At 38.0% G+C, this 121,896-nt stretch overlaps 1 protein-coding gene and 1 non-coding gene across 4 annotated transcripts; one reads left to right on the top strand and one right to left on the bottom strand.

Annotated features, from left to right (window-relative positions):
• Positions 1-246: 246 nt before the first annotated feature.
• On the bottom strand, positions 247-69,215 carry YES1 (YES proto-oncogene 1, Src family tyrosine kinase). Of its 3 annotated transcripts, none has more exons than XM_027068606.2 (12): positions 69,079-69,215; positions 21,113-21,385; positions 18,504-18,603; positions 15,370-15,468; positions 14,014-14,117; positions 13,778-13,927; positions 12,297-12,452; positions 11,940-12,119; positions 7,041-7,117; positions 5,603-5,756; positions 3,821-3,952; positions 247-2,749 (listed from the first exon to the last, which is right to left on the bottom strand). In XM_027068606.2, exons 2-12 carry the CDS (start codon positions 21,375-21,377, stop codon positions 2,541-2,543), a joined length of 1,626 nt encoding a protein of 541 aa, XP_026924407.1. In that variant the 5' UTR covers positions 21,378-21,385; positions 69,079-69,215; the 3' UTR covers positions 247-2,540. The 3 variants fall into 3 exon arrangements, with proteins under 3 accessions (XP_026924407.1, XP_026924406.1, XP_026924408.1); XM_027068605.2 differs by lacking the exon at positions 69,079-69,215 and adding an exon at positions 68,746-68,878; XM_027068607.2 differs by lacking the exon at positions 69,079-69,215 and adding an exon at positions 66,716-66,905.
• LOC113602385 (U6 spliceosomal RNA) lies at positions 55,601-55,704 on the top strand. The gene has a single exon (XR_003423812.1). It is a non-coding gene; the product is annotated as a U6 spliceosomal RNA (small nuclear RNA).
• Positions 69,216-121,896: the final 52,681 nt, after the last annotated feature.

The following is a 121,896-nucleotide window of genomic DNA, read 5'->3' as shown; positions in this document are numbered from 1 at the left end:
ATTTAAAAAAGAAACTGAGAAAATATGAATAGTGGCTAAAAAGATAAGTGGGTGCATTCAATGAGAATTTTTATTTCAATTATCCACAAAACGATATTATAATACCTTATAAAAATACTAAGTTTTAGGCTACCATTATTCATTTAAAAAAGTGTGCTAGGAGGTTGTTTTTGCCAACTTCCTTTTCCGGTGAGGGTTAAGTTCCACAATAAGACACTGAAGACGAAAAGCTGCTGGAAAAAAATCTTCAAATGTACAAAGTTGTTTTATTTTTCTTGGCAATTTAAAAATACATAACCATTTAAACTGAATACACATTAAGTTAGTGTTTTATTTCCTTACTATACAGTTGATATCATAAGGAACTGCTCCATTTAGTTAAAACCTAATGAATACCACCAACTTTTCCTGACTTTTCTGAACACAATTAGTACATAAACATAATTTTGTTATCTTTTTTAAAAAGCTTAGAAAAATTATAATATCAAGTTCACATAAAGCCCTTTAAAAATCTGATGTCCCAGGATGTAGATGTTCAGGGTAAATGACAGCAGTCTTCTAGAAGACCCTCTTGGAAGAGGGATTCAATACTAAACAGGTTACGTAAACATTAGAAACCTCCACAATTTTTAGTACCAGAACTGTTACCAACTTGCATGAAGCTCATTTGTCACATTTTAAAATGGTCTGAATTTCAACACAGTTATCATGGCACACAATTTTAAACTTAATGATTAAATCAATTAAGTGACTGTAGGTAAAACCAACTAGGGACTGTTAGGTTTTCAGGGTTACCATGGAGCTGGTGGGTAGGAGTTGTGAACAGGGCAAGTAAAACACGACAAAGCTCACTGTTCTTACTGAGATTCAACCATTTTCTTCAATGAATATTGATCAGCAGAAAAAAAGAATTCTAAAATATGGAAACCCGATGCGCTGCATTAGAAGTGTGACTATAAAGGAGAGTATTTTAAAACAAAAATACCAGACTTTTGTTCATCAGACTCAGTTCCTTTGCTAGACACTTAAACCAATAATGCTGCTATTCAAATTTATATTTTGGAGTTTCTTTTTGAGTCGATCATAAAACTCTTGAGTTTTATTTCTACATTTTGGATGGGCAAAAACTGTCCCCCCTTTTCACCACTGTTGTTATTCTCAATAAGTTCTCCTCCCCAAGTCAACTAAATTCTAAAAGGGAAAAAAAGATCACCATTAAGTACATTTAAAAAGTTAGTGCAGATTTAAACATGGATTTGAAAACGAGTTCTAAAAATGTTTCGCATAAAGGCTGTATCATTGGAATTAGTGGGAAGCCTTAAATTAACTATTTGAGGCTGTAACACTCATTTAGTGTTTATGTTAAAAAAAGATTAGCTTTAGTCATACCTTGTAACTCTTAAAATCTCAGAAAACAGAGAAGTGAGGAGCTGTGAGTGCCAGCAAAGCAATTTTGTCACTCCTTAATATTAAGCATAACGTCCCATCTGTAAAATTTTCACATTTTCGTTTCTCATATTTCTTTTAAATATTTTCCTCTCTGTCAATCTATATTCAATAAAAGCAAAAGTGCATTCAAGTCCCTGATCTAGTGATATTTTATATTCGTGGCACCCATCACCATAAGTAATATTAGAAATATCTCACAGTACCAGTCTATTTTTTAAAAAGGACTGTTTATATGCCAGGTCTTATTTTTTGATTCTATCTAAAGTTTAAAAGCTATCCCCTTGGATTGGACAGTACAACTTCAATTATATGTTGCCTTAAAAAAAAAAAAATCAATGCAACATTGTAAAAGATTAACTCACTTCCTAGTTACCATTATTCTAAACTGAGCTATTCAGAAAATGACTAAAGTAAAAATCTTCTACTTTCCAGTTCCATGAGTATTAACATAGTGCATTACATTTTCAAATGCCACTACTGTGGTCTAACATTTCATCAAGTTTCAGAGGCTGTTTATATTCCTTTTTGCTTCTAAAAACCTGGCCCATTTCCATGCAAAAGAAGGCAGGTATTAAGATTGCATATTAACAGTTCAACTTAGAAAAAACTTGTCAGAACAATGAATGCAAGAAATCTTTAAAAACTGGAATGGAATTGTTTGGTCCCATGAAGCTCCTTAATTTAGATTTTATTATGGTAGAACTGATTTTATCTCCCAAGTTTTGTCTATTACGATATATAATTTTCTCTTAACAATTCTGAGTTTGGGGAATAAAAGAAATGAAGTGGTTTATAAAGAAGTAGCCCTGTTGCTCTTCACTGTTATGCTATCCTCACACTATCATCAATTACCACAACTATACTTCTTTGGACCCTGAAATAAGTTGGAAGATGCATCATTGGTACTTTAGAGTTTAACACTTGAGAAAAAAAAAAAAAGTGGTTTGTGCAACCATATCTGGAATTCCAGTTTACCATTAAAAACATGCAGAATGAAGACTTTCTTCTTTTGATTCCTGTAGGTAAAGTAAAGAAGTCTACACAGGTTCTTTACATTTTGGCAGATTTACGCATATAAAAGGCTACGTGGATTATAAATTTTCTCCTGGCTGGTACTGTGGCTCTGTAGCAGTGAAGTAGTCTTCCAAGAAGGACTGAATATATTCAAACGTTGGTCTTTCATCAGGGTCCTTCTTCCAACAAAGATTCATCAATTCATGCAGGGATTCTGGGCAGCCCTGAGGGCAAGGCATCCTGTATCCTCGTTCCACCTGTTCTAGCACTTCACGGTTTACCATACCTAGCACAGAAGATTCAAACATTAAAAAGAGTGATCCCAAACCCCACTTGCAAAACAGAACAAATCCCCTAGCCACTAACTGATCCAAGGTATAGGAAGTTTATTTAGTGAAACGATTCTTTCAACAAAGAAGTAAAGTAAATTTTAAATGTCAAGTATATCAAGAAGAGCTCAGAAAATGCTAACCTGTTCCAACAGGTCTCATTTTTTTCATTCCACCTAAAATCTTACTTTTAACACTAATGCCTTCAAAAGCCAACCCCACTTGATTCATAAGAATTTAGAGTGCTACTTCGAAGTACCAATACTTTCAGATATTAAGAGTCAACAAAGACCAAATTTGGGTTAGTGAGGGTTAGTGGCAAGATAATGTCTAAGAGAACTTCCAAACAGAAATTCAGAAGAAATTTTCAGAACAATTTCAGAAGAACTAATGTTCTAGTGCTGATTGTGCCAAATATATTAACCATGTAACTATATCGATGCACTTCCTTGAAACAGTTTCCTTATCTAGTATCACGTTTGCCTTTCTTCAAGTTATTATACACAATTCCCTTCTTGTATTCTTTTGGAATCCTACCCCCATCAGTAGCTCACCTTGTGTTATGATAGGCTAAGTAAGCATACCTTAAATTATTTTTTTTATTTTTATTTTTTTGCATACCTTAAATTATTGGAGGTGTGGGAGTAGTGTGAGATGACCCAGGATATTTAAAATATGCTTATTATCTGAGAGAATAGTAGAGACAAAAGGCTCTTTTGGAAAATGTCCTAACAGAGAAAGAGGAGGTGAATGCAGGACACAACTTGTGCATTTGCCCGATCTCACGGATTGTGATTCACATAGGATGCTGTCCATCCAATGACAAAATAAAGAGGAAGAGAAGAAAGGGAGAAAGAAAGGGAAGGAGGGAAAGTAGAAAAGAAGGAGTGAGGGAGAGAGGGGGTGAGAGAGGAAAGGGAGAAAAGAGAGAAGAAATAAATGCCTTTCTTCCCCTTACAATTTTTTTGCTAATAAACTCCAGTTAAGTATGTTGGCATAACCAAGAGCTAAATGAAATGCCAGCTTACCTGGATATGGCACTCTGCCTTTTGTTACCAGTTCTGTCTGCAGAATTCCAAATGACCATACATCAGACTTTATAGTAAATCGACCATACAGTGCAGCCTCAGGAGCTGTCCATTTGATCGGAAACTTTGCACCTAAAACAACATTGACAATCTTGCTTAAGTAAATTGTTTCTAAAAATCTTCTTGTGTAAATAGAGCATAAGCAGGTTGATGTTTTGTCAGTATCTTTATTGTATGTGTCATCAGCGTCAAATTCTTCAAAAGTACAAGATATGTGGGAAAAATTCTTATAAAATTTGTATTAAAATAAATCACATTTCCTCCTGATAAATCAGTAACATAAAAAAGAGAAATGTTGGCAGGGATTGAATGTTCAAGAAAATAGAGGTGGAAACTCTTACAAGCAACTAAAAACATAATTATAGGATCTATAACTTTTTAGCACATCTAGCACCTAGTAGCTATAGCTGACTGTTGATGAAGGCATATTCTGTTGGGTTCTAATTTTAAAACCCTGTATTAATTTATTCATATGTTTAGAATATGCTTTTTATGCACAAGACATTTGCTAATCATTATGGGAGACATAAAAACACAGCCTTTGTGAATCTTAGACACTTAGTGTGGAAATAAGATTACAGGTATCTTATATATCTATGTATATATTCAATGTTGTAAAATATAAAATAGTTCTTTAGATATTCAGAAAAACAGAAGATTAATTTTCACTAGCAGTCACAAAAAGTTTCATTTAAAAAGTAGCAGCTAGGTTAAACTTTAAAGAATGGTTAGAATTTTTATAGGTAAGGATTATAGAAAAATAGGAAGATATTCTAGCTGGAGGGAACTGCACAAAGGTATAGAAGCTTTTTTTCTTTTCCCACACTACTTTCCATATATTCTCTTGACATTAGTTACATAACAATTTGCTTTATAGTTATTTATTTATGTCTACTTAGCCTATTAAAATATGAACTCTCATTTACTGAGCATCTACTATGTTATGTAATGTCAGGCACAATACTTTCTTTCACTGAAGTTTCACAACAATCTTACAGAGCAGGTATTACCGTCTGGTCTTTATATGTAAGGAGACTGAGACATAGTCAAAAAGGTTAGAAACTTGGTTGAAATCTCTGGGTAATAAGAGACGGAACTGGGATTCAAAAACACACACTCTTTCCATATGCATCTACTGTATGTTCACTGAGTGTTTACTTAGTGGAAGTTTAGAAAGACAGACACAAAACAGAAGAATCAACCTTATACTAATATCTACAAGTTCTCTTCCCTCTCTGTACAGTGTTAACCTTCCAAACGTTTTTATTTATCACATTATACATAATAATTATTGTAAATTTAGTGTAGAAATGGTTTCCAAGGCCTTTACAAAACTGTATGCCATTTCTCAATTTATTAACTTCAAAAACACCTCTTCTGATCCTTAGTGTAGTAAAATCTGGATGCTTCTGGAAGCTTGTCAAAAAAGGAATTTTAAACTGTTTCTTATTTGTTGACATGACAAAAGTAGTAAAAAAAGGAGTGTACTGCTTGCTATATTTATAATGTAAAGAACACCAAGTCAAGTTCTTTCTTGAGGGAAACAACATCAGAAAGTCATGGCATCATGTATAGAATTTTATGAATAAAATCAATGTCTCTTTGACTCTTCTGAGCAGACCTAGAGCTATTCTTATTCTACAAAACCCTGAATATTCCAAAGAATGGTAAGAAAATCCAATGAACATTAGGTTACAAGTGTTTATTAAAAAGTAATTTTACCTTGTCTTGCTGTATATTCATTGTCTTCAATTAACCTTGCTAAACCAAAATCTGCTATTTTGCACACAAGATTTTCTCCCACAAGAATATTAGCAGCCCGAAGATCTCGATGAATATAATTCATTCTTTCAATATATGCCATACCATCAGCAATCTTGAAAAGGAAAAGAAAAAGATGTATGATATAAAGGGGACAGAGAGGGGGAGTCAGAAAAAGGAGAGCAGGAGAATAAACTGCAGATGTGTGTGGCCCACAAAACCTAAAACATTCATCTGGCCCTTTACAAAAAGGGTTTGCTGACCCCTACTACCGTATCTAAGAACCTTGAACACAGGACCATGGACTAGACTTAGCATATGCTAACGCCACACACGGACAATTTCTTTGTATAGTTTCTCTAAACTGTCAGATACTGTGGACATCTGGATGCTCACCGAGAAAGGGGTCTTATAACCAACATGTCAACTAGAACACTCACCACATAGCTGAATAGAAACTTTTTTTCCCCACCATTTTTTTTTTAATGTCTATTCATTTTTGAGAGGGAGAGAGAAAGAGAGCAGGGGAGGGGCGGGGTGGTGAGAGAATACCAAGCAGGCTCTCTGTACTGTCAGTGCAGAGCCCAATGCAGGGCTCGAACTCACGAACCGTGAATCAAGACCCGAGCTGAAATCAAGAGTCACACTTAACTGACTGAGCCACCCAGGAGCCCCTGAATAGAAACTTCTAATAATTTTCACTCATATTTAAAAACAAAGATTCATGGGAATAAAAAGCACAGCATATGGAATATAGTCAATGCTGTTGTAATAGCATCCTAAGGTGACAAATGGTAGCTACCCTTGTGGTGAACACAGTATAAGGTACAGACTTCTATTACTATGCTATATACTTAAAACTAATGTAACATAGGGTTAACTTTAGTTAAATAGAAACAAAACTTTTTAAAATATACATGGTAATAAAATTTTAAAATAAACACAAAAATTCAGAAGAGTAAAACTATCCCATTTGAAAGTATATACTGCTATCTTCATTCTTGTTTTGGATTATATTATATAAAAAGTTCAGCACATCGTTTAGATTTCCAATATTTTCTTTGGAATAGCAATCACTCATTATCTTAAAATTTATCTGCTAAATACAAATACATCTAGATTTCATATTTGTAAATGCATATGTTTCTGAAAGGCTGTAAGATACAGGACAGCACTATACTGAGAATTACATGCTTATTTCTAATATTAGTAAGTTATATGAATGTTAGATACCACAGGTCTTCAGACACCATCTGTAACATAAATCAGATTGGATTATCCCTAATGTTCCTTTCAACTCTAAAATTCCATGATTTCATTATACAAACAACAGTCTTCTACTAAGATTATATTTTTATGTACACTTTCAATTCAAATTGATACATGTACAGATAAATACCTGAGCAGCCATATCAACCAGTTGTGGGAGCTTCAAATATTTTCCATCTCCTTCCTTCAGGAAATCCAATAAGCTCCCTGTAAGAAACAGAAAAATGTTATGGAAAATAAATTTTAAATTAGGACTGAAACAAACATTCCCCTACCTCCAAATCACCACATCACAATATAAAACTTAAGCTTTTCATTCTTTAATATTTTTTGCAGCTTTGGAATTTCTGAATAATTATCTTTAATATTCTAGAAGAGGTCCCTAAACTGAAATTTTAAAAACATCCTGGAAAACATGGAAAATTTAATCATCTCACTAGATTGTAGGCATTCCTTCCTTGTTTTGATCAAGATCAACAAATCCCAATTTTGAGCCAATAAGCAGTATTAGATACCTGTATATTTTTAAGTCAATCTGAATCAAGAACACAGACAACTAGGAATATCCTGGGGTACTTAAAACCAGACCTAGGTGACTGACTTGATATGGAATTGCTTGTCTAATGAACTTCTCTCACTTTTAGCAGAAGATACCACAAAACAGCAAAGTACTATGAATAACAGCCAACAGAAAGGCTACAAAAGTCTGGTTGTTATTCCTGTATTACTGGTTAAAAACCTACCATGTACCTGAATTTAATAAAAAAAAACAAAAACAAAAACCAGATGAACCAAAATTAAGGTACATTTTTAAAACAACTACACTGTTCTCTTCAAAAATAATAATGTCATGAAAGACAAGAAAGACTAAGAGAGGGACTGCTCTGGATTAAAGTCCTGAACATACATTCATCTGTCCTGGAGCTAGAGTGTGGAGCCTGCTTAAAATTCTCTTTCTCCCTCTGCCCCTCTCTGCTGCTCACACACTCTGGTGCTCTCAAAAAACAAAGAACAAACAAACAAAAAAAAGTAAATCACTCCAATTATAATATGAAAAATGAAATTCGGCCAAAACTGCACAAAAAGATTAAGTTTAAAAGTTCCTATGATAGTCTAGGAAAGCGAGACTATTATGTTAAAATCTAGGAATGACAGTGGGAATACAGAGAAGGGGAAATTTTCCAGAGAGATGTGATTAATGGGATCAATGGCACCGAATGGATTATTATTACACAGCGGGGTGGGAAAGTGAGGTTGTTGGGCCCCATCCCCAGAATGTGCATCTCTGAGTTTCCTGATGCTAATGTTGCTGCCATCCAACACACTACAGACTCTTACATATGGGCAAGAAGAGACAAGGACATTCACTGCAGCACTGTTTGTCACAGTGACAAACTAGAAGCCAACCTAAATGTTCACTGGGAAAGGAATGAATAAACAAAGGTATACCTGTACAGAATCTCATTCAACAGTTACAAGTATACAAGTTAGATCTTCTCTTATCCACATGAATAAGTAAATCTCAAGAGCATTAACAATGAATGAAAATGAAGCTAGTAATATTTACATAAGTTAAAAACATACAAATGCTAATAGGTAAATATATATCAATGAATATGTATCAATATGAAAGACACAGATGGAAAAGCTAAGCACCAACTTCAAAACTGAGGTTACCTCTGCAAGGGAAACAGGCCCAAAGGAGCCTGGAGGGAGGGCTCAGACATGAACAGGCTCAAGGAGGAGTAAAAACAAAGATGCAATTAGATCTGTAATGTTTTGTTTCCTTAGTAGAAAGATCTGAAGCAAATATGGCAAAGTGTAAACATTAGTTATATTTGGATGGTAGGGACATGGTTGTTATGGTATTCTCTGTATGTCTGAAATATCCACAATTTTTTTAAAAAGTCTACGAAAAGTGTTGACATTAAATAAACTTAAATAGTTTTTTAAAAGAGTGCATGGCTGGTTACAAAGTGAAGACAGAGTATTCTTTAAAAAAATCTTGGCTGTGAAGGGAAGCAAAAAGTAGACCGGTAGGTGAAAAGCAGATGTTGACACCAAGAGAGGGTTTTCTTTTTAGATGTAAGAAGGATCAAAAACACAGGTAAAGAAATTGTCCTTAAACAGAGGAAGGGACACTTCTTTCCTTAACCTGTAGGATAAACTGACATCAGGGGTGCCTGGGTGGCTCAGTCGGTTAAACATCTGACTTTGGCTCAGGTCGTGATCTCAGGGTTCGTGAGTTCGAGCCCTGCATTGGGCTCTGTGCTGACAGCTCAGAACCTGGAGCCTGCTTCAGATTTCATGTCTCCCTCCCTCTCTCTCTGCCCCTCCCCCACTCGCATTGTCTCTCAAAAATAAACATTAAAATAAAAAGATGAACTGACATCATATAAATACTACACATAACAATGTATACAGAAAGAAACAGAAGACACAGTTGTTTCAGAATAAAGAATCTAAATAAGGTGCCATGATCAATACATTAAGTAGAACATTATTCAGCATAATAATAGATAATTGTTAAAATCATGCAAAAATGCAGTGCATAGAAATGAACTGCAATTGGTATCATTTGGTCAATTCCTCTTCTCTGGCAACACAGAACGTTCTGGGTCTTATCAGTGGTCCTTAACCCTTTATACTTTCACGGGTTGCTTTGAAACTGACAAAAATGATGGACTCTCTTCCTACGAAAACATACATACATATACAAACATAACTTCACATAACTTCAGGGGAAGTTGATGGATCCTTTGAAACTCATTCAAGATTTTAGCAGAGGAGGTACTCACTAAGTAATCGTGAAATCAATTCAAAGGAGTCCTTACATTTGTCTCACATACCTCTCCATCCTTATTTCCAACTAGCTGCCTTCTGTACTTTCCACTTCCCATGGTTTTGTCTCCATTACCTCCTATCCTCTTAGCTCTGCAAAGATACCCATACCTTTCCCTTTACCCATCCACAGCCTTCATAATCTTGAAGGGCAATTTAACACTTGTCTTTTCTACTAATAATTCTCAGTTTATTCCAGTCTATGTGATCTCTTCTTCATTTCTACACTTACTGAATATGTTAAACACGTGGAAATTCATTATGCTTTGGCCTGGAGCTTGTTTGTTTACAGTGAGCTATTATTTACTTTTATACTGAAAATTAACTTTTCAGAAGGTTGGATCTTTGCTCTCTAAATTCAATATAAGTAATTTGGGTGGCTTTATTTCTTTGATACCTTATAATGACTAGCAGAGTGCCCTGTATATTTGAAGTATTCAATACATTTTGGTTGTTATAGAGTAGTCTGATTACAAACATTTCATAGGATATAATGATCATGACACATATGGGTATTAATGGCAGGCTTCTAACACTTGACCTAAGATAATCTGAAGGAAGTATGATTGATGGACTGGTTGAAAGACAAGGAAACCAAATTCCAGATGAAGGAATTTGAACAGAATCATGGAAAACAAAAGCAGTAAGAAGACCTCTCTAGCCAGGAAAGTGGGTTTATGTGGGAGTACATGAGGCAATGAGTTTGAATGGATTACAGAGGGTCAATTGCTAAGTACCTGAAACAAGATGGGGAATTATAGAGTTTTAAAACCAGAAGGGTCATCTGTGATCTTGCATTCTAAATCTCCCATCTAGAAATAATCCTAACCTAGCAATCTGACAACATAGAAGTCTATCGTGTCCCCCCAGTTAAATAATTCTTTTTTTTTTCTTAATTTTCTTTTTTTAATGTTTATTTATTTTTGAGAGACAGAGACAAACAGAGCATGAGTGGGGGAGGAGCAGAGAGAGAGGGAGACACAGAATCCAAAGCAAGATCCAGGCTCTGAGCTGTCAGCAGAGAGCCCAACGCAGGGCACGAACCACAGAGCCGTGAGATCGTGACCTGAGCCAAAGTCAGGCGCTCAACTAACTGAGCCACCCAGGCGCCCCAAATAATTCTTGAAATCAATATGCAAAGCTAAATGGACCATTAGCTTTACCTCCATTACATTCTTATGCTATCAATATCTTGATTTAAACTTCCTCCTTGTCCCTTTTCTCTCTTCCTTATACAATGCATCCAATGCACTCTGAAAGGGGTTATTTGGCAGTTGTTTGCAGTAGAGATTCTTTCCAAAAAGTGCCATGTGCCTTCAGGGTATTAGGTAAGTTTTGGCTATCAATTAGTAGGTTACATCAGTTCTTAATTTTTGGTCTTGCTATTCCTTTGGGATGTGGGGGGCAGATTTCCTATAGCAAATATGCAGCTTGTAGTTGGCCCTGTCACCACTAGATGGAACTACATTGTTAGCCAAGATGGACTACTGAAGAGAGATGACATAACCAGTAGCTTTAATTATGGATGAGTGACTCATTAAGAGGAAGAAAAAAAAAAAGATAAAATTCAAGAGGGTAAAAGTGGGACTGGCAACATATTTAGTACTTACTGGTTCCTCTTTTAAAGCATCATCTGTCCCTTCTCTTTATCTTGGCCCCAAACAACCCTGTTACTAAAGATCCCACCTTAGGGTATAGAGTTTGGGAGAATGGAGAAATGTTAGTGAACAATAGTGGGGAAAAGTTTCTAGGAATCCTGAATATAGAGACTGTGTTTACACTAAAATAAGATAAAATTAATTTCCTTAATTTCACCTGATTTCTTTGCTTTAGGACTAAAGATACAAATATCTAACTGCATTATTTTAATTGATAGAAATATTTTTTTTCCCTTTCCTAGCTATTCCATTTCCTTTAGCCAAATGGAATGAAAGACTACTTACTTTCAACATAAATTGGGCTGGCCTGATTTTCCTTTTAAACTTTGTACTCTCCTTTGGAATAACTGGAACTAATCACTACTCCATTAAACAAAATGTTAGATTTTCTCTTTTCAAATGTATACATAAAAATCTTAGAGAACACGACACATTAAAAAAATTTGTATGCATAAAAATAGAAATGAAGACTTGTTTTTTAAAAAATTTATCAACCTGAATACTCTAAAAATAAACTAATATACACATACCTTTTGACATGAATTCAGTGACAATGTAAATGGGCTCTTCAGAAACAACAGCATATAGAGGAACTAGTTTATCATGTCTTAACTTTTTCATTATCTGAGCTTCTTGAAGAAAAGCTTCTGGCATCATTGTACCTGGTTTTAGTGTTTTGATTGCTACTTTTGTGGTTCCATTCCATGTTCCTAGAGAAACAACATATTTTACTATTTTAATCTATTTATTAAGAGATTTTAAGTCAAACCTCAGTGAGCAGCACTGAGCAGTTACCTTAAATATTTTAGTATATCTTATCATAAGTTGTGGTGCTTTAATGTACGGCTAAACAAATGACAAAAAAACCAGAAGTTCAGATTTCTTACCCATCCATACTTCACCAAAACATCCTTGTCCTAATTTAACCTCTAGTCGCAAAGATTCTCGAGGGATTTCCCAAGCATCTTTTGCTAGACCTTGAGTCTGGGGTTTCACAGTTGGACACACGGTTGTTAACTTATGGCATAAACCATCAGCATGTTCTAGATAAATGAATAAACCACACTGTAAAATGGATTAATTACAAAAATTAAGGTATATATAGTATATCAATGTTTTTAAAAGTTTAAATTAAAGAAAACAAAAACATAATGTTTTATCAGTTTTATGCTAAAACCACAGACACAAAAAAGGGAGTTGTATGTATATAAGAAACAAAACATACAAAAAGCAAAGCATTTTTTGTTAATACCTTTTTAAGGTTATAATTTATTGAATACTTATTATGTCTCAGCTATTGTACTAATTCAGAACTTTATAAATATCTCATATAAGTAAGTCTTGAAAAGCTTAAGTGACTTTCTTAACGTCACCCAGTTAGTAAGTGATGGAGATGGGATTCAAACCCTAGTTCTGGTTACCTCCAAAGTTATGTTTTTGACCACTGTGCTTTACTTCTTCCTAAAGAGAATGCTACCATTAACTGTTAAACAGGGAATCCCAAATTCACAATGGCTTGACTTGGGAATCTTGCTTATCCAATCTTCTTTGTTGAATATAAGACATGTTGCCTCCCATTTTCAACAAGTAACCACACAAATCCACATTCTAACCAGTGCAATTACAACTGCTCGCTAACATGTTTCTTCAATGTCAAGATTGGTGGTTGACTTGATAGACTGTTTGTAGCTAGCTGTCACTGAAGAAGAGACTGCCATGGGAACTCCCTTACCTCTAGTATTAAGAATTTAAAAACTTTCAGATGCATTCATATATTAAATCAGCAATGCAAAATTTTGAGACAGAAGAATCTGATACCAAATATCTTTCAAAGGTCCTTGAAAAACCAAAAGAATGTCTACAGTTGCTATAGGTTAGTTTTCCAGGAAAAGAAAAATGCATCTGCAGAATTAAATTTCACTGGATTTGTATTTTAGGAAGTTTTATGTGGTCCAGCCCATACAGAGGAATGTAACCCGAAAAGACATCTGATATGGCTTTTTAAGTATTTAGTTTTACCTACTTAAAAAATGTTCCTTAAAAATTTTTTGCTTTTATGCTTTTTTATTTATTGTCACAATCTATCTTGGTTTTTAGCTGTTATGAAACGAAACCCCAACGTAAATATTACTCCAGTTAGATACAAGGATTCAAATAATGGTAGTCGAATTTTACCATATCTAAGAACCTAATTCAAGTAATAAGTATTACCTGTTCTTCATTTTAAAACTACAATACAACAACATCTATAGAACACACTCTGTGTGTAAAGTACTGAGCTAAACCTTACAAGAAATGAAAACAGAGATTCTGTCCTCATAAAATACAACATTTAAAAATAGTTTTCACGTGTGAAATCGTCACATACCTGTGTAGTGTTTTACCAACTTCTGCAGAGTATCAAATTGTGCTCTGGTTGTGATATAGTATCCACCGTTGTCAAGTTTCCTAATTTTGTAGTGTTTCACATTGTCACCTCTTACCTCATCCCAATCACGAATAGAGAGAGAATAAGCACCTAAGGGGGGAAACAAATACTTTTTCTGTATCTTTCTCAAAATACGGTCCAAGAAAACTTTTATACTTACATTACATTATAATTACCTTTAGTAGTTTCACTCTCTCGTACTAAGAAAATACCTCGTTGATTCCCAGGATTCAGAAGTAATCTTTCAGCATCTTTTCTCCCCATTTTGCCAAAATACCACCTGGGAAAAAACAGTGTTTTAAGTTAGAAATGTGTAAGGGTTGGAAAAATTTACATAAGTATCAGTAAGATTCGAGTGGAGGGGAGGGGTGACAACAAAGAGCTTCAGAGGACAGCTTAAAAACACAGCAAACACAATAAAAGATCTTTACTAAATAGAAGTATTACAAATACTACTGTCAGAACATACTGTCCTAGTATTTCCAGGTACTGACTATTCAACCAGTCTCTTAAACTTCACCTAGAAGTCACAGGATCAGAGAAGTAAAGACAATAATGACAGAGAGAACCTCTAGGTCCCTGACAGATGGAAATATGAAGAGTGCAGTAGGAAGAACAGAAGTGGCTCCCTGGTAACAGTGTGATCATCTATATTCAGTAAAGTGCAAGTAAACTATATCCAAATTACTAGCAACTCTAAATTAGCGTGGGTTTGATTTAATACAGATTTGTGAATAAAAATAAGTCTCTGCTGTGGAGAAGCTCACAGAATAAAACAAGAAGTAACAAGTGTCAAGCAGAACAGAGTTACAGAGACAGATTACATATTGTAAAAGCAATAAAAACAAACACTGAGAGAGCACCTACTCTGTGCAAGGCACTGTGTTAAGTGTTGTGTTATGAAAACAAAGTAGTATTATTATAAATCCCAGACATTCTTGGTTTGATCTAAAAATATTATGTCACTGAAGGTGAATCTTAATTTTTTAAAAGTTGTGAGAATAGCACATAGAACACTCATATACTCCTTACCCAGATTTCCTAAATGTTAAAATTTTACTCTGTCATATTCTCTTACTCTGTGTACTTTTTCTGAACCAATTGAGAGTAAGTTGCAAACATTCTGAATCATTATCCTAAATACTTCAGTGTGTACTTAAGGATAATCACAGACCAAGCACCTAAGTCAAGAAATTAACACTGATACAACACTATCAACTGAGGGTAAATTTTGAAGTGAGAGAGTTTGCAGAATATAAAAAGAGTTAATATGATGTTTTTAAAGAGAAAATATAAAGGATACAGACTAGGCATAATAGTATGATTAATGCAGATTATTTATGATCCTACTGTAAGCAAATACTATGGCATTAATTATTAATTTTCAAGTAACATCTCCTATTAATATGATGTATTAGCTGTATTAAGGCTGGTATGTAATTGTATGTGTGTAAAATTGTGGCTAAGTAGAATGTGCACTAAAACATTTTCTAAAATCAAAGTAATTAATAAAATATGAAGTAGGGCCATACTCTTCTGCCTGAATGGAATCTGCAGGGGCTACATAATTGCTAGGGATATAGCCGTTCTTTCCTGTAGCAATTGATCGTGCTTCCCACCAGTCTCCTTCCCTGTAATACATAAAACAACAATTACCCAAGGTAGACAACTGCTCAGGACACAATTTATTACAGTGTTGCCTTGTATATATGTAGAAAAGAGGTATTGCTTCCATTTTTTAATGCATTCATTCGATCAAGAATTAAACTCAAAAGAAGAATACTCAAAAATAGGTTACATGAATTAAACGAATAAGGCTAAAAGCAAAAGCACAACTGTGTCTTTCTCCTCCAAAAGTTACAGTTTAATTTTAGTTATAAGATCCCTTTTTTTACACAATTCTTACAACCTAAAACAATAAACTATACTGACTAAAACAATTTGGGAGGTAAATCTTTCAAATTACTCAGTTTCAACTCAATGTTTTCTTTTTTAAAAGCTTTATTGACATATAATTTACACACCAAAAATTCCCCCTTTAAGATGTCATGGGTTTTAATATATTCAGAGTTGTGCAACCATTACCACAATCAATTTTAGAACATTTCGGCACCCCCCACCCCTCCAACAAAGAAACTCTGTACCCATTAACAGTCATTCCCTACTCCTCCCCAAGCCTCCCCCGACACTGCCAAACACTAAATCCACTTTCTGTTCCTATGGACATGCGTTTATGGGCATTTCATATAAATGGAATTATACAATATGTGGCGTGGTCTTTTGGACTGGCTTTTTTCACTTAGCATAATTTTTTTCAAGGTTAATCTATGTTATAGCATGTTATCAGTAGTTCGTTCTTTTTTACTGTCAAATGCTTTCAACAGTACATAAAATCAGAATGTTCCTTTTTAGTCATTGTAGGGGGAAAAAAATCAGGATGCCTTAGAACTCCTGTAGGCAACAGGCAAGAACAATAAAAAATTTAACTCTGAGAATAAAGTATATTTACAAAAATGTTAGCCATAAATATCTAAGTAAGACTAAAATCAATTCAGAACATGAGAATTATGTTTAGCTTGCAATACATAAGACTTGACTTTTCCAAAATTAACATAAAAGCAAATATTATCAGTCTCTAATGAGGAAGATATAAGTGGGTTCTGCCACTAAAAATTAAATGCATGTTTTGCTTTGCCAGAGAGAAGTAATGAAAATATTTTATCTAAATTGAAATTTTATAAATGACTGAGGAGAATTTGTTCTCTAAAAAATGAGATGAAAAATCCTTTGGCATTTCAAGTACTGACGAACTCATAAGCTTAGTTTGTAGTTTCCTCATAGGTATTAGGCACTTTCAGATACACAAACTGCAAAGTTTGCATTTGTACTAACCACTCATGATTCATTCAAACATTTACTGAATACCCTTTAAGTGACAGACTTTATGAGAAGGTATGCTGGAAACAGAAGTAAAAAGACAGTCTATACCCTCCAGAAACTCAGCCTGAGAAGAATTTCTCAACCTTGGCACTACTGACTCTTTGTGCTGGATAATTCTTTGTTGTTGGGGCTGTTCTGTGCATTGTAGGATGTTCAGCAATACCCCTGGCCTCTACCCACTAGAAGACAGTAGAGGGACCCTGACTATAACAACTAAAAATGTCTCCAGATATTGCCAAATGTCCCTGGACAATTTTTCCCCAAGGTGAGAACCACTGGTCTAGAAGAATGAAAAGCACATGATACATTATAATCCAAAGTAGTGATGGCAGCTATGATTGAGGTTTGTAGATGGTGCCACCTCAACCAGTAAGGCAGAAACTGAATCCAGCAGGAGATGGGGTGTGGGCCAATAGCAGAGGAAGAATGTGAAGAAAGGCCTCCTTGAGAAATGATACAGGAATATATGTTTTGAAGGATGAGCAGGGTTGGCCAGACAAAAGAAAAAAAAAAAATTGGAGAGACAGAAAGACCCATTCCAGAAAAAAGAAACTACGTGTGAAGGCAAGGAAAGGTGAGGGGGCACCTGGGTGGCTCAGTCGGTTAAGCATCTGACTCTTGATTCCCACTCAGGTCATGATCTCACGGTTCATGAGACTGAACCCCACATGGGCTCTGTGGTGACAATACGGTGCCTGCGTGAGATTCACTCTCTCCCTCCCTCTCTCTCTACCTCTCTCCTGCCTCCCTCAAAATAAATAAACTTAAAAAAAAGAAAAAGAAAAAGAAAGGTGAGAAACCCCAGTGTATTCATACAATTATAAGCAATTTACTATGGCTGGGCAGTTAAGTGAGGAAGGGGAAGCAGCTCCATGACTGACGTCTACCATTGTTACTCCTTTTATCTTGACAGCAACTGGGAGCTACTGTAGGATTTTAGAGCAGAGAGACATGATCATATTTTATATTCTGGAACAATAATAGATAACAAATGGGAACAAGAAAGTTTGGAAATATGACTGGAAGTAAAGAGACCATAATATATATTTTGATAAGTTATGAGCTGGTTGCTATGCCTGCTAATGAAATTATGGGATTTATTTTCCATAACAAGCACTGAATTTTCTTTTTTTAAATTTTATTTTCTTTTTATTTGAGACAGAGAGAGTGCATGCAAGTCGGGAAGGGTGGGGGGAGACGAACTGAGTAACCCAGGCACCCCCAAAGAATTGAATTTTCAATTCAAGCATTGAATTCTTAATGGGACACTGAATGTCTAAGAATCACCTAAGAACAAAGCAACTTAATGTGATCAGTTCGGGATGCTGGGGTTCCCTCCCTGGACTTTTTCCTTTGTCTTTTTAAGAGAAAGAAATAAGATCCTTAAATCATCTTATACTTAAACAGGAACATAGAATTCTACAGACTTCTTTTTTTTTAAGTAATGTACTTACTTGCCTCTACTCCCTCATTCTTCACTCTTTAATCTTTACTGTTCATGGCAAAACACACATTGCAGCACAATTTGTAGAAGTAATAACTTCTGGCTACAGCAGTAGTTATTATGCCATGTGTCTCAAGAAACTAAATGCATCATCCAACCCAGTGGGCAGAGACCCATGCCTCACCACTCTCATGATTCAGAAATCAACCAGTTAAGTGGTTTCGGCATGAAGACTAGGTTTCTGTCAGTACTTCTCCCTCATAAAACATTCCCAACACTTACGTGTTGTTAATTATTTGAAACCGTTCACCCTTCTTGAATGAAAGGTCTTCTGTAGTTCTAGCTTCATAATCATATAAGGCCACAAATATAGTAACACCACCTATCGGAGCCAAAAACAAAGACAAAAACAAAAAAACAACCAAGGTAATTATATGGATAAAGTAAAATAGAGAAAAAAAATTGTCAGCAAAAAAGCTAAGCATAATTTTCTTCCTAGTCTCCAGAATCTATTTTTAAACGGAGACTTGGGCAGCTAGAGCTCAGTTAAAAAGATGCTCTCTTAAGACTTCCCACGAAACTACTGTAAGCTACATATTCTAAAATTCTATACACCTACAGAAACAAATTTAACTCTGGTTCATAGTAGCAAGGTCTCTGACTTGGAAAGACAGTCAAAGTTCAAATTAATTCTTTGGCAGAAAAAGCATTAACAAGTACTGCAAATTACTGGCACTGATCATCTCAATTTCTGATAAACAATGGGTGAACATTTCCATCTGTAAGACTGATCCTTCCTAGTAACAGCTAGGGATTTAGTAAGATTAGTTAGTATACTGAACACTTAAAAGTTAAAAATGGCTTGTTTTTCTTAGAAATTAAGTGATACGACTGATATGAATTATAAATTCCAAAAATAACTGTCATACAGAGCACTGTACACAAATGCTTAACAGATCAGGACACTACACAACTAAACCATTACCTGCAAACAGAAGAATAGAATGGATTGATTTACTCTTCTCCCCTGAGCTCTAGTCATGTATTAACTGCCTATCTGACATGTCCACTTGAATGCCTAAGCAAATGGCACTATCTGATCAGGTACTCAACCAAGTCCCTATACTAGCACTGTTAGCTCTACCTCTAAAATACCTCTTATCTACTTTCTTTTCCATTTCCACTGCTGCCACCTTCATCCAAACCCTTGTTATCTCTGAGTGCTAGGACTCTTGAGAGAAGTAGCCTCCTAACCCACTTCTGTACCTGCTTCCTTATATACGTTCTCCACACAGTTAGTTGCCACAGTGGTTTTTAAAAAAAGGAAATTCAATTATGCAAATCCTCTATTTAAATTTCTTCAACTGCTTTTTCTTGGCTTTTGAATAAAATCCAAACTTCTTACCAGAGTCTTTGAGGTCCTGAGTAATCCTAACTCTTCAATCTTATAGTAATCAATTCTACCCTCTGTTGTCCTCATTGGTCCTCAAAACTGCCAGGTTCATCTGTACCTCCTAAATTCTGCTGTTGTTCTCTCTTCCCCAGAAAGCTCTTTTTCCAGCTCTGCACATATTTAGGTCATTCTCATCAATCAAAACTCAGATCAAATGATATCTCAAGACTGCTTTCCTTGATCAGCTAAAGGGCTTTCACCTTTATTAAATGGACATAAGTAAAGTGCTTAGGTAACTAAACTATGTCCTTAAGGATCAACATTTACTTGAACCATTCTGGACTACTGTCTTTCCCAAACATATAATTCTGAAAATAACTTAAACTTTTGATAACTGAGAACACCATCATGGCGATCCGTTACTGAGGTATTTAGAGTTAGGGAGTTGGGAATTAAACTATAATTGACCCTTTGATGTCCACAACTCCTCAGAACGAACAGTCTCCTAGAATTCACTTATGGCATTCCTCTAGCACTATTATTGGTTTAGAGGTAAGCAGACTGAAGGGACAAATTTATAGTCCAAGCTTATAGAACAGATTCCACTTTTGCCCCCTCTGATTGTTAAGTAAGGACACATGTTGCTGCTCAATTTGATGCTAGCAGCTGTTTTGCCAAGCCTAAGGTTAAAGCAGAAACTCTAAGGGCTACTGGAAAGAGATCAAGGACTCGAGTCCTTGATGACATTAAAAAACTACTGTTATATCAAGGAATCCTAGAGCGCACTCTACCTTTTTAAAACCAGTTATGTTTTGTTACCCAAGGGAAAAAGTATCCTGATGTGGAAACCTTCCACAAAAGAAATCTTTTTAAAGTTTCTAACTAATTTTTTCAAGCATTTCTGGCTCCATGAAAGGTTGTCAGCTGTCACTTCTTCCTGTTCTCTGAAAGTATATCATAAAGTAATAAATGGAGCTCTGGAGCAGAACATTAAACCTTGTCTCTCTTGCTTATCTCTGGCTCTGAAAAAAAAATCATTTAACTCTGAGCCTTAGGACTTTTCTTTTTAAAATCAATCAGTATCTGATAAAAAAAAATACCATCATCACTACATTACCATTTAATATTAAGTAACTACTATAATATTTTAATTCTGGATAGTATATTATAAACCTGAAAACTTATAACATTCTTGAGGGAGGGGTACATGTTTTTAATTTTTACCACCCCAGTACCTGCCACATAGCAGGCACTTCATAATTACTTGAAAAATGAAAAATGAAATAATGGTATAACCAGTCGATAATCACCAAATTTTCCAGAACAATATCTATGTATACAATAACACTTTAATTTTTACGTTAGAAGTTTAATTTTCACATAAACTTATTAAGTCCCCCAGGAACTTATCTTTCTTACAAGCAGTTATCTTTCTTTGAATGTACTGCCTAAAGTCACATTCCCAAACAGACAACAGAACTGTCCATTTAAATCTCACCTGTTAAACCAGCAGGATATGAACTTGGCACCACTGCGAATGAAGAAGATGCTCCTCCAAAAGGTGTCACCCCTGAGGATCCTCCAAATGGTGTCATGGAAAGACTGTTAAAATTAACAGATGCTCCCTTTGTTGAAGACGATGGGGCCACTGCCGTGTGTTCTGCTCCATAATGGCTGACACTTGCACTGACAGGCTCTGGAGTGCTTTCAGTTCTATATTTAATGGTTGGACTTTTGTTCTCTTTACTTTTAATGCAGCCCATTATCAAATCTACAAAGGCGGTAAGGCAAATATTTTGAGAAGTGGTTAATATAAAGGATACTTCAAAAAAACTCAATTTAAAACTTCACTTTAAACAAGGAATTGTTCTTCCACAAAAAAGTAACATTAACAAAATAAAAAACTAGACAACTAAAAATGGAGTTTCTTCTCCTTACTTATCTTTATTACAAGTCTGCTGAGGCATCATTCCAATCATATCATTCTCCAGCTCAACCACCTTTAATGGTCCAATGACAACATGCCATAGTGTGCTGGGAAAGCCACTGGCTCTGAAGCCAGAGGCACCTACATTTGAATCCTGGCTTTCTACATACTAGCGGAGTATGCTGCCCAACCTCTCTGCACCTTACCCTTACATGAAAAAGAGGGATAATAATAACATCACTTCATAAAGTTTTCTATGACGATTAACTTAAGTTTATTACAGGTTTCAGACAATATGTGGCACGTAGTAAATACTAGCAAATACCAGCTGTATTCCTTCTATCTATAAAGGCCCTTTGTAATAGAAATATAATCTGAGCCACATATATAATTTTCAATCTTCTAGCAGCCAAGTTAAAAAATATAAAAAGAAGGGGCGCCTGTGTGGTTCAGTCGGTTAAGCGGTGGACTCTATTTCGACTCTGATCATGATCTCACGGTTACTGCCTGGGATTCTCTCTCTCCCTCTCTTTCAGCCCCTTCCCGCTCATGTGTGAGCACGTGTGCATATTTTCTCTCCCAAAATAAATATACAATAAACACATTTTTTAATAAAAAAATAAAATTTATTTAAATGATAGATTTTATTTAATCTACTGCATATAAAATACAATTATTTCAACATATCAATAAAAAAATTTTTAATGACAGAGTTTACATTCTTTTTTTGTACTAAGTCTCAGAAGTCTGTTATATATTTTAAACTTATAGTACATTTCTATTTGGACCAGGTACATTTCAAGTGCTGAGTGTCTATATGTGGCTAGTAGCTACCACGTATAGAACAGGGTAGTTCTGTAACTTTTTTCTTCCTTATCTACAGTCACACTCCCAATGCTTACCAAATCCAATCCCACTCTATCTTTCCAACTTTATCTCCTATTATTTCCTTATGCTTATCTACACACACACACTTTCCTGTTTCCCCAATACATATGCCCTGTGCTTTCCCAATTTTGTGGGGATTTTTACATCTAAAACTTCTCTACCTGCTATAGTTCTATCCATTCACTGAATGTCACCAAAAATGCTACTTTTCCATTCAGGCTTTTCCCCATAAATGGCAAAATATTGTCTTCCTTAAAACGTCCAGTGTACTTTTGGGGAGATTTTTATATGGAATGCTTACCTTACCATTTTGTATCTTGTTTTTTGCTTACTGGTGTAATTCCCACCCTACCCCCAAATTACTGGCAATACATTTCTTAAAATCAAGAGTTACTCATCTCTTTGTGCATCTTACAAACATAACTCATATAATAGGTTACTAATATTACAAATCTGCATTATTTTATTCACTTCTTATGGGAGCACTAATGGGGATTTCATTAATTCACTTCCTTTTAAGGGTCATTCTAATTTTACAGTTTTTCCTTTCTTACATGGCATTCAAAAGGAAGTAGGTGAGTGATTAAGATGATTGCCTCATGAATTCACAAAGACTGAATATTTATGACCTTAGCTATATAACATCTAAAATGTAGCTATATTGCAGTAATCCAACAAGAAATAAAGGGCAACCAAATTGGTAAGGAAGAAGTAAAATTGCCACTATTTGCAGAGACATAATACAATATAGAGAGAACCCTAAAGACTCCACCAAAAACTATTAGAACTAATGAATGAATTCACTAAAGTTAGAAGCTACAAAATTAATATACAGAAATTTGTTGTAGTTCTACCCACTAATAATAAAGTAGAAGAGAAATTAAGAAAACAATCCCATTTATAATTACACTAAAAAAAAAAAAAAAAAAAAAGGCTAGGAATGGATTTAACTAAAGAGGTTAAAGACCTGTACACTGAAAACTATAAAACACTGATGAAAGAAGTTGAAGACAAAACAAATGGAAAGGTATACCATGCTCATAGACTGGAAGAATTAATATTGTTAAAATGTTTATAACACCAAACAGTCTACAGATTCAATGTAATCCCTATCAAAATACCAATAGTATTTTCTACAAAAGTAGAACAAATAATCCTAATAATTGTATAGAACCACACAGGACATGAATAGGATAGGCAGACTTGAGAAAGAACAAAACTGAAGTATCATAATCATACATTTCAAGATATACTACAGTTATAGTAATCAATCAAAACAGTATGGTACTGGCATAAAAACAGACCCAAAGGTCAGTGAAACAGCATAGAGAGCCCAGAAATAAACCCATGCTTATATGGTCAATTAATCTACGACAAAGGAAAGAATATACAATGGGGAAAAAGTCTTTTCAATAAATGGTGTTGGGGAAACTGGATGACTACATGCAAAAGAATGAAACTGGACCACTTTCCTATACTACACACAAAAATACACTCAAAATGAAAAGAAAAAAAACCTCAAAATGGATTAAAACACAAATGTGAGACCTGAAACCATAAAACTCCTAGAAGAAAAACAAAATGTTAAGTAGTAATCTTTCTGACATCAGCCTTAGCAACATATTTTTTGATCTTGTCAGGCAAGGGAAACAAAAGCAAAAATAAACAATTGTGACTACACCAAAATAAAAAGGTTTTGCATAGCAAAGGACACCATCAACAAAACAAAAAAGCAACTCAGTAAATGGGAGAAGATATTTGCGACTGATATGTCCAATAAGAGGTTAGTATCCAAAATATATAAAGAATTTATACAATTAGGGGCGCCTGGGTGGCTCAGTCGGTTGAGCGTCCGACTTCAGCCCAGGTCATGATCTCGCAGTTCATTAGTTCGAGCCCCGCATCAGGCTCTGTGCTGACAGCTTGGAGCCTGGAGCCTGCTTCGGATTCTGTGTCTCCCTCTCTCTCTCTGCCACTCCCCAGCTCATGCTCGCACTCTGAATGTCAAAAATAAATAAACTTAAAAAAAAAAATAAAAAAAAATAATTTATACAGTTAAACACCAAAAAAACATTTAATCTGATTGACAAATGGGCAGAAGAACTGAACATTTTTCCAAAGAAGATATACACATAAAAGGACAAAAGACACATGAAAAGATGCTCAACATCATTAGTCACCAGAGAAATGCAAATCAAATCCACAATGAGATATTACCTCCTATCAGAATGGTTAATACCAAAAAGAAATAACAAGTACTGGCAAGAATGTGGATAAAAGGGAAACTTCATGCACTGTTGGCGGTAATGTACAGTATTGAGGTTCTTAAAAAAAATCAAAAATAGAAATATCGTATGATCCAGCAATTTCACTATGCACCCCTATGTTAACTGCAAGATTATTTACAATAGCCAACATATGGAAGCAATCCAAGTGTCTATACATAGATGAATGGATAAATATGTGTGGGATGTGTGTAAATAATGGGAATATTACTCAGCTACAAAAAAAAAATGAGATCTTGCCATAGGTGACAATATGGATGGACCTAGAGGATATTATGCTAAGTAAAATAAGTCAGGGAAAGACAAGTACCATATGATTTCACTTATATGTGGAATCTAAAAAACAAACAAACAAAAAACCAGACTCTTAAAAACAGAGAACTGGTAGTTGTCAGAGTGGAGGGATGGGGTAAGTAAAGAAGATTAAGAGATACAATAAATCACAGAGATGAAAAGTACAGCATAAGGAATACAGTCAATAATATTGTAATAACATTGTATGATGACAGATAGCAACTACACTTATCATGGTAAACACTGAGTATTGTTATGAAATTGTTAAGTCACTGTGTTGTATACCTGAAACCTAACACTGTATATTAATTATACTTCAATTAAAAACATTCTAGGGGCACCTGGCTAGCTCAGTTGGTAGAGCATGCAACTTTGGATCTTGGACCTACCACATTGGGTGTAAATTACTTAAAACAATAAAAATGCAAAAAAAAAAAAATTAAGCACTATAAAATAAATGTAGCTATAAATATGAAAACAGAAACTCTCAGAACCTCAAAGCTGGAAGATTTTCAGATCATTATCTTAAATGAGTATATTCTTAAGATGTGACAGTTAAGTATAAGCATCAAAACATAACTGGGAGTGGAAATTTAAATTTCTAATGAACACACTTTGAGGGAACTATAAGCTAATTACATAAAAGGTATCTGCTTCTAAAAGTATTAGAAGAAACTCACCATGTTTCATAATCTAGTTGGAAAAGTGTTTTAAAGCATAATGTAAAAGTAGAAACCTTAAAAGAAAAGCCTAGATGCATGATTATCTAACTTCTGTGTGGGGCAGGAGTAGGGACAAAAAAGTCTTAAGCAAAGTTAAAGATATGAGAAAAGGGAAAGTATCTTTGTACTTGCTCATGTTCTTACTCAGTCTAACACAGAAATGTACACATATGAAAACTGGTTGACATTTTACATGTTAAAAAAAAAAGACAGCCCCTCAAAAAAACAGGGAAGCCTACCAAGAGATAATTTACAAATGAAATATGAAAGGCCAATAAGCAGTATAAGGAGATGTCCGACCTTTCCAGTCCTCTAATAAATGCAAATTTTAAAAGGTACCTTTCTTGCTTATCAGATTGGCAAATTTTGACTCAATACTCAAAGATGAAGGGAGGATTTTAACCAACAATCAATATATATTCACAAAACAGGCCAACTGAAATATATCAATTCATAACTGCAATTACCATAATTATTCACCCACCTCCTTTTCTATTCCCAGCTCCCTTAATTCCTCATTTTCATCTTTTTCTTTATCTGCAATTGTTGCTTAGGTCTTTTCTCTCTGGAAAACATCACTGACTTAACCCTTCTTCCTTCCAGAGTCAGACCTTCACCCCTTCCCCCCGCTTCCAGTCTTCCATTACTACTCTTAACTGTCCTCCTGCCTTTTTTCTTAATCCAGAGTCTTTGGTCCAACTTCTCACTTCTACCAATTTGCCCTTTCCAACAGATGCCTGGATAGACTCATTTTTGGTCCAGCACCCCAGTATGAACACAAAGGAGTTATTACTGCTTCCCATCTCCTTTAGAAACAGGATTATAAAAGTGTAGGATATGATTTACATTTTTAAACTTCAGGTGCAACATGAGTTAAACAGATTTTTATGGGGTGTCCTAGAAACATAGCATCATTTAGAACAGTTATATGGGAAAGCCTCTTCAAGTTCCACACTGCTAACATACACATACATATTTATTAACATATTTATTAAACACTATAAAGAGCTGGAAATGTCAAGAAATGGTCCCTTTAAAAAAAAAAGGTAACAAATAAGTATAGGAAACAAGTACAGTATTGTAAAATGTGAAAAATGGTGGAGGCGAAGTATGTATAAAACACCACGAGACTACAAAGTAAGTTATAAGCTCTGTCCAGACTGCTTGGGAAAGAAAATTTTGAAAAAGGGGAATGTGACCTGGGTCTTGAAGAGCTGGAGATTTGGGGAAGAGGAAATAGGTTATTCCAGGAATAATGAAAAGTGCAGAATGGCTCAGACGTTTGAAAAGCATGGTGTTTAGGGAAGAAAACATCTCTGTGACAGGAGTATATGGGGGTGTCTATGAGATGGTGGGACAGAGGCTAAAGGTAGAGGACAATTTACACATGAAGGGAATTATTTCAGACTTTATCCAGGGAGCACTGGGAAGTTATTCAAGACTTTTAAAAAGGTGAACAGCAGACGACAATATGTGTTTAAAAATAACTATGGTAGAAGTATGAATTAAAGAGCGCAAAGAAAGAAATGATGACAGCCAAGCTATAAACCTACTGCAATGCCCCGTGTGATAAGGGACAGAAGCAGAAACACTATGGGGCCAGAGATGAGAGGAAAACACTAACGAAGTAAATATTAAGTAGAATATGAAGTGTAGATGATCAGTTGGATATAGGTAGAGGAGATATGAAGAAAAAGGATTTATTCACTTGCCAGTAATTTACCAAACACTAAAATAGTTAATGATATGTGTGTTATGGAATAGATGACTCCAAGATTTCTAGTTTGAACTGGGTGCAGAGTAATACCATAACTGAATTAGAAGAGAAACAGGTTTTTCTGGACACAGGAGTTCATTCAGATGTTAGTTTTAGGTGCCTTTGGGGCATCATATTGAAAACATCTAGTAGAGGATTGATAATATGTCTAAAACTTTGGGAAAAAGGCAGAAACCAGAGAAAGAGTAAACAAAAATATTTTCACAAGGAAAGATTTGCAGGGGTTTGAAGAATTCATATAACGGTCAGGATACCTACATATAGGGAATAAATAGGCAAAGAAATTAGGAAGCAACAATTAGAGCTGGGAGTACTTCCATAAATATAAAAACATGGTTGGAAAAGAACATCGAGAGAGTGGAATGGATTGGGAGGTTTCAATTGTACCTGTTGCAATTTTTTTCTTTCTTAAAAGAAACGTAAAGCAAATAGAGAAATGTTAATATATTAAATGTGGGTAACAAAGAATTCTTTTTGTTACTTACAATATTTTACAACACATTTATAATAATGTAATACATTTTTAATAAGATGGGGCACGTGTGTGACTCAGTTGGTGAAGTGTCCGACTTTGGCTCAGGTCATGATCTCATGGTTTGTGAGTTCGAGCCCCGCATCGGGCTCTGTGCTGACAACTCAGAGCCTGGAGCCTACTTCAGATTCTGTGTCTCCCTCTCTCTCTCTCTCTCTCTCTCTCTCTCTCTGGCCCTCCCCCTTCCCTGTTCATGCTCCGTCTCTGTCTCTCAAAAATAAACAAACATTGAAAAAAAATAAGAAACAGAATAGTACAGTAAGAATAAAAAGACTTTAAGGAAGAAAATGTCTAATAATGCTACAGACCAAAATGAAGTCAAGTAGTATTTCAACTGATTTTAATAGGCCCGCTGACTGGTAATTAGGAGTTCATTGGTGACTGCAGCAAGAGCATTTCTGCTGTAGCATCATGAAGATAAAAGCTAGACTGCAGTAAGCTAGTACTTACTAGGCCATGAAAATATGGAGAATTTTTAGAATGCAGCATCTTCATAAGTTGGGAACATACACTTTTATCAAGACATTTTCTATTTCTTTGTCTAGTTCACTGTCCCTGTCCTTCAGAGCCTTAGCACAATCTAATACAGCATATACTTGGGTTACTCAGTCATTCTTCTCCCTACTTTAATAAAAAGTAATTATCTGATTTTGTTAACCTTCCATTTGTCAATTTCATTGTAAATAATGTTTCATTCAAGCCACTCATGTAGTCTTATCCCTTTCCGCAATTAAATGTGTTAAGCCATGAGCATGGGCTTCTCGGATGTTTCCCTCGCTTGTAAAAAGGAATACAAAATAGGAATATTCCATTTTCCTTCCCTAGGTGTTATTATCTGTGATGCCTAAATCTGAGACAACCATCCAGGGATGGCAAAGCACTCCTCTGACAGGAGTACACTAACATAGTAAGAATAGTAAGGCAGAAAGATGAAAGGAACTTGGGTCCTTCATGATACTGCTCAGGTATTGAACTATAAACCCTACTATAATCCTAGAACACACTTTAGTTCCAGAAATCTTATTATGTGAAATAATATCTACTGTATAAGCCAGTTTTCATTTTGTTCTCTGTTAACTTGAAGGTGGAATAATAACTACTCAATAATAAACTACTCAAATCACCTGACAATAGTTAGTATATTAATGCCTTTCAATCTGTCAGGATTCAATAGCTTACCAAAAAGAGATCCTAAACTCCCTTTAAAGTGTTTGCAGAAATCTGAGATATTGTAAAACTCACAGCCTATAAAGGTAAAATTAAAATTCCTAGCAAGCTATTTCACATCGATATTTGATAGAGCATAATGTGTGTGAATATTTGCTCCAACACAAGACTAATTCTTACTTTGAATATTACTACTACTTTAAGACTTTTTGAGAAATATGTACTTAAAATTATGGAAATTTCTTCTCTCAGGTATTATTACAAATTTTTTCCTAAACTATTTTTAAAATCAACTTTGAAGTGTAATTTACATACAATAAAATGCACCCACTTAAAGTGTACAGTTCAATGAGTTATGGCAAATATCTACAACTGTGCAACCAATACTACACTCACAATATACAACATTTCAATCACCTCCAGAAGGTTCTGTTGTTCGCTTTTCCTATCAGTTCCAATCCTAGCCCTAACCAACCACTGATCTGTTTTGTCTAACTCAAGATTTATCCTTTTTAGAGTTTCATATATATAGACTCATACCATGTGTAGTCTCTTGTATCTGGCTCCCTCCCCCGCCCCCCCCCCAAGCATTGTCTATCTCAGATACTTCCGTGATGCTACATATATAGGTAGGTCAATCATTTTTATCACTAAGTAGAATTCCACTTTAGGAATATACCATTATTTATCCATTCACTTGTTAATGGGTATTTGGTCTGTTCCAGTTTGGGGCTATTAGTAACTATGAACATTCTTGTACAAGTCTTTGTGTGGGCACATATGTTGTACCCCACCACCATAAATACCTAGAAATGAAACTGCTTGTGCATATAAAGTTAAGCATACCCTTTATCATAAGAAGCTGAACTGTTTTCCATAGTAGATGTACCATTTGGTATCCCTACCAGCAACGAATATGAATTCCAGTTGCTCTACATTGTCAACATTCCTAAGTCTTTCTTTTCCCTCTCAAAACCCACATATGTATGAAATTCATGGTAACCAAAAACCTTTAATAGGTAAACAAAAAATAAAGAGAAAGCCAAGCCAAGCATAACACTAAAGAAAATCATCAATTGCAAGGAAAGAGAGTAAGAAAGTTATTTTGAAATAACAATTATTTAGAAAAAATAATTCAAAACAATTAACAAAATGGCAATATGTATACACCTATCAGTAATTACTTTACATGTAAATAGTTTAAATGTTTCAATCAAAAGACATAAGGTGGGGCACCTGGGTGGCTCAGTCAGCTAAGCTTGACTCTGGATTTTGGTTCAGGTCATCATCTCACAGTTTGTGAGGTCTGTGACCCATTTATGAGTGCAAGCCCTCTGGGGATTCTCCCTTTCTCTCTGCCCCTCCTCCACTTGCTATCTCTCTCTCAAAATAAATAAAAATAAACTTTAAAAAACAAACAAACAAGACATAAGGTGACAGAATAGATTAAAAAAACCAGACCCATCTACATGCTGCCTACAAGAGACATACTTCAAACCTAAAGACACACATACAGACTGAAAGTAAAGGAATGGAAAAATATACTCCAGGCAAAATAGAACGAAAAAAGAAGGCCAGGGTAGCAATACTTGTATCAGACAAAACAGACATACATACGTACATACATACATACATTTATTTATTTAATGTTTTATTTTAGAGAGAGAAAGAGCGCACGCACACAAGTGGGGGAGGGGCAGAGAGCGAGGGAGACAGAATCTGAAGCAGCCTCCAGGCTCTGAGCCCTCAGCACAGAGCCTGACATGGGGCACGAACCGTGAGATCATGATCCAAGCCAGTATCGGACACTTAACCAACTCAGCCACCCAGGCGCCCCTACACAAAAATAAACTTTAAAAAAAAGGCTATAACAAGCAACAAAGGAGCATTACTTAATGCTAAAGGTATCAATCCAACAAGTGCTTATAGCAATTGTAAATATCTACGAACTTGACACTGAAGCACCTAAATCCATAAAGCAAATTTTAACAGACATAAAGGGAGACTAACATTAATACAATATTATCAGGGAATTTTAACATTCACTTACATCAATGGATAGATCATCCAGTCAAAAAAATCAATGAGGAAACAGTGTCTTTGAGTGACACATTAGACAGATATGTACAGAACATTCCAACCCAAAACAACAGAATATACATTATTTTCAAGTGCACATGGAACATTCTCCAAGATCAATCATGTAGCCACAGAATAAGTTTCCATAAATTTAAGAAAAGTGAAATCCTATCAGGCATCTTTTCTGATTACAATGGTATGAAATAAAAAATCAATTACAAGAAAACAGCAGAAAAAAACCAAACATGTGGAGGCTAAACAACACACTACTAAATAATGAATGGATCAGTGAAGAAGAGAGGAAATAAAAATATACACAGAGACAAATGAAATTAAAAACAAACCAGCGTAGGGTGCCTGGGTAGCTAGTCAGTTAATCGTCTGACTCTTGGTTTCAGCTCGCCACTGTGCAGTGCCTGCTTGGGATTCTCTGCCTTCCCCTTTCTGCCCGTCCCCCACTCCTGCATGCAGGCTCTAAAATCTTTGGGACCCAGCAAAAAGTTTTAAGAGGGAAATTTACAACAATCCTGGTCTACCTCAAGAAACAAGAAAAATCTTAAAACAACAACCTAACCTAATACCTAAAGAAACTGTAAAAAGAACAAAGCCCAAAGTTAGTCCAAGAAAATCATAAAGATCAGAGAAGTGAAACAGAGACTAACGAAACAAGAGAAATGATGAATGAAGCCAAGAGTTGGTTCCTTGAAAAGATCAAATTGGTAATTTAGTTAGACTCATCTTAAAAAAAAGAAAAACAGAACAACAACAACAACAACAACAAAAAACAGAGACAGAAAGACAGAGACACAAAGAGAGAAAAATAGAGACAGAGGGGACCCAAATGAATAAAATCAAATGAAGGAGAAGTAACAACCGACACCAAAGATGTACAAAGGATTATAAGACACTACTATGAAAAATTATATGCCAATAAATTGAACAACCAAGAAGAAATGGATAAATTCCTAGAAACATTCAATCTTCCAAAACTGAATCAGGAATTAATAAAAAATATGAACAGAATGATGACTAGCAACAAAATTTAAGTGGTAATCAAAAAACTCTCAACAAACAAAAGTTCAGGACCAGATGGATTTACAGGTGAATTCTACCAAACATTTAAAGAAGAGTTAATCTTCTAAATGGATTAAAAACCTAAATGTGAGACCCAAAACCATAAAACTCCTAGAAGAAAAACACAGGCAGTAATCTCTTTGACATCAGCCTTAGCAAATACTTTTGGATATATCTCTTCAGGCAAGGGAAACGAAAGCCGAAATAAACTATTGGGACTACACCAAAATAAAAAGCTTCTGCACAGCAAAGGAAACCATCAACAAAACAAAAAAGCAAGTCAGTAAATGGGAGAAGATATCTGCAAGTGATATATCTGATAAGGGGTCAGCATCCAAAATATATAAAGAACTTATACAACTCAACACCAAAATAACAAATAATCTGATTGACAAATGGGCAGAAAAACTTAACAGACATTTTTCCAAAGAAGATACACGCATGAAAAGACCAACACATAAAAAGATGCTCAACATCATTAGTCATCAGGGAAATGCAAATCAAAACCACAATGAGACGCCACTTCCTTTCAGTCAGAATGGTTAATATCAAAAAGAAATAACAAGTGTTGGTGAAGATGTAAACAAAAGCAATCCTTATGCACTGTTGGTGGTAATGTAAATTGGTTCATCCACTGTGGAAAACAGTATGGAGGTTCTTCAAGAAATTAAAAATAGAACTACTGCACGATCCAGTAATTCCACTATTGGGTATTTACCCAAAGAAAACAAAAACACTAATTCAAAACTATTTTACTGAAGCATTATTTACAATAGCCACGATATGGAAGCAAACTAAGTGTCCATTAATAGATAAATGGATAAAGATGTGATACACACACACACACACACACACACAAACACACAAAATGGAATATTACTCAGCCACAAAAAAGAAATGAGATTTTAACATCTGCAACAACATGGACCTAGAAGAAGAGAGAAAGGTATTACACTAATCAAGTATTATGTGATCAAGTGATTAGAAGGTATTATGCTAATCATGTGATTAAATTACCAATTCAATATCTTTAGCATACTCACATTCTCAATTTTTCTTGTTACATTTTGGTAACTTATAACTTTCAAGATCTAATTATCCAACCTGTTAAATTTATATTTGCATAAAGTTGTTCATAATGTTCTTTACCAATGTACTTTAGTACCGCAGCCCTTAGGGGTTTCTATTGAAAGTGCTGAATGATCAACAAGGCCTTTTTTCCTTTAGCTAGTAAAAACTCAAATACCTCCCAGCCCTCTATAACCTCAAAGGGCCATTAGCTCATATCAACCTGGTCACTCTTTGCCTGGCTTTATATAGTTTCACTCTACACACATACATTCCTAAATTCAGAGAAAAATAAAGTCAGAGAGACTTCTAGAGAGGCTTTCAGAATTATTGTTCTACATAGCGTCTTTCTGCTAGAATTTTGCCCTCCAACTTTCAGCTGCCTCAGCCTCCATGAATTCTGATCTCTGTCTCCTCAACTTGTTGGGACCACTGTCCCTTTACCCAAGATCCCTCTCCTTGCTCTGTAATTCAGACTGGGCCTCTAGGCAGAAAGTTGGCATGATTAGATGACCATACAGCTCACTTTGTTTCTCATATTTCAGGGGTCACATATTTCCACTGCTGTTGTCTAACATCTGAAAACACATCTTCAGTTTTTAGGGGTTTTATTTTTTGTTTTTTTAATGTTTATTATTTATTTTTGAGAGAGACAGAGTGTGAGCGGGGGAGGAGCAGAGAGAGACAGAGACACAGAATCTGAAGCAGGTTCCAGGCTCTGAGTTGTCAGCACAGAGCCCCACGTGGGGCTCAAACCCACAAACCATGAGATCATGACCTGAGCCGAAGTTGGATGCCTAACCGGCTGAGCCACCCAGGTGCCCAGTTTTGTTTTTCATTTTTTTTTAAGGGGCAGGGGGATTGTAAATCCATTATGGCCACTTAAAACGTTCTTAAAAATTAATACCCAGAAAAAACATTTCATTCCCTGGTTTTAATGTTATTAAAGTGCAAGGAGTATGAATTCTCCCGCCCCAAAATTGTACTTCAGCTTATATAACAGACAAAAGATTTATTCTTTAATAATGACCACTTTCAAACAAATGGACATTTTAAGTGTTTTACTATCATCAGTTAAAGTACTCTGTGGCATTTTCCTTCTAATTTCAAGAAGGAAAAATAATTTTTAAATTTTTTATTTTTATTATTTCCTTATGTGCCTGCATGCGTAAGTCTAAAATTTATACTCAGCTTAATGCTCGGCAGGTTGTTTTGGACTCAAGAAGGGGTTTTATTCTAAAGATAAAAATGCTAATGGGGAGGAGGTACAAATCTCATAAAAGTCAGAAACTAAAAAACAATCTGATCATACACATTAATTTCAAAAGGCTGGTGTTTGAGTTTTAATGCATGTCTTGACAGTAGGTAATCACTACTTTATTGGTAGGAGCTTATTGCTTCCTTACCATATGTGGATTCAGCATCTCTATTTCTGTATTCCTGATGCTTTAACCAACTACTTCACTCTACTAAGACAGCTGTTCCCTATCTCATAACTTCTATTTACTTGTAATTTTGATTCATTTGTGATCTACTCCAGGTTCCCACAATTTCTTTCAGCCACTGTTTGATTTGTCTGTTTCTGAGTTTGCATTGATATGAAGGCGGGCGGGAGGGGGTGCAAGCAAAAGCCCTAATCTGCTGACCAGTTATAGTTTGGCCATCAGGTGCTCACTCCATGGTTCTTCTTAAGTCCAGTAGGTATCATGATGACTGCTCTGTTTAGCATAAGTTCTTGCTTTATTAGCTAGTATAAATACACATTTTAGCAAAATGTACTTAAAGTGAAAACCTTTCAAATTGAAGTAAGTTTGTGTTAGAATCAGGTTAATACAGTTGACTCTTCAACAACACAGGTTTGACTGTGTAGGTCTACTTATACACAGATTTTTTACAGGACTATAAACATATTTTACGATTTTAACATTTTCTTTTCTCTTCATTGTAAGAATATAGTGTTTAATACATAAAACATACAAAATATGTGTTGACCGTTTATGTTATTATTAAGACTGTCAGCCACACTGGACACAGGGATCACTCCCTTTTCCTTTAAAATGCTTTTTCCACCTGGATTCTAGGACACACACTCCTAGTCCTTCGACCTACCATGCAGCCCCAACTACTTCTTTAACCTCATCTCCTACTACTGTGCTCTTACTTGCCCCAGTTCTGCCACACAGCCTTCTTCCTGTTGTTTAGATGGGCCAAGCATACTTGCATCTCAGGCCACTACACTTCCTTCTGTCTGCCTGGAAAGCTCTTCTACCAAATACCTGCACACATCATCCCTCAGCTTCTATAAGTCTTTGTGCTACTGTCACCTTCTCAATGAGACCATCTCTGACCAACCTATATAAAGCAGCAATATAACACTTCCTAGAGCACTGCCTATTCATTCTCCTTTAATCTGCTTTATTTCTCGATACCAACTATTACGGTATAAAGCATAAGGGTTGAGTGCACAGAGTCTCTTGTTTATTGGATATACAGCATAGTGGTTAAGAGAACAGACTTCAGAGACAGAACACCTGGGTTCAAAGTCTGAGTCCACCACTTAGCTGTGTGAGCTTTGGCAAGTTACTCAACCTTTCTGTGCCTCAGTTTCCTCAACTATAAAATGGGGATAATAATAGTAAGCTTCATAGAGTTGTTGAGGGCTAAAAGAGTTATTTGTAATGCACCTACAACAGCACCTGGCATATATTATTCATTAAGTTTGCTACTGTGGTGACGATTTTGATGATAATGATGGCTCCCCCCTCCAAAATATAAGAATGGGAAAATGGGGGGGAAAATTCCTAGAGTATATAACACATGTGCAGAAAAATACACATAACAAATGTATACCTCAATGAATTAGCACAAACCAAATACCCATGTAATTCATCATCCAGATCAAGAAACACACTGCCAACAACCATTCTATTGGAAATATACATTGCAGTAGATAGCTGGGTCACAGAGCATATACTGCTGAACAGTTTTCTAGGGTGGCTGTACCAGTTTATATTCCCCCATCAATAGAGTGTGAGAGTTACCACTGCTTCACATCTTCACTACTACTTGGAATTTTCAATCTGTCCGGTGGATTTGTAGTGGTCTCTCATTGGGATTTTAATTCAACATTCACAATGACTAGTAAAGTGAATACCTTTACATGTTTATTGGCCATTCTCCTTTGTGAAATGTCTGTTTGTTCAAGACACTTGTATACTTTTTTTTTTTTTAATTTTTGTTTAACGTTTATTTTTTTTCGAGACAGAGAGAGACAGAGCATGAACGGGGGAGGTTCAGAGAGAGGGAGACACAGAATCTGAAACAGGCTCCAGGCTCTGAGCTGTCAGCACAGAGCCCGACGCGGGGCTCAAACTCATGGACCGCGAGATCATGACCTGAGCCGAAGTCGGCCGCTTAACCGACTGAGCCACCCAGGTGCCCCACTTGTATACTTTTTTTATAGCATTGTTTTTTTCGTATCGATCTAAGGCATTCACTATATTTTCTGAATATCAGAGGAGTGGAATTTTTATCCCCATTCACTCCTGTATCCTCCCAGAACAAAGCTAGGAACATAATATGCATCAATAAATATTTCTTCAGTGAATAAATGCTTGCATTGTCTGTCTTCAGATCACCTCCATTTCTACAACTCTGCTTCATAATCTGGCAATTTATGGTGATTCTCAATCTCTAATTCAACCAAAAGTGGTTCTAACATGTTGGCTACCTAATAATCTTCATAAAGTTGAATTCTGTCCATAACACTCTTTAAGATAAATCTGTCAATGGCTTCCTACTACATACAGGATAAAATCTCAACTCCTTAATTTGGTATTCCAAGTTACTTTCCTAACCTGCTTTCACATCACTATTAAACTTCTAAAACACAGACTTAGGGGTGGGAAAGACAAAAAAAAAAAAGCCATTTAGAAGTTAACTACACAAATCAGAGATTGTGTTTTAGGCAGAGACAGTAGGATGTTCAAAAGCCCACAGACAAGAGAGAACAAAGTGGATTTTTGAAACCATAAGTAGTTCAGTGCTAAAGTACACATAAAAGAGTAAGAAGAGGAAAGAGGAGGCCAAGAATACATAGCAACAGGGACCAGAGCCTATATCACAAGGATCCTGTATTTCTTTCTAATTAACACAAATCGCTTTAGATATATGGACATTCATTTTTGTTGAAAAAATAATTTACTGAATTGTAACTTGATTCTGAATAATTCTATCCAATAACCCAGCACATTGTTTACCCCAAAAGGGCCAAGCATAACAAGTATTCTAGAAATACTTGCAGGGTTTCCAACCATTTCCTAATTTACCAATCCCATAAGTCAGATAAAAATGTTTCTCAACTTTGTATATATGTAGGTGGTCACATATCAGAATTACCTATATTGAACCTGCTTTGTAACAGTATGACTAGTGGAGCTGGGACAAATTTGATACATTTTTAATGCATCTGGCTCAATCATTAGCAGGTAACACTTTACACTGTACACTGTATTAAGGTATTTTAACAGTACTTTATACACAATCCTTTGTTTTCATAGTACTTTTATTACTTAATTTGATCCCATAATAATTCTAACAGTTACCAGCCAAAGAGTAAGGATAATCGCTACATCATATAAAGAACCTGAAGCCTAGGGAGGTTGACCTGCTCAAGGAGAAGAGGTTGAGTCTTCAGAGTTCTATGCTACCTTTTTTCCACTATCCATACAGAACCTTTAAGGAGGCCTTGTGCATACCATTTTCTGTTCGTTGATAAGTTATTAAATATTAGCCCTTTAGAAAATGTTACAAACGTGATAACACTATTGGCAGTCAGCTTCACTGCCCCACCTATAAATCTAACTGAAAACAGTACCCCACCCCTCTGTACCATGACCATGTTGCCTTATTATTAGTAACAGAATTAATATTTTTCAGATAACTTAACATACTTTTGAACTCTAAAAAAAAAAAAACCCACTTGAATGTACATTATATCTGTAAACTAATTCTAGCAAACTAAGCAATTATTACATTATATGCTGTATCCAGTTTGGGGGGCAGGGGGAAGCCCTAGTTTGGCATTTTGCCCAAATGGCTCCAGTTTACAACTAAGTTTTAAATCTGAAAGAAATCCCAAAGAAATATTTTATAGAATTTCATAAGATATAAAATGATCAGTTCTCCACAGGTAACAGTGGTCTATAAGCCATAAACATAAGGGATGATTTTCCTTTAACTTTCATTTTCAAATCTCTTCCCTTCAGCATAAATCAGGCAGGACTCGGAAAGAACAGAAAACATAGATGGGAAGGAGGAAACAGCAGACTACCAAAGGGCGTGCACTTTGTCTTGTAAAAGCAAACAAAGAACTTAATTTTCCAAGAGTCAAAGGAGAACAGAAAATATGAGCAACGGAAAACTGAGCTTGCAGTGCTCACTGACAGCAATTTCTACCTTTTTTTTTTTTTTTTTTTTTTTTTAGTTTTTAGATATACAAGCAATTGACCTGAAAGAAAGAGTAAGCCTACTCATTCTAAATTCCTGGTGATTCCTTGTTGTTTTTTGTTTTTTACTTTATTTTTATTTATTTTGAGAGAGAGATAGACAGCAAGCAGGAGGGGTGGAGAGAGAGGAAGAGAGGGGAATCCCAAGCAGGCTCCACTTTGTTAGCACCGAGCCAGACGCAGGGCTCAAACCCACAAACCAAGAGATCGTGACGTGAGCCAAAATCAAGACTCAGACACTTAACCGAATGAGCCACTCAGGCACGCCCCCGCCCTTGTGGTTTCTTTAATGAAATCTGGCATAGAATCAGCCATAAAAAGGGCCTAATATAAAAAATTTGTAAAGAATTGTAAAGAATACTTAAAATGTATTGCATTAGGAAATTAGTAGTAATAAAAATCACTTACAAATTAATGTAAAGCCCCAAGATTTTTAAAAAGGTATTCAATTCAACATGGAATTACCTCTGGCCACTTTAGGCAATTATTAAAACCAGTTTGTTGCTGGGGCGCCTGGGTCGGTTAAGCGTCTGATTTCAGCTCAGGTCATGATCTCGCAGTCTGTGGGTTTGAGCCCCATGTCAGGCTGTGCTGACAGCTCAGAGCCTGGAGCCTGCGTCAGATTCTGTGTCTCCCTCTTCTCTCTGCCCCTCCCCTGCTCATGCTCTGTCTCTCTCTAAAATAAACGTTAAAAAATTTTTTCTTTAATAAAAAAAAGTTTGTTGGTAGAAAGGCACTGATAAATATTTATCAGGCATCATTCCCTTTATAAATTCAGTCAACTCTTGAAAAAAGAAAAGCTGATTTTATGCCTATCTTAAGAATTTTTATCCTCTCAGATTTTTACATCTTACCTTACTAGTGTCCTTTATCGAGATTTTATACTTGCAAATTACAGTAAATAATTAGATATTACTTTCAAGTCCTTAAATCAATTAAATGCTCCTTAGGCACTGTTTGGATTCTTCCTTTAGAGTTTCAAAACTTAAAAGCATACAATGCAATTATTTCTAGAATAATGTATATATCCCTTCTGGTTTTTATCTAAGACTAAAGAGAAGGAGAAATTAGATACACACACATTTTTAGAAAATTTATAAAACTGACCTGAAAGTCTTTAATTTTGCCCAAATTCCCATGATGTTTAATTTATTCCCACCATGCTTTTGCTGTGACAACACCTTGAGTTTCAATGTATGTTTTAGCCACAGATCTAAAACTTGTAAGTTTAATTGGTATATAAATTGAATACATAACTGTAAACATGAAATTAATACAGAAGATTGGGGAGAGGAAGCTTTCAGCAACATAAGCAACCAACAAGGAACAGTCAGGTGTGCTTCAAAAACCAAAATAAGTCACATGAGGGCGAGCTTGGCTGGAGATGAGTTTACCGAAGCAAGGCAAGAAGGAATCAGTTTAATCTGTTACAAATCTCAAAAACTAGAAACCTTTCTGATCTTTGATACCTTTTGGTGCAGGTCTTGTATTCTATTCAACCACTAGCTTTTTCTCAGAATTAGCAGAAGTTGTATATCTGCCTCTCATACTCAAGGTAATATTTCTTTTTTTTTTTTAATTAAAAAAAATCTTTATTTATTTTTGAGAGAGAGACAGCGTGTGAGCAGGGGAGGAGCAGAGAGAGAGGGAGACACAGAATCTGACGCAGGCTCCAGGCTCCAAGCTGTCAGCACAGAGCCCAATGAGGGGCCTGAACTCATGAACAGCAAGATCATGACCTGAGCTGAAGTCGGATGCTCAACCAATCCAGGCCACCCAAGCTAATATTTCTAAGTAACAGGAGTAAGAAAGTTTTTTTTAAGTAAGTTTTCATTGCTATCCAAGAATTTAATTGTAATTTGTGCATATTATGTATGTTTAAAACCACTTTTTCCAGTTATAAAAAACTTTTCAAATTTTAGATGTACAGAAGTTATAAATACATTTTTTTATTATATGTGCTGCCCAAGCTAGCACAATAAACACATTCTTTTAAAATACTGTCCTCCTTTTTAGCTTATTCTCCTACCTAATATCCTTTCTCAAGCAAGATGATGTGTTACTACATGTAGTTTATTTAAATTTTTTTAAATGTTTATTTTTGAGAGAGAGAGAGTGTGTGAGTGTGTGTCAGTGGAGGAGGGCAGAAAGAGAGACGGAGACACAGAATCTGAAGCAGGTTCCAGGCTCTGAGCTGTCAGCACAGAGCCCCATGTGGGGCTCGAACCTGTGAACCACTAGATCGTGACCTGAGCCGAAGTCAGACACTTAAACAACTGAGCCATCCAGGTGTCCCAACAGGTAGTTTAATTGTTAGAGCCTGATACAAATTAAATGTCTGCTTCAAAATTTTAATTGCCAAATGTTAAAAGATTTTTTATTTTAATTTTTAACTTTCATTAAGCAAATTCTACCCTGTCATCAATAAATAAAAAAAGCATAATTTAGGTATATACTAGGTACTTAAATGCTTATTGCTCCATTTTCTTAGCTTGTTTCATTCAAAAATTAATGCCAATATAGTTCTCTGGATATTTACTTGGTAAACAGGTGTTAAATACCAATTTTGCCTTTAAATAGGCCATTTTTTACTTCTAAAGTCCACAGAATAATGGTAATTTTACAGTAGAATGTCAAAGACAAGCAATGACTTTCTAGCAATTTGCTGGAAGAGATTTGCTAGAACATGATTTTACTTTTTAAATTAATAGAAAAAGTCTCTCAAATCTAAAATATCAAAACTTATTACATGCATACCTGTAGGCACTCTCTTCCAGAAACATAAAGGGTAAAGATGAAAGATTAAATCTAGTTTTGTCAAAATATTCCCTATAGGAGGCTCCTTTAACTGGGCAGCCACTGGAACACCTTCCAGAAATCTCAAATTTACCATCTTCAAAATGGGACCTATCATCCTTCCCATCAAAATCTACTCTTCCTTCTCTGTCACCCATGTTTCAACGAATGTAAGTATATACTGCCTTAGACACCTGACAGTCATTCTTAACTCATACTCCATATATCCAATCAGTCACCAGGAGCTGCTCATACATACTACACTGAAATCTCCAAAATTCTTCTACTTCTCCTTCAACTAGTTACTACTTCCCTTGGGTACTAATCACTGTCTGTATTATTGCAAAAGCTTCCTTTACTATCTCTGTACCTCTAGTGTCACTATTTCTCCAGTCTTTTCTGGCTATAGTGTGAAGATGTGTTTTCTACAAAGAAAATCTGATTAAGAGTGTGAAACTAAATAAAGGAAACCTCATTTAAAATGGGGTCAGGAGGCCAGAAGAGGAGCCTTCCAGCCCCACCACTTGTCCTCAACCACAGGCCCCAACAGGAAGAAACATACATTGCATTCCCAACAAGAAGAAGCCCACTTTACTTCTCCGAGAGGAGAGAATTTCTCCTTGACCAGTAACAAGCTCAACCAACAGAAAAATACCACAACTCAGTCAATGAGAAACCATCACCATATCTGAACTCTCACTTCCTCCAAAGGACTTTTGTTCAACTTCCAACTTCCTCCTTTTCTCTAGAAAGTAAAGTTCTTCTTTGATCTCAACTTGCCCCAAATTGCAATGCTATGCTATTCCCAGATAAACCCATTTTCCTGGACAAAATAACTGACAGTTGTAAAGGTTAACAGGAGCCTTCAATGACCCCAACCCCCTCCTGCTCCCAAAAATAAAGTCCAAACCCCTTAATATGAACCAGAAGGCCCCGCAGGGTTTGTTTTATTTACCTCTCCTGGCTCATCTCTTTACATTAATCCCCTACATTCTATGCTCCCTACATACTCAATTTCTTTTAGATCTTCAAATGCACTATGTTCTCTTCATAAATGCTAGGCACAATCTACCTTTCCTTATGCTTGATTTATAACTACCTAACCTTCAGGCTTTAACTTAAACATTCGAGGAATCTTCTCTGACCTCTCAAGTGGTCTTACATCACATTTTATTCCCTCCCACCACCATTTACTATGCTGAACTGTCACTGCCTATTTGTCTCTATCCTCCTCTGAACTGTAAATTCTGGGACAGCAATTTTTTTGTCTCTATTGTAGCTTGGCCTACCATCTACCCCACAGCTGATATCCAGTATTTTTAGAGTGAATGAGTAAGCACTAACTTTGGAGTTAGACCTACATTTCAATCCTGCTTCTGTCACTTATTAGCTACTGTGATCCTTTATCAAATTACTTAAATTGCTCCTAAACCCAAGTTTCCTCTTTTTGCGAGGATTAATAATACCTATCTTCCAAGGTTGTGACAAGTAACTGACATTATATAGAGAGCAGCTAACATATACCTGAACAAAAGGCAAGTGTTTGCTTTGGTTAAGACTCTTCCGGCTACAAGGACAGGATCTGACTAGAGGTAGCTTAAACAAAACAGAGTATTTTTATAAAGCCTACAGGAGTTTCACATGCAATTCAAAGTCATAAAGAAAAACTAGAACCAGGAACTTAAGTAATAAAATGTAAATTTATTTGCTTTCCTTTTCCTGGTCCTTCTGTCTGCCCCATTTCCAACCCTTTCCTCCCCATCCTCTCCTCCCCTCCCTATTTATGCATCTCTTTCCTCCTTCCCCCTTGTGTGTTTGTCTCAGTCTCTGCCCATCCTTCACCTCTGCTACCCTGTTCATCTACTTCATTCTTGTCTCCTGTGGCAGAATGACTTTTTTGATTCTTTACAGGGTAGAAGATGGCTGCCAATAGTTCCAGAGTTATGGATCTTCATTTTAGACCTACACAGAGGGATTTTAAGTATCAACTTCAAATTCCTAAAGAACTCTAGCCCACACTGGGTCAGCTGTCTGCATGTGGCTCAATCCCCTCCAGCTAGGAGGTACGATCACCACTGAAACATGACAGATGGGGAAGGTCTCAGAAAATGAGGGAGTTAAAGCAATCAAAACACTAGGGGCTTATTACTCCATCCATTAAGTAAACACTATTAATGCTTCACAAGAATTATTTAAGTGAACTAGCTCCAATAAGAATATATTAGTAATTAGTCAAGTTTTAAGTGACACTTAAAGAAGTGTCATTAAAGATTTTAATGAATGGAAAATATATCAACATGAAACATGTAAAAAGGATTATCCTCTTTATTTTTAACTTTCTGAACTTCTGATCTGAACAGTTAATGGTGCAAAACAGACTACAAATATACTTATTTTTTAATATAAAAGAAAAAGATTTAAAGATATTCTATGAAAGTTTCAAATTGTACAGCACACTTTTAGCTAGAGACCCAAACAGAGCTGGGAAAAGATCTCAAAAACACTTTTTAAATTTTGAATTAGCACGTATCTTGTTCCAAACTGAACAGAAAAGAAAACCTTATATAAAGTGGGATAAACGTTTGGGAAAAATCATCACATAACCTTTTATAGCTCCCTAGCAGTAAGTATAGATCCAATGTTGTAACGAAACTAAATCTGAGAGCTCAACTTAGTTGAATTGGAAAAATGAGCATAAAACATTAAGGAGGGAGTTAATATATCTACTTCCCTACCTGTACATAGATTTTTCTAACCTTCTCTACATATCATTTACTGGTTAATTTTTTACCTGATACTAATATTTGTAATATACAACTAATGAAGTTTTTTTTAGCTGTTTAATAATAAACAAAATACAGATGCTACTTAAAGGAAACAAGAATGGTAAAATTACTGAGTCTTCCCAAATTTCTTATTGGCAAAAAATGCCCATTTTGAGATATACATATTTTGTCACGTATGTGGCCAAAACCTTTCTTGTTAATAATGGCTCGTATCTTCAATGGTTACTGTCTGGACTAAATAAGTTAGTGCATCCATCACCTTTTTACTTTATATACATCTGCTATTTAAATTTTAATATGTGAACATGAAGGAAATTTGCAGTTACAAAGAAAAGAAAAATTCCCCTTAGCTATGTAACCTAACACATTTTCAGGTCCTAGGAATTAGGATGTGGATTTTTAGGGGAAGCCATAATTCTGCTTGCCACAGTGCCTATACCTGTAATCAATACGCTGCCAAAATTATATTGACCTATTAGGGTTTAGACGGTGAACATGTTTTGGCTCCAGATGTATCATGTGTTAGTTAATTATGTACTAAGGAACATAACTTTTCTAAATTAGGAGACCGGTTTAATTAGCACTTCAAAGCAAAACCAAGTGGTTGAGTCCATCTGGTTAACTCCCTCATACAAGTGGGTCTTAGAGGGAAATAAGCCAATTAAGAGATACTATCTTCCTCTTCCCTTATCAAACCTCTGAAGTACTAGCCCTGGTGGGGGAGAAAAAGGAACAAGTAAAACTGGCCTTGTTCTAAGTGCCTGGAAGGAGACAGAGCATTGTAAAAGGCCTGAATCCTGGTAACAGGGCTGTGACTGGCATTACCATAAGCCTGTTCAGATGACATTGAATCCAACTGTTCTTCAAAGCCCCCTAATGGAATTCGACAGGAAGCTGGTCTCAGCAGAGCAATTACCAAGATTATCAGGAATTTAAAGATGGGTGACTTCCTTTGTTACAACACCAAAACAGGGAGGCATTTTCCTCCCCCCACCCCAGAAGAGAGAAGGGTACTTGATACAAGTACTTAATTTGGGTGAATTATTTGTGAATTAGCTTACTCTAATAGGATTTATCTGTAAACCCCCAAATCAATGCTCATGGCACTTTTGTGGTTATTTGCAGACATGTGCAGGGCTGTGAAAAATTTAAGTTGCCAGATCCACATGTCCCAAGCTCAGGTCAAACAAGGCTCTTATACTGTAAATGACTGTCCTTTCTGCAGTCTATCTAGTGTCACTTTTTGTATGTGTGTTTTGTTGGTGATGTCACAGTTTCAATTGGCCCGCAGGTGTTAGTTAGTGCTAAAGTGCTATCTAGGGTTCCTAAACCAAGAAGGCTGTGGTGTGCCTATTCGGGCATCAGTTACAGTGCTATTTGTGAATTCAATGTTAATGAGTCAACAGAATACATTAAAGATGTCACACATGGAACAGAAGTACACATGAAACAAGATTATGAATTGATCGGTTGACAAAAATGTTGTAACCAGAGGCCCACAGGAACCTAACCTTGTATTTCCTCTAGGAACAATGATCAGTACTCACTAATCCAGTATTCAAGTGACTTCTAAACATAACTACTGCAAATGACAACTGACTATATATGAATACTTCAACAGAAAAGATTTCTAGGAGCCAAAAATTACACTTTTTCAAAGTTGTAATACATACTGTCAAATTTCCCTCTAATAATACATTTTTAAAAGAAAAATCTAAAATGCTACTTTTAAAAGTATAGCTTGTTTGTTCTATTTTTAAATTATGTCTTTAAATGAATTTAAGCCCCCAAGAATACCCAAACCACTTTTGCATTTTTAAGTGAATTAAAATTCTTCAATTGTTACATTTTATTGTTTTGCCCCAACAGTTAAAGTATTGAATTTACTAACCATGTATCTAGTTATCAATTATAAAACAAAAACCAATGTGAGCAAATTGAGAACAAGTGGTTATGACATTCATGTTATATGAACATATGAATATATTAAATACATATTTAATAATGTGCACATTCACTTATTTCAAAAGGTTTTGATAAATAAGTGAATAAAGGAAAAACTAAACACAACACACCAAGAAGTAGTCTGATTAAGCATGTACAGTAATAAAACAACTTATGAACTGAATTACAATCTAGTAAAAAATAATGCATTTCTCTTAATTAGATGATAATGACAGCCACAAAAACAACAGATGACACTTATTGAACAGTTACTACATTATAGCCACTGTGCTTAATATTTAAAATGGCTTATCTCATTTAAGTCTCAAAATACCCTGAAAAACAACTGCAGTCATTTTCCTTACTGATAGATGTAGAACCCAACCAAGGTCATACAGCAAGTGAGGGAGTAAAATTCCAGAGCTCCAGTGGCTTACCAGTATCAAACTGAACATATTTAAAGCCTCAAGCTGTACAAACATGTCTCTATAGTAGCCTCAGGTATTTATTAAAAATGGAAGATTCATGATCTCAGTCCAGGTTTAGTGAATTAGAATTTCTAGAGGTAGAATTTAGGAGTCTACATTTCAACAAGACATCCCAGGTGATGAGCAGCAACAGTGACATTTGAGAGCCACCACTTTTAAATATACTACTGACCCCTTATTCCTATGCTAGAAGCACACTATAACCAGGAAATATTGTGCCTTCTCCATCTCCTCTGTGTCTCTGTTCATATTATCAGCTCCCTCTGGAATGTCTGTTTTATTTATTCTTCAAAACATACTTAAATCCCACCTCCACCAAGCCTTCACTGAATGTGTGTTTCTCTTCTCTTGATCTGCCATTGAACTTTAAACCTCCAATACAAAATTTCTCTCAGGTCTATAGTAGTAGCACATTTAATTGATAAACAGGAGAGAGCAGTTTCTTTTTTATCTCCTAAAAAGCTTAATTAATTAACATGGTGCCTTGCCTGGAGTAGACATAATTTTTTCTTTTAAAGTTTGTTGAACTGAATTATAGATCCTTTCCCAATCAAAGCTTGGGACTTGACCCAAAAGATAAATACTAGTCAACAAAGTAATGTTTAAATCTGACTTCTTAAACAGAAGGGAGTGTAGATAAAAAGACTGTATATAAAATAAATAAAAATAAATTTAACCCATAGTAACTTAACATGTATCACGCTAATTTACTAGTTACCTACATCTCCTTTAAGCTCTAAAGAGTTGATAATGCTTATGACTTCAAAAACTGCTCTAGCCTCACAATGTCAGTATAAAGTGGGTGACAAGAAAATAGCAGCTATATGAGAAAGGCAAAATGCATGGTGACCATTTCCAGACACTTCTGACATCATCATATCAGTTCAGGGTGGCAACAGCAATTGACAATATTAGTTTTCTGCATCACTTAACATTTAGCAATAGCCATTACTTCCATGAAGAAATACTACAGATATTTGAATACATTAAATTTAAAGGAAGAAAGTATTTGATACATATCAAGTTTTTATATAGTTGAGCTCCATGGACCATATCTATATCATAAAATCATATGTATCTGCATGACATGTGTTCTGAAAAACTTCATTCCATCTACAATTTAATCTCCAAAAAATATGAATTTGCCTTTTACTTTTTTAAGTAAAAAAATTAATGTGCAAACACTGTGAATCTGATGAAGCTGTTGCATTGAAAGGAGACAAAGATCAGGGTGCTTCGTGGCTCAGTCAGTTGAGGGTTGGACTTTGGCTCAGGTCGTGATCTTGTAGTTTGCAAATTTGAGCCCCTTGATAGGCTCTGTGCTAACAACTCAGAGCCTGGAGCCTGCTTCAGATTCTGTGTCCTTTCCCACTCATGCTCTGTCTCTCTCTCTCTCTTTCGAAAATAAATAAAAACATTAAAAAAGAGAGACAAAGTTTTTAATCGAAGAAATTGGATGTTTTCGTTCTTTCTACCTTCATACTGAATAATACAAGCCTTTTACCCTGGGAATGATCACTTATTCTTAGTCTTGAGTTCCTTACTATGACTTAAGGATTAGAGCCAAAACCTTGGTACAGTATTCCTGCACCATTCCTTACTTCTGTACTCTACTAATTCAATCCTGATATCACTTTTTAAAAAACATGTATATGATAATTATGTGTATATATAAACATTTTTTTTAAAAGTCTTATTAAAAAAACCACAGGAACACATTTGATGCTTAAGGTTTATTACATAGAGGAGTGGAGGTTTCCAACTAGAGCAACAAATATTCTATGGAAAATTGTATTCGAATTCAACAAGAATTCTACTTACTCCTGATACTATTTTGTGCTTTTATCAGAATCTTAACAGCAGTATTAGCAGCACTTCTTTGCTCAGAGCAAGTATGTACAAAAGTTTGCTGAACTGAATTGAATTACATCAACATTTGTCATATTATTTAGCCCCAAATTTTATAATATTTCTAGTTTGGGGAATAGATATTTAAAATTCCATACACATGAATACATTAGTTCTGACTGGAAACAATTTTCTGATGTTTTTTTATCATTTTATTGAGTACTGACAACAGAATATATGCTATAAAACCTGAAGAAATGGTAACACAAGAATGTTTTGTTTGGGGCACCTGGCTGGTTCAGTCAGTAGAGCATGTGACTCTTGTTCCCAGGATCCTGAGTTCCAGCCCCATGTTGAGTGTAGTTGACTTAAATAGAAAGAAGGGCACCTCGGTGGCTCAGTTGGTTAAGCATCCAACTCTTGATTTCGGCTCAGGTCATGATCTCACAGTCATAGGATCTAGCCCCTCATCAAGCTCTGAGGTCAGGCTCTCTCCACTGGGCATGCAGCCTGTTTAAGATTCTCTCTCCCTCTGCCCCTACCCTGGTCATAGGTGCCCTCTCAAGTTTTCCTAAATAAGATAAATACATAAAGTTTTTCGTGATCCAATACTCTTGTGTCAAAGAGTAAACTAAGTTATAAAATAAAAAGAATAACAGCTTCCTACCACATCAGTGAGCTGCAGCAAAGGCTGTATTCAGAGCAAAATTCATAGATTTACACACCTATTACAGAACAGGAAATAAAAAAGGAAAAAACAAAAACCAAAAATACCCAAAAGAGGATTTTTATTTGTAAATCATACGATCATATATGGAAATCTTTTTTTCTTGCTGTTTCTAATTCATTACCTTTTCTTTTGATTTTCTATTATTTCACTATAATAAAAAAAATTCCAATATCGTTTACAAGTAAAAATCAGCAAAATAAATCACTAGATTTTTTAAAGTTTTATTTACTTACTTTTGAAAGAGAGAGAGCATGTACACAAGTGGAGGCGGGGGGGCAGAGAGAGACAGAGAGACAGACAATCTCAAGCAGGGTCCACACTGTCAGTGCAGAGCCCAATACAGGGCTCAAACCCACAAACCGTGAGATCTTGACCTGAGCCAAGTTGAATGCTTAAACCAACTGAGCCACTCAGGAGCCCCATAAATCATCAGCTTCAATGAAGCAAAAACATAGCATTAGGTTCAAGGAGAGTGCTAGAGCCATCAAGGATCTGAAAAGACTAAAGGGTACTTTGTATAATTCCCACCTAATAAAATGATGACTGTCTAGGCAAATAGAAATTGATAAAATTAGCTCAGTTAAAACATGAGACCTAGGGGCACCTGGATGGCTTAGTCGGTCAGGCGTCAGACTTTGGCTCAGGTCATAATCTCACAGTTTGAGCAAGGTTTGAGCCCCACATGGGCCTCTGTGCTGACAGCTCAGAGCCTGGAGCCTGCTTCTGATTCTGTGTTTCCCTCTCTCTCTGCCCCTTCCCTGCTCAGTCTCTGTCTCTCTGTCTCCATCTCTCTCTCGAAAAATAAACATTAATTTTTTTTTTTTTTTAATTTAAAAAGAGGGGCGCCTGGGTGGCACAGTCGGTTAAGCGTCCGACTTCAGCCAGGTCACGATCTCGCGGTCCGGGAGTTCGAGCCCCGCGACAGGCTCTGGGCTGATGGCTCAGAGCCTGGAGCCTGTTTCCGATTCTGTGTCTCCCTCTCTCTCTGCCCCTCCCCCGTTCATGCTCTGTCTCTCTCTGTCCCAAAAATAAACGTTGAAAAAAAAAATTTAAATTTAAAAAGATAGGAGACCTAAACAAATCAATAAGCATGAAAATACTTAAAACCTTTTCCAAAAATCAATTACAAAAGCATGTATTTAAATTTTCTGACCCTTACATGAATAAATTAGTCCTATGCTCTTTAATCTCTTCAAAAGCATTCAGGAAAAAGCTTCCTGCTTATTTTTTGCTGATAGCCCAACGCTGACAGAGTTGATCCGGTGTCTCTATGGAGCCAAAAAGTTGGGGGAACAAGGACAAGATCTAGTGAAGAGGTTCTGAGTCAGGTAAATCTCTCCCCCTCCCCCCCCCCCCCCAAGAATCCTCTTTTGAACTGCTAGCAAATACTGGCATTACTTAGTCACCAGCTAATTAGTTTTCCTGGGGAAGTAACTGCACTGAAAATTCCTAATATTCTATAACCACCAAGGACCAGCAGCAGTGTCCTCTCCTCTCCCACTATATTTGATCACCAGTATAGTTTTGTTCTTGTTTTTCAAATTTAGAGTGTAGGACAACTCCAAAAATGCAGTGCAAATAATAATGTATATTTTTCTACTTTCTAATCTTAAAATATATCTAATTTGTCTTTCAGTTTTTCTAACTTTTGATATAAAGATTCATCAAAGAGAGAAGTTCTGGCCATTTGTCTTTTAGACATTTCAATTTTCTTGGTTTTAGTATTGTTTCAACAGACATTCTGAGTTATCAAAATACCTCCTTCCCAACCACTCCTAACAGAGTAATAGGTGCCAGAAGAATGCTAGGGCCAAGGAGCTCTAGCACAGAACTCCTGAAGACCCTCAGAATTTCCTAACTGGTAAGAGCAATAAAGGAGAAAGGAACACCTTTTGTTATTCATTAGAGGCCCCTTTCAACCACACCTGAGTTTACAGTAATGTAGTGATTTTTGGAAAGCCCCTGAGGGTAGAGGGGCCAACCATGAGTGGACTTTCAAGCCCACCACACATTTCCACCTAAGGGAAGGGAAAAGAAGCTGGATGTTGAGCTAATAACCAAAGGTCAGTGATTTAACCATTTATGCCTATGCAAATAAGGCTCCATAAAAATCCTAACTGAAAGGGTTTAGGGGCGCCTGGGTGGCTCAGTTGGTTAAGTCTGACTTCAGCTCAGGTCATGAACTCGTGGTTCATGAGTTCAAGCCCTGTGTCAGATCCTGTGCTGACAACTCAGAGCCTGGAGCCTGCTTTAGACTCTGTGTCTCCCTCTCTCTCTGCCCCTCCCCCGCTTGCACTTTGTCTGTCTCTCAAAAAATAAACAGTTAAAAAAAAAAAAGAAAGAAAGAAAGCTTCAGAGACCTTCCAGGTTGGTGAACATGGGTAGAGGTGCCAGGAGGGTGGCTTACCTGGAAGTCCATGCCCTTTTCCACATACTTTGCCTTATGTACCTCTTCCACCTGGCGGATCCCTGAGTTGTACTCTTTTATAATAAACCATTAATCTAGCAAGTGAACTATTTTCCTAAATTTTATTAGCCATTCTAGCAAATTATCAAACTGAGGGGGAAGTTACCAGAACTTCCAAAACTGTCCCAGTTGGACAGAAACTGTGGGTAACGTGAGGGTCTACTATTTGCAACTGGCACCTGAGGTTAAGACTGGGAGAACAGTCTTAAAAAACTTAGCCCTTAATCTTTAGGACCTAAAGCTAACTCCAGGTAAACAGTATGAGAATTGAACTGAAGAACGCCCAGCTGGTGTTGAAAACTTAACTAGTGTGGGAAAATCCCCACACATCTGTTGACCAGAGTATTCTCAGGGTACTGTACAGAGGAAACAGAGTTTTCCTTTAGCGCTTTTTTTTTTCTTTTTCTTTTCTTACTATACTGGATAGTACTCATAACCACTGTTTATGCTTCTCTACTAAAAAAAAAAGATGCAGTTTATTCTCAGAATGTAAGAATAGTTTTTTACTAGCATGTCTATTCATACCATTAATTAATTGTATTAAAAAATGTGTGGGGCGCCTGGGTGGCTCAGTTGGTTAAGCGTCCGACTTCGGCTCAGGTCATGATCTCACGGTCCGTGAGTTCGAGCCCCGCGTCAGGCTCTGTGCTGACAGCTGAGCCTGGAGCCTGTTTCAGATTCTGTGTCTCCCTCTTTCTCTGACCCTCCCCTGTTCATGCTCTCTCTCTCTCTCTCTGTCTCAAAAATAAATAAAATGTTAAAAAAATATATTAAAAAAAAAATGTGAAGAGGCGCGCCTGGGTGGCTCAGCTGGTTAAGCGTCCGACTTCGGCTCAGGTCATGATCTCACGGTCCGTGAGTTCGAGCCCCGCGTCAGGCTCTGTGCTGACAGCTCGGAGCCTGGAGCCTACTTCAGATTCTGTCTCCATCTCTCTCTGCCCCTCCCCTGCTCGCGCTCTGTCTCTCTCTCTCTCTCAAATATAAAAAATAAAACATTTAAAAAATTAAAAAAAAAAAGGAGTCAATGCTCCTTGGATAACTGGCTACAGCAAGGTAAGTACAAGATGAACCTAGGACATCTCACACTAAAAAAATAAAGTAGTACTCAAAAAATCATGGGAATATATAAAAAGTACATAGGAGCCATCTTGAAGATCTTGCTGGCCAAAAATAGAATAAATTTGAACAAAATAAATAAGGATACTAATAACCTTTTGACTAAAAAAATATATAATTCATTCTAATAATAAACAAATGAGGAAGGAAAGGTTTTCTCTTTCAGAATCTCAACTAACACATGTAGAAGGAATTATAGAATTAGGAAAGTTATTTTGCAACCAACGCTGCAGTAATCAATTCAGGCAAAACTCACTGATGATTGAGCTAAAACGATTTCCCCACATATTATTTATTAATTTTTTAAACATTTTTTTAATGTTTACAGTACTGTTGTACTTTATTTGAGCTTGGGAATTCTTTTTTTTATTTTTTATTTTTTTAATGTTTATTCATTTTTGAGAGACAGAGACAGCATGAGCAGGGAAGAGGCAGACACAGAATCTGAAGCAGGCTCCAGGCTCTGAGCTGTCAGCATAGAGCCCGACACAGGGCTTGAACTCACAATCTGTGAGATCATGACCTGAGCCGAAGTCGGATGCTCAACTGACTGAGCCACCCAGGCGCCCCCATTACTTATTAATTTAAAAGAGAAAAATGCTAACTTCATGGTGAAGAAGCCTGACAGGTATCACCTACCTAAGTGGTTAATACTGCCAATACTGGGGCAGACTAACATAGAGTGCTTCTTGATGGGCTATACTAGGAAGGCCACAATCCCTTTTATATAGCATTCCTGCCCTAAATTCATAATCTGAATCTAATCATGAGAAACATCTGACAAATCCTAAGGTACACTGTACAAAACATGTAGCCTGACTTTTCAAAAATACAAACATCTGAAAGACAAGGCTGAAGAACCGTGCAAATCAAAGAAGACTAAAAGGACAACTAAATGCCGGGGATTAGATTCTGGATTTTTGTTATAAGGAAATTACGAGGACAACTAGGAAACTATCCATTATGGACTACTGTGTTTAGTTTCTTAGGGCTGCTGTAAAAAAATATCTATATCTATATATCTATATCTATATATCTGTATCTATACATCAAGGGAATAGCAGGGCCATGTTCCCTTTGAAACTCTGGACAGAATCTTTTCTTGCCTCCTCCTAGCTTCTGATTATTGCTGGCAATTCTTGAGGTTCCTTGACTTGTGGCTGGACCATTCCAACCTCTGCTTCTGTTGTCACATAGCATTTTCCTCTTCTTATAAGGACACTGGTCATATTGGATTAGGGCCCATCCTAATTTGGTATGAATTCATTTTAACTTGATTATATCTACAACTACCCTATATCCAGATAAGGTCACATTCACAGGTACTGGGGGTTAGGACTTAAAACTATCTTTTGGGAGAACACAACTCAACCTACAACTGTGTGTTAGATAACTGTTTAATAGTGACGTTAAAGTTTCTGAATTTAATAATTGTACTGTGGTTATATAAGAAAATGTCCCTGTTTTTAGAAAATACACACTGAAGTACTTAAGGGTAAATAAGACATGATCTTTCCAACTAACTTTCAAATAGGGAGTAGGGAGAGTGGGAATACCCACAGGCATATACACAGAGTGGGAATAATAAAATCAAACATAACAAAAGGTTAACAATTGGTAAATCTGGGTGAGGGAGACCTAGATGTTCTTTGTACTGTTCTAGCAACTCTTCTGTAACTTAGAAATTATTTCCCAATAACAAGGTGTTTTGGGTTTTTTAATGTTTATTTATTTTTGAGAGAGAGACAGCATGAGCAGGGGAGGGGCTGAGAGAGAGGGAAACAATCTGAAGCAGGCTCCAGGCTCTGAGCTGTCAGCACAGAGGCTGATGCAGGGCTCGAACTCATGGACTGGGAGATCATGACCTGAGCCGAAGTCAGATGCTGAACCAACTGAGCCACCCAGATGCCCCAACAAGGTTTTTTTTCAAACCACACACAAAATAACATCTACAAATAAGTTTATCGAAAAGCATTTTGAGTCTATATTACAAAAATAAAACTCCTGGACTATAAAGAACCTCATTAAGTGGAAACCTATAACTTTTTTTTTTTTTTTTTTTTTTAAAGTAGGCTCCATGCCCAGCATGGAGCCCAATATGGAGCTCAATACAGGGCTTGAATCCACCACCCTGAGATTAAGACCTAAGATGAAATCAAGAGTAAACACTTAAGCCACCCAGACACCCCAGAATCATATAACTTTTTAGATGGTAAGAGTCATTATTAAAAGATATCCATTCTTCCTAAATAAACCTAAATCATTAACATTATCTAAATCAAAATCACAGTGAAGCTCATAAGGACAAGTATATGCATAAAACTAGCTGAGAAACTTTTGGAATTACTAGTAAATTCCAACCTCATGGTTAACAGCACAGGCTATGGAGTTAGAGAGCTGATTACAGTCCTAGCTTGTATGTGAATAAATGTAATTTCTCACAACCTACATCTTCATCAGTAAAAATACAGATATTAAGAATACTAACTCAGTGTTCACTTTGGCAGCACATATACTAAAATTGGAAAGATACAAAGATTAGCAAAGCCCCCAGATAAGGATGAAATACAAATTTGTGAAGTATTCCATATTTAACAAAAGAAAGAAAATTATTTCATTAAATAAAATGGCTACATGTCAGAATATTTAAGCCAGATTTTCAAAAGAAAAATAGAGTTTTGTGAGAAATGAACTAGTTAAAATAAGATAAAATATTTATCATTTTGACTGGAACACAGGCAATACTCAACTGAACGAATACTGAACTAGCTGCTGTTCTTGCTGTTGTTATCATGGTCCTCATCATCAAGCTACGTGGTACTAGCATAGGAATAAACAAGCAAATATCTGGAAAAGAAGGAAAGCTCAGAAACAGGCCTTTGAATAAATGAATTTGTGAATGCTCTAAAGGTAGCATTCTGAATCCATGGCAAAAGGATAGATTTAATAAAAAGCACTGGTGAGCTACATCCTGAGGGGGAAAAAAAAAAGAGGGAGAGAATTGGATTCTTATCTCACAACATATATAAATTGCAGAGTTCCAGAGTAAAGAGTTAAAATACTTGCAATCTAGGACAAGACAAAAACCTACAGACAGAATTTTTTAAATGATCATCAGCTGTGGAAAGCATCCTTAAAACACAAAATCCAGAAGTTATAAAAAGGAAGTTATTTTTAATACTTTTTTAAAGATAAAATGAAAAAATATTAGATGAAAAGACAAGCAAAGATATGGAGAAAGTGTTTGCAACATAGATACAAAGAATATCCATACAATATAAAAATACCTAAAAATCTATAGGAAAAAGACAACCCAATAGCAAAATTGTCAAAGGTTATAAACAAGCAGTTTACCACATGGAAAAATGCACAGTCACTTTCAATTGAAAAAGCAAATTACAATAATTTTAAGGTATCTTCATTCACACACATAACTAACAAAAATAAAACAAGGTTTGCAGATACTGTGAGATAAACAAACATACTTATATATTCCAGTTCAATCTACCTTAACAACAACAACAAATCTGGAAATACATAACAGGAGCTTTGAACCCGTTACTATCCCTGGCTCTGAATATCATCAAAAAGATAAACAGCAATGCCAATTATGCCATTAGAAGACTTAATTACCAAAAAAAAAAAAAAAAAAAAAAAGAAAAGAAAAGAAAAGAAAGAAAGAAAGAGAGAGAGAGAGAAAAGAAAAAGAGACTTAATTACAGAAAAGGGAACATAAAACAGACCCAAAAAAAGGCAGTAGAAAAGGAATCACTGACCTTTACTGCTAGAAAGTAAGCTCATCAGGTCCACCCACTCACCCACAGTAAAGTACCACTAACAGATGACCTAGATACATTTATTTACCCAAACTCAAAGATGGTTCAATAATTCAATAAAGCACTTCTTCTTTATAAGCTTACAATTACTTATAAATGGTAACGTTAATAAACTGTTACAGAATTTTAAACAGGCATCAAAAGCAACTTTCAGTGTCTGCATTTATGAAAATTCACCTTATTTAAGGCATCATTTAGTCAATTTTCTTTTTTTTCTTTTTCAAGATGTCTCCCTGTGTCTGTGATTTCTCTATTAACTGGGGCCCCGATAATACCAGAAATGTCTTTCAGAACCTTCAGACAGAATTCTCCTGGACCTAGAAACTTGAAATCAACTGAAGCTAGATGCCCTCTTACCATCTATTATCTACTTACTTTCTTACTCTCTTTTCTAGCTTTGCTAACTTAAGGAGCATCTTCTTGTTACAGAAGTCAGGAGATAAAAAGAAGACATGCTAGATGTTTCCTGTTATCTATTATTTCAACTTTCCTGGATCTGTGGCTTCCCTTTTAACTTCCAGCTTTGAATTTATTTCTAAGAATCATCTATGTTGTCATTAGTTTTCTTTCTACTAGGCATCAATCATTCTAAAAATCCTATTCATCCTCTAACAATATCCTAAGAGGTTCTTGACCCCCTCTTCTACCTGAGTTCTATTATGAGTTCCTCCTTCTGACCTGAGGGGGAGGGGCACGGAGAGGGGGAGAAAGAGTCTCAAGAAAGCTCCGCAAGGTAGCTCCAGTGAGGAGCCTGATGCAGGGCTCAAACTCAGTTCATGACCAGAGCCAAAGTAGGATAGTTAACTGACTGAGCCACCCAGGTGCTCAAGTTCTAGTCATTAAAAACAAACAAACAAACAATTAAGACCCAGTAGAGAGTGGCTATGGGGATGGGGAGTAACAAGGTGAGATGGGGGGGGGGGAGGGCTTTAGCTCCATCATCATTCCCACCTGCCACTATCCCCACCAAATTCTCTGATATGGCTAATTACTATCTTTTCTCAATCACTAAAAGGACTCCATAAATGCAGACACAATCCACAATTCTCCTGTGACCCCCACCTGCACCCCAAATCAGAGTGCTTCCCAAGCTTTTCATATAAAAAGCTTAGGGCATTTTTAGACTTTTCATTCCTTTAGGTGGTATACTGTCCATCAGAATCTGAAATCATAGACTCTTACTGGTTGTCAAATATGTTTCCTAAAGTCTAGGGCATACATCTTAAAGTCCAGAATTACTTTCCCTGTTACTTTTTTTTTTTTTTTAACATTTATTTATTTTTGAGACAGAGAGAGACAGAGCATGAATGGGGAAGGGGCAGAGAGAGAGGGAGACACAGAATCGGAAGCAGGCTCCAGGCTCTGAGCCATCAGCCCAGAGCCCGACGCGGGGCTCGAACTCACGGACCGCGAGATCGTGACCTGAGCCAAAGTCAGACGCTTAACCGACTGAGCCACCCAGGCGCCCCTCCCTGTTACTTTTAATATAAACCCAAGACAACATGGTCCCTATACCTCTAAAAATGTTTTCTGTAATTTGCCTATCACTTTTTTCTATTGGTCCTAATTAAGTTCAAATATCTTTATATCTTCCTTTACCACCTAAAACATGAAATCACATTTTTCCAGATGCTCTGCTTATAAAAAACAAGCTTCCAGAGGTGCTGGGATATTTGACTTTTTCCATCATAACCAGTTTGTATCTGTACTAATATTGTTGCCTTAAATTAAGAAGATACCATCTTGGGGCACCTAGCTGGCTGGCTCAGCCAGTAGACATGCAACTCTTGATCTTGGGGTCATGAGGGTGCTAGGCATAGAGCTAACTTAAAAACAAACAAACAAAAAAGATCATCTTTGTCCACACTTTTCAAATATCCTAACCATGTTTCTATAACCAAATAGTGTATTTCCATATAGACATGTAATCTTTTTAACTAATAGGTTACTTTCTCTCCCCTGCTGTGGCAGAGACAACTACCTTCCACCAAAAATTCCTTTTCCCCTTCTAGGGTTGTCAATAGAAGGTAGCCCTGCCAAGGACTATTTTTCTTAGCTCTACTTACAACCAGATACACGCATATGACTCATTTACATCAACATAATGTAGGAGGAACTGATGTGTGGCAGAGTTTTTAAGAAGAATGGTTGTTAGAGATATAAGATATTAAAAAAAGGAATCCCTTTATTGTATGTATTTTTCTTACTGGTCTTTAACATTTACCACTCACTGCCAAATCATACTTGCTTCTCCATCGGACTCCAGTACAATGTTTATCTGAATTCATCCAGAGCACTGATGCCACTAGTCTAGCTTTAGGCCTGCCACTCGAAGGAGTCCGGAGTAAGAAGCATCTGCAGTTACTGTATGAGTTTCCAGTGAGAAGCTATTTGTTGACATTTCTTTTTCCCATGCCCATGGTAAACAAACATTGTTGGCAGACTGTTACACTGTCATACATTTTAAAACATTTAATAAGTGCCTACTAAGGTTCCAGATGCTTGGGATAACCTCTGTACCAAAACAAAGATTCCTCCCTACCTCCATGGAGCTTATATTCTAGTGGCAGCCACTCATTCCCATCACTTAGTCTTGGCACTACAGTTTAAAGCCTATCTGCCAACACACTTATGCAGACTTAATAAACACGGGCAATGACAGAACTGTTGAAGTGATGTGTGAAGGAGTTGTACTGTAGATATTCTATGTGGGATAATAATGCTACAAAATCAAGCCAGCATTCCTATTAGAAAACAATGCTCCAGCTTATTAGAGAGGACAAAGGGTACATTCTTACATACAACTGAAGAAATAAAAGGAAGCCAAAGAAAAAAGGCTTCTAAGGTGGTTAAGGAAATCTGTCAATAGAATCTGACACTGTGGTAAATGAGTAGCAAACAGAATTTCCATTTGGAGTGTTAGATGAGACTTTTGATCCAGAGGTAAAGAATTCATATAACAATAACATTTCTAGGAACAAGCCAGCATGGAAGAATCCCACTGTTTCCTTCAGAAGGAAGTGAAGCTTTGAATGGTTGTTGAGTCTGTACCAAGGTGTAGAAAACTGCCATCTTATTGACAGGGAAAATTAGAAAGTGTACTCTCTTTCTGCAGAATATGTGAAATGTGATGGAGAACCATTCAGACAATGCAGACCTTCCATCTATTTCTACCAACTCATCTAAGAATAAATGATTTAATTAGTAGAAATAAAAGCAATGTCGCACAATAGAAGTTTGAGCCAGTTTTGAGTCAGAACTCATATTTGAGCATAAACCTAGGGGAGGAGGAGAGACAAGGAAAGAGAAACTCACTATATACACATATACTCCATATACCCCTTATAAACCCAAACTTACAAAAGGAAAGCGTTTGCTACACTTTAGTGTAATACCCATCTTTTGCTGGCTTTGTTCTTTTGATGAATTAAATTTAGATTAAAAAAAAAAAAGAAGCTTCACTGGAAAAACATCCAAACACTGTCTCTTTGTTAATCTGGGTTGAACATCTTGTTATAAAAAGATAAAGAATGCTTTGGGATTAGTGTATCAGTTTTCCATTACAAAGCCAAACCTACAAAAGGAAAGCACTTGCTATAGTTTAGTGTATTAGCCCTTTTTTTCCAGCTCATATAATATCTGACCTTGATTCCTATTATGAAATATGTACCACAAAGCTACTTCAATTGAAAAGTATACATGATTGAAAATTCTCAGCCCCAATACAAATGTACAGTTTAAGGGAGAAGGAAAAAGATAAATTCCCCTTTCCTCCATAATTGCTCTTTATACCTAAGGAAGCTGTCTTATAGGAAACAGGCTTATTGTCAGATAAATTCAGTTCTAGTCACCACTAGTCCTGTGACCTCAGCCAATCACATATAGTTTCTGATCCTCAGTTTCTTCACATGTAATAAATACCCATCTAATCCACAATGTTTGTGCATTTTGAAAAGGCATTTCAAATATTTAACTGTGACAATGCATATGAACTACATATGTAGAATAGCATCTGCCATAATACAGGCTTTCTTCCTTCCTTACACATTGCCTATGAGGAGTAAATGGGTGGGAAACAGAAAAAAGGGCAAAAAAGAGGAAATTATAAACTTCCACATTACATCCACTCCTCGTTTTCCCAAGCCCTTTTCTAGTTTCCACATTTTTGTTTCTCATTTCCAATCTTTTGAAACCTTCCCATTCTTCACACTGTCCTATAGGGATAGACTAGGCAGGCTTAGAGTGCCTAGAGCAAGCAGGTGGGAGAAAGTACGGACATTCCTGTACTCAAATTCAGCTTAAGAGCAAGGCTTCACTGGAAGGGTCTTGGCATCCCAATTCGAAACTCGTAACAGTGATTTTTAAATGGTGAAGGGCTGGGAAGGTGTGGAGGGAGGGTAACTCACAAGACAATGAGTTCATTCCCTGTATAATCAGAACATTCAGTAAGCCAAGTATTTCATATGTTCAAAGAGCTCAGATTTAAGAAAACAAACAAAACCTGAAAATCAATCAGAATACATTTACCAATGAAACACTATTATATCTGTTAAATGTTTATACACTCTTAATGGTCTGCCTAGAAATCTAACCAAAAAGGCTAACCTTCCAAGAAAGAATGTTTCCTGAGAAAAGATTTTGATTTTCAAAGACCTAACTGACAAACTTTGGGAACAATCTACTTATAATTTTGGTGGCTTCCCTCCCCCTTTTTATAAGATCTTTGTTGCAAACCTTAAAAAGCTAACCATTTCCTAACACCCATGCTTATTTTATTCTAACTAGTAACTAAACGTGTTAAAGGAAAACATCCAGAACAATTACTCTATGTTTTTGTCAATTAAAAAAAAATAAATGTTTTAATGTTAGTGGTCATGATCATAGTGATCATAGTCATAATTATCTGTTAACTGACATCACATCTATGTGCTTCAATGAATAAAAGTTCTTATCTTTCTAATTTTACTGCAAAATAAGTCGGAAGTGTTGCTTAAAGGACTTATTTTCAAACCTGACTTCTTACAGTAAAACTTCTATATAAATATTGTGGAACCTGCATCTGTCACACATATCTGTAATAAACTGTCTACAAAATCAAATCAAGTCTTCTGGCCTAGAGAATTAAATCAGTTTACTTGAAGCTAAAAGTATCCATGCCATATGGATCCATTAAAGTTTCAGATGTATCACACACTAATATTATCAAAAACCAGAGAAGTGTTAAACTGGATTATCACATTAAAAAGAACTACCAATCTACAAAATTTACAACAGTCTCATAATCATAGCCAGTCCCATCCAACTGTGAATTCCTAAAAGGCAGTAGTCACACTGCAATCATTTCTATACCACCAAAACCAGCACAGTATTTGTTATACCACAGGTTTAATAAATGGACACTTGATGAGACAACACTACATTTCCTAGAGAAAAGTCCAGTGCCAAGTCTATGGGTCAGTTTTTTACTATAACCTTTATTTACCTGGTATCTAATTTTATTTCAAATTCTAGATTCTGAAACATTTCCTTAAAATGTTATCAATAGGAAAACTTCAACTGTAACAGAGCCACACATTTATATAAGGCTGAAAGAATATTAGAAACCATCTGGCTGCTGTCTCTTATTTCAGATGGTGAAACTGAGGTGCAAGGAATTTACTGAACTGACCAAGGTCAAATAGCTCTTTATTATCAAAAGTGGCATTAAAATCCAAATGGCCTTCTACCTTTTAGTCCTTTCCTTACTACACCATGTTGCCTTCTTTGCTCCTTTTCATATACCTGACAGTTATTATTTATTTTCATGTTTATTTATTTATTTATTGAGAGAAACAGAGAATATGCATGAGCAAGCAGGGGAGAAGCAGAGAAGGAGAGAGAATCTCAAGCAGGCTATACATGGTCAGCACAGGGCCTGATGTGGGGCTCGAGCTCACGAACTGTGAGATCATGGCCTGAGCCGAAATCAAGAGTTGGACACTTATCCAACTGAACCACACAGGAGCCCCGTGACAGTTTTTATTTTTAAAATGCCCTTATCTGTAAAATACTAATTGCCTGAGAACAAATGTAAGAAATAAATAAACTTGGCACAGGACAACTGTAAGTATTAAATTATGTAGCAAAAGACACCAACTTTCTCCACTCCCATTTCTACTTAATGCTAAGAAACTGTAAACTATATTAAAAAATCAGAGAAGTGACTAGCCTCTATAATTAAAGAAAATCTAGAGTTTAATACTGGTTGGAACATAGACTGAAACCACAACAATCTTTAAGTGTTGTTAGTGGTCAGTCCTTTCCTCTCAGTACTTCCTGTCTTCACCCACACCCCCAATAGCAGCAGACAAATCCTATAAACTGCATTCTTTCACATGCATTACATCAAGAAAATCAGGAGATTTTTTCTTTTTGTCCTTGGAAGATATGTACGTAAATGATTATAATATTGTCTCTAGTAACATGATACGACGTCAAATGCATTTTAGAAAAATCTAGGTTTTTCTTTTCTTTTTGGTGGATAGCTTGGGCTTTCTATACTCATTAATACAGTAAAAAACATTTCTTTAAAATAAACCATATTAAAGACTCGCTTAACTTCAACTACAGAGAGTCTCCAGTTTATCAGAAATATCAAACTGACCTTTAAATTCACCTTTCAAAGTATTTATAAACTGTGTTATAAAATCATTTTCTAAAACAAAACTTTGAGTGAAAAAATGTAAAGCATTTGTTTTAATATTAGCATATGAAAAACACTAAGTTTTATAAAATTTTAGTAGAGGTAGATCTTAAAAATGTGTGTAAAGTCATAAATATACACAGAACCACATTTCTGCATACAATTCAAAATTTATTAAGCATTTATCCTACTAGAAACTGTTCTCAAAGATTTATATAAACCAGTTCCTTGCCATTGTGAGCATGAGGTCAAATATATCATAGTCATGGAAAGAAGTAATTATAATGTAAGGAGAATGTGCTTTCATATTGGAGTTTTGTGGGAGCACAAAGACAGGAGCCAATACACTAGTGTTTTGCTAAGTACATGCCACAACGACAATGTGTACTTGTTCACTTTCAAGAGTACAGTCTTCGGTTAACTCTTCCTTCCTTGGGGTGATACAATTTTGAGTGCTGATTCTCCCAATGCTCCCTATTACCCATCCCAAATTAGCTAACCCCCAACCACCAAGTTCCAAAGCCAGAATTAGAATTAGCAAAAGAAACTGTCTCTGTAATTTTTCTGACAGTCATGGTAAAAGAAAGGACAAGATGCTGCTGCTCTCTGCTTAGCATGTTTATAAAATGAGCAACATTTCAGAAGCAGCAAAATTTGCCTATAGCATCTTCCAGTCTGGGGCTTGCCATATATAGCTGATAACATATCTGCGTTTGTTGATGTCCATCTTTTTATACCCCAGGAATAAGCAAAGAACAACAGAATAAAGAAGCTAGGGTCTTGCAAAATTCAGCCGGACACAGGGGATATACCATGTGCAACTAGTTGTAGAAATAATCCTTCTTGAAGGTCTTCCACTTCCTGGGAGAAAGCAGGATGTCCAAAGGACGTGCATAGAAACTCTCCTGCCAACACCCAAACAGTAATAGCAGCAGCACTTCTAACTGACACGGTTTAAAGTAGCATGGAGTATATGTTACAAACTCCAGGGAACCTGCAGTCACATATATACACTCAAACAAGGGGAACTGAGGAGCACGGCTATCCTGGGCACTAAGGCTTGTAATTCAGTCCATCAGTATTATCCTGTAGTTTGAAATTACAGGATTCTCTCTTTCCTGGAGCGAGCTTCAAGATTTTAAAGAGTAACATCAGGTGAACTCAATCCAGACCAGGATATGTTGCCATCAAGTCTGCTAGTTCCAAGACAACAGTAGTGCTGCCGCAGCCAACGATTCCTTGGCAAAGAGACACGTTAAAATGATACTGGCAGCAGCACCGGCTCTTCTTTTTCACCCTCTGCTGTTACTATAGCTCCTTTTGCTAAATCTGCCTCTGAGTTTAGACAGGAGCTGGATGGTTCATAATCACCCAGCAGCTGCAGCTGAGCAATACTCAGCCTAATTGTGGCGCTGGAGCAGCTGAGAGGAAGAAAAGCGGTAATACATACCCTACGATAGCCACACACAAACTGCTGTACACACTACCAATAAGCTACCAAGATACTTTAAAAGGAGCAGGTTATTTCCTTTAAAGAAAAGCTGTTGTACTTCCCTGAAGAACTCTGGATTTGTATTAGAGATATGTTTAAATGTGTGTGAACTGAAGGTGACCTAAGCCATGTAGAGCTCTGAACAATGGAAGATCTTAACTAAAACTTCCTGTAAATATTCATATAACAAAGCCAGTGCCACAAACATCACCTTTACAGCATGACTGAAAGTTCCTGTGATATATGAAACTGATGCAGATGTGATCTCTTCTTTAATTCTACATTATAACAATGCAAACCACAAAGCAACAAAATCAACAACTAAAACAGCAAGCCATTACATAAAGCAAATAGCATAATATAATCATTCTGAGCATTTCTGAAACTCCAACACCATACTGTCACTTGCTTTCTTGCAAAACATACTCTACTGAAAAAAAAAAAGGAAAAAAACCATACTCTTCTGTTAGGTGCCATATGGCACATCTTCATAAAGCTTAAGTAAACAAAAACTTAGTTTATGCTGAGAATTTCATGACATCCTTAAGAATATCAAAACTAAGGGATAAATTGCTGATCTAAGGAATTACTATTACAGAAAACAGAAAATGATTAAAAGTCAAGACATTACTTTGATGTGACAGTTTTGTCATTTAAAAAACTTTACGACAAATAAGTTACATTATATATTTGGTAACAATAGTATCCATTAGTTTAATAAACATTTGAGTACCTACTGTTTACACGTATATAAGCTAAAGAGGATTTAAAATCAGTAAAATCTGGTTTCTTCCCTCAAAATATTAACATAATTAATAGTTATTTATGTCAAGTAGTTACATACACTAGGTGGAATATGACAATTTTGATTTAATAAGCTAATCTTGTTTGCAAAGGGCAGCCCAGGAGATGTTCTAAAGTCAGCCACTAAATGTTAAGTTCTTTACCCAAGCACCTTGTATAGTACATAACACATAGGCTTCTTAAAAAAAAAAAAAAACAAAAACAAATTATGTAAACTAAAACAGATACAGAAAAGCACAGAAGAAATGTATGGCTTAGTAAATAACTAAGTGAACACCCTTGCAACCACCACAAGGTTAAAACTTTGTCACCACTTCAGAAGCTGGGTCCCAATCACAACATTCTCTCTCCTCTCTTTACGTTTATAGAAATCATTTCCTTGCAGGGTTTTGTTTGTTTTTTTTAAATACAGTTTTATTTCCCAAGTTTGCATTCCCAGACAGCAAAGCTTAGTATAACTGCTTTCAAATTTTTTGGTAGTAGGCTTTTTTTAAATTGAAGTATAACTGATATATAGTATCCTTACTAGTTTCAATTGTACATAATAGTGATTTGATATTTTTATACATTATGAAACAATCCCCCCTCCATAAGTTACCATTTGTCATCACACAAAATTATTACAATATTACTGACGATATTCTCTATGCTGCACCTTACATTCCCATGACTTATTTTGTAACTGGAAGTTTGTATCTCTTTTTAATATAATGCTAATAGGAACTAATAAATGATGCCTACAGTGAACATTAAATTGAGAGTTAAATATGTTTATAAAGTAAAATTACTCACATTAACAAATTATTTACTGCCTAAAAGGATGCAAATGTGGACTTTGTATAAACAAATCGTACACCACGGGTCGGTAATATTTCAGTTATACTGGACCACTGCTATCCTTTTAGAATATTTGTTCTTTTAGCATTACATATCATGAAGGACATTTATTTGCGTGGATGTTGATTTTCAGCTTGAGAATTTCCTGAATTAAAAAAAAAAAAAAAACCAACCTGAAGCCATGTATTAATATTATACCTCAGCCGTAAAACAAATTCCACCTATCCCAGGAAGACAGGTCAAAGCCGTAATTTCACTTTCGGTTGAAAAGAAAGGAGTCAGTTTTGTGGTTTATGAAGTCAGCAAAAACATACTGCAAAATTAAAGCTATTATAGTAGCTTAACATGATGGTAGTTACAGCAGAGTACACATTTTAAGAGTCCTTTTATCTTTTATTCTGAAAACATGGATCTGAACTGTCTTATATTCAGATCCAGATCAAAGGTAATTGTTTTGTTTTTCAAATTCAGGACCCTATGAATTGTCAAGCAGCATTCACAATCTCCACAGAGGTTTATGTAATGTCCAAAATTTAAAATAACTAAACTTCCTTAAGTCAACTACCACAGGGGTCTCACATATTAGTAAAACAAAACATATGATGGCTTAGTGAAATACGACTTTCTTACAGAATATATGAAAATCCTATATGGATACACAAAAGGTCCTCATTCTATTACAAGATGCTCCTTCATTAACTGCCCATTCAAAATGTTTTTTGTCCACTGTGTGCCACTGCCCTAGTTAAGATAGATTTACCAGGTGCTATGCCAGTAAGTGCCTACAGTCACATGTACACATTTAGTAATATTTTCCTTACGTGTAATTTAACTTTAGAATTTTTACAGGATGGTTTAGATATATACAGAATTATCGAGATATTTTTAGCACTGTAATCCTACAAGTTACAAGGACACACATATACTACAATCATATGCATGTACATGTGAAGCCATGTATGTGAAAGCACACCATGAAACACACCAATGCATGAACATAAAGTTGTGATTGCATTAGACTTCTCATCTTTATTTTAATAATTTACAAATTGTTAGACCGTGTTGTTATGCCATGCCTATTAATTACGCAGAAAATAAATGAACCAAATCGGAACTACGTTGTGTCCCACTCACTACAACACAAAAATCAAAGCAGTCCCTCCAGAGGACTCGATTTTCTACTCCCCACAAAACACAAATTAAAGCAATCCCTACATCGGACTTGATTTTCCACTCACTGCAAAACAAAAATTAAAGAAGTCCCTACATCGGAGTTGGTTTTCGAAGAGCTTCTTAAAACAACGCTGCCCCATGCCCAATGAAGCAAAAGCTGGAAGCAATTACCAGGAAAAACACACTTTAAAACAAAATTTTCTGTAGCATGTGGACAGAGAACCGAACCAAATGGGAGACGGAGGGCCACAATACTGTAAAAGTGGATGCTGAATGGCATACTTCCCAACCCCCAACCCAAAACAAAGGAAAACTTTAACATGTTGCGGTTTTCAATCAAACCAAGTAAAGCGAGAGGCTCACCCACTCGCCCCCCCCCACCCCCCACGTCCGCTCCCCCGGCACAGTTGCCACCCGGCGTCAGCCACGGGTAGACCCTCAAGCTCTGGGACCGAAAGGGGCCGCTGCCCTCCTCTTCCCTCACTCCGGCAGGGAGAGCCAAAATTAACCTAGCCCCCAGGCAGGAGTGGGAGGTTCCCTACTGCCCCAAGGACCTTAAGTCGGACTTGGGCGGGACCGGGAAGGACTGGACGGGGCGGAGACCGAGTCAGGCGGCAGGCAGGTAGCGCCGGGAAGGAGACACGCCCGCCGGGTGAGCCGGGGGAGGGGAGAAGTTTCTCCTCAACTTCCCAACTCGGAGCCTGCGGGGGCGAGGAGCGCGGGCGCCTTCGGGCGCTGGCGGGCGCCGGGGCCTAGCGCTGCCCGGGCCGGGGTCGGCCGCCTCCGCCCGCGGGGCCCCGCCGGGTCCTTACCTGCCGTCCAGCCGCGCTCGCATGAGTCGCTGCTGCCGCAGCTCGGGGTGGCGGGGAGGGGGCGGCGGGCGGAGGCGAGGCCCGCGGGGCCCTCTCCCTCCTCCACCTCCGCGTCCCGGGAGCCCCGCTGCAGCGACGACGGCACAGCCGCCCCGCACTCGTTACTTCAGGAGGAGGGAATTCCCGGGCTCCCCCACCCCTCGGCCTCACTCTCCACCTCCACTCAGCTCGGCGCCCGCCCTCGCCCCCGGCTCCGCCCCTGCTCGGCGGGGGCGGAGCCGGGGGCGAGGGCGGGGGGCTGCGGCTACCTGCGCGCGCGGCCGTCCTGCTCACCGGATCTCGCGCCGCGCCCGCCCGAGTTGGAGCGCCCCCCCGCCTTCCGGCGCCGCGGCGCGCTCCGCGGGATGCGGGGCCGTCCCTCCGCAGTCCCCGTCGGCTGCTAGTCCAAGTCACTCCTCCGGACCCAACATGGCGGCGGGGTCCGGGGCGGATTCCCGAGGAGGCACAGGCTGAGGGGGCGTGAGGAGGAGGCGCTTCTTGCACGCGAAGAGCGGACCCACAGCGCCCCCTCCCCTTCCGCGGACCCTTCGGCCGCGCACTCCCCTGCCCCGGGAGCTGGAGTGAGGGGCACAGCTTCCGCCTCCTCAGCCCTTCTCGGTTCCCTTCGCCCCGTTCTAGTCCTGCCGAGGGCTTTGGGGCTTTGTTTGTTTTTGTGGGGAGGGCAGGGTTGAGTTATTGTGGTTGACTGTTTGCTTTTTAGTACTGTGCTTCCGCACCCTTTTGTCACTGATAGTAAAATCTCAGCCCATCCGCGTGAGCCGGCGGTGGGGGGGGGGGGGGGGCGTTTCTAACGCTCTCATCACCCTCCTCTTGATCGCCGTCCAAAAACGCTCGCGTCTGGCCTCCTTCCGAGCCAGGGATCCTGTCCCAACCCCTGGAGCTTCCTGTTGACTGTTGGTCGAACCAGCCTTGCCGGGAGGGGGAACCGAAGCCGAGTTCTTTTGGCGATTCTCCCAGGAATGGTGACCTTGGCTTATCTAGGGACAACGTATTTTTATATGATCCCGGCAACTTCCCAGTGAGGTATAGGTATTAGTATCCTGTTTGACAACTGTGGAAACTGAGGCTGCGACCCTGAAAGTGGAGCATAGTGGAACTAGAATTCTTCAAATACAAGCACCTTTCTTGTATGCCTTGTAGCCAGCCAGTCGCTGAAGAAGGGAAAGGATCCAGAAGGAGTTGGGAATAAAGATAAGAGTTAGTCAGTGTTGGAATAGGCTGAATCTTGAGGCTCTTCTGCTAAAATCACATATGCCCTATCAGACTTGTAGATTAACTTCCTCTCCGTGTTTCCTCTTTGGTGGGAATATCAGAACAGTAATGTGGGTCTGTTGGTTTCCTTTGTGGTTTTCAGCAAAATTCAGAATCATCTTTGACAAATGCGAAATGGTACAATCATATGTGTCAGTATTCTGGTATTCTAGTAACTTAGGAAATGCATATAAAGGTTTGAAAATCTTTTTTCTTCAGTTTACTAAGTGAGCCAAAGGTAGGGATAGGCATTCACATTAACAAAAAAGTATACATAATATGGGATGGTACTTTATTTGATTTAGCTACTAACACTTAATTTGTTCTTCACTGTATTTGAGGTTAAACGTTTTCATGTAGATTTATATTCAGCTTTTTTTTTAACTAGAAAATAAATTTTTGAGCTGTTACTTTTCTAAACTTCTAGATTAAATACAGATATTTTTGTTGTCCTAAACGTTCAGCCTCAAAAACTGAACTCTTAAATCCTAGTTTTCCCCAGTATAAGGGATGAGGTGGCTTTGAAGATGCTCTGTAAGGAGTTTTAAAGGTGGAAAAGGATGTCAAAATCCCCTAGGTGTTATATTAACTTATCAATTAGTCTCCTTCTATTCACCCTCATTTTGATTCTTTTTGTTACCTCATTCCCTCTTTTCTCTTTTGGAATGTTAATCTACATTATCAAGTTTTAGTCTGTAAATAACCTGGAGACTTCAATCTTACTTAGACTCAATGACTCACTTATTTCCAAGAATATTTAAAAAAACAACAAACCAAAACCAACAACAAAATACCAACCAAAAACCACCACAACTACCACCAACAGAAGTAAGAAAGAGAATCTCTAAAGTCTTGATGAGTTTGGTACAATAGAAATTGCTTTTAAGTGCAAATCTGTTCATTCAAGATACACACAAATGACATGCACCCTTTGTCGCTCCCACACAGCACAGAGGTCTGGTATGTATGTGTTAAGGAGTGATAAGGGTCTTGGAATCCCTGGGAGAGTCTGCTGGTTGAGGAGGTTAGGGGAATGCTTGAAACAAAAGAAATGACATATGTTGAGTCCCTACAGAAGTGAAATGTATCATTTATTCAAGTTAATGCTTACTGAATGTTCTGACTGAAAGTTTAAAAGATTCAAGGTTTAGCTGGGGCACATTCGATCTCACCCTGGGACATGTGATTTTGCCAGAAAATGTTTGTGTTTAGGATAAATCTACCTGCTGCTGCTTCCGTCACAGGCTGTGACGATTTTCTTTTCCTGATAACTAGAAAGCCTGCAGTCCTACACAGGGTGCATGCACTCGTCTGTGTTCTCTAATTAACCGTCCCACTACAACGCCCCCTCAAAATGCCTTCTACTAGACTTGCGCTAACCGCTCAAAGCCTGGATCTCCTCATGTCCACTCAATGTCTGAAGTTTTCTACACCAGTTTAGCCTGGCAAAAACTGGCGCTAAGCCCAATAAGGAAGAATATGAGGATCCCTCTAAACAAAGATCTGGAAAATCAGGCAGATGGGAAGTATTCATCATTGAATGCGAGGCTCATTGTGCCAAGCTTAGGGAGAAGTGCAGTAACCCATCAATTTCTCCTGATGCCTTCATTGCGTCAAGGACTGGTGCTTGTGTATTATACTTTTTACTTCCCCTTAATTGGGCAAGGTCTAAGAGAACTAATTCATTGGATGTGTACAGATACATCCTACAATGAATAGATGTAACAAATGCCAATCTTCTATAAGCTTCAGCAAATCTAGCTCATCTTGTTGCTCTGTTTTGTTCTTTCCAGCTTCTAAACTTCTTGGCTACCTGGTCTAAAATATTAGAATTATACCCTGTGCCTGGTGTGCCTCCCCAGCTCCAGGACTATTTTTGGAAGTTTAATCTTTGGATTGGAATCTACTCTGGGGTTTGTTTCTCAAATTTACATTCTTTCTAGTGCTCCTGCAGGTTGGTCCCAGGCCTGTTGCATCTAGCAAAAAAACCCCTAATTTCTGCTCTAGCTCCTCCTGGTACCCACTCTACCTACTCCTGGGTACCTTTACCTATACTTTAAACTTTCACACTCTCAACTTGGTTCTGTGACAACACTTTCTAAATTGGATGGTGCATGACATCTTCTCACATGCCCTCTGCCTAGCAGAATGTAGCATGAAGTGGAAACCTTTTAAGGGTATTTTGTTTTTTTAAGTTTACTTATTTTGAAGAGCAGAGAGAGAGGGAGTGAGAGAATCCCAAGCAGGCTCTGCACTGTCAGCATAGAGCCCTAAATGGGACTCAAACCCAGGAACCATGAGATCTTGACCTGAGCTGAAATCAAGAGTAGGATGCTTAGGGGCGTTTGGGTGGCTCCGTCAGTTGTGTCCAACTTTGGCTCAGGTCATGATCTCTCGGTTTGTGGGTTAGAGCCCTGCGTTGGACTCTGTGCTGACGGCTCAGAGCCTGGAGCCGGTTTGGATTCTGTATGTCTCTCTCTCTGCCCCTCCCCCACTCACACTGTGTCTCTTTCTGTCTCTCAAAAATGAATAAACATTAAAAAAAAAAAGAGGAGGATGCTTAACTGACTGAGCCATCCAGGCGCCTCTTGATGTTATTGTTTAACTCAAGTTCTTTTTCTCTGAGAACCAATCCTCTACCAATAGCTGGAGTGTAGCCCTGTGATCCAAGTACTACTATTCACAGGCTTCAGCTTCTAATTTGAAATTTTGAGTGACACAAAGGTGACTCAGCAATTATTCATGGTGGCTGTGGTGCTGAGACTCCAGTGGCAGAGGATAGATGTCTAGGGGAAGGAGAGTCCAGTAGCAGTAGGCAAGAGTCTAATGCTGATGGTGCCTGCTTCCTAAGCAGACCATCCGTAAGTCAGGACCTGGACTCCCCCACCTTCTTTAGCTCCTGCCTGAGTGTGCTCCACCAGTCTTCCTGTCCCTTCTCTGAACTTCCAAAATTAAAATCTCTTTCTGCTTAAATTAAGTACAGACTTCTGTTCTTTGCAAATGAAAACCACTACTTAGTTCCTGCTACTTCTTTGTGCTACTGGCAGGAAACTCAAGCACTGTAAGGGAAACATCTCCTGTCTCATGCACATAATGGGGGTGGGCAAGGGATGTGGGTACTGTTTTCAGAGAGAGAATGAAGTAGATAGATGCATGGCAAAAAGCAGGCAAAAGATATTACAGGACCCCAATGCTGACTCGAGTTGCCTTAAGCCACATGTAAGACCCCAAACCTAGAATAGACCTGGCAAATGAGTCTCTCTCCTGTAGGCCCAGGGCAGTCATTGTTCTCAGATCACAGCACAGTAGACTCTTCTTCCCAGAGCCCTAACTCCCATCCTCTAAATCCTCGACACAACAGTGCAGGCAGCAAACACCTGATATTGGTGTCAGATGCTGAAACTCATTTGATATCTCTGTCCTACAGGCTTGTAATTTCCTCCCAAGATCTATATTTGCAATTCCTAGCCATTACCAAGTGTTTGGCCTTTACTTTTCTGATACATTAAGCTGGCGTGTGGTCATAATATGTCAGTGTCTCTGACATTGAGTTTAAGCACTGCTAAAATTGCTACCAGATTGCTACATCCTGGAAATCTTTACAAATGGGTTATGAAAAGTAGAACATAACTTTGCTTGAAGGCAAGAAGTTAAAGTTAGAATGTTTACCTACTTCAAAGGTTTGGAAAAGAAACTATAAATCAGGCATGCTCTTATCTTGTAAGTTAACTGACATCAGATTATAAAACATAAAGGGCTGGTTATTTGGGGACCTGTTATTGTTCAATATTTTACAAGCTAACATTATGGTTGGCATTTTTTAAAAAATATGTTGAGAATAAATCTATGCTTTTAAAAACCTTTAATATCCTTTTTAAAACAAAATCTTTTTATATTTTCAGTGGTATAGATAATTATTTTTCACATTTGTGAAAAGTAAATTAAATCTGAGCAAATTAAAATCTGACTAGGGGTGCCTGTGTGGCTCAGTCTGTTAAGTGTCCAACTTTGGCTCAGGTCATGATCTCGCAGTTTGTGAGTTCCAGCCTAGCGTCAGGCTCTGTGCTGACAGCTCAGAGGCTGGAGCCTGTTTCTTTTTTTTTTAATTTGTTTTTTTTTTTACATTTGTTTATTTTTGATAGAGACAGAGCGCAAGTGAGGGAGGGGCAAAGAGAGGGAGACACAGAATCCAAAGCAGGCTTCACCTGCTCACACTCTGTCTCTGTCTCTCTCAAAAATAAATAAAAATTAAAAAAAATTAAAAATAAAATCTGACCAGATTTTATTATGTGATGTAAACCGTGATGCATTTAATCCTTTAGTAAAGTGTATTGACACTTCTTTTGATTTGTATATAAATAGGGCTTTTGAGTACTTAAAATAGCTACTTAATTTATCTTCTTTCTAAGGGAATAATATAGGCAACAAGATCTATGTTTTGGTGAAATGTGAATGAGACGATGACATTGGCAATGCAGATACCAGGATTGATAACAAAAACAACAACAGCTATCTTTTATTATGCCCTCACCCATATGTATGCCAAGTGCTTTACCTGCACCATTCACTGAATCCTCATAATCACTCCGGAGGTTGGTAGTCCCCGATTACAGGTTGGATTCCTCCAGCTTGGAGAGGTTAAGCAGCACACAGCTAATAAGAGCAAAGTTTGCAACATCTATTCTACTAAAAGTCTTTGTGATTACAAAAAGGAAATTATTTTTAAATGTTATTTTAATGGCCATGAAAACAGCATTTATTTTTCCAAATTCTGGAATAATTAAAATTAGCAAATTGCTTGTATAAATAGGAATCTAAATTTTTTTTAATTTTTTTTTTTGAGAGACAGAGTGTGAGTCGGGGAGGGGCAGAGAGAGAGGGAGACACAGAATCTGAAGCAGGCTCCAGGCCCTGAGCTGTCAGCACAGAACCTGATGCGACGCTCAAACCTATGAACTGTGAGATCATGACTTGAGCTGAAATCTGGAGCTTAACCGACTGAGCCACCCAGGTACCCCAATAGGAATCTATAAAAAAAGAAATGTGGATTCTATGGATTTGTGGGAAATTCTTTATTTTATTATATTATATCCCAAAGAAAGGGTTGGGGGAAAACTGAAAACGATTCATGAGACCAAACTAAAAAAGAATGAATTCAATTTCTAAAAAAACAACATACATTCAGTATACCTTTCTGGAGATTAGCCTTTGGCATCTATTGTCAGTTTTCCAATGGCACCTCCCCCAAACCATGGTCTTCAGACAGAGAACCAAATGTCTGAGAAATGACTACATGTACAGCATAATTACCTTGCCAAATACAAAATATCTAGGTTAAGTCAATGTTAAGGTTTACATTAAAATCTGCCAAAGCTAGGTAATTATAGTTAAACCTTCCATGGTAACCACAACTCAGTGATTAGAGTCAGTAAACAGTTAATAACCCAATGCTAGGAAAGGTTATTTCATGTTTTTGAAATCATTCATTCATTCATAAAGCATCTGTATAATATCTACAGATAAATTCTGTATATTTTATTTTATATTGTATTTAAAAAGATCTCAGGACTTTATTAACTTGGAGAACTAAAAATTAATGGTAGGGTATTTTCTTTGTGTCTAAATCCAAGGAATGTAAATATTAATAGATTTTCAAAGCTTTTATTAGAATTTATTTTTTTTTTTTGTCGAAGGAGGAATTAATGTCCTATCAAATTTAATTTAAAATACATAGTTTTCTTTTGGAAATTTTCATTGGTGAGTAAAAATCAGTTTTTACTGTTTATACCTAAGTTGATTTAAATTTTTTTAAAATTTTGCTTAAAATAACTAGTTACTGTATTTTTAAAATTATTTCTTGGTTTTATTGTCATTATCATCATTTTCATTTCTTTGTAGTGGACTAATCTACAACCATTTCACCTTTTTTGAGCCCTGAGTTCTGGTCATTAATTTGCATTGGCCTATGTCCTTATGAATACTTGCAAGTGTGTTTACTAAAGACTCAACAACCATGCACTCAAGAACCAAAAAATATACAATGACTCACACTTTAGAGAACACTATTTAAATAATCCAAAAGTGACTAAAGTAGAGATTTTTCTTTTAGAGACCTGGTAATTTTTGGCATAAAATAGAAAATTGGCACTCATGTTCATTTTATGTGAAATTAATACCAACAAGTTAAAATAGAAGCAAAGCCAGAGACCAAAGAATGGATATTTTAAAAACCAGACTGGAAATTTTGGTTTATATTATGATGAGGTACTTTAAAATTTATTTCAAAAAATATGTTCAAGAAAATATGTAGATTCTTCTTAGACCTCTTAAGGACCTATTGTCTAGTTGTGAATTTATTTGAAACCTTGAAATAGAAAAAAAACAATTCCTCCTTTTGTAAAAGGCTCCAAGTCTTATATACTATCTCTAAAAGTCACTAGTCTCATTTCCTTTGAGATGATGAGCTATATGTCCAAAAAACAAAACATTTCCTGAGTCTGTTTAGAATACATAGGATCTGTTTCTAAGTGTTTGTCATGTGTCCTCAACAATCTGGTAGACATCAAAAAATAGATAGATAGATAGATAGATAGATAGATAGATAGATATTTATATAAAATTTTGAGATGGTTAATGGCACAGAATCATACAAAGTCTAAGCAAGTATTTGATAAATTTGGTCATTTAGGCATATAAACACTTATTAAACTTTACTTACCGTAAGATATGGAAATCCATATAAAGCTTTGACAGTGGAAAGATCTTTGGTCTGGGAGTAAATATTAATTCTGGTCTCACTGCTAGTGGGTGTGAGATTTCTTCTGGGGTTCTGAAAATATTCTGGAATTGGATAGTGGTAATGGTTTCACAGCTCTCTGAATATACTGAAAACCACTGAATTGTGCATTTTGAAGGATGAATTTTATGCTATGTAAATTATTTCTCAATTAAAAGAAATTCTGGTTCCAGAATTTTATGCCCTTATGTAGCTATGTAATCTTTTCCCCTCAACTTTATTGGGATATAATTGATATATAACATTATATAAGTTTAAAGTATACAACATGATGATTTGATACATGTTTATCTATTGTGAAATGATTACCATAATAATGTTAGTTAGCATATCTATCACCACTTATGCTGCACAGAATTGATCAAAGGATTGGGGCACCTGGTTGGCTCAGTCACTTTAGTGTCTGACTTTGGCCTAGGTCAGTGAGTTTGAGCCCCGCATCCAGCTCTGTGCTGACAGCTCAGAGTCTGGAGCCTGCTCTGGATTCTGTCACCTCCCTCTTTGCCCCTCCCCGCTCATGCTCTGTTCTCTCTGTCACTCAAAAATGAATAAATGTTAAAAATTTTTTTCAAAAAAAAGAATTGATCAAAGGATAAAGTACATAAATATAAGGAAATAAACACTATGTAACTAACTTCCAATGGAAAGGATAGGATACAAGGACAACTGATTGTCCATCTGAAGAAAGAAAAATTTGTCTAGAAAATTTTATGCATGTTTATTGGCCATTCATATTTCTAATTTTGTGAATTGTCCTGAATCAACTTTGCATTTAGGTGTGATCTTTTCTTTATGGATTTTTAAGTATTCTTATTGAATATTTTGAATATTTGAATTCTTTATTTTTCATAAACAATGGCAACATTTCCCCCAAGTTTTCATGTGCCATTTATCTTTATTTGTGGATTTTCTTTTAGTACAGAGAAATTGAAAAAAAATTTATTAAAAAAATTTTAAGTTTATTTATTTTGAGAGAGAGAGAGAGAGAGACAGAGAGAGAATCCTAAGCAGGCTCCACACCATCAGCACAGAGCCCAATGTGGGGCTTGAACTCATGAACTGTGAGATCATGACCTGAGCTGAAACCATGGATGCTCAACAGACTGAGCCACCCAGGTTCCCTGAAACTGAAAAATATTTTAATTGATTTATTGATCTCTTTCTTTTTGGTTTCTTTTAAGTTGGCATTCTTAAATTTTCCTTTCTGATCCTAAAATTATTTATGTATTTTTCTACTATTTTTGTGATTTCCCTTTACATTGAACAAATTTAGTGCATTTGAATGTGTTTCATATTGTAGAGTAGGAAGTAGTGATCTAATTTTTCTCTTTTTTCCAATAAGATTGTCAGTTGTACCCGTATTTTCTGGAAATTAAATTTATTTCTTTTTCTTGCTTAATTGCTCTGACTAGGACTTCCAGTACTATGTTGAATAGGAGTTGTGAGCATGGGCTCTTTTGTTTTATTCCTGATTTTAGAGGAAAAGCTTTCAGCTTTTCATCATCGAGTATGATGTTAGCTGTGGGTTTGTCACATAGAGCCTTTATTATGTTGAAGTATGTTCCTTCTATACTTGATTTGTTCAGAACTATTATCATGAAAGGATGTTGGATTTTGTGAAATGCTCTTTCTGCATCTATTGAGAAGATTATATAATTTTTATCCTTTGTTCCATGTGGTGAATCATGTTTTCTAGCTATGTAATCTTAAGTACGTTTCCCAAGTTCTTAAGACTCTGGTTTTCTCCACTGTAAAGTGAGGGGATTTTATTAGATCAGATTTTTTCACACTATGGGTTGCAGTTCCTCAGTAAGTAGCAAAGCAATTTAGTAGATGGCAACCAACCTTTTTTAGAAAACGAAACAAAGAAATATGAGTGTTACTACATATAATAAGTATTATTTTGCCAAACTCTTGTTTCCCTTATAGATGTGTACATACTGAGTCGTGATGTAAAATATATTGTTTTCATTGTGGGTAACAATTAAAAGTTTGCAATCCACTGTATTAGCTGATTTGTAATGTCCTTCCTTCTATAAAATTCTGTCAGTTTATTCTATTTGGTAGTAGCAAAGTCTCTATTTGATCTTGTAAAACTTGCAGGTAACATTCTTTGAACATTTACTGTGTGTCAGAAGCTATTCTGAACTCTTTGGGTATTAACCCAGTCCTCACTGCAAACTATGAAGCAGTACAATTATTATAATCCTTCCCATCTTATAGGCAAAGAGAATGAGGGAAAAAGAAGGCCACAGCTAAGATAAAAATATTTAGCTAGAAGTGGTGAAACTGGAAATTAATAGTTAATTTTAGAACCAACACTTTGACCACGATGTCATTCAATTAAGAATTGTAGCAACAACAACAACAACAACAACAACAACAAAAAACCTTTAAAACATTTTAAACTGATTAAGATCTTGTAGTCCTTCTCTACTTAATATTATAAAATTATGTATTTTGGGTGGTGAATAAACAAACCACATTTGAGAAAGCATTAAAAGAGGTGAGGGAGGGATAGTCAACACATCATTTAAGACCATCAACTCTCTTCCCAGTTCCCTCTGTAGATCTCGAGGTTGGGGCTGAGTAGCAGAAATTTTTCACTTAAAAGAGAGAGAGAGAGAGAGAGAGAGAGAGAGAGAGAGAGAGAGAGAGAGAGAAATATTTCTCTGTGATAAATAGTCTTCCCTTAAGAAGAAAACAGAACTCTTGTAAATTCCTTTGTTTCATCCTATTAATATAAAGATTTATTCAACTTTAGTTCAGTTGAATTTGGTCACAAAAATGTCTAGTGTCTTTCCTCCTCTCAGAATTTTTCTAATTAGCTTCTAAAAAAGGCAAATGATACTAAGATGCATGAGAAATGAAAAACAGAATTTAAATGAATGGCTGAAGTCAATGCAATTAAAACAACAGCAACAAACGCTAGATTCTCTGTCTTCCTATTTTTTTCCTTTTGACGATAGCTATATTCTGTGGCACACATACATACTCACTATTCTACTAATTCAACAACCACAAAAATTATTTGGACATGGTCCCTGCTGCTCAAGTACATTCCAATTTGTTGGTAATAAAAATTGGAAACTATCGTCTGTTGTGTTCTTTACCCAGCACTTGCCATGATTTATATGCTAAGTCATTTAAATTCATCTTCTCCACAATCTGTGAGGTTATCCCCCCCTCCTTTTAAACTGAAACTCAGTTAAAATAATTTGGTATTAAAAGATCCTGCTTGAGTTAAGCCCCAGATTCTCTGAGCCATGTTATAGTTTCTCCCCTAGCTCTGAAATGTTGCTGTTTCCCCCATACACAGTATACATGTATTTAGTATGTTTTCTGTTATTGCAGTTATTTGAAACAAATGTAATACTTTCATTCTTTCGCTTCCATCTGCTATGGGATTTGTATTTTACTATTATGGAGCATTTAGAAGATTTAGTTTAACTACAGAGACTATTATTATTATTTCTGGTTCAGCTCAAATCGTGAACATTTCCTTTATGTTACAATCACATGTACATTTTTCACATTTCCTTTTTAAAAAATTTTTTATGTTCATTTATTTTTGAGACGGAGAGAAACAGAGCATGAGTTGGGGTAGGGGCCAAGTGAGAGGGAGACACAGAATCCGAAGCAGGCTCCAGGCTCTGAGCTGTCAGCACAGAGCCTGATGCGGGGTTCGAACCCACCAACCGTGAGATCATGACCTGAGCCGAAGTTGGATGCCCTACCAACAGAGCCACCCAGGTGCCCCATTCACATTTCCTTTTTAATGCTTCATTGTGAATTATTAATGTCTAATGGGCTAGGAACAATGTAGCTGTTTAGATAGAATTTTTCAAATTCATCATGGAATTTAAAGAGGGAGGGAGATCCCTGGTTGAATTTCTTTAAAAAACAAAACAAAACAAAAACCTCTATAATCATACTCTTGGAGCAGTGCTTGAAATAATGATTCCCCACAAGGAACATTAAATAATGTAAAGGAAAAGCATTTGTATAAAGCATAACAGAGAGATAAACTTCCAGCCTATAAAACCTGTTTTGGAAAAATCAGATATGAAATTCCACAAGGCAGAGGAAGAACACATTTAGCAGAGATTTTAACCACATAGGAATAGTGCGGAACTACCATGAAGAACTTAGTGTGAGCAACCACATACAACCGTACAAGCTTTCTGGACATTTATTTTCTAAGGCAGTGTTAAAAATATTCAACTGGGTAAAAAAAAAAAAATTTTTATGTTTATTTATTTTTGAGAGAGAGAGAATGCACATGTGAGAGCAGTGGAGAGGCAGAGAGAGAGGGAGACAGAGGATCTGAAGTGGGCTCTGCACTGACAGCAGAGAGCTTGATGTGGGGCTTGAACCCATGAACTGTGAGATCATGACCTGAGCTGAAGTTGGATGCTTAACTGACTGAACCACCCAGGGGCCCCTGGGTAAATTTTTTTTAATGTTTATTTATTTATTTTGAGAGAGAGTGTGAACACAAGTGGCGGAGGGACAGAGAGAGGTAGAGACATAATCCCAAGCAGGCTCTGCACTGTACTGCTGACCAGGAAATTCCAGATTGACTAGTTTAAGATTACATTCCCAGGAGAGGTTGAAATTGCAATTAAGTTGGGTGCTAAGTCTAGGCTTGCTGAGGTAGGCTTAGCACAAGTGACTCCATTTTGGACCTATTGTCCCTTCTTAACAGCAGGTACTATTTATTCACAACCACAAGGTTCTAGGCAAGTTACTAGTACTTCACATCATCACAGCTCTTTTCATCCCTCACAACAATCCTATAAATCCTAAATTTGGGCATTAATGAGGTTCATATGTCCTGAGAGTCAGAAATATTCTTTAGTGATGAATATCCTTTTAATTTATAACAAAAGATAGAGAATAAAATTCTAATTTATTAATTTTCATGAGACTTAGTAAGGCTAGTGTGTCCAAGTTTGTGCAGTTATAACAGGTGGCATCACTATTTTAATCAAGTCTGATTCATAATCACTTTTGGCCACTACCTCCACAATTCAAAGGTGCTCCCAGCCCCGCCTGTTTTCTTAGAGAGCTCAGTTCCTCAACCACATATCAATAAATGTGAACTACAAATTGCATATGGCTTAGGCATTTTTCAAAAGCTAGAATTTAACTATTGATTATAGATTAGAATCCTTACATAAGGGAATACTTTTGGATATTTGTCATGGACAGAAAATATCTAATCTCAGTAATGGATATTGATTAATTTCCTTATTTTCATAATGACGTTACAAACAAATTATTACATTTGTAACCTACTTATATTTTTCTCCTCTTGGTAACAAAATATAGCTTACATAAAATTCCCATTATCAAGAATTTTCCCCATTGTGTAGATTATGAAAAATCAGGACATTGAAAGGAGATGATTCCCCAGTTTCCCTTCATTATTCAATAGTAGAAATCATTGTTACTCAAGAAATGCTCATTGTACTGAATGAAACAAAGAAATATAAGAATATATCCTGCTTTTAGAAGCTTAGCACCTAGAATATTATACACAAAGATGAATAATAGCTCATATCTGATACATGCTAATGAAGAGCATAGAAAATAAAATCTTCGGGAATTTAGAGTAGAGGGAGATCTTACAGGCAGTTGAAAAGAGCTTTGAAAAGGCAGTGGGACATAATGAAGAAATCAATTCTATAAAGACATTCCTCAAAGGAAAGAAGATGACTTGGGCAGAGTTTCAGAGTCCAAAATGTGTGTGGAGATAGAGTGCAAACGATGCCAGAAGTTGGGGGTCTATACAGGGGGTAGAGTAGGAAATAAAAATGTCTGATGATTTGATGTTTACAGCTCTTGTTTTTGGACATGAATTTTTCTATCAAATGCCTCCAGTTCTTACTGTACTGAACTTTTTAAGGGTGGAGCCTTTATCTTATCTATCCTGATATCTTTAGCACCTAAGACCACATCAGTGCCTGGAACAGAAAAGGAAATCTAGACTCGGATGTTTTAACAGACTGAGCCACCCAGGTGCCCCAATTAAAAACAATTTTTTTAAATAGGAGTTTGGTATGCAGTGGAAATAAGGATAGTTTCTGTAATTTGGTAAAGGATTTATATCTTTAACACCAATTTAAGACTCAATTTTGGGGGGTACTGGGGTGCTCAGTCAGTTGAGCTTCTGGACTTGGGCTCAGGTCATGATCTCACAGTTTCTAAGTTTGAGCCCCCCCCCATCAGGCTCACTGCTTAAGTGCAGAGCCCACTTCAGATCCTCTCTCTCCCTCTCTCTCTGACCCTCCCCTGCTCACGCTCTCTCTCTCTCTCTCTCTCAAATCTTTATTAAAAAAAAAAAAAGGACTCAAAAATTTTTTATTGACGTTATAGTCGTGTGTGTGTGTGTGTGTGTGTGTTTAATTTCTGTGCTCAACGTGGAGCTTGAACTCACAACCCCAAGATCAGGAGTCACATATTCTACCAACTGAGCCAGCCAGGTGCCCCTGAAGTTATAGTCTTGACAAGATGATAAAAAAAAAATTAGAATTACCCCAAATCTGCCACTCTGATAGTAGTTATTTGGCATTCTTGCACATTTTTCTCCTGCAATTCTATGCCTTCAGTCTCTAATGGAGAGTGAATTCCAGTTGGATTCACAAAGCCCCAACTTGAACAGCTTCCTGATAGTTTTGAGTTTAATGTTTTATACCCCCTCTTACAGTGACAGTGCCCAGAACAATGGCCGGCAGGCAGAAGGTGCTTGATGTATTCTTGAGCAATGTGGATATAAATGAAATTGGTTTGGAAGAGACCTGGGGAAGTCTGGGATAGAGGAATGGGAAAGCTTTCTTTGTTAGAGGTAAAGATGAATAGATACCCCTCAACAGTGGGACATCAAAAATGACAATCCGATGTAGCAATTGATGAAGAGAAGCAGGAAATAGCGGGGAAATGAAGTAAAGGCAGGTACAACAGAGGCAGTCCAAAGGAATGAAGGCAAGCTTTGACCATAAGACTAAAGACAAGGGGGTGTTTGGGAAGGGGATGATGTCATCAGAACAACAATAGAGGAAGACAGTTTTGGCAGCAGCTTTTGAATAGATTTTGAAGAAAAAAAATTAGAGAGAGGGGAAAAAGGAAACGGGAAAGGGAAGTCTGCTCAGAACTCAGCATGACATTCAGAGTGGGTGGGGAGCTTCCTGTCACAGCTTGATGTTTAGAACATCTGGTCACCTCTTATGAAAACTGGGCCTTAGAAAGCTTTAGCTTTCTTAAGCTGACCAGGTTAGAAAGCGTACGAATTCCATGGCCTAAGGGTCATCGCCAGTAGACAGGCGTATCTGAAGATGGGAAATAAATTCTTCTCTTACCCTGAGAACACTCCCACTAGTTTTCCAAGGTAAGTGTTCTTATTTGTAAATGTATATGCTTTACGTGTTTTGGGAATTTATTGGTTTTGTATTAATATTAAAGGATTGCAAATTCACTTTTAATTCAATGATCTCAAATGGTGAAATGTAGTTAAAAGACTTATAAAGAAAACAATTGTTTCCAAAGCTAATGATTTTCACCGCCCATTTTTCTGTTGCGTTTAATTTTCCTAAGTTTACATACCTTGCTTCCTTTACAAGCATGGCCCAAAATTTCCACAACTCAATTGTGCCCTCTAGTGTTTCCTAGTATTTAATGCAGGGTACTTTGGATTTTTTTTTTCTTTCTTTTTTTGAGAGACAGACTGAGTGGGAAAGGGGAGAGGTGGGGGGGGGGGTGGGAGAAAGAGAGAACCCCAACCCAAGCAGTCTCCGCACTATCAGCACAGAGCCCCATACGGGGCTTGAACACAACAGAAATGTGAGATCATGACCTGAGCTGAAACCAAGAATCAGCCACTTAACCAACGGAGCCACCCAGATGCCCCTACTTTGGAGATTTTTAAAGTGGCCACAGGTAAAACTAATCTTGCAATGAGTAGGGAAGCTGAAAATGGTTCCTACTTTATCAGCTGTAGGCTACCCCCTGTATTAGCCAGTGTAAGGTAGTTATGTTATGTAACAAACTCCCAAATCTCAGTGACTCAAAAAACAAAAGTTTATTTCTCACAGAAGGTCCAGTGCAAGCTGGCCAGGCCTGTCTGCATGCCTCACCTTGGAGATGCAAAATTCCTTCATCTTGTAATTCTGTTATCTTACCTGCTAAAGTCACCAGAGCACGAAAATAGAGATATGCAGATGGCACACTGGCTTTTAACTGGTCCAGCCTGGAAGTGACACATGTTACCCGGCTACTTTCTACTGGCCAGAAGTAGCAACCTGCCCCAGCCCACAGGCAAGGGGGCCTGGAGGACACGGATGTTCTGGGACCTCTGTCTCTACTAAAGTTTCTATAAGAGCAGCTGGGGATGAACACGTTAGACATTCTAGCTTCATTATTTTGGGACATATTTTTGATTTGAAGTTTTCCAGTAGGAGAGAATTCAATCAAAAAGAGAAAACAATATTTTAATATTTATAATTCTTCATTTTCAATATGACAGTCAAAATTAAATATTTCATTTGTATAATGGCCAAAGTGTAGGGGACTGATTTTTATATTATAATTTCTGTTCTAATTGACTATTGTATTAAATAAAATGTCCCTATTTCCTTATTCTTTGAAAGAACTATCATCTTCCTCCTGCATCTATTCCTTCAACATAAGTTACAATTTTGTTTTTAATTATTTCTTTCCAACTTTAATTGGGTATATTTGAAATCTGTTCTCTAACCTGTTCTTTTTACTGATATTCCATCTTAAATTACATTTATTAATGGCATTTTGGAAGTTTTGCCTATTATTGGGGAAAATGTATTTAAGGAAACTATAATTATCTATTAAACATTGAGCTTAATGGCTCTTTTAAAATTTTCTTTATTGTGGTAAAATATACATAATATAAAATTTACCATTTTAACTATTTAAAAATGTACAGTTTGGAGGCATAAAGACCAGTCACAATGTTGTGCAGCTATCATCACCATCCATCTCTGGAATGTTTTCATCTTCCTGAACTAAAACTCTGTACCTTTTATTTATTTTTAAAATTTTTTTTAAAGTTTATTTTTTTTGAGAGAGAAAGTGAGGAGGGGAGGGCAGAGAGAGACGGGGAGAGAGAGAATCCCAAGTAGGCTCCACGCTGTTAGAGCAGAGCCCGATGCAGGGCTCAAACTTAGGAAGCCTGAGATCATGAACTGAGCCAAAACCAAAGGTCAGAGGCTTAACTGACTGAGCCACCCAGGTGCCCCAGATTCTGCACCCTTTATTTTTTTTAATTTTTTTTAACGTTTATTTATTTTTGAGACAGAGACAGAGCATGAACGGGGGAGGGGCAGAGAGAGAGGGAGACACAGAATCAGAAGCAGGCTCTAGGCTCTGAGCCATCAACCCAGAGCCTGACGCAGGGCTCCAACCCACAGACCGCGAGATGGTGACCTGAGCTGAAGTCGGACGCTTAACCCACTGAGCCACCCAGGTGCCCCTGATTCTGCACCCTTTAAACACTAACCCTCATTTCCTGCTCTCTCCTATCTCTGGAAACCACCATTCTATTTCTTGTCTGTATGAATTTCACTAATTTAGTACTTCATGTAAGTGTAATTAGGCAATATGTGTCCTTCTGTGTCTGACTTATTTAGCATAGTGTTTTCAAGCTTCATCCATGTTGTAGCATGTGTCAGAATTTCATTTTTTTAAGGTTGAATAATATTCTATTGCATGTTTGTACCACATTTTGTTTATCCATTCATAAGGGCTCATCTATGACAGTGTCACATTAATTTTGTTTAGTTAGTAAATCCTCAATACATATTTTAATAGTCTTTGATAATCTATAGCACATCTTGCTTAGAGAGACATAAAATTGCTCAATCTTTGGTTGCCCTATTACTCTATACATCTTATATATCTTGCCATTTCCACCTTTCGTTAGGTCTTCTGGCAAATTTCCACTTTTCGAAGGAGGTTTTCTACACTGTAACTAACGGTGCTCTGGGGATAATCAACCGTAGTACTTGGCCTCCAGTACAAGCATGTTACATCGTTAAACTTTTCCTTTTCTGCCTTGATATTTCAGAGACTGATTTTTTAAAGTTATATTATATAGAGAGATTCTATAGAGTGGTAGGCACTTCACCATCAGCTTCACCATATTTTTAAAGTCTTTGTCATAATTCTATTGCTAATGATGGTAGTGTTAACTCTCATTTTTTTAATTTTCTTTTTTATTCTGAGAGACAGAGACAGAGACAGAGGGAGAGGGAGAGAGAGGCAGAGAGAAGGGGAGAGAAACCTAAGCAGGTTCCAAGCTGTCAGCACAGAGCCCAATGTAGGGCTCGAACTCACAAACCACGAGATCATGCCCTGAGGCGAAATCAAGAGTCGGACGCTTAACCAACTGAGCCACCCAGGTGCCCCAACCCAATCCTCACATAATAATAACAGCCACTGAGCTCAGTTCCAAGTATTTGATAGCACAGTACATACTGCTGCTAGTTTTCGAAAAAGAAAACACAGGAGAAAAAGCAGGGTAGAAAGGAGGAAAATGATAACTTGAGTTTTGGACAGGTAGGGTTTGAGGTGCCTGAGGGAAGCAGACAAGCTAGTGGGAAATGTGAATGTGCATCAGAACTCAGGAGCACTGCCAGGGCTGGAGGTAGATTTGGGAACGAATAATATGTAGGTAAGAGCTACAGCTGCAGAACAAAAGACATTTCCAAGGGAGGGAGAGAATGCAGTTTCCACTTAGCCCAGCACCAGCCCTGAGCTGAGCCTGAGGCATGAGTAGGAATTAGCCAGGCAGGAAGCCAGGAAGGGATGTGAGCCTGCATGGTCCCTGGTAACTCCTGTTCTACTTTTCATTTCCATGGATTTGATTATCTGGGTACCTTTTACAAGTGGAATCATTGCATATTTACCTGTTGTGTCTGGCCATTGGGAGCAGTGGTGTTTACCCCAGCTGTTTAGCCAAACTATCTGAAGAGCTTTGAAAAACCACAAATGCCTGAACCCCAGAGCCTGGGATTCGTAGTCCTGTGGTCTGAGGTAGGAGTCCGACATCTGCATTGAAAAAAAAGAAAGAGAACATCTGCTGTAGAAGTAGAAGACCAAGGGAGGATATTCTCATGTAAACTAAAGGAGGCAAGGCTGCAGGTGAGGGCAAGTGGTGACAGTGAAAAAGTACCTCCTGGAGGTTGAGAAGGGAGAGGACTCTGGAGCAGCCAGGGTGTTTGGCAAACAAGGTTTTATCTGCAGCTTGCATGGAGCAGTTTCAGTAGTGGGATAAGGGGAAAAACAATTGTCATAGCAAGTCTTCTGGGACACTGAGAGAAATTCGGATCAAAATTATGGGTAGAAAGGGAAAGATTCAAGGACAGGTGGAGATGCAGGTAAGTGATGAGACGGGGGTGCATACATGGAGGGACTCATGCGTGATAGCTTCTGTTTTCTAAGCAGAGGCCACCCCATAAGGGGTAAGAACACAGACTCAAATTCTGGCTCTGCCATTTCCCTCGTCTGTGATCTCTGTGCCTCAGATTTCTCATCTGTAAAATGGGGATATCTATATCTATATCTATAATCTGTAAAATGGGGATATATATATATATATATATTTGACAGACAGAATGGGGGGCGCAGAGGGGGTGGAGGGAGAGAGACAGAGAGAGAGAGAGAGAGAGAGAGAACTTAAGCAGACTCCATGCTCAGTCACCCAGACGCCCCCAAAATGGGGAAAATATTATTTCCTGCCCAATAGAACTCCTGGCATACAGTGAGGACACAGGTTCATTAACAGACATGGAGGTGAAGGTTGGGCTCGATGGCCGCTGCCTCTCTGAAGGGACTCGAAAAGGAACCAACTTGAGTTGCAAAGGGGGTTGTGGGATAGTGTTGGTGGTTCAGCCGAAGCTGCAAACTATTGCTTGTAGTGGAATAGATCAGCTTTTTGTTTGATTTCCTTGGTGGAATTCAGCAGCAGGAAGCAGCGAAGGCGGGGCATTAACAGGGGAGGGGGCAGTAGGCAGGGCCAACAGTCGTCGGCGCCACCACGGAGGGTCGGAGTGTCGCGGGGGTTCGCCCCCAGCCCAGGCAGGACTGCGGCTTGGGTCACGAGGACTTCCGGTGCCTGCACGCGGCGGAGGTCCCAGAGGAAGCTTCTGGCTTGGGAAGTAAGTGGAGATGCAGAAGTGGGGAGAGTTAGGGTTTGAGAGAGAAATGCCCCACGGGAAACATGTTTTAGGACTCCTGATTCAGTTTATCCCACACCATCAGTACTTTTCAAACTCCTCTGGAGATAGGGAAACTGAAGGGATCCTGTAAAGGATTGCTTTTTCTTTTTTCTTTTTTCTTTTTTGATCCTTTTCCTGGTTCTATTCTTGCTAGGACCTGTACCCCTGCTTTACACAGGCCGCATACACAAATAATGTATGTCCTCCTTGTAAGAGAAAAGGAGTTAAGGATTTCTTTGGAGTCTTCCAGCACGAGAGATAACATCTAAGCCCACCAGGTGGGGTTGTTATGTATGTTTTCCAAGACCACTGACTCCAGACACCTTGACGCCAAAACCCCTGGATCCCTGGCATGAGTGAATTATGAAGGACACCTGAGCACTTGTCCTTGTTCCGACCAGTTTCTAGATGCCTGAGAGGACCCGCACACCAGACCACAATAGCCCATAAAAACCCCAGACCCCAGCAAAGATGAGACTCTCTTTTACCTGAGTTTCCTAGATTCTGTTTGTATTTGTGCTCTCACCATCTTCAGTAAATTCTGCTCTCACTTCCTCTCTGCTTGCATTTGATTTCCAGCCTGCAAAACCCTCTTGGCTGGTCCTGAGGGCCCCCTCTGGGTCCTCCCACCTGGCCAGCCTGCATCACTCTTAGGTTGGTAGTTCTTCAGATGCCTAAGGGAACAACTCTTTCAGTCCGAGTGACTCCATTTTCTTTTGTCTAGATAAGTAAGGGGGAAGGGTGTGGAGGGCTAGAAGCAATAATATTCTTTATAAAATTTCGTTAGAAAAAAAGGTGTTTTTGTTGTTGTTTGCTTGTTTGTTTTGGTTTGAAAACCATGGTCCTTTGGTGGAATGAATTTGGGATCGACAGTGTAGAGACATAGGCCTTGATCGTGCCCTCGCAAAAGCAGGCGTGTAGTTTGGATTGGGTCAATGACCTTGCTTGGATCTCAGTTTTGTTATTTACACAATGAATGGGCTGCGCTAGGTGACCCTTTCTGCTCTCACATACCCTCATTCTGGCTGATGAAAGGTGGGATTCAGCCCCTCAGCCGCACCGCGCCTGTGGAGGTTGCGGGCGCCACCTGGTGGTAGAAACGGATAGTGCTGTCCACAGGCTGGGACCAGACTCAAGACCCAGGGACCCATGTCACTTTCTCCACGGGAGAAGTATCTCTCCAGGGACAGGATGCCCTATCCAGGGTAAGAGTGATCTTTTGTTAGAATAAATTGAGGATTAGCGGGACATGGCACAGTGGCCAGAAACTCATCACGGCGACCAGAATAAGTCATCAACACATGTGAATAATTTATGGCATGCTCATCACATTGGAAAGAGAAGGCCAATAACGTTAGCCAAAACTTACTTGGAATTTGCTTACTTTGATGAAATGTTTCTTTATTGGAACAGTGACCTTGAAAATAACTCCATCATCATATTCAGGCCCATCTCACGGGTTTCCTGGTTGAATTGTGAAATTGCTGTGTGTATTTGCTGTTTATGTCACTGCATTTGTTGAGCTCAGATGAAGTCAGGGTCACTCTGCCATGAGCCATAACAGCCTCTTTTGTCTCTAAAGGATTTTTAAAATGACTGAGGGGTAATATTGGAGAGCCAGGTATTGATTCAGAAGGATTGTTGGGACAAAAGCTTCTGGGAGTAGACTTGGATTATGAATTTCCTACCCACGGGCAGAAAGGGTGCCTGTCATGAAGGTTGTCAGGAAACAAACACAATAAAAATGATAATAGAGCAGAAGTCGGAAGGAATTTTTCTGTCATTGTGCTCATCCTTGAACTCTCAAGAAATGAGATCCACGCCTCTGGTTTTGGATTGCACATAGTCTGGGTTTAACCTCACTTTTTTTTTTTTAAATAGCAAAGCTAAAGTTTTACTCCCCAAAGAACTGGTTTCAAAAATGTGTTGGAAAGGCTCCTGTTCCTTTATATTTAGGGTAATTTTATTTCCTCTATGAAGAATTTTGTGGATTAAAAATCATAGTATCCAAAATGTATTATAGGCCAAGATCAAAGCAATCACCCACTTTTATAATTCTGCAGGTCAATCCTGTAATCCTACCCTTCAACTCCTTCCCCCTCAGTCTCAGATCTAACTTATAGTACACTGTGAAAAATTGAAACTCTTGACTCCCATCCCCAAAAGTCTACGACATTTATACTTCCTTCCCATTTCACAACAAAAGGTGAGCACCCTCCACTTGTGTTCTGGATCCTAGGACCTCTCACCTCCTACCTATACGTCAACTGTCATTGTCTTCTGTATGTCCATCTTCTCCTCCTGAACATATCATTGTGCATAAGTGATTCACATCTTTAGACAAAGAATCAAACTTGATCTTGTTTTCCACTTTGGTTACTATCTTGGGTCTCCTCTTCTGGTCTAAACCAACCCTCTTGACAGAGCAGGGTATGATCTCTATCTCCAGTCCCTCCCCTAGTTCATAATCCTTCCTCAAATGATAGTAATAAGGCTTCCAACTCAACCATGCTATTGAAACTACTCTGCCAGAGTTACCACAGCCAGATTCAGTGCGTGCTTTTCTGGCCCCTCTTGATCTCTCGGGGGGCATTTAACACCTCTGACCACCTTCATTTTTTAACAGTCTCCTCAATTGGCTTTGGTGAATCCCTCTCTCAGACTCTCCTTCCTCTTCAGAAATTCCTTCTCAGTTTCCTTTTTTAGGCTTATGCTGTGTGTGTGTGTGTGTGTGTGTGTGTGTGTGTGTGTGTGGAGAGAGAGAGAGAGAGAGAGAGAGAGAGAGAGATGCTTGTCATTTACTGAGCCCCTCCTAAGTGCCAGGTCCTGTAATAGCTCGCATACATTATTTCATTGAACTCTCAGAATAACCTTATGAGGTGGTGTTGTCGTTGTTGTTGTTTTTAATTTTATAGGGAGGGAGGTAAAGGGAGAGAGTAGGAGGGAGGGAGGGGGAGAACGAGAGTGAGAGCGAGAGAGAGAGAGAGAGAGAGAGAGAGAATCTCAAGCAGGCTCCATGCTCAACGTGAAGCCTGAGGCAGGGCTTGATCTCACAACGCTGTGATCTTGACCGGAGCCGAAATTAAGAGTTGGTCGCTCAAGCAACTGAGCCACCCAGGCACCCCTGAGTTAGGTGTTGTTTTTTTTTTTTAATTTTTTTTTAATGTTTATTTACTTTTGAGGGAGAGAGAGACAGAGCATGAGTAGGGGAGGGGCAGAGAGAGAGAGGGAGACACAGAATCCGAAGCAGGCTCCAGGCTCCGAGCTGTCAGCACAAAGCCCGATGTGGGGCTCCAACTCACAAGTTGTGAGATCATGACCTGAGCTGAAGTCAGATGCTTAACTGACTGAGCCACCCAACTGCCCCGAGTTAGGTGTTTTAAATCCCCATTTTATATGGGGACCTCAAGACTCAGAAAAAGTTTAATAATTCCTCGAGTAACAGACTGAAGCCCAGTGTCATCTGCCTTCTGAGGCTAAGCTCTTACCCTCTGATGTTATAGTGCCTCTTCTTCATTGGGCCTCTTAAAGTCTGACCTGCCTGAAGGCTATGCCCACAGTTCCCTTGCCTCCCTCAGGGAGTATCATTCCCACCCTGAGGTTTGATGACCATTTCCCTGCTGATACATGAGAAGTCACTGCATGCACTGTCACTCCCTGTAAATAAAACTCCATGTCCCACAAGCCTCTCAATCTTTTCAAAGTCTTTGTTTTTTAATTGTGGAAAGAACACTTAATATGAGATTTAGCCTCTTAACATTTTCAATGTACAATATGTTATCGTTGACTGTTGTCAAATCTAATCAAAGCTCCGAGTCCTATAGATGGGGACCTTACCGCTTGCAACTTCATTTCTTCCTGTTCTGCTCCTCCCTCTCGTGGTGCTTCAGCCACACCCACCTACTTGCTGAAGTCCTACTCAGTTCCGCCTCGAGGCCATTGTCCATGTTGTTCTCTTTTACTGTTGTGTTCTTACTGCAGCTTATTTCATAGTTAGGTCTTTCTTATACTTGATGGCTCGGCTTAATTACTATATTGTCAGAGAAAGTCTCCTGACCATCCTATCTATAGAAATCTTTCTTCAGTTTTTCTTGGTCACATCATCCTCTATGGTTATCTTGTGTTTACTTAGTCACCGTCTGTCTGCTCCCACTATCACAGAAGTCCTTTGACTTGTCGAGGGCCACCATGAACATTTGCACATGTTGTACACTGTATGAAGGTGCCTAGCTGAGGTGGGTGAATGTGCTAATATCTAGTCTGCCTCTACTTATGTGCCAGAAGAGCTGTCTTTAAAAAAAAAAAATTGTTCAAAGATATCATCCAGGCTGGTGGTAGACATGGTTTTGTCTGTCTTGTTCAGTTTCTCGAGCCTAGAACAGTGACAGATACATATTGGACTTTCATAAAATACTTATTGAGTGAATGGAAGGGAGTAATGTAGCTGCAGGACAGGTTTATACCAGAAAAGAACCATTCCTTAACATTTAAAATCTTCTGATAGGTTCCATTACACATAGAGTAAGATAAGAATCCTTTACGTGGCCCATGGAGTTGGGCTTGCCCTGCCCCCAGCCTGTGTTTGCAGCCTCATTTCATACGCCCTCCCCATGAGTTGTTTGATAAATGGCTATCATTCTGACCTGCTTCACAAAAGACACCCCCCCCCCCCGCCATATCTTTTGCTAATCAAACTCTGATTACAAGTCCAGAGCCCACCAAACATAGGAAATGCTGTTTCTTGCTAAGTTTCAACTTGCATGAAGGGATGGTTTGTATTCCAGGGCGTAGCTGACGATGTCTTGAATGCTTGTATTTTCTCCCTATCATAGGAACATTTTTGATGAGAATCTTCACCAAAAAACTGCCTGGTAACTTCAGTTCCCTCAGGTCTTGAGAGCCCACACAAATTTACTCGTGAATGTTTCCTTATTAAGTTTTACTTAAAATCCCAAGTAAGTGGGAATTCTGTATCAATTCTGGAAGTTCTTTGACACTGTCTTTAATAGCTATCTCTAATCACTTGGTTCCTTAAAGTAATTCCTCCTTTGATTACTGCTGTTTGACTAGATTCTCATCTTCACCTAATTCCATTACACCCACCATATAACCATCTACTTCAGGCTGGCTTTTTATTGTGTCCTTTCTCCTCTCCCTTTTGCAAGCTTTGCCCAACCAATTAGGGGAGACCTCCTATCCTGGTGGTGATAGTAATAGAGCAGTTGTGGAATCATTCCCTTCAAGCTACCCCAGCAAATGATGAGTTGTTGTGGTTTTTTTTTTGTTTTGTTTTGTTTTGTTTTGTTTTGTTTTGTCGCTAGTCTTGAAGGGACTGGAAATTCATTTCCTAATGACTAACTTCCTTTTTTCGTAATGTGACAGGAAAGGAAGAAAGGCAAAGACCCCAACCTCTAAACTCCCTCTTAGGCTTTTGTAAGATGTGTTTACAAAGGAGCAATTAAAAATTTTTTTTTAACATTTATTTATTTTTGAGAGATAGAGATAGACAGAGCATGAGTGGGGAGCGACAGAGAAAAAGGGAGTCACAGAATCCAAAGCAGGCTCCGGGCTCTGAGCTGTCAGCACAGCTCGAACTCATGGACTGTGAGATCATGACCTGAGATGAAGTGGGCTGCTCAACCAACTGAGCCACCCGGGTGACCCACAAAGGAACAATTTTAGGACACCAAACCAAGCCAGACAAAGTCCCAGGGCCAAAGTTTTAGATTTTTCCTTATTTACTCATGGGGCAAAGTGGTGGTGGTGGTGGTGGGGATGGCCAGGATAACCTTAATCACATTAGGCACATGTGATTTCTCTTAGTACCTATTTCTGCTGAGTCCTACTTTAACATATACATGCCTCTTATTGCTATGCATTTAGAACTCTCAGATCTTTGGAACAAATGTGACAGCCTCTAAGCCCTTATTTGCTGCTTAATAGATTTAGGAAATTTAGGCACTGGAATGCTCCAAGATCCAACCACAGGAAGCCTGGTGTGGAGAGATTGCTTTCCAGGGGCCATTTCTCTGGGAATACTTGCCTGAACCAAATGGAAACCATCTGGCTGAGTGAATTTATTTTCATGAACTAATAACACTGTATTTTCATATCTTTTTAAAGGGCTAGGTTTTTGGAAAAAAAATTGGCACTTTAGTAGTCAGCCATTCTTATTTCAGTTTGAGGTAGAATTTTTTAAACTTTTTTTTTTTTTTTGAGTTTATGTGTTTATTTGGAAAGAGAGAGAGTAGAGGAGGGGCAGAGAGAGACAGAGAGAGAGAATCCCAAGCAGCCTCCACACCACCAGTGCAAAGCCTGATGTGGGGTTCGAACCTAAGAACCATGAGATCATGACCTGAACTGAAGTTGGATGCTGAACCGACTGAGCCACTCAGGCACCCCTAGGGTATATATTTTAAAATTAAAATTAAAATTTAATTAGTGATCAGGGACACCTGGCTGGCTCTGTCGGTGGCCCATGAGACTCTTGATCTGGAAGTTGTGAGTTCAAGCTCTACGTCAGGTATAGAGATTACTTAAAAATAAAATCTTACAAAAAATAAATTTAATGATCAAATTGAAAGCGATTATTTTCATTTTAAAATATATTCTCCCCATCCATATTGTTGCTTTTCCAAAGTACAATCCTTAAATGATAAGATAATGATACAAATGTGAAGAAAAAGTAGGCATTTTTCCAATCCCATGAGAAACTTTCCACCAAGAGTGTTTTTGACAGAGGATTCCATTGTATATAATAGCACAGTTTAGATAATCTGGAAGCAGCCTAGATTACTTGATGTGATAATAATAATAGCTATCAGCATAGAATACATGCCCTGCTAAATATATGTGCTAAGTATTTTACATGAACTATATCTCATTTTTTAATGTTTATTTATTTATTTTGAGGGAGAGAGATAGTGAGCAGGGGAGGGAGAGGGAGAGAGGGAGACAGGGAATCCCAAGCAGGCTCCATGCTGTCAGCACAGAGCCCGATGACTCAGGGGCTCGAACTCACGAACTCTGAGATCATGAACTGAGCCAAAATCAATGGACTGAGCCACCAAATTTCCCCAAGCTATATCTCATTTAATCTCTACATCATAAATACAGTGTACTTACCAATCTGTATGTACAGATAAAGAAAATACAGCTCAGAGGAACTAAGTAACTTTGCCCCAGGCATGACAGGTGGTAGGCAGCCAAGTGGGATATGAACTAGGGTCTGTCTTATGCCAAACACATACTCTGCATGCTATGTATAGACGGTGGAGAGACTGGGCTCATTTTTTCTTGACTTAAAACTGTCACAGTGTTAAATCCTAAACTTGTGAACTCATCCCTCAAATGGAATTTAAGGTTAAAAACGTTTATTAGGGGCACCTGAGTGGCTCAGTCGGTTGAGCATCTGATTTCGGCTCCAGTCGTGATCTCATGTTTCATGGGTTTGAGCCCTGCATTGGGCTCTGTGCCGACAGTTCGGAGCCTGGAGCTTACTTCAGATTCTGAGTCTCCCTCTCTCTCTGTCCCTCCCCTGCTCGCACTCTCTCTCTTTCAAAAATGAAGAAACATTAAAAAAAAAAAAAAAGAACAAATTTGTTAAGTTCTAGTCCTTTTAAAAACAACTTATAATTCTGGAAAAGTTGGCTCATAGTGAGATGATTAGGGCTTATTTGTCAGGGTTAATACTATTTATATATTTAGATGACTGTTACTCATGCCAGGCCTACCCAGGAGGAATTATAGAAATAGAAGTCTTTCTGTTCACGTTGTAGTCCTTCTATTTCTTTGGCTATCTCTCTGTCTTTGGTGGATTTTAGGATTCCTTTCAGCTAGAATTCAGAACCCATCAACTTAAAAATACCACTAATTAAAATAAAATACAAAATCCACCAACAGAGTTCTCTTATAGCCAGAATTGTTTCAGTTAGTTTATATTCATCTGGCTTATCATGACAGATACCCAACTCAAATCAGCTTAAGGAAAAACAGTAATTTCAAGGCTCATGCAGCTGAGAGGGATTCTGGGCTGGCTCCCAGAGAGAAAGGTAGAGCTATAGGAACCAGGGCTTAGAGCCCTGGCATGACGTCTCTCCTAATGGCTGTCTGTCTTCCATCTCTGCTGTCCCTTCTAGACGTCCCCCTGCAGACACGCTGTCTCCACAGGATGAGAAAGGGGCTAGCCTCAGCCACACTCTCATCTTAGTGACCCCAGGGAAAGAGGCTGACCTGCTTTGTGGGATGCTTCCCCATCACTGTGTGCAGGTAGTAATGATGGGGCTTTGGAGTGAAGGTCTGGAGCTGGGCAAAGCAAGGCCAGGCAAGATTTCTAGAGGCATCTTTGGTGCAAAAAAGGTGATTTTATTAAAGCACAGGGACAGGACCCGTGGGCAGAAAGAGCTGAACTGGGGTTGTGAAAAGTGACTGCTTATATACTGCAGAGTTGGGGGTAGGGATAAAGTCAAGAGGAAGTTTCTTTTTTTTTTTTTGTAAATTTATTTATTTTTGACAGAGGGTGAGAGCATGAGCTGGGGAGGGAGAAAGAGAGAGAGAGAGAGAGAGAGAGAGAGAGGGAGACACAGAATCCGAAGTAGGCTCCAGGCTCCAAGCTGTCAGCACAGAGCCTGGTGTGGGGCTTGAACTCATGAACTGTGAGATCATGACCTGGGCCAAAGTGGGATGCTTAACCAACTGAGCCACCCAGAGGCTCCAAGAGGAAGTTTCTTAAAGGGATTTCCATATGCTAAAGAAGACTCACAGATTACTGGAGGCCTTGCTATTGACAAGCTAAGGTGGTTTTTCCCTCTCAAAAAGCATTATCATTAAGACAACAGGGAGTTTCTGGAGATTAGGTTATTGATAAGATTGTCTTTTTCTTGTAATTTACTAAGATATTTGTAAACTGATGGAGACTCAGGTCCTGTGATCTATCAGTTAACCATGTGTCTTCCCCTTTCCTTTGTTCATGGGCAGCCAGGAGTGCCTGAGGAATATCACACATATCCCACCTGTAGAGCGGGGGTGCTGGTTTGCAGCCTCATTTTGCCTTATGCTCCCTCATCAGTAAGATTGGCCAGGCTTGTGGAACACGCCCACCCCTGGATCTAGGGATGGGGCCACAGTTACCTGACAAGGGGGAATGGGGTGAAATGTGCTGGGCAGTCAACAGCGAGAGCCACCACAGTGCATTGTATGCCCTGTGCAGTATACCACATTCCTCACCAGACTAACCAGTTTAGTTAATGAGACATAATTCCTTCAGAATGGAATCTAAGTACTGTCTACCTTTGTACCAGTCAGATTAGATTATACCGAGTTCCAAAATAAACAACTCCAAGATCTCAGTTGGCTCACCAAATTGGAGGTTTGTTTCTCCCTCATGGTGTATGTTGGTGAAGTTCAGCTGGGTGTCTCCTATTCTGGTTTGCTCCCAACTGGGTGCCCTGCCATACATTTCTGATATGCACCACTTGGAAATAGGGTCACGCCTCACAAGTTAAGGGCCAGTTCTCCACAAGACTGTCCTTATTTCAGACACTGGACACACTTCAGGGGTTCCCAGGCCACCCATAATTCTGACTGGCTATAAAATCAGGAGTTTCTACAACTCTCTTGGGTTTGATAATTTGCTAGAATGATCCACAGAACTCAAGAAAGTGCGATAGTTATGACTGCAGTTGTATTATAAAGGATCCTCATAGGGCAAAGTCTGGGAGGGAATACAGAGCTGCTGTGCCCTCTCCTGGGCAGGGGTGGGGGGGGTGGTGTCAGCATGCATCATACTCTCAGCTGTTTACCGTGTTCACCAACCAGGAAGCCCCACTGGGCTTCGGTGTCCAGAGTTTCACATGATTCAACTCAATCTCCAGATCTACTCTGCTTCCCAGAGTCAGGATGACCCAAAATTCCAACCCTGTAGTCAACATGGTTGATCTTTCTGGTATCCTGAAAGCTATCTAGGTGCCCACCATAGTTACATCATTAGATAACAAAGACACTCCTGTCATTCAGGAAATTCCAAGTGTTTTAAGAAGCTCTGTGCCAGGAACCCTGGGGAAAAAACCACACAAATTATTATTGCCACATCTTTAGGATTGAGGCTGAAGGAGCAGCTCCTTTCTTAAAGACAAAAAAAAAAATATTTTTTAATGCTTATTTATTTTTGAGACAGAGCATGAGCAGGGGAAGGGCACAGGAAGAGACACAGAATTTGAAGCAGGCTCCAGGCTCTAACCTGTCCTCACAGAGCCCAGTGTGGAACTCAAACTCACAAACTGTGAAATCATGACCTGAGCTGAAGTCAGACGCTTAACTGACTGAGCCACCCAGGCACCCCAGAGCAGCTCCTTTCTGGGACAGTGACAGTGACAGTGACAGTGGAACCTTGTGTTAGCTCTTCAACTAACTTGAAACTTCAGCTTGCAGATGGAGTAATTTACTTCTATTTCTGTCACCTTAGCTTATAGAAGTCATGGGGCTCTGAGTCTGACATCACTGAAATTAGGGTATACAATCCTCCCCCAGCGAGGGCAGCAAATATTTTGAACAGACCTCACAGTGTACCAAAATCCCCTTTACAGAAAGGTAAAGCTGTATCACTGAAATGAAATTTGTTAGTTAGAAAACCCTTTTCAAAACTCTCTACAAGTTTTCTTCTGGGTAGGAAAGTAGAATTTATACTAAGTGCCTATAATGTGGCAATTGCTTTATGTATGCTATATTATATAAATAGCATGCTGATTATATAAGGTGTATATTATTATTTTATTATATGATTATATTACATTATATTATTATTATACAGTATGTGTATCCATTTTACAGATATGGAAACTGAGTCTCAAAGATAACTTATCACAGAATTATGGGTTGAGTCAGATGCAAATCAGATCTGTCTGGCTCTAAAGCTTCTCCTTGGAAGTTTGTTAGATGCAGAATCTCAGAGTGCCCCTCTTCCTACCCTCACCTGCTAAATCAGAATCTGCATTTTCACAAGATTCCCAGGTGATTAGAATTCACTTTGATGTTTGGAACTGGATAACACAGAGATTTCAGAAGCTGAGGTTTCTTTTACTGCCTCTTGCCTGTTTTCTGCCCCCAACCTGTTAATATAACATGGGGGGTGGGGAGAAAGCTGCCTAGTTGCTATCATTTATCAATACTTCACAGACACAGTCTCATTTAAGCCTCATAAAAACCTCACACTGTCAATACCATCACCCCCACTTTAGAGGTAAGGAAATTGAGTTTTGGAGAGATCAGAGTGCTAATGTTGGGATTGGAAAACAAAAATAATTCCTCTCAGGTGAAATTTAAGTTTAAAATGGTATAAAGTATTATTGCTTTTGACTTTCCTTTTAACAAATATTTAATAATCCAATAAAGATGATAATGGTACTAATAAAATTGTAGCTATTTGTTGAGTACTATACTAAGTGCATTATTTTAAATATGTAAAATTTTGGGGGGGGGCCTGGGTGGCTCAGTCAGTTAAGCGTCTGACTCTTGATTTCGACTCAGGTCATGATCTTATGGTTTGTGGTTTGCAGCCTAGTATCGGCTCTGCGCTGACAGTGCAGAGCCTGCTTGGGATTCTCTGTCTCCCTTTCTCTCTCTGCCCCTCCCCTGGTCGTGTTTTCTCTCTCTCTCTCTCTCTCAAAATAAGCAAATGACCTTTATTTTTTATTTTTTAAATAAACATTAAATAAATAAATATGTAAAATTATTATGTAAATGGAATTTATTCTCTCTGACCATAATAAGTAGAAAGACAAATATGAAAGCATTTGGCTTGTTTATCAAGAATTAATGGCTTAAATTAATGGCATGAAAACCGTTTATTAACTATTGTCAGCAAGACCATCTGATATTCAGATAGTGATTCTCAGTCAGGTGTGGGGCACCTTCCAAGGGACATTTGGAGCCACATAGGGACCCTTTTGGTTGCCACAGTGAGTGGGAGGTACAATTGGTATTTAATGTCTTGGGACCCGGGATGCTAAATGTTCTGCAAAGCATGGGATCCCAGCCCAACCAAACATTGTCTCCACGTGCTACTGGCACTCTCCTTGAGGAATGGAGAAATTTGTCACAATGTTTGTATTTACAAAACAAATTTCACCTTTGAGGAGAACCATACTAATTATTCCCACCTCAAAGAGTTAACACATTCAGCTACTAACTCATTGTGATAAACCCACTAGCATATAGCTGTACTGAAAACCCAGGGGCTTTGAAGCAATGAGAGATCCTTAAAGGTCAAAGGGACAAAGCCCTTCTCCCCATACCTAGAATTCCCCTGCAGCTCACAAATGGGGAAACTTCTGTCTCCTGATCTCCCTGGCCAGTGTTTCTTGGGAAGAGGAGTGGCTAATTAGATTGTGAGGCAGGTTTTACTAGTGTGTGGGGTTACTGTGGTTAAATTCACCCTTCCTTAGTCACTTCTTGCTGAAGGGGTTCCTAGCAAAGCCACAGGCTAAAGGTCAAGGAGTGGGCCTATGCCAGCTGAAAGTCATGGGCTCTTATTCTCTATTTTGCCCTTTGCTGTAGTACTGGGAATGCTCTTTGGTCTGGCCATTCTCCACCTGCCCTTGGATTTGCAGGCAAGTGGATAAGGAAGGGAAGTAGTCTGAAGCTCCTCTTTACCCTCAGGCCTGACCCTTTCTCCAGTTCCTTAGCAGAATTCCTGTGGAGGGCTTGCTCAGCTATTAACAAAGAGTCACTGTCTTTTCTTCTGTGTTCCTTCCCACTGCGCAGGCTCAGTCAGTAAGCCTGAAGGAAGGAGCTGGAGGGGGCATGAGGGAAGGGGGCCTAGGGAGGTCTGGGGACAGGGGGGCTGGAGGGAGGAGATGGGGGGTGTCTGGAGGGAAGAGAGCTGGAGAGAGGGGAATTGGAGGGAGGGGGTGAGCCGGAGGGGGTCTGGAGGGAGGGGGGCTGGAGAGGGGGAGCTGGAGAGTGGGGTGGCTGGAGTGGGGGAGTTGAACGTTGAACATATTCAGCAGCAGTAGTCGCTGCCATCTAGGAAGCACTTACACAGTGCTGAGCATTTGATTTACAGTATTTTCTTCACTCAAAACAACTCTGAGAAATAGGTATTATCCCTGACACGGAAGCAGAAACTTTGAGACATTAGTAACTTGCCCAGGGCTACTTAATTAGCAGGTAGTAGAGTTGTAATTAAAATATTTTCTGGACTTTAAAGACTAGGAGTATTTAAAAAGACAAAGCAATTTCTCCCATGTTTTATTATACAGATTTATCAACAAAGCACTTTTTTTTTTTTTTTTTTTGAGTTTGTAAGTAGATCTGAAGCTGTTTTTTGAGAAAAAATATTGTGGTCCTGGTAGCTTCTCTGAGGAAGCAGGTTGCTCTGTCTCTGGCAAGAATATAAATCAGGTTTCTAAATTTCCCCAACACTTTTAGCCATGCCATCTGCATGTCTAGGATCAAAAACATATGTATTTTCCTCCACTTTGCAACACAGAAGACTGGCATTCTAGTCATTTGTCACAATTTTATTGCAGTTTAGCACTTGCCAGCAGTTTGCTTGTGACATCTGATGAGACAGAGAGAATGAGAGACAGAGAAAGGAAGAACGTGAAAAAAGATTTGTTGAAATCGTGTTTATCTGTTTTTCCAGGGTCTTTAAGTTATTTTATTGTGTTATAGGAGACAATCAGAAAATAATGTTCTTGGGGCACCTGGGTGGCTCAGTTGGTTAAGCATCCGACTTTGGCTCTGGTCATGATCTCATGGTTCGTGAGTTTGAGCCCTGCATTGGGCTTTGTGCTGACAGCTCAGAGCCTGGAGCCTGCTTCAGATTCTGTTTCTCTCTGCCACTCTGCCTCCCACCTCCAAATATAAACAAACATTAAAAAAAAAAGAAAAGAAAACATTCTTGACTGTGTGTGTGTGTGTGTGTGTATAATCATAGATCCCATAGAAATATCTTTGTAAGAATAACTAAATAGTGTTAGGCTAATCTGTGTTTTACTGATTTCTAGGGCTGCTTTAATTGATCTGGCAGGTGTCCCTTTTCTCACCGTTCAGTGTCTGTCTATAAAATTGATATTTGATGGAGGAAAACTTTCTTTTCAGATGCGGAAGGCTGATACTTCAGTCAAAGTATACAAATGTCCAGGCTCTCATACTGATTAAAATAATTATCCACTACATTATTCAATGTGTCTATATAAGCATCACTGTGACATGCTAGAGTCCAATTCACTTTATGGAAGAATTTATGTGCCTTATTCTATTTGGAAGTGAGACCTCATACTATATGTCTTTGCTTTATTGTTTTGGTTACCAGAAAACTCAAGGCCAAATGCAGACTCAACTATACCACTTAATTCTTTCCAGATGATAAGTATACATATTATCCTTAAAATATTACATTTTAAATTTTAATCATCACCTTGTGTTTTAATATTTTGTAAACTCCCTAAAACACCCCCTCCCACTTAATTTTTTTGGCAATGGGCATAAAATTTCTCCACAGATTACTTGGTAACTGTCCAGGGTCAGAAACACCTTAAAGTTGGTGGTATCTGGCTTTTACTACCCCAATATAGTGATCGATTTTACAATTGCTAATAGTAGGACAATCAGACATTATGTGCTTCCTGATATATGCAATATGATGTGCATATCACCACTTATCAAAAACGTTAGCTTGAATGTAATCAAGTCTTTACGTCTTCCAGTTCCTGAAAATAGAAGGAATAGAGAAATAGGTTAAGAAACAAAGTCAGATGTAGGATGTGGGAGATTGTACAATACAATTGGCCAGGTCTCTTAAAAAACTAAGTTTCATGAAAATAGGAGGTAGAGTGTGTTCTAGATTAAAAGAGATGGGAACATGCACAGAAACTAGATCAACAGTCATTATGGATGGGCTTGTAAAATAGTACAGCCACTTTGGAAAACAGTTTACAAGCTAAATGTACATTTACTATGTGATCCCCCGCAGTTCTTCACCTAGGTATTCACCCAAGAGAAAATATATATTCACACAAGGACTTGTATATGAATGCTTGTTGCAGCATTATTTGTGAATGTCCCAAACTGGAAACAATCCAGATGTCCATCAACTGGCAAAAGGATAAACAAGATGTGATGTATGCATACAATGGCATATTCCTCAGCCATAGAAAAGGAAGAAACTATTGCTATATGTTATAACACAGATGAACATCAAAAACATTATGCTAAATAAAAGAAGCCAGATGCAAAAGACTGCGCATTGTACGATTCCATCGATATGAAATGTTTAGAAAAAGCAAATACATAAAGATAGTAAGTAGGTTAGTGGTTGTCAGGAGCCGAGGGTAGAAACAGACATTATAATGGTCATCAGGGATCTTTTTGGCGTAAAAAAAAGTGTTCTAAAACTGGATTGTGGTGATGGGTGCCCAACTCCGTACATTTACTAAAAATCATTGTATTGTACACTTAAAATGAAAATTTAAGTATAGAAATTACACCTCAATAAAACTGATTTTAGGGGCGCCTGGTGGCGCAGTCGGTTAAGCGTCCGACTTCGGCCAGGTCACGATCTCGCGGTCTGTGAGTTCGAGCCCCGCCTCAGGCTCTGGGCTGATGGCTCAGAGCCTGGAGCCTGTTTCCGATTCTGTGTCTCCCTCTCTCTCTCTGCCCCTCCCCCGTTCATGCTCTGTCTCTCTCTGTCCCAAAAATAAATAAACGTTGAAAAAAAAATTAAAAAAAAAAACTGATTTTAAAAAGGATATGGTGAAGTGATGTTGTGTGGTTCTAGGCCCCCAGAGACCTTGCAGATTTCACCTTCCCCTACTGAAACCTTCCCTGAGACTGTCACGGAAGAGAACTGAGGTGCCCAGCCAACAGCCAGCACCAGCCACTGTACCTGGGAATGAGGCCACCTTGAATTTTTCAGCCCAGCCGAGGAGCAAGTGTAAGGGGGACCAGCAGAGGAAAAACCCAGCTGATGCGTGAATCATAAGACATAATAGTTTTATGGTAGTGACATATAGAGATACAATTAAATAAAAATATATGGGTCAAGCAATATGGCAAAGTGTTAACAATTGTATTTACATGGTGGCTATACGATGATTTATTGTGCTATTTCTACTATGTGTTTGAAAAATTTTAAAAAAGTTAAAATTGGCACATAGGAGAAAGCACACCCAAATAAGAAGATAGGCATTTTGGGTGGTTATAGGTGTCTCCCTCAGTTGATGTCTGCACTTCCACCCATGCAATTCTTGGAATTTGAGATACGTCCCGAATGAGTAGCCACTGAGTGGGGAGCACAAGGGATTCTAATCAGAGGAAAAAGCAGATTCAGAGAGATAGAAACAGGACAGGGCATGGTTCAGTTGGGGCTTACTCACTTATTCAACAAAAATTACTAGCAGTGTACTTGGCACTGATAAGGGTACTGGGGATTCATTCAGTAGTGAACAAATTGGCTAAAATTCCTGCCTAATCAGAGCTTACATTCTAGCGAAGGAAGACAAATAATAATTAACAAACAATTGGATGGTATATATGGAATATTCAGTTAATCAGGAGTGGATCCAGGTTTTGTGAGGTTATACACACTTGGAACATGCATCACCAAAATAAAAAAAAAGAAAGGATCTTTTGTGGGGAATTTTACAAAGATATGACCGTGTGACTACACTTCTGGAAGCCTTCCAGTGAGGGGTTATGGTCCTGATGCTTCATCAGCTTGTAATGTAAATCTGCCCCAGAGTTCTTTGGATTTCCCCAGAAGAACCGGGATGAAGATTTGAATGTTAATGGTGGATATGGGAATATCCAGGCAATACCAGTAATGGATGGGAATGTGAGAGAGAGAAGAAAAATGAGTCAATGAATGTGCTCACTCCTACCCAGGGAACTAGGAAAAAGGTCACTTAATTGCTCCGACTCTCCTTGCTCACTTGAAGGGCAAGGAGACTGGAGTGTAGTTGTGTACACTATCTCCTATCGGGCACTGGTTGACACATGTTCCTGGGGGCATTATTTCTGGGGCACTTCTGGCCTATAGGGAGCAGAATGGGTGCCAGCAGTTAGAAATGGGACTGGCAAGCACGACCGGAGTACGAATATTAAGAGGGAGATGTGGGTTTTGCCTTGAGGGCAATACCATTGTTCACACTTAACACCACTCTGATCCATTTATGCCCTGCATTAGGTTCATGGCAACCTGTCACCAATTCTGCGTTGGCCAGTCACATTTTCTAAAAAATACTCTTGTAACAAGATTGTTGGAAATTCATGCTTTCTCTGCTCTAGTTGGTCCCCAAACTGCAACTAATATTCACTATCTCCCTCATCTGCCATCAGTCTAGACTCCCCCTATCCTTGGCTCATCTTTCTACTGGTCTAGGTTGCTTGCCCAGTGGGAAACCCAAATCCTTCCTTGGGGAGGTCTGAGCCTTTAATTCTTGTGTCCTTGCCAAGTGCAGTTGCTGTGTATGGAAATGACAAGTGGTGGCCTGGTGGATCCCTAAGTTCCAGACATATTCTTCCCTGCCTCAATTATGCAGCAGCAATCTTATTTCCTCACAATATCTGGGTCACTAACCTCTGCCAGTGTAGTAGCTCTGCCCTGCTTTCCAATCTACAGCATGAGAAACCAAAAATGGCAGTCAGAGCTTTCGCTTCAGTAGAACCGTTGCTTAACCTCTTGGTGAAGTGGACCTTGGTCAAAGAGAGCCTAAAATTGCAGGGACAGGAACTGCCTCCACTTTTTGTTTTCAGGACCTGTGTGCTTTACCTAACAGAGACCTAATACCACATCTTGGCCAGGTCGAAGTGATTTTATCCTTTCAATGTGGATAGAGAGGAAATACTGCAAAGGCCCAGGCAGAGAAAAACAGATGTTTTAAAAGGAACAAAGCATGGGCTTAGACTTTTTTGAATCCCAGAAGAAAATAGATAGATATCAACAATACTTGAGAAAAGTGTACAGTTGGGGAATTTAGGCTGGCCAGATTTTTGGTTTTTTGGGAAAATTAAAGGAAGGTGTTATCATGTGTGCTAAAGCCCTGACAAAATACTTGTATGGAAACGAAAATTGTTTGGACATATAACCAAGGTCATCAACAGTTAACCAATATTTAAAATTTAAGAATTTGAGAGATCATGGTGGGGCCTGGGTGGCTCAATCAGTTAAGCATCCAACCCTTGATTTTGGCTCATGTCATGATCTCACCGTTTGTGGGATCAAGCCTCATGTCAGGGTCAGTGCTGAGTGTGGAGCCTGCTTAGGATTCTCTCCCTCTCTCTGTCCCTCCCCCACGTGCATGCTCTCTCTCTCTCTTTCTTTCTGTCTCTCTCAAAAATAAATAAACGTTAAAAAAAAGAATTGAGAGATCATGCCGTAAAGGACTGGTAATAAACATTAAAACCACTTAAACTTAGACTACAAAACCAAATGCAAACTTTATTGGAAACATTGAGGAAGACCTAAATTAATGGAGAAATAGATAACATTGAGAGAGGAAAGCCTGTGTATTTATCCCACTTACTTATTGACTCTTCTGATGATGGCCACTGAATTCATTTTCCTATCACAAATAAGATCAAAATGAATATTCTTGTATTCTTCTTCCTAGGCACAAAGGCTAGAGTTTCTCTATTATATGTACTCTAAAGTGGAACTCCTGATTAGAAAGATGGTCTTTATATTAAAAATTTTTTTAAACATTTATTCACTTCTTGAGAGACAGAGAGACAGTGCAAGGGGGGGGAAGACAGAGTGAGAGAGAGGGAGACACAGAATCCAAAGCAGGCTCTAGGCTCCGAGTTGTCAGCGCAGAGCCTGATGTGGGGCTTGAACTCACAAGTTGTGAGATCATGACCTGAGCAGAAGTCAGACACTTAACCAACTGAGCCACCCAGCCACCCCTTGAAAGATGTTCTTGTTTTCAATTTAATGAGATGTTTCTAAATCATTTTTCAAAGGGGTTGTACAAATTATCCTTCCACCAGCAGGACATGAAAGTCCTTATTGCTTCACATTCTTGCCAATACTTAAGACTTTATTGTTGTTGAAATTTGTAAGAGTACTAGTGAGACTGAGCACTCTTTCATATGTTTACTGGCTATTTGACTTTCCCTGTCTGCTAACTGCCTGTTCACATCTTCTGTTCATTTTTCTGTTGGGTTATTTGTCTTTGCTTTTGTTTTTGATAACAGTGTTTCTGAATACATTCTAGATACTAACCATTGGTAATTTATATGGATTGCAGACTTCTGCCTGTCTATGGTGTGTCATTTGATTTTATTTATGCTATCCTTTTGGGCATTTGTTTTGTAGTGTTTGAGCCTTGGGGCATCCACTGGAGGTGTCTGGGTAGTAAAGATCTGGGGATTTTTAGCAGGATGCTGAATGATGTACATGAATGTGGTTCGACTCTTATGCATTTAAATCCTTTGGGCAAGTCATTACTCTTTCTGTCTCATTTTTCTTATTTATAAAGTGGGCATATTAATAGCACATGTCTCATAGGGTTGTTGTAAAGATTGAATGAGTGTATTTTTTCTATTTCTGCATAAATTATCATAAATTTAGCAGCTCAAAACAACACAAACTTATTATCTTACAGTTTCTGTGGGTGAGGAACTGAGTCTGTTTTACTCTCACACGACCACCACACTCAAAGCACTTCTGACACCAGATATATGGGGCTTTTTCCCCACCAAGCAATTTTCTGTGACACTAGCTCTGTGTCCTACAATTTAACTCAAATCTGACACCATGTACCTAGAGACAACATCAGATCCCACAGGTTAAGGGCTCAGTCCTACGACTGAGACTGCCCCCAACCTCACTTCAGATGCCAATTACAAAAGTCTATGTTGCCACCTGTGCTTCTGACCCATAAGCTACAAATTTAAGGTTCCCATGACCCCCCCCCTTTGAATCTGATTAATTTAATAGAGTGGTGCACAGAACTCAGGAAAACAGTTTACTTAATGTTGACCAGCTTATTATAAAAGGATATGATAAAGGATACAGATGAAAATCCAGATGGAAAAGATGCATAGAGCAGGGTATGTAGGAAGGGCACAGAATTTCCGTACTTTCTGAGGGCACCACTCTGAGGGCACCACCCCCATTCTTTATATATTCACCAACCTAAAAGCTCGCAGAACCCTGTATTTTGGGATTTTTGTGGAGGTTCCATCATGTAGGCATAAATCATTACCTTCGTTTCTAGCCCCACTCCCCTCTCTAGAGTGGGTGTGGGGCTGAAAATTCTAAGCTGCTAATCATGGTTTGGTCCTTCTCGTGACCAGCCCTCAGCCAGGATCCCCAAAACAGTCACCTCATTAGAACAGAAGACACTTCTATTACAAGGGATTTAGGAACTCTGTTCCTGAGGTCAAAGACCAAATATTAGAACAAAAGATATTCCTAGTGCTGTCATCACTTAGAAAATCACAAAGGATTTAGGAGCTCTGTGTGAGGAACCAGAGACAGACATCAATATATACATTTTCTATTATCTCACAGGGTTCCAAGCACGTTTTTGCTGGGTCCTATGCTCTCATAAAGCTGAAATCAGGATTTTTGCCAGCGTTTTGATCTCCCCTGGATTTGGGGTCTTCTAAGCTCATTGGTTGTTGGCAGAATTCAGTTTCTTAAGGTTGTAGGACACTTTCTTGCTGTTGACCACTGGGCAGCCTTCTCATATCCTAGAAGCTGCCTGCCTTCCCTGCCATAGTCCTTTCCCCAGCATGGCAGTTTGCCCCTCTGTGAGGCTCTCATCTTCCGAATTTCTTCCTTCAGGAAGGGCCCAGTGACTTAAAAAAATTTTTTTAAATGTTTATTCTTGAGGGAGGAGGGAGGGAGGGAGGGAGGGAGAGAGAGAGAGAGAGAGAGAGCAGGGAAGGGGCAGAGAAAGAATCCAAAGCAGGCTCCTCACTGTCAGCCTGAAATGGGGTCGAACCCACAAATCATGAGATCATGACCTGAGCTAAAGTCAGACACTCACTCAACCAACTGAGCCACCAAGGCACCCCAGGAACCAGTGACTTTTAAGACCTCATAGGATTAGGCTAGACCCACCCAAGATGATTTCCCTTTTGATTAACTCAAAGTACACTGATGAGGGGCTTTTATTACATCTGCAAAATCCCTTCTGCCATGTGATGTAATATAATCACCAGTTACAAGTCACACTCATACTCAGTGGGGAAGAGATTGTAGAGTGTGTACAATAGGGGGCAGAAACCTTGGGGTCATCTTAGAATTCCACCTAGCATAACATACCTACTCACTGTTCAACCTGCAACAGATTTTTGGTCAATTCCATAAATATTTGTATTATAGAACTTGAGGAATTTCATATTGGAGGTTTTTAAAAGTAAGCTCTACATCCAACATGGCACTTGAACTCATGACCCCCAGATCAAGGGTTGCGTGCCAGCCAGTCATCCCAGTCTAATACAGACTCTCTTATCTGTTACCCCCTGAGCCCTTTGGGAAAAGGCAGTCTTGAACAGAATGGAGGGCAGGAGTAAAAGTATTTGGAAAGGCCCCCTGCCTGAAGTCACAGAGGATCAGGACAAAGCCAAGAAGCTCTGTGTTTTCTTTTCAGGTTAGAACCAATAGCTAGAGCCAATGACATGCTTGTGTCCGACATTTGGTTGCCCTATTAATTGCACAGTTGAATAACTTTTCATTAGGTTTCCTCAAAGATGAATATGCCTTTATTCTCTTTAGGGTCTTTAGCAAATTAGATTTCTGAGTTATTTTATAAAAATTTAACTCTGTTATTTTTAATGATGACTGGAAGAAGGAAGAGAAATCGTCATTCATAGAATTTTTAGTGGGAAAATAATAACTTCAGTATTCTTTAGGGGGAGCATTTTTGGGTGAAAGTTACCCATACGGTCCCATGATTATTATCACTTCAAATATGAACCTGAGTGAAAAGAAAAATTTGCTGATTTTTGTGTTTGAGATTCATGTACCCAAGGCACAGGGAGTGTTCAATTTATTTGTAATACAATAAATTATGCATTAGATTAACATTTTTGGTGATTCATTTTCTCACTTATTAATTTAATGAATACAATTTTTCAAAGTGAGGTTTAATATTGTGAGTAATACAAGCCTATCCTCCTGGGTTAGGTGAGAATAACTTCATTTTCATAACTTACAGCATTATCCCTTATACAGAGAGGTTGAACCAAATGTCATGCTTGCTGCATTTGCCTGTATGAGGATGGTTTGTTTAAGAGGAAACATTTTGTGTTTGGCTGAAACTAACCATTTGGAAAAAAATCTCAGGAAACTTTACAGACTGAATTGTTTTCATGGTTCTAAGAATTTATAAATGAACTAACTGTGACAATGAAAAGAAATGGTTATAAAGATTATTACTTAATATAAAAGAATATGAACTAGTGTCATCAAGAACTTAGAAACCAGTTTTGATGATACATATGGTGTATATTAGGTAATAAAACTATGTTCTATCTTTCATTTCAGTATCTATGAGGATAAAGCTAACTGAGCAGCAATGAGTATGGAGCACACCTAGCTCACAGTGAATCTGTGATCACTGGCATTTATGCAAAATAAAATTCATCAATAAGCTTTAAAAGAAAGAAAACATAATCAACATTGGATGCTATCATATAATAAGATACTCTATGTACATGTTGGAAATGCAGTTATTTAGTAGAGTTCCATTGTAAAAATCATACAGAATTCATTCTGGGGGGTGGGTTAAACATAATTTAAGGTTTCCATTCAGTGTATCAATCATATGTGGATATTTCCAGGTGGAATGAATTTTTTGGAAATTTTGGAAAACAAAGTTGGTTTGTTCTAGTTCTGGGTAGTCCTACCTCTATCAGGTTGCTCTTCACTGCTACCAGATCTTGGCACCTGGCTGGCTCATTTGGTAGAGCATGCGACTCTTACTCTTGGCGCTGTGAGTTTGAGCCCCATGTTGGGCACAGAGATTAAAAAATAAGGGCAACTGCCGCCAGAGCTTCTCATTTTTAAAGATGTTTTGATATGTGTATATGCTGAGAAATGATAACTTTGGTTAATACCAATCACTTCACATAGTAAAAAAATTTTTTTCCAGTGATGAAACTTTTAATATTTACTCTCTTAACAACTTTCAAATATGCAATACAGGATTGTTAACTGTATTCACCATGCTGTATGTTACTTCCCCAGAACTTATTTATCTTATAACTTAAAGGTTGTACCTTTTGACTACCTTCACCCATTTCATTCGTCCCTCACGCCCTGCCTTTGGCAACCATCAATCTGTTCTTTGAATCTTTCTGGTTTTTTTTAATTCCATATATAAGTGAGATCATATGGTATTTGTCTTTTTCTGATCTATTTCACTTAGCGCAGTGCCCTCAATATTGTTGCAAGTAGCAGGAATTCCTTCTTTTTATGCCTAAATAATATTCCATTTTCTTTGTCCATTCATCTGTTGATGGACACTTAGGTTTCTTCCATGTCTTGTGTATTAAAAATAATGCTACAATGAACATGGGAGTGCAGATATCTTTTCAAGATAGTGATTTTGTTCCTTTGGATATATACCCAGATGTGTAATTGCTGGATCATATGGTAGTTCTATTTTTAATTTTTTGGGGAACCTCCGTATTTTTTTTCACAGTGGCTGCACTAACTTACATTCCCACCAATAGTGCACAAGTGTTCCCTTTTCTCCACATCTTTGCCAATATTTGTTTCTTGTGTTTTTGATAATAGCCACTCAACAGATGTGAGGTATTTTCTCATTGTGGTTTTGATTTGCATTTCTCAGATGATTAGAGAAAATTACATTTTCATGTACCTGTGGGCCACTTGGATGTCTTCTCAGATCTCTCTCTCTCTTAAAAATGAATAGCCTTTTAAAAAGAGAGAAAAAAAGAGAAAGGGAGACACAGAATCCAAAGCAGGTTCCAGGCTCTGAGCTGTCAGCACAGAGCCTGATGCGGGGCTCAAACTCATGAATTTGAAGATCATGATTTGAGCTGAAGTTGGACACTTAACTGGGCCACTCAGGCACCCTCAGATCTCATTTTTAATTTTTTTTCCCAACGTTTATTTATTTTTGGGACAGAGAGAGACAGAGCATGAACGGGGGAGGGGCAGAGAGAGAGGGAGACACAGAATCGGAAACAGGCTCCAGGCTCTGAGCCATCAGCCCAGAGCCTGACGCGGGGCTCGAACTCACGGACGCGAGATCGTGACCTGGCTGAAGTCGGACGCTTAACCGACTGCGCCACCCAGGCGCCCCCAGATCTCATTTTTAAAAGAAGCAGGAATTGAGCTCTGTTTTGTATGAGATCTTCTAATTTTTAAATGTTGGCTCAATTTTTGTGAAGGTGCCTTTTGGCCCAAAGGAGGAAACCTGTGTGTGGCCCATAGGAGAGAGAGATCTGTGTGGGGCATTGATATTAATGTGAAACAGAAAGAGGACAGGTTCAGGACCATTGTGCTCTTCACTTGCCTGGCCTTTTAGGGAAACCTCTCCATCTTCTGGACCTTAGCTTCCATTTATGCAAGAGAGGATTGGCACATTCCTGGTTCTGGGACAGGCATGTGGTGGGGGTGGGGGAGGGTCAAGGTGGTCAAAAGGTACAGACTTCCAGGTGTAAGCTAGATAAGTATTAGAGGGGCACCTGGGTGGCTCAGTTGGTTAAGCATCTGACTCTTGGTTTCCACTCAGGTCATGATCTCCTGGTTCGTGAGTTTGAGCCCCACATCAGGCTCTGTTCTGACAGTGTGGAGCCTGCTTGGGATTCTCTCTCTCCCTCTCTCTCTGCCCCTCCCCTACTCACTCTCTTGCTCTCCCTCAAAATAAATAAATAAATTAAAAAAAAATTTTTTAAAGATAAATAAGTACTAGGGATGTAATGTACAACATGATGCATGTAGTTAACACTACTGTATGGTATATTTGAAAGTTGTTAAGAGAGTAGATCTAAAGACTTCATCCCAAGATCAAAACTATTTCTCTTCTTCTTTTTTTGTATCTATATGACATGGTGAATGTTAACTGAATTTCTTATGGTAATCATTTCACAGTTTATACAAGTCATTATGTTATAAGCCTTAAACTTATGTAGTGCTATATGCCAATTATATCTCAATAAAACTGGGGGGAAAGGAGGGGATCAGATGATATGTTCTCTAAAGATCCCTCCTCTGAAACTCTTAACATACTTTTTCTATTTTGTACCAGCAACATACTGTGTTTCTTTGAAGAACCGTCCATTACAACATGAAATTCATACATTACTTGATTTCTCATTTATTTTTCATATACTCATTAGGTTCCCATAGATATTCTCAGAGAAGTAGCATGCTCCAGGTCAGCAGTAACTTGTTACTCTTTTGTTTTGACATTATAGGCTTTTTAGGGATTAACTTCTTAATTTATAGCCCAAGATATAAAGTCCGTCTACTATATACAAAGGGAATTGGCATCAAAATTATTTTCTCTCTTCATTTTGTGTGGCATTACTTTTGGGGCCATGATAGGAAGCAGAAAATGAAATAAAAGGTAAACGTATTTAGTGAATCTTAGCTTTTCAGGCAGTCAGTCTAGTTTATCCAGTTCCAGTTTCTACTTCACTTTTAACAGTGTAGAAATTCTAAAAATTCTAGCACTAGATGTAGTAATTCCAGTTTTGTAGGCTAGGCTGCAGAATTGGGTTTTTATTAAGATTGGTTTCCTAGATTCCTGGAATTATTTTTTAACAATCTGGGCTTGTTATGCCATCTCAAAGTGTTGTACCATTTTTAAAAACAACACTCATGCATAAGAAAAACAATAAGAAACAGGCAACCTCATTGTAAAATCCTATTCACCATCCCTAACCATTTGTCAAGGTCTCTCTACATATTTGTTGTGAAAAGGTATCCTTAGCAACCAAGATGGTTGGCTTTTCATATAAAAGAGACCCCAGACCATTCTTCTAACATCTAAAGATTCAACTTCCCCACAATAACAAGCACACAGATGGCGAGACGTGACAGCAAAGCACGTGGGCCAGAGCACTTGAATAAAAAGTGGATGTGTTCTAGGCCACACACATGGTGATTTCCCTTCTCAGCACTCTTTTTATCTTTCATCAAGTCTCTCTGAGCAAGGCTGCCCTACAAAAAGAAATCCGGCATTTCATTATGGCACTTGGGAAAACTAAGAGAATATAAAAATCCTCCTGGAGCATTTTTAAAATGAAGAATGAAAGAGAGTCATCTGAAGTTCCACTTGGAAGTGAAATGTATATTCTTACAAATTGTCCTTATTGAAAAAAGAATGATAACGAAAAGAATGATTAGTCCCTAAGATGGTCATATTAGGGCATACAGTAAAACCTTGGTTTGCAAGCATAATATGTTGCTGAAACATGCTTGTGATCCAAAGTACTCATATATCAAAGCCAATTTCAAGAACCATCGGCTCTGGGCACCTGGATGGCTCAGTTGATTGAGCATCCAACTTCAGCTCAGGTCATGATCTCATGGTTCGCAGTTCATGAGTTTGAGTCCTATATTGGGCTCTGTTGCTGACAGCTTAGAGCCTGGAGCCTGCTTGGGATTCTGTATCTCTGTCTCTCACTGCCCATTCCTTGCTCATGCTCTCTCAAAAAAACAAAAATAAAAACAAACAAACAAACAAAAAACACCCCAAAACAAAACAAAAAAACACCCATTGGCTCAGTTGTGGTCATGTGACATTCGGTGTCACATACTACTCATATGGTGAGACATTGCTCGTTTATCAACTTAAAATTTATTAGAAATGTTTGCTTGTCTTGGGGAGTACTTGCAGAATAAGTTACTTGCAATCCAAGGTTTTACTGTACTTGAGAAATAATAACATGGAGGTTGTTTTCTCATTTTTACCCTGAAATTGGTGAATTGTTCAATTAAAGGGAGTTCCTCTGCTTCTAAAATGGTCCTTCTTTTCATAAACTAGGTTGGGGAGATTTTCAGAAAGAAGCTTTCATTTTCAAATTTTTTTGGAGATACTAAATGCCCTTTTCCTTTTCTTCTGCAGGAAATTGCAGTGCATGTCTCAATTCAAAACCATGAAAGAAGAATGGGCTTCCTGAGTACAGGTGGTCAGAGCTATCTGCTAATGTGAATAAGAAAAATGGGAGGGGGACATCAACGATAAAAATCAAGCCCTTCCTTTTTTGGCTCTCATGTTTTGGGTAGTCATTTCCTGCTTCTAGCTTGATTCTCTTCACTTCTGTTTAACTGCAGAAATGTTTCCTAGAATTGGTTGTTCACACTTAGAAATCTCTGTACTGACAACTTATAGATTTTTTTTTCACCTTCTTGTGTGTGGCTGACGGACTATTAAGTGACATTTACAATTCAGGCAATCCTTTGTGTTTCTGACCTGCCAGTTTCTACGCGAAATAAGGACGAGCAGCTTGGAGAGTCTCAGTCTGAACAAGGCTATTTGAGCTCAGAGGGAACAATGTTCCCTCATGAGATGTAGGAATAAAGAATTAGCTCAGGGTGTGCAAGGGAACATTTCAGACTTTCTCCTCTTGTAGAATTCAGATCTGGTTTTATAGTTGTCCAGTTTCTAAAAACCCAAGGTCACTTTTGACATGAGTCATCTGGACATAATCAAATAATTGTGGGCAGTTGTGTGAAGGGGTCACACTCACAGGGAAAGGGGGAGAGCCTCCTATTGCTGTAGGGTTGCTTGCACCCATGGTTTCTGTTTTTTAAACCCAGACAGGACTTGGTGGGTTTCTTTCTTATTAATGAGTCCCCCTGAAGATACTCACTCAAGAAGTTCTATTATTTTATGGTCTGAAATGATCACATTCACTCTTACATAAATTAAGTAAAAGCTTGTTACAAGTTACCTTATGGTCTTCCTTGGGGGGAAATCACCCCTTAAGGGAATGGCAGACTTCTTTCACGTGGACTAGAATGCACGCACTACCCAGCAGATAAAGCATTAAAGCACAGAAGTTTGGCTGTCGACATGGGATCTACCATTTTGTCTTCCATCAAAAGAACATGAGCCCAAGTAAACATGCAACCCAAGAACACATGCTCTCAAGTTCAAAGTCAGCATGCCATTAATAGTCAAATAAACCTAGAAAAAAAAATCGAATTTTTTTTCTCCTTCCTGACTGTATCCAAAGATAATCACATGCCTCCTTGGCTCAAGATGCCAATTTTGGTAAATACATAAATGTAATATGTTTCTATTTCATTTTTGTGCTCTTTTTTTTCTGTCATATTGAGGGTTTCTGTGAAATGGTGCACTTCGAATTGCTTCTGTCAGTTCCAGTTTGCCTCCGTCCAGCTAAGGAGAGGCTGGGGGAAAAACAGTGCAATTTAAATAATAGAGTTATTTAAAGTGAAAGATAGCAAGGCTGCAGTTCTTGCTCACCAGTATAAATTGTTTCTGGTCTCAACTGGCTTTATAATCCATGGTTCCCATTTTCTGGATAGATTTTACTCTGTGAATCAGAGGATTTCCTGTAATAAGGCAGAAGTAGTTTCATTCAGGACCATATCTTGGTCCAGATGTTCTTTTGAAAAGATTGCCAATCTACAAAGGCAGAGGGCTGCAGTGTTGGCAGGGAGAAAGTCCTTCAAATGGGCCACTAGATGGTGGTGCTGCACTGTCAGTGCTAAATGCTGCCCACCCTCTACATTTCAGGGCTGGGAGTATTCCTGAGGAGAGAACTCTGATCACTGAAGTCTGTGCCCAGGAGCAATAAGGTTGGCCCAAGCAAAGGTGGTCTTTATATGTCATATATCTGGGAACTGGATATTCTGTTAAGCTTTTATTGAGGCTGTGATTTGTTGACTCAACAAACTGTTGTTTGTCTGTCTAAAGGTCATGATGTTTTTTGTTTTTTGTTTTTTTAATTGGAAAGGACCTGAAAGGGCAAAGTGCAAAATTTGTTGAGATTATATGTAACATTTTTTTACAGTAATTCATGCTTTTCATTGGATGATTAAAATTTCCCAGAGACTGAGGACTTTGATACCTGAATGGAAAAGTAAAGAACTGTTGGCCAGGGTAGCATCAGGTGGCAGGAGCTCTGCCCTGCATCCTGAATAAGGAGCTGGAAGGTTGCTGGGCCTTTTCTCAGCTCCATTATGAGAGATTTGGACTGGACCCTGATAAGGTTCCTTCTAACAGTCTATGGTTGTCTGATCTTAAGCAGTTGCCAAGTGCAGAAGCCCCTGAAAGCCATTTAATTTTACTCCAATTTACTGTGAAGGCATATGGATGTTTATAGTGGAGTATATATGTGAATAATGCTCTTGTTTAATGTCAGAAATGGTGTTCATTCCTGGAATTCCAAGGTATGGAATGAAACTTTGGAGTTTTAGTTAAAGAGATAATGAAACTGTTTATTACAATATCATCTTAGGCTTCATCTTTGCTGTAAATGTTTTAGAAGCCACTGGCCATCTCTTTGCTACATTTAAAATCACGTCAGAAAGTCAGACAGAGAGACAAATACTGTACATACGTTCTCACTTATATGTGGGATCTAAAAACGTTAAACTAAAAGAAATAGAGTAGAATGGTGGTTGTCAGGGTTGGGGGGTGGAGAAAATGGGGAGATGGTCAAAGGGTACAAATTTCCCTTATAAGATGAGTAAGTTCTGGGGATCTAATGTACAGCATGCTGATTATAATTTAAAATATTGTATTATACGCTGGAAAGGTATTAAGGGAGTAGATCTTAAAAGTTATCACCACACACACACACACACACACACACACACACACACACACAGAGGTAATTATATGAGGGAATGGAGGTGTTAACTAACCTCATTGTGGTAATCATTTTGGAATGTATACACGTCTCAAATCATCACATTGTTCACCTTAAACTTACATGTATTATATATCAATAAAATCTCAATAAAGCTGAAAGAATTAAATTCACATTAGAACTTTTGGATCATAAGTCTGACAATAAAGAATTATGTAATCTTCTTGTAAGGACATGATATATTTTACACAGTTGTGTATATATTCCCTTTGAATTAACTTATTCATTAATTTTCTTTTAAGTGATGTATTCATATATTGAGGGAACCAGTAATGTGCTCTGCCTTCAAGGAGATTACATTTTTCTAGTGAGACAATTAATTGGACAAGCAATTACAAGAATGTGTGGGTATGTGATCTAAGTGGAGAAATACAAGATTTTCTGAGAGAACATAGTAATAGAGATGAAAATTTCTCTCTGAACAACTTCACATGGAAAAACTACAAGTTAGATTTGATTTTACAGGGATGTTTACACAAAAAACAATCCTTTAACAGAGGAAAAAAAACCCCATAGTGTGTCTGTGTTAAATGCCTCTTTCCTTTATGAAACCTGGAAACATATGCAAAATTCTATCAAACTTTTGATTATAGATGTTATAGAAAAGCTACAGAAATAAATACTAAGGGAATATTTTTTCTTTTAGTTTTCAAGTCACATCAACAGTTGTATCTGGAAAAAAACTTAAAATTTTTTATTCAAATTTATTTTTAATGTTTTTATTTATTTTTGAGAGAGAGAGACAGAGCGTGAACATGGGAGGGGCAGAGAGAGAGAGGGAGACAGAATCTGAAGCAGGCTCGCTTATCAGACTGAGCCACCCAGGTGCCCCTAAAAAAATTTTTTTTAATGTTTATTTTTGAGAGAGAGAGAGAGACACACACACACACACACACACACATACACACACACAGAGTGTAAGCAGAGGAGGGGCAGAGAGAGAGGGGGAGACACGAATCCAAAGTAGGCTCCAGGCTTTGACTGAGCCACTCAGGCACTCCATGGACAAAAACTTTATCAGTAGGCTTTCCATTCATTGTGAAACTTTCTGTGCCCCCTCCCCCACCATTACTTATATCCTTCCTTTAGGAAAATTATGAACTCCTAATTAGGACTTAACAGTTACCCAAAATTTGAAAATAAGAAGCAACAGTTTGCGTTTGCAATAAAGACCATTTCAGGTTAATGGCAACTTTTGCTTGTATGCAAGAAATAAATATACTGAAATCTGTCATTCATACTGTGAACAAAACAAGGGAGAAAATATTCCTAGAACCAGGGATTCATAGTTATTTTTGTTGGGGTGAAAAACCATCTCTTGAAAAGTACAATGGTTCAGTGAACAAATGTCACAGTGCATGGGATGACAGAAGCCATACTCGTAGCTGAATGGAGGAAGAAAAAGAGTTTTTTTTTTTTTTACAAGGCCAGTTTTGATGCAATTGAAATATTACATTTAAAAAACCCTACTCATTGTTGATGAGTAATCTGATTTTGATGATTGTCCTTTGTTTGAGATACATATATTCTGACAACTTTCCACCCCCAAATAGAATGTTTGAAGCTTTCTATTATCCTTTATTAATGTTTTCTGTATTATTCCCACACCTTGGGCAACTTCTAAGTGCCACATCCAATTTTAGCAACCAGAATGTCTTGTGAGCCCTTCTCCCAGGGGCAGTTTTTGGGGTGTGTATATTGAATCAGAGAATGTTAGGGGTGGACATGGCTTTAAAGACCACCTAATCCCTTATTTTCAGATGGAAGATTCAATCTTGAGAAATTTGGTCACATCTGATAGGTCATGGAGCTCCAACTAAAACTCAGAGAAGGTATGAGAGAATTTGTTTTTATGAAGAATTTACTGGGATGGCCATGGAACACACCTTATTTGATTTTAGTCCCCAAGTAACCCTTTGTCATGGGCAAAACTTTATTTTCAGATGAAGAGATTAAGGGTAGAGAAGTAAAGAATAGCAGTCCAGATCTGAGTTTGCTGGCTTTTCAGTCACTCACTTACTCACTCATATCTGTTGAGAAGCCATCTGTGTCACACACTGTGCTAGGGATACGGAGGTGTGCAAACATAGGTGGATTCCAGGCTCAATTTGTTTATGGTTTAGCTGCAGAGATATATATCATCTAAATAATCATACAAAAAGATGTAAAATTACCCATGAAGGCTCTGAAGGATAGGACAATTCTTTTGCTCCATATTGTGATACAAAAGCAGGGGCGCCTGGGTGGCTCAGTTGCTTAAGGGTCCAGCTTCAGCTTAGGTCATGATCTCGTGGTTTGTGAGTTTGAGCCCTGCATCGGGCTCTGTGCAGACAGCTCAGAGCCTGGAGCCTGCTTCAGATTCTTTGTATCCCTCCCTCTCTGCCCTTTCCCCACTTGTGGTCTCTCTCTCAAAAATAAATAAACATTGGGGAAAAAATGTGATACAAAAGGCTTTTGTATCAGAGCAGAGCCTTTTCCCATGAATGTGGTCCTGGCAGCGGCTTGGCTAACCAAGTGCCAACCTCTTAGACAGCCAGGTTGGGGAAGAAGCTGGTTCAGTTGGTAGGATGACAACACATGGCCTAGGTGCTACCCTTTGATTAACTTCTCTGGGGCCTCATGGTCTTGCTTTCACGTGGCTTCCTCTAGTGATTTTTCTGTCATAGTTTTAGCAATAGCTGTGTCAATTTTTTTTCAACTGTAAAAAAGATTTGCTTTGTGAAGTTGTGCTCAGAAAGTACAGCTTGCATTGCTTTCTCCCAACCACACTTTCTGAATCTTGGTAAAACTCCATGGAAATTGACTGTGACATTGGTGGTGACTTTCCCTTACTATGAACTGTGATCTTAAAGAAATAAGTCACCTTGCCTATTTATGAGTGAATAATCCATCCGTTCATCCATCCATCCATCCATCCATCCATCCATCCATCCATCCCCTCTTCTATCTATTTGTCTTTAG

The sequence above is a fragment of the Acinonyx jubatus genome, chromosome D3 (assembly GCF_027475565.1).
Source record: "Acinonyx jubatus isolate Ajub_Pintada_27869175 chromosome D3, VMU_Ajub_asm_v1.0, whole genome shotgun sequence".
Classification (NCBI taxonomy): Eukaryota; Metazoa; Chordata; class Mammalia; order Carnivora; family Felidae; genus Acinonyx; species Acinonyx jubatus.
This window is presented reverse-complemented; position numbering and strand designations above follow the sequence as displayed.

Excerpts from the sequence above, each read along its gene's own strand:
- YES1 (XM_027068606.2), bottom strand. The coding sequence starts at position 21,377 with ATGGGCTGCATTAAAAGTAAAGAGAACAAAAGTCCAACCATTAAATAT. Across the intron at positions 13,928-14,013 it reads AGAGAGTGAAACTACTAAAG|GTGCTTATTCTCTCTCTATT; the intron begins GTAATTATAATG and ends TTCCCCCCTTAG. Across the intron at positions 3,953-5,602 it reads TGAATATACAGCAAGACAAG|GTGCAAAGTTTCCGATCAAA; the intron begins GTAAAATTACTT and ends ATGTTGTTTTAG.